The 106,202-nt window shown below is 25.9% G+C and overlaps 1 protein-coding gene across 5 annotated transcripts; it reads right to left on the bottom strand.

The window, feature by feature from the left end:
- Window positions 1-11,907: 11,907 nt before the first annotated feature.
- Window positions 11,908-105,567, bottom strand: LOC129609876 (ATP-binding cassette sub-family C member 4-like). Of its 5 annotated transcripts, none has more exons than XM_055522058.1 (14): window positions 105,470-105,567; window positions 35,244-35,756; window positions 17,354-17,518; window positions 16,836-17,224; window positions 16,670-16,767; window positions 15,582-16,522; window positions 15,285-15,489; window positions 14,524-15,219; window positions 14,178-14,442; window positions 13,880-14,110; window positions 13,396-13,688; window positions 13,131-13,318; window positions 12,821-13,048; window positions 11,908-12,677 (listed from the first exon to the last, which is right to left on the bottom strand). In XM_055522058.1, the coding sequence occupies exons 2-14, from the start codon at window positions 35,426-35,428 to the stop codon at window positions 12,407-12,409; spliced, it is 4,155 nt and encodes a 1,384-aa protein (XP_055378033.1). In that variant the 5' UTR covers window positions 35,429-35,756; window positions 105,470-105,567; the 3' UTR covers window positions 11,908-12,406. The 5 variants fall into 5 exon arrangements, with proteins under 5 accessions (XP_055378033.1, XP_055378031.1, XP_055378030.1 ...); XM_055522056.1 differs by lacking the exon at window positions 105,470-105,567 and adding an exon at window positions 65,078-66,269; XM_055522055.1 differs by lacking the exon at window positions 105,470-105,567 and adding an exon at window positions 65,101-66,269.
- Window positions 105,568-106,202: the final 635 nt, after the last annotated feature.

Below are 106,202 nucleotides of genomic sequence, written 5' to 3'. Positions count from 1 at the left end.
CTAAAAAAATATCAATTTGGCTAAGTAGAGTTTCGTTTTGTGCAATCGGAATTCCCTGCACAGTTCGTCAGTTAGTTTCGGTAACAACTCAAGTATTAAATTTCAAAAAATTACGTCGATTGGTTCTAAAATCAGCCCTCTTTTCGTTTTCCTTACATCTTTCCAAAAAATTTGGGTTCGTTGTTTTACCATTTCAAATTAAAATATGTATTAAATTTCAAGAAAATGGCTTGATGTTTTTTATATGCGTTATTACATTACATTACATATTTAAGATTTTTGACAAAGTGATTGTGAAGCTCAGGGTAGCGTTATATACATAACTTATTTTAACGCTACACCGTACAGGCCTTAAACTTACATCTTATATAGTTAAAGGGAAATGTGCCATTTTAAAAACCATTTGATTTGATCGGCTACAATTTTGCTCTTGGAGACTATGTATATTGTACTTTTGCGAATTCGAGCTTACCATACTGCTCCTCTCCTCTCCCACAATTAAAAATCCAGGGTATTTTGAGCCAATGCTTTTTCAATTAAAATTATTTTATATAGATACACAAACGTTTCCATTTTTCTATTGCAAAACACTACATTGTTTTAGTCACAGAAATTGTTTGTACTATTCCTGCTTGAGATCATTTATAATAATATTATTATTAAAATATCAGTCTAATTTATGTGGAATGACAAAGAATGAAATAATACAACTAAAATTATGATGATCTTGAAGTAATATAATTTTATGGTTAATTTCTGCTGTGTATATAGTTGCATATTACAAATTTTCATATGAGTTAAATAAATTCGTCATAATTACAATTTAGTAAGAAGAAATGCATACAACTAATATCTGTTATAGGCCTGGCCTGGCTCTTATTATTTATGATTTTAAATTATACTCAATTATAAAAGTTTTAAGGTTGGAAAAATTAAATTTGTTTTGAAACCAAATAAATAATTTTTTACAATGAACTTCCTTGGCATGTAGTTAGTTGTGTGGGCCTTAATACTATTAATTTCTGAATCACTGAATGGAATTTGAAGTATATCACAGAATTAAAAATGCAGTTCTAATTCTGGAATATTTTATGAAATTTCGCAAACTTAATATAAGAAATTAAAATTTTTAATACTTATGATTGTTATGAACACCAACTTATTTTAATTTTATTCCTCATTTACTTATGTACATTTTTATCTCTTATGACAACAAAATAAAATATAAAATTAAAAAACTTTGCATCTGTTATTAGTGCCATAAGTAACAATATTCAAAGGGTAACATAGTGTTGAATTTGTATTTTCAGAATATAAGCAAAATTTATTTAAGGCAGTGGGCGATTGAAAAAATGGTCACAAGTAAAAAAGTGTAAGGAAAAATAGGAAAAAAACTTCATATTTACTAAGCTTATCTTTTTCATTGTAGCAAAGAAATTCACATAATTTTTGTACTATGTTAATCTCTCAAAATATATAGTGGGTCAAAAACCTTATTTTAGAGCTAGAATGGTAAACAGTACTCAAATCAAAAAGATTTTTAAATATTTAAATAATTTCAATATTTTTTCTGTTTTGATTATTTTCAAATATTTTGTTTAATTAATTTTATACGCACACATACATACATATTATTTGAATTTCAATTAGAATTTAGAACGTGAAAGTAAATTGTTCAAAAAATCTAAGTATAGTACATAATGTACTCGTATGTATAAATAAATAATCTAAAAATGTATTGAACCTTTTTTAAGCCCATATAAAGTTTCCGGGTTAAAAGTTATCAATTTAAGAAAGTTCTTAAGAACTTTTACGTTCGGATCGAACCGAAAATTGCCAAATTTTTACATATATGAATATATATGTCGTATGTATATATTTATATATCTACACATTATATTACAACAATATGTAATGTCATGATTTACATTTATTACATTTACTTATATAGTGTAGATCATAATAAATGTATTGAGCTCTAGTATTAACGAAAAAGAATAATAATTTTAATAAGATTAATTAGATTTATTAAACTCTTTTCATATTTTAAATAAATATGTGGTCCAATAGATCCTTACACGGTACACTGCTACCTCGGTTTTACAAATCTGCGATCTACAATATTTTGGATTAGGTCAGAAAACTAATAAAAATTTTTATGGATACTTTTTATCTATAATGTGTAGATAAAAAATATAAAATGGAATCTAATTAAATGCTCAAATTAAAAATGAAAACAATTTAAAAATTTCCGGATTCTTCATACATAAGAGCTTATAAAAACTGTTATACAAAACATTAAATAGATTAAATGAGAATTTTATACAGATATGCTGCCGATAATTTTCCCCCTTTCCCCTTATGAGTTTTGTTTCTTTTAATTAGAATATTTTTTATGAGTAATTACGCAAGAAGCGATATTATTTAAAAATAGTTTAAATGGCATTATCAATTTCATGTTGTAACTGTGAAAATTGTTTTCAAAATTTTGGAGTTTTAATTTTGAAAATTAATTTTATATTTTAATTTAACAAATTGCATTCAGTATCTTGTATTGTTGCAGAACTTGCTCTGGCCATCAGGAGGCGCAGATTTACTTGTAACCGGAAAAAAACTTTTACTTCAATACAATAAATTAGGGCTACAATAAGCCATGACTGGTTGCGGTGGTCGAAATGTTCCTTTGTCCATATTTCTCTTGAGTAATCTACAATCTATACAGTATACAATTTTTGCAGAATTAAAACTTAAACTTTTTAAAAGTGAAAAATTATTTTCTTCTTAAATGAATTACTCAACAACATTTATATACACCCATTTATACAAACATTAAATGAAGGTATATAATGTTTATTGAACCAATGTTACTGATACCATATTAATTTGATTTTTGTAAAGAAACTTCAACACAATCATAAAAATGACGGGAATTTCTTACAAAAATTCAGATTTTTTCTTAATTCTGACGGAAGTTTATAATGATAAGCAAAAGGGTCACGTGAGGCTATCAATAATTGTAGCTCTGCCATTACTAAAAGATAAAAAAATAATTACATACAATACATACAATATGTTACTTATATGTATCAATTACAAATTTTATGTGTGCATATGTATGTACATAGAGATTTTGTATTTTAAATTAAATGAAAATTTTAATTTGCTTAAGAAATCCACAATTGTTATTTAGTAAAATAATTTTTGTTTAACAATGTGTGTATAATATGAACCATTATAATATTATATATAAATTCATTTTTATGTTAATTTACTTAAGAAATTGATAAGAAATTCATTTCTGTATGTACAAATTATGATATATACATACATTATATAAATATATATACATATATTGTATACAACATGCCCTATCAGATTTAAAAGAGAAAATATATTTAATAACGCTCTTAAATACGCACACGGTACGATGAGTATACGATATAGGGCGCAGAACGCTCGCATATGGACGTATATCGGAAGCCACATATGCACATACATACGAATGAATATAAATAGAAATATATGGGATTGGGAAGATTTATAATATAAAATTATGTATGTATGTAAATATTTTAAATTACTAAGTAAAACAAAAAAAATATTGTATAATTTGTAATTAAAATGTTAAAAAAGAAAAAAAATAAATGAGGAGAAAAAGCGATAATACATTTTTTTATGGATGATATCACTAATTGCTTTGACTTTTATGTGAGATTGTATAGTTTTAGATTTATATATGAATCTTATGTATGCTTCAAGTACAATAATATTTAATTGAGAAGTTTGAATTTATTTTCAGAATCTTTAATCATTATGTAGAAAAATATTTACTTAAGACATTGATTGCGATAGCCAATTATAATTGAAGTAATTTGAAAGAGTGAAATTTGATTAATTTTAACGTTTTTGGGGATCAATTTCAAAATTAGTTTAAAAAAACTATGCAATTAATAACAAAACCTGTAAAATAATTAAGTTTGGACTTTTGAAATAAATTTCTGTACTCATTTGAAGTGTAGCGTAACATACATAATTTCGTAAAGCAGGAATGAAATTAATATTTTCGTTGAATATTAAAAATTTCTGATTTTTTTTAATAATACAGAATTTAAATTTAGATATTAGAAATATGAGTATAAGTATACTGAACTGAATTTTTTACAAAAACATTTCACGGTTTTTGTGATGTAGTGTACGATTAATACATAAGCTGTTTTCCACTTATATTTTTTCTTTGTAATACAATATTATTAAATAATATTCAACCATAAATTATTCAAAAGGTCTAATTAATATAGAATCATTTTATTGCATTAATAGCTGTACCACAATTGAAATGCAATAAAATTAGTTTAAAACGAGAAAAAAAATAGAGTTGACCTTGTCAACTCTGTGATACCCGTACGAATTTGTTATCCTATGTGCGAATAACTAATGTGCCATGACTAACTATGGGGCAGACTATGACTTTAAGTTGCCATATTACCATATTAATTTATGTAAAATTTCAGTACTATGTGTTTTTCAAAATACTGGTTGTGCCAAACTACTATTGAAGTTGTATGGCAGCTACCAGAAAGAGCCAAGAAATTTTAGCGCATTTTATCAAGCACATCGGCCCTATATATATATTCACTTGAGTGAAATCTCAATATCACAGCTTTTATAGTTTTTGAGATATAGTCAAATAACTTTTGAAGTTGTATGGCAGGTACCAGAAGGAGCCAAGTAATTCCAATGACTTTTATGAGACACATTGGCCCTACTAATATATTCGTTTGTGTGAAATTTCAAAACCATAGCTTTAATAGTTTCTGAGATATAGTCAAATAACTTTTGAAGTTGTATGGCAGGTACCAGAAGGAGTCAAGTAATTTCAACGAGTTTTATGAGCCACATTGGCCCTACTAATATATTCGTTTGTGTGAAATTTCAATACCACAGCTTTTATAGTTTCTGCGATATAGCCAAATAAATTTTAAAGTTGTATGGCAGCTACCCGAACCGGTGTCCCGATCATGTCCAATTTAAATAGGGTTCTGGCACTCACTACAATAAATCATTTGTGAAAATTTGGTGAACTTAGCTCAATTAGTTTTTGAGTTATCGTTCGGACGGACAGACGGATGGACGGACGGACGGACGGACGGACGGACGGACGGACGGACGGACAGACAAAGCTAAATCAACTCAGAATTTGACGCTGATCAAAAACATACACTTGAGTCTATATCTAACACCGTTATTTCTTAGCGTTACAAACGGTAAGGCAAATTTAGTATACCCTTCGAACATACGTTCGTACGGGTATAAAGAACATAATGAGTACGAAATTATTGTACTTGGGTAAACAAGGAGTAGACATTATTTAGGATTTTTCATCATCCTAAAAGTATGCTAGCAAAACAACAACATAATGAGAAATTTCTAATTAAAGAATTATAAAAAACATTTTAAGCTTTGTTAGCGTCATCTGCGGTTAATTTTTATTATTAGGAAAGACTTTTTAAGTAAAAGTTGAAGAAAAAAGGATTTTGTAAACGAATTCTAATTTTTGTAATAAAAATAAAACAAAAAATACGATTGCTTGCTTTTTTATCAATTTATTTACTTTTGTTTTTAATTACATATACGATTCATTCAGTTTTTCTTAATTATTTAGTAGGATTGATTAAGAGTTTTCTATGGAATGTAATGTTAATCAATGAATAGAAAGTTCCTAATCAATGGTACGAGTAGGGGGTACTGTTTCAATAATAAGTTGTTATAAATTCCTTTAATTTTTCATATTATTATTGCTGTATATAATGTATTCTATTATAAAAATGCTCTTTTAAATCATCAAGTCTTTACTTATAATAAATTATGCCAATTGCAATATTGATGATGAAAAACAACAAAAAATCTCTGATTGGCAAATATTACCAAGAGTAAAACAAATAAATTTTGAGTTTTGTGTGTATCAAAAAGAATTTAAAATTTTTGAGCTTAAAATTTTTTCTAATAATTTTGAAATATGTTTTTGAAAATTATATTTAAGTTTATTTCAAAGTGTAACATATTTGTTTCAATTGTAATAGGGTGATGTCTAATGATAAATTTTGTATTTCGAATTGTATAATAAACAAAAATAAATTCAAATTTTATGAATAAATCTTAAAAATATTATCAAGAAGCTTTTAAAAATCGAAAACTTAAACAGTAGTTATCAATTTCTCTGTAATTTTGTAATCATATTTAATTATTCTTGTTAGAGGGTTTGATTGCTACAAAAAAGAGCCATACAGTAGTTATTTTACTTATAAGATATCAAAAAATATAAAACTGTTTTTACATGGAATTTCGAATTATTATAAATTTGTGAAAAACAATAAAAATCAAGGCCTGTACAATACTGTATTCCTTTCGTACTAACTAAAAAAAAATACATATAAACCTAATTCTCTTTTTACACGATAGAATGGTTCCCAAGAAATTCGTGTAAAAAAAGATACTGGCTAAGTACAAAAATAATAGATTGGTTCTAGACCTCAAAAAGCAAGTTAAAAATACACTCAATTATTTTAAAAAAATTATTGTTGTAGTTATTTAAAGAATTTACTTTTGTTTTAATTCATTAAATAAAATAAATTAAAATTTAGATTTTAGAAAAAAATATGTAGATATTATATCAAAAATTCATTGATAAAAAACTTAAATAACAAGAGTACAACAATTTTATTTATTGTCACTGTCTGATAATAAACGCATACGTTTGCGAAAGACTACTGCCACCACTGGAAACAATTCAATTGCATATTATTGTCGTTTCGAACAGTTGCTTTTACTTCTGGTTCAATCAGAATACCAGGCTTATTTTAAGTAGAAAAAAATTTTTTTTTGTATTCGTGTTATTTCAAATTCGTGTAAAAACAGAATTGGGTGTATAGTATTTGTTAATATTCAAAGACAACTATTTTCCTTATTCGTACTCCTTAACCCTCAATTCTTTTTAACACGAACTAATTTTGTTTCACTAGTGTCCTGAAAGTTCTTTTGTTGTCTTTTATTATACAATTATTTTGAGTAAAGTATTAAATACTTATTTTTAATGATAACTGGTGGCACAGGTCTTTCAATAAATGCAATATATTGCGATATATAGCGAAAATTGCAATGTATTTTGGTTCATAAACATTTGTTTGCTATAAACAATAGTGTAGTTAAATCATATGAACTATTTGAATTTTATAGAAAATATTGTTTTTCAGTATTGTTTTTCAGTTTATGAAAATCTCTTATGTTTTAAATTTATTCTAGATAACAAAGTAAAAAATTTTATAATATTAATCAATTGGCAGTGTTATATATACAGTATATCGCATTTGACTTTGTGAAAATATTCTGAAAATTAAAATGACTGCATATTGAAATTTTTATATTGAATTTATTATAATGGCATCATTATTATACCAAAAACATAAAAATATTTAATTCTGTATAGAATTGAAACAGTACCATTTTATCTCTATTTACAAAATTACAAATTATTTGTTTTACAATATTTTAAGCAAATAAATTTTTATTCATTCAAATTTTTTTTAATATAATTATAACTATATAAAATTGTATAAAAATGCAAATACCTTATAATCAAAGTACGTAAGTAATTAGATTTTATTGGTTTATTTTTTGTGTATTTTTTTTTCAAATTATAAATATTTTTATAAACTTACATATTTATATTTTATTTTATTTAAATTATTAATAAGTATTTTATATAATATACTTTTTAAGTATTTAAGTTTATAAGGCATTTTAAAATCATTTCTCATAATTTGATTTAAAATATATAATAATTTTCATAATATTTATTTAATATTTTCATACTTTATTATAAGAACTTTAGTTTTTTTTTGTTTTTCATTTGTTTATGTATATATTTTTAAATGTAAATATGTAACATGTTTTATAAAATAATTCTACAGAATTTTCTACTTTTATTTGAAAATAAATTTTTGTTGTTTTTTACATATTTTGAACTTATATAGTGGTTTTAAATTGATTTTTTACCTTTTTGTTTTTTTGGTACAAAAATAGTTAATGGAAGAACATTTTATTTTTATTAAATTGAATATTTCTATACTCTTTTGAATATTTTATTTTTTTTTTCTTATATATAAATAAATTTTAAGGATATTTTTTTTTTTGTTAATGTGAATTCAATAATATTCTATTTTTTATAATTATTTTTGTTTTTTGTTTATCTTATTTATCAAATAATTAATTAATAATTCATGCTATTCTTAACTTTCTTGATTTACAATATTTCATATTATAGTATTTATTTTACAAACAATTTACTAATAATTTCTACTAACAATCAAAGCTGTTTTGTTGTGAATTTGTTCAATATTTCAGTATTATAATTAGTTTTTAAATATTATGCTCATATACACATATACTGCATTCTTTATAATGAAATGATGAGAAAACAGAATGATTTTGGTATAACACAGTGTTGTACAACTAGTTTTTTATAGCATCATACAAAATTAAAGTTGTTTTTATTAAATTAATTTTTATGTTTGAAAAGTCTTTAAAATTGTGTAATGTTTCTTTAAGAAATGTTATATTATTTAATTGTTGTATTAAATTATGCTTAAAATTTAGCTTTTTATGAAGTTTCATTAAATACGTGAGACAACAGAAATTCTCTTTAAATGTGTTATTAAAATTAAAAATTCCTTATAATTGAGATTTATGGCATCGCCAATCAAATGATCAAAGATCAAATTTCTTAATTTAAGGGATTTTCTTTTGTCTAGTTTATCAATATTAACAATTTTAATTTTAGTATTTTAACTTTTCTCTCAAAATACTAAAATTTTTGTTTACTTCATTCTTCTGTTCAAAATAAAACGAAAAAAATAAGGTCAACTCTGAGTAAAAGTAGATACATATTAATATTTTAATATCAGTATTATATAAATATTGTGTAATATTTATATTTAAGCGAAATTTTAAATTGATAAGCTAATCTAAGAAATTTATCTCAAATATCAACAACATGATCAAAATTATTAAATTTATTTAATATCAATATTAAATAGTCGCAACTAAAATGAAAAGAGAAATCGTAAACGAGATTTAGCATAATTTATACTATATGGTTACTTCTTATATTTGCATGTGTGCATATATGCGCTGTTTTAAGTATCAAATTAAACTTTTCGAAGTATGATATGCTATTTTTTTTTAAACAAATCGTTATTTTGATCAACTTCACTAATAACATTGTTTTTTGGAACCCTAAATTCGAAAATGTATGGTAAGTATTGCATCAGCGTTAAGAAAAAATTGTTGATGTTTTGAAATAACAAATTTCGTTAAGTATTGACTGTATGTTTCTTAAGTACATAATTTAGTATACTCTTTTATTTTGTATGTGTCATTAAATTGTATATAACCCTAAATCTTACTTTACCTTAATCTTCAATAATTATTACACATTTAATTGTATAGTTTTATGTTTACTCACTCTAAATATCCACTAATTTTAATGAAATGATAAAAAAATTTAAGTAAAATAGAAGCTATTTTAAGTTCACATACATATTATTTACTTTTATTTTTTAAAGCTTTCAAATTTAATTTGTTTTGTTTTTAAATTGCAGTTAAAATTAAAATAAATGAAGTTTACAACCCACATGAGAATAAAAATTTGATGTGTTAATGATTCAACGCAGCAATTCTTATTTGTATAACAAATGATTACTGTTTGAGTGCAATAAAACTCTCATTTTACTGTCTTTAATTATGCATTTTACTTTTTCATGCTTACTTTTACCTTCCTACAGAATTGCAGTAATGTAATGTTATTGCACATATCAGCTTTTTTATTGTTAAATTACTGCAATTTTGAAGTCAGGAGTTTATAAATCAAATAATTATCATTTAAATATTTAAATTTTTTTATTGTAAAATTGGACTCTAAATTATTTTATTTTAAATTATGACAAGCTATAAATTTGGAATAAAGGTATAATTTGGCAATTATATAATTGGTTAATCAGAGTTGGTAAAAGGAATTTGTCATATTATTGAAAGCGAAATTTCTAATTCAAAATTTAATTTGTCAAAGTTGCTATTAATTTAGTGTGTTGTTTGAGACAACACACTAAATTAAGCGTACCCATTTTATTTTTTAAATATTTTATTAATTAGTCGTATCCCTATAATACCCTATAATTTTATGCCTTATAGTCTTATGCCAATAGTTTTTAAATTAGAAATAAAATTGAATTGCAATAGACTTGCAATAAAAATTTATGTAGTTTAAAAGTTATTCTAAAACCGAAATATAAATAAAATAAAAGGTTTTCCCATAAACGGAGTATATCGCGATCTTATAGCGCTATATTTTCCTTTATACACAAATTTGATAACCTAATTTGTTCATAAACATGGTTAATTTTTCGCAAATTAGTGAAATTAGCATGAATAGCGTAGTTAAATCATATAAACTATTTTAATTTTATAGAATAGTTAAAAATATATTGCATATTCATCAAGTTATGTTTTTGGTGTATTGCGTTTATCAATTATTGTTTTTCAGTATTGCGTTTATGAAAACCTCTAAACTGAAATGCTAATCAGTTTATTTTTAAAATTTTATAATATTCAATTTGGCCAAAAACCTTTAGTCAACTTAGGCGTTTATCATTTAAAATTAATTTATTCTCATATGACTTGTAAACTTAACTTAAGGTGCTTATAATTGATCGTTTTATTTAATGCTTATATTTATACATACTTGTGTTATTTACTACTAACTTTCCTCAAATTTATTTAGACATTTTTTTGTTAAGTATTTTTTGGCTATTTTGTTTTTGTATGTTTTTTTTTTGTTACAATGTATGTAACAAACTTTAGAACAACAATTTTTGTATTAATATTTGCTATTTATTATAAAATTCATAAAATCTAATTAGATAAAATGTATTTTTTTCTTGTTTTTGTAATCAAAATTGTTTTAAAAATTTATTTTATTTATTGTCTTTTTAATTTATTGTCCTAAATATTTTACTTATTTACAATAATATATTATTTAATACAATTTTATTGTCGACGTATCACAATTAAATTTTTAATTATAATAAAGGTTATTCCTTCTTTTTAATATTTATATTTTGCTACATTTATTATACATGCTTATATATATATTTCAAAAAAAAAAAATTTATTAAGAATAAGAGGAATTTATACTATACTAATTTAAATCATGTAGTATGTATATTTGTAAATATTGGCGTTTAGTGAATCTATACATTGTGTTTTGTTTAATTAATTATTTTGTTTCAGTTTTATTTTACTTTGTATAAAATTCTATTTTATATTAAAATAAGTTTGGCAGCCCTTGTTTAGTTTATTTGTTCGTAGTTATCATAATAAATATTAGAATATTATAAATCCCTCGGCGTGTAATTAGTTTTTAATATTTATTTTAAAAAAAATTAAAATTAAAGCAATTAAAATCAAATTGTAAAAAGATATTTCACTAACTATCTGATATTAACATTTTGTTTTTGAGATATGTTGAGGATATGCTTGACAACTCGGTTGATAAAAATTTTTAATGAAGTTCCATGAATGTACTTTATTCTTTTGGAAATAATGTTTTAAATATGGAACAAACAGAATTAATTATTAATGGAATTAAGTCTTTTATTTTACAAAATATTTCTAAATATAAATGTAGGTAAGTGGCGTGTTTTTTAAATTTTTTGAACGGATACATTTTTATGAATGTATGTATGCTCTTTTATTTCAAATTTCATTCAAAATCAGAAACACCAGCATTAGTATTATTTTTAATATTTAAAGTTAAAAATTAATCAAATATTTTGACAACTAAAGTAAGTGAATGTACAATGTAGGTATTTTATGTAAAATTCAAAACGTAATACTATTTGATATACTATTGCCGATTCTAAATTAAATTTAAAAATTAAAAGAATTAACATACAAAAACTTTTATGGAATTTATTTGAAATTATTTAAAAAACAATATTCAAAGAATTATATGAATAAAACAATCTCAAACCAAACAATTTGGTATCTCCGATTAAATTAAATTAATTAATTAATCCGTATTTTTCGCATTAACATAATTTAGAAAATTTATGCTTTTAAACTGTAAACTAAATAATTTTCCCTAATCGTTTTAATAATAATGTAGTTGAAGTAGTTCATAATGTAATAATTATATGTAAATTGAATATCTTTATATATTAAAAAAAAAACAAAAAATGAAAAACTAAAATCAAAAATAACATGAATAAAAAAAAATATTTTTAAAATTTTTAAATAAAAGTTACTGCTACAGGTACTTAAACTTAAAATAATTCCATAATCTATACATTAATCATGATTCCTTTTGTTCTGTTAAATGTTTAGTTTTTGCTAATTCTTGTAATCTTTCTGATTCATGTGGACCAGTTGCCTTTACCATGTCAGAGAATATTCCATTTGGATTTTGTAATAAAGTGTATGGTGTATCAAACTCGGAAACTTTACCAAAATTCATTACTAATATTCTATCCGAATCCATAATTGTGTGTAATCTATGAGCGATTGTAAGTACAGTACATGACGAGAATTTGTTACGAATTGTTTCTTGAATTAAAGCATCAGTACTAAAAAGAAAGTATTGTATCAATTAATATTTACATAGAGCATTACATATATGTATTTACATTAATATTTTAAATACATATATTTATATATCAATATATTATATATATATATGTATTTTATTTACATAGAGCATAATACTTACTGTGGATCAACATTTGCTGTTGCTTCATCTAAAACTAATATTTTATTATTTCTAAGTATTGCACGTGCCAAGCAAACTAATTGTCTTTGTCCCACACTGTAATTGCTACCTCCAGCCATAACCGCTGATTGAAGACCCAAATTTCCGCTTGCAATGTCCTTTAATTCAACTGATTCAAGTGCACTCCATAGATCAGCATCACGATATTCCTCAAATGGATCTAAGTTTCTATATAAAAAAATTAAAATATTGTTAAAAAAAATTTTAAGTAAAGAAAGTATTGTAGAAGTGGTATGCAACAGCTATTTACCTTCTCAAAGTTCCTGAAAATAAAACTGGATCTTGTGGAATAATTGATATTTTTGATCTTAGTTTATTTAAAACTACTGAATCAGTTTTTATGTCATCAATAAAAATATCGCCTTCAATTTTAGCAAGACGAAATAAAGCTCCAATAACAGACGATTTTCCAGCACCAGTTCTACCAACAATTCCAATCTATTTGATAAAAAGAAAAATGAAAAAACATATAGTATAAATTTAAAGATATTTTATTTCATTTATTGACTAGGTACCTTTTCTTGTGGTTTTATAACAAAATTTAAATTATTAAGTACTGGATCAGCTCCGTCATAGTATCGATATCTGACATTTCTAAACTCAATTTTGCCATGTTCAGGCCAAGTTTTTCGTTGCTCAACTATTTTATCAGGTTGTTTTTCTGCTTCTAATTCACGATATTCTAATATACGTTCAACTGCCATCATCTGATTAGCTACTTCGGCACTTTGTCGAATACCCCATTGCAATAAAAATGCCAAGGACATTGATTGAGTGATTGCTAAGCCCACATCTGAACCCATAACATCTAAAATTATATTGGTTAGATTTAGAAATTACATAAAATTTATTTTATTAATTCTTAAAAGTATTTCTGAAAACGTCTTAAAGGTAAATAGAAATATAAATATTAATGCATAAATTAATGATTTGGATATATTCTATTATCAAAGTATAAGAGGCTTATGAAACTTGCAGGAATAATATTATATATTTTACCTGTATCAAAAAGTAGGAAATAAAATGTAACACATGTCATAAAAATTAAACAAATCAAATCCAACGATAAACCAAATGCCGTTGAAGTGCTTATAAACATATACCATGATCCTGAATGAAGATCTTGATGATTGTCAAATTCCTGTATTAGCTCAGTTTGTGCTCCGAAAGCTCGAATTGTTGAAAGGCCACTTAGTGTTGCTGCCAAATGCGTAAAAACTGGTGATCGAGCTAGAAAACAAACAATTCGACAAATAATTTTTTTGTATAATTTTAATCACACATTTTTGAAACTTACTAACTCCTTCAAGCCGTTTGATATTTTTAGATGTCTTTAAGTATATCTTCCGGACAAGCATGAATAATGCACCTAATAAAACTAAAGGTACAGCAAAAATCGGTCTAACGGTTAGAGTCACGATAATGGCGCCAAACATATTTAAAATTATTTGAGTTGCATCTAACATTGCCTTTGGTAACAGTTCATCAACTGCACCCATATCTTTTGAAAAACGATTTAAAATTCGACCTGATGGATTTGTATCAAAAAATCGCATTGGTGCCTGAAATTTTTTTTAAAATAAGAAAATTAGCATTTAACATAAACTTTTGTCTACAAAAGTTTTTTAGAGTTTAATGCTTACCATCACAATTCCTTTGAACATTGCGTCATGAAGTTTTTGAGAGGCACGTACTGCTAAGGTATAAAATGTTTCAGACCTTATGATACCAATTGTAAATATTGATAAAATAATAGCTCCATGAATATATATACAGGTGTCAGTATTTATCAAAGAATCTTTTCTAATCTCATTAAGATGTGATATTCTATCCATATGATCCTGCAATTGTTTTATACTAATTTTAGATACTTCGTCATTATTACCGACTTTACTGCCTTTAAGCATTGTCTGATTTTGATTTAAATAATCGCGCAACTCTTCTTGACTTGTCCAGAAAGATACCCAAAAATCGGCTAAACTTACTGCCGCTTGTGTTATAAGAAATAAGCATAGCACAAAACCGACGATTACAAAATGAGCACCTGCTCGTAAATAATTTCCAATTAAAGAACCTTTAACGGTTCCTTTCGAACTCTGTTCTAAATTTTGATTTTCGTCTTTGTCATCATCTCTTTCTTCTTCATTTTCCTCATCACTATTTGATTCAGTACTTCTAAGAGAGTGATGCGATGAACCTAAAGATCGACTTGATGATCTTCTCCTCGATTGTTGGCCTTCAGCGTTTGCATCAGTTTCGTTATCATTTTCAAGTAATTCTGCGAAATCTATTCCACTTTTAGATAATTTTTGAGGTGGTCCCTGAATTTGAATTTTGCCCTATAAAAGTTGTTTCAAATTAAAAATAAAATGTTAAGAGAAATAGAAAAATTAAATAACCCTACATTATTTAAGATCACAACCCAATCGGCTTCCTTCAAAAAATGTACTTGATGTGTGACTAATATTCTAGTTAAAGAACGTCTCCCTAAACGACCTCTTGGTCCAATGACTTCATCGAATAAATGTTTACCTACATGTGCATCCACAGCGCTAAGTGGATCATCTAGTAAATAAATGTCAGCTTCTCGGTAAACTGCACGAGCCAGGCTATATTTTAAGGAAAATTATTTAAATTCGTGGTACATGTTTAGAAAATTAAATGAAGACAACCAACATTTATCCATCTTTTTTGTACATACCTAATTCTTGCTTTTTGACCACCAGATAATGATGCACCCTTTTCACCTATAACGGTTCTGTCACCATCAGCAAATTGTTCAAAATCTTTAACTAACGCGCACGATTTGACAACTGCATCATAACGACTTTTTTCCATATCTTGACCAAACAATATGTTTTGCCTCACGGTAGCTGCAAAAACCCATGGCTCTTGTGTTGCGTAAGATACTTTTCCGTTAACTTCAAGTGCTCCTTTTAATAACGGTAATTCTTCCAAAATTATTTGTAATAAGGAAGATTTACCAGCTCCGACCGAACCAACAATTCCTATTAATTGACCACGTTTTATTTCTAAATTAATATTGTCTAAAGTTAAATTTTCCTGCTTCTTCTTCCCGTTAGATAATTTTCTTTTCCCAGATTTCTTTTCACTAGGATTTTCATATAGTTCCCAATGGGCTGAAGCATTTTTTAAAACTATAGCTGGCATCGAATCATATAAACTATTTCTATATGGTTTTGTTTGAATTGAATTCCGATTAATTTTATGGGCATTATTTATGTCACCATTTCCTGTTTTAAAATTAGTTAAGTTACTTGAATTTTCAGTTTTATGCATAGAAGGTGGCTTCTCTTCATATTCTAAAAATTTTTGTAAACGTTTAAATGCAACTAAAGCTTCAGCAATTTCTGCTACCCCACGAACAAACATTTGTGACATTGTCCAAGCGATCACATTAAAATATGATGATATAACAAAAATACGAGCAGCTGTAATTTCAGCATCGGTTAAAGCCATTGTCATCATTGTACAAAACATTGCAGCACGTGTCGTAAACATATTAAAAGTCATATATAAAGCACGAACATGAGAGTTTTTACGCACAATCTTCAACTCAAGTTTTCTTGCTAATGTAATAAGTTTAGAAAATGGAACTTCCCAAGCATACATTTTGATAACCTTTTTGAAAATATTGTAAGAAAAAAAATTTATTGAAATGGAATTTAAAATTGAGAAAACAGAAGCATTTCAACTTCAATATTGAGTAAAATGCCAAATTATTAATGATGTATTTATTTCTTCTATTTAAAATATACTACTTAATACCTGAATTCCTGATATTATTTCATCCATAAATCGAACGCGTTCATCTGTTCTCATCGCAGTTTGATAACGAAATTTTGATGATAATTTTCCAGCATATGCTGCAAAAATTCGCAGAATTTAAAATAATTTTTACTGTTTTTGCAAAAAAAAATAATGTTCAACTTACATTGAATTGGAACAACAAAAAATATTACAACAATTCCTACTATACCAGCCCAACGTATTTCATTCCACAGAAGAACACCAACAATTATTGATAGTAGTGGTGCTGACCACATCGAATTTATAAAAACAGCAAAAATGTCAAAACGACTGACATCATTCGATAAAAGATTTACTACTTTACCAGGTGCTGTATCACCTAACGCTGTTCTCGATAATTTTAATGATTTACGATAAATTAAACTGCATACTGCTACACGAAACTTCATACCCATATGAAACGCATTCATTGTAAAATGATTAAATGTTAATAAACTAACTGCTGTCGATAACACTAAACCTCCACCATAATAATACGCTTCGTTATTATTTTCTTTATCCTTTGGATCTAATCTATAAAGAAGAACAAAATAAAAGAAAATTCAAAATATAAAAAAATTAATCCTTTATTAGTTAGTTTTTATAAAGCAATAAAGCATTTTTCATTTTTACAAAAACTTTTTAGTTTTCTTTTCATCTTACCGAAAAAATAATAAAAGTTGTCCTAATAGAATGGGTTGTAGTAGTCTTATACATAATTCATTAAAAGCCGTCAATATAGCTAAAACACCAACTTCCCTCCAAAATGTTAAAAACATAGCCTTTATTAAGCTTGGTTTTTTTGTTTCTAATTGTTTTGCCCATTGTCTGGAATTAAAAGAGTAAAAAAAATTTTTAAAAATTTGTGTATAAATTTAAATTTATATATTTAAAAGAAATTGGAACTCTCCAAAAATGGAAATAAAAAATTGTTCGACTTAATCCAGTATTCACGCAAAGAGTGTGTTTCTTCCAAATTCATAAACATTTTCAGTTTTTATTAACGGGGAAATTATTGATAATTTTGATAAAGCATTATTCTATACTTAATGAACACCTGTTACAATTTTCTATTACCCTTAGCCTAATCATGATTCATAAAGATTTTATGAAAGTTACAAAAAAAGTTATTTTTTGCTTTTAATTTGATAACAATAATCAATTTTTGACTCTACTATTATTCTATATATTGTTCTTCTATTACTATTGATTCTACTATTATTCTATTTCTATATATTGCAATTGAATTATCTTTTTAAACTTGCTTACTCGTAGCAGGTTTTATTGATTAGTTTTTTCGTTGTAACGTTGTATTATAGATTCAAAAAGTGTTTTTGAAAAAATCCCATTGCTGACATGAACCTTAATTGGTACATCTTGTATTTTATTGGTGCAAGTTATTGTTGAAGATTAAGTATGTCTATGTTGCTTTTTACGTTTGTATTTAGTATATTATGTACATGCAGCAATTGTTTCTTTGGTTTTTAAGCATTTGTAAACCAAAATTGTTATGCATATTTATAGTTAATGTTAAATAATTAAACATGTAATTAAACACATCATTATTGGATGGACCACTTGTATGCTCAGCGACCACTAGGGGCTGCCCATAGGGTGGGGTTTTTTCTCCACTTTTGTGGTTTTTGGTTATGGACTAGCTACTTCTGAGATTGGAGCGATTAGCATTCGGATTCATTAGCTATGCTAACGACTATGGTCGTGATGATCCAGGTCGCTTTGGAGGATGATGGGACTGGTTCCCTTGGATTTGCTTGAAGTGGCTGGACGGGCTACAACTCCATTCTGGGGGAAGTTGGATTGGATACGGAGCTCCTGGAGGCATCGAACTTAGGTTCTATTCGCCTTTGGACGAAGCTTCCTCCGTTTTTCAGGCGGAGGTCTTCCCGGCGGCCCGCGGTATTTTTTCATCTTTATAGTTTCCGACAGCCAGGCTGCTCTGGCGGTACTGAAATCATCAAATTTTAAATCGAAGCTAGTCTAGGGTTGCTTCAATAATCTGAAAAGATTAAGTATGAATAATAAAGTCACTCCTTTGCGGGTCTCTTATAGTTATTCAGGGATACACGGAAATGACGAGGCCGATTATCTGGCGAAGTTGGAGGCAAATGCCTCCTTCATCGGGCCTGGTCCGAACGTGGGCCATTCTGTTAGGTGTCTTGACCAGGTCGTGGCTGCTTGAGTGGAAAGGCGCGCTTCGGAGTTTTGGCGCTCCCGTGCGGAGCTATTGCGGTCCAAAGATTTATTTGGTCGACGGATCGCGGGCATTCCTGATATTGTAAGGCAGAGCCGCTCTTCACTGAGGGTTCTATCGTGGTTTGTCACTGGGCATGGAGAAACTCATATTTACATAAAATTGGCAGATCAAATACGCTGCGATGTAGATTTTGCGACCGAACCGCGGAGGACTCCACTCTTGTCCTATTTGAGTGCGATGGCTTGGCCCGCTCTAGATACAGAATTTTCGGGGCCATGAGCTTGGATTCTTATGAATCGTTATGCATGGCGGACCTGTTAAAATTTATCGGAAACCTGACTCTTGAGTTCTAACGATCTGGTGCGGAATGCACAAAAGACTTATATGGTCGAGATGCTGATTAAATTTGCACACATCACATAACATCACATAATTAAACACATCCATACTCACATATATTAATGAAATCAACTACCGTAGAATCAATAGCTTACAGTGAAACCGATTAATAGCCATATTTCTAAATTAATTAAAAAAATAATTAAAAGCGCTTTCATACCATAGAAAGGATAAGAGTTTAAAAGTACTTTTATACAAAATAAATGCGCTTCTGGAAGTTTGTAGAATGCTTTTGGCAAATTTTATTATTTCTGAAAAATATTTTTGAAATTCCATAATGGTTTCCAAAATAAAAATTTCCATACAATCACATTTATTTTTAGAACAACGCAATTGAATCTAAAATTATTTTGTAATAATTAATTGCATTATTCCAAGACAACGAAATTCCTTTAAATATTAAAAGTACGACGTGTAAGTAAAATATATACATATGTACATAATAATTAATATAAGTATGTGTTTATTAATCTGGAATAACAAGTAGGACATGTTTAGCACAATATATTTTTAAACGCCTTACAACTACAATATTAAATTTGCGAAAATTGCGTCTTTTAGTTAAAAGTTTTATAGTTTATTAAAAAATTGATTTAAGTAGAAAGTATAATCAATAAAAGTTTCTATACATGTACATACATAGGTACATTCTTACAATATGCTACAAAATGAAAAGGAGTAGTCATCGTCCCTTATAATGTAGCTTTCCACCATAAATGCTTTATACCTTATATGTAGAAATGTAAGAATTATATGCATTTGTTCTAGTATTTAGTTTTTAAGGAAAATAGCTCTGTGTGTCAATTGTTTAATGAATAGCACAAATTTTCTTTTCTTATCGTGAAATGAATAAAAAAAATAAAAACTTTATTCAAGTTTTATAGTTCGAAAAATGAAAACTTTTTTTTTTTAATTTTTTTCTTTATTGTTCTCAAAATGTCGAACAATACATTTGAAAGAAAATGTCAATAATATGAACAATAAAAAAAAAGTAAAAAAAAAAATGAAAAGGAAAGTGTACAGAAACTGTAAATTGTAGCCTTTCAATATGAGGGAAAGAGTAGAAACAACTCTGCTCCGGCTTTTAACAAAGAGAAAAGCAAAACAAAAAAGTAACAATGAAATCTGTTATCCTTACAATTATAGGTAGGAAACAAAAATCACTAAACTTTGATTTGTTTTTAACAATGCTTTAAAAATTCAAAATAAAACAAAAAATCAGAAAAAAATTCTTTTGATCTATTTGCTTTCGTTTTCAATTTATATTTATGTGTTTCGTATGTAGGTATGTGTGTTATAGGGATTTAAATTCGAAGTCATATAAGTTGGTTTTATTTCCTACATTCAGTTGAATAAAGTAACGTAAAAAGGATATGTCTTTGATTTACTATGATAAAATAGCAATTATTCAACAGTAATAGAAAATAAAACTTTAGAATTAGTTTTCATAAGTTTTTATTTTTTTTTGTCGGTCGCGGTTGAAATTTCAAGGTACACGCAAATAAGTTAAATGCAGAAACAATAATATAAGTTAAATAATGGAAAATAGAATAAAATTTTGAGATTTTAAGTATAGAATTCAATACTGTGTTAGTAAATTTAATAACATAAACGCGTTTGTAACACAATACTTCCAAAAAACACGAAATACTTAGTTATGCAATTTTACTGATTTGAATTTCAGCTGTTTAGGGTTATTTCACGACGATATTCGTGATTTTATTAAATAATTTCTCTAAAACTAATTTCCGAAAATTTTTTCGTAATAGAAAACTACATTTTAATAAAAGAATAATAAAAAATTTCTTAGTAAAGCTAAAAAAACGTTCTTAAAATTCTATTTTTCTAACACTTTAATTTTCTGATAATACACCGTTATTTCAATATACCATAGCCTTTTGATATCGCAAAAATTATATAATTATTTGAAGTAATATTATTAAAAGAAAGATTATTATAGCCATTACAGCCATTATTTCTGCCAGCATCGTTTATTCATCAAATTGTGCACATGCTACAAATTCCACAATGACGCATTCTTTACAAGCTTTAGAAAGATTAGGATTTAATTCTCTACTTTTTTATTCAAAAGCACATAAAAATTTTTTACACACCTAGATTTTTTATATCAGATTTTCATATATAACATAACAAAATCATACCATTTTAATAAATTATATGGTATGCATTCAAAGAGCCCTTCAATTGAAATTTCTTTGAAACAACACACACCTTGAAAACATTTTTAATCATAAAATATTTATATTAACAAAATACAATACTAATAGGTTCCCTTGCATTCTAATAATCTATGAACCCAATCCTATGGTAATTAGGAATTTTTAATGATAATTGTCTAGTACGTGAGTATAAACCCTGATTGATTTTTTCACAAATTTTCACTTTATTATCATATCATAATTTTATACAAAATATTTTATAATTTTTTATTTTCTCTTATATTTTCGTTATTATTTCAATTAGTATTCTAAAATCGAATTTATTGGCTCTTATAAATTTCTTCCTTTATTAGTTCTTGTAAATGTGTACAATACACGGAACAGAAAAAAAAACACTAAGATATTTCGGCTCTATTATTATGCATAGCAAGCATTTTTGTCACATATAGAAGAACACTAGTCTGCATTGGGCATACTCATGTTCATGTTGATAAAAATGGACAATAAAAATGAAATAAATATTGACAATAATATCAATAGAGTCATTCATATGATAATACAGGCACGTTTACGTACATTATGGGATGTACAGAGTAAGCCTTTTTTAATGATACACTTTTTATTCAAACTAATTGAATATGAGCAAATAGGCTTTTTGAATAATCAATTAATAACTTAGAAGAAAAATGCATTCCTTTGCTTTTAATTTATTCTTGTTGTGTTTTTCAAAATATTCAAAGTAGAAAATACATAAAGTCTTACTAAAGATTGTGCACTACAAACTTAAATATTAAAGAATATAAACTTTAAACTACTTCTCTCCAAAGTTTTTAAACTGATTTGAGTATTTGTAAATTTAGGGAACTTCTAAAATCACTTAAGAAAAATTCATTGCAATAATTTAACTTTAGTCCAAGAACTACGTTTTAATAGAAAAATATTTCAATAGGAAAATATAAAAAATTTATAATTCTATACGATAATCATAAATTCATCATCAATGTTTATAATGAAGACAAACTAGTTCAATAATTTTTATTCACCTTGTACATATATTTATAATGATAAATGATAAATATATGTTAGCATATGTTATGTAAACACATAAGTATTATGCATATTATATATTTATATATTTAGTACATTTATGTATATTAAGTTTATAATGGATGGCACTTTGCTGACACCTCGTTTTTTATCAAGTCAATTTGTTTTCCTTTATTATTTTATTTGTTAAAAAAAAAAAAATACTTTATTTGGGTGGGAAAATTTGTCAAAATGATTATTGTAAATATTTTTTGTCAGACTGCCTATACAATGGTCTAAAAACCGTTTTATACACCAAGGGAAAAATGTGTTCTGATATGAACATTGAATTTTATGATGATTTTATTGTCCTTGAAATAGTCAGTATGTTTTTTGCCACTCTATACCTTCATATTTTTATATCTGATAGAATTAATAAAAACATTTTGAATAATTCATATTGCTATAATCATGAAGATTTTGTTTAGAGTAAATTCTTCCTTGTATCATGTTATTAAAGGGACACATGTAATAGAATCCATTTAATTCAACAATAGCAAATGTACATATAACAGCAAAGTCATTATTTAATTTTGTTTTCTGTGATGTCACTTGAAGAAAAATAAATTTTTGTCACTTTAATTTGGGAAACAACAAATTATGTCTCTTATAAGAAATAAAATTAAATAGAAAACAACAGCAGTTAAACTCATTGGTCCAATAACTTGTTGTTACGCGAGAAAGAGAGCTTAAAAAGCAAAATTTCCTAAGTATAGGTCTTTTTTGCTCTGGACAAATTTTATCACCCTGCTTTGGAAGTAGAATCGAGTCTCGAATACCGTATATAAAAGGTACTTATTGGTATTGAAATTTACAAGTAAGTAAGTGTTTTTTTTTTAGATAACACGAACTAACTATAATAAATTTTTAGCATTAAATACAAAACAGCATTTAATTTGTAAACTACCTGGAACTAGTATGGTAGTAGTTATGGTTTGCAAAATTTTGAATATTTTTTAAAAATTTGTTACAGATTATTTATTTTCAAAACGGTTATATTGTACGAGATAGAAAATTTAAGTGTTCTACACCATTAAATCTATTAGAAAATTTGTTCGCACTCCCATTCCCTTTTAAGTTACAACTCCTTAAGGTTGGGAATTAAATGAGGATTAAATCAGTTATCGCCGAATAACTTTTCTATTACACGCCAAATCAAATATCCTGCACACTTTCATATATTTGAACATATTATGTGCATATATGTATGTTCATAATTACTTATATACACATAAATATTTGAACAAATTTCTTTCTCGTCTTACCATTCCCGAATTATTTCCACTCAAATATATTCCCTGTTTGTTTCCTATTTATGTTACAATAATATTATTCTCTTGTCGAATAGAAGAATTTAATTTGTATTGCTTAGCTATTTTGTAATACAATTCAAACTCTATTCTGAAAATGATTACTTTAATACTTCCCCTTAATTTATGCAATATCATGTGGTAATGAGATTTATAATACATTATTTGTGTCTTATTTAGATATGTACATTATTTTGATTATTTTAAGTCTTAATGGATACGCCTTATTTTACAAGCCATGAATTGGACCGATCGCATTTTCATATTTGACTTGAATTCTATTAATTTTTCTAATTTATTAATTTTACCGATTGTTTACTGTATTTTATAGTTTCTTACCTGATACTACTTACTTAATTGAAATAATTTGCTGAAAATCATACTCATAATCTTATTGTATTTGTAATTTGTATTTACTTTAAAGTTTTTTACAAAAAAAAAAAACAAAATTAAAATCAAATTATTTCCTTTGAAAATTTTACTACATTATAATAAAGTACTTAGAATACTAACGAATGAATACCCTAATAACTTCCTATTTATATTACGTAACAAAATCAGAGAGCACATTCAGATCAGATTCATGAATATGTATATGTATGTATGTATTGAAGTACATCGTTATAAAGAAAGCGCTAATTCTTCCCATCAAGTATGCTAAAATTTTTTTTTTATTGTCTAGTAATTAAAGTAATTATTTCATTTTTCAAACAAGCATATTAAATAAATTATCGCTTATAAAAACCTTTAATAGCAACAAAATGTAATGATTTCGCATAGTTGAACTACGTGCCTATACATTATGTTCGTTCCAATCTATGAAAAATTTATAAAAATAAAGTATGTAAATATACAGGTAATCTACACATATGAATGTACACATACATTTGTACATGGAAATATTGAGTATTTGATGACAAAAGCAAATAAAAAAAAATTTTATCTCTCTTAAGGGTCGAAGTGAAATCAAGGCGCATATCAATTTTTATTTTATCGCAAAATCATCGAATTATTTCACTAGTACACAAGTTTGAAAACAAATAAGGAAAACAAAATAATTTTTATGTATAAACATTTATACAATATGTCGAAATATAATAATAGCAATTTTCGCGCTTAGAATACAAATATGTAAAGAAATTTCTAAGAATTTTTTTGTGTTTAATTTTTTTTATATTCATTATAATTCGTTATATGACGCGCTCTTCTCCACTTTCAAGTATTTGAATTATGAGCTTTTAACAAATTGTTATAGTAACGAAAAATAAAAACAATAGAATTGAGAATTTTGTCATTCTTGTTTACAAAATCAATTTAAAACTAGGTTGCCAATTGCCTCTCACGCTTTAACGAAAATTTACTCAAAATGTTAGAAAATTGGGGGTTTTTTTTAGAGAAGTGTCTAAAATTCAGATTTAACAAGCAAAAGTCCGTAAATAATTGTGTTTGTCTAAATTTCACCACTAACGTGATTAATCGGGATAATCGGATTAAATCCAATTGAAGGTATTCGGTTTAATTGGACCACTGACTCAATAAACCATTGATTTTGAATTGGAAAATATTGTTCTTATAAAAGTAAATAAGCAAATTAAATCATTATTTTTCTAAGGCTAAAAAATTTTTATAATTTCTTTTCGTTTTTTTTTTTATCACTGATCAGTTTTTAGATTTGACTAAGTAAAATTTTTTCATTAGAGGAAGTTGTTTCTATGAACATGATTCGTAAGGCACCTATTGAACAAAAATTTGCTTAAATGTAAATCAGTCCTGCAGGAAATTGAGCTTGTTCCATACTTGTTATGGAATTAGATTTATATGATATTTATATGGGATATATGTAAAATTAGTTTTATATTTAACTGAAGACATCCCTGGTGGAAGTCAACTTCTAAAATAAACAAATTTTTGTTTTCGCTCTAAGTACTGGGAAAACAAATTTTTGTTTTATCAATACTTACAGAGAAAACAAAAATTTTAAGGATTTATTGGTAAAACATTGACTTTTTCGAAATTTTATGAATGAAAGTAATTTGAAATATTTTTTCTAAAGCCGAAAAATTTCGATAAAGTCGAACGTTTGGCAAACTTCAAAACCCAAATGAAAATTATATTTTTTGAATTCATAATTTGTATAAATTGCTTTATCAATTTGAGCCACACAACTTTATTTAAAATTGGTACTCAAACAGATCATTTAAAACTAACTATACAGCATAAATTTTTAAACGTTTTGATTTGTCACAGCATATAATTATAATTTTTTTTAATTGGAATTTCAAACTATTATCAGAGTTGTTATATTTATAATATGTAAGTACTTAGTATGGGACGCAAAAGTATTTTTACAAGTAATTTTGATAGAACAATAAATGCAATGATTTCACAAGGTTTGTATTAAATTCGGCGTATATGTACGTATGTATGTGTGTTTAAAAATAATTTTTATATGAATTTAAATTTGTGTTACAATGTGAATGATCAAACATAATTATACCTTGACTTTTACATAAGAACAAAATTATTGTACTCGAAACCATAAAAACCATGAAGTCTTTAATTTTTTTTCATTAAGTACCTATAAGCCTTTGTAAATAATTATTTCAAAAATAGATGATTTTTCAAATGTTTTGGAGACTTACAAAAAACATTATTTAAATATGAATTTAATAACGTAAAATCGATTACATATGTACATCCATTTTAGAAGAGCTATTACGATTATCGGAAAAATTGTGTAACGTAATTTTAAATTAAGAAAATATTCTATATCAAAAGGAATTATGTTCTATATTATGAGTCAAAGATCTTTTCTTAAATTATCTTGATTTTGATAATATTTTCCTTAACAGGATGCAATTCTTTAATGTCGGAAGGAAATTTTTTTATGATATCAAAAGGATGTGATGAAGTGTTTTCAATAAAACTTTTCAAGACCATATAAGGAAATTATGTATTTGCTTATGGGTGTACTTTGGTGTAGTCGGAAATTCTTTTGGAATTTGTAAAGATTTGAATTGATTATAAATGTTTATTCATAAATTTTTTATTATTTAAACGCTATTATATTAGAGCATTTGTCATAAATTTATTCTCTTTAAGGAGAAAAAATTATAAAAAAAATTATTTTCTTAGACATATTTAGTAAGCATGTATATGTCTATGTATTTATATGCTTACATATGTATATACGTATCAACATAACGTCAACATAAATCAACTATTTCAACTTTACGTCACTGCGAGAAAGATTGTGGTTGACTCCAAAGGAACTAATGAATTTTTTCTTTTGTTAAATATCAATGTCAGAATTAAAAAAATAAAGAACAAGGTATGGAGGTTGATTATAATTTAACTTTGAAATTATTAAAATAATGGAAAAGAACTATTACGGTATTTAGTTAGTTCTTGCAATGCGTGTTAAGTTGTAAGAAGATTTGGGGCTTCAATATTCAAATGAACCTTAGTTCAAAAAAAAATAAAGCCATCAGTAATGTTACGAGTTTTTAAATTATACAATATAAGACCTCAAATATATTAATAAAGATCGGAATGTCCGGAAAACTGAAAAGAACATTTCCTTTACCAATAAAATTTAAACGTATTACATAGACTTTCAAACTTAGGAAAGTAAATTCAAGAATTCATTAGAATAATTGATAACTGTGCTGTTATTCTTCCACCTATAGATAGTGAATTTGAAGTAATAATAAAATGCACGTGCTCCTTCCAAATTTTAATTTTCTTCTCACGAAACAAGTTTTTTAATAACGGCTATTAAATATTAAAAATTCTTTTAATCGGTTTTCGTTTACCGCGATTCTTATCAGCTTTAATCAGAAATAACTTAAAAAAGCTCGTTTAAGAATTTATTTGTTAATCATGGTATGAAAGAATGTTGTAATTATGCCCATAAATATTATGTAAATATGGTAATAAGGGACCCCCTAGAAATATTTTTGTATTGAAATAAATTTAATATAAATTCATCTTAAAGAAATTTTTTCATGTCAAACCGTAATTCTCCAATATTTTTGTACCATTACTTACCATATTTTTCAAATAATAATCTTCTTAGTTTACCAGGTATTTGTGTATATATACTCGTATATTCATAAAAAATCTATTCGGAACTTTATTACTTAAAATTAATAAATGAAAATTTAATAGTAATTTTTATTGTTTTTATGGCATTACGGAAACTATATGCATACTTATATTATAAATATTCAGTTTCACGAATGAAGCTGTTATACTATTATTATACTTAGTAGTTACGTGAATGGTTTATAATACCTCTGTCAGTACATTTTTTTCTGATCTTCACTATTACAATGGTTAAATTTCGATTAGTTTCCTCTTAATATTTTGGGATTTAGCAGAAAAACTTCTTACTTGAATTTGTATTAGCAATAATGCAAATAGATTTTATCAATAATAAACTGAATTTAATTTTTTAAGAAATAAGTTACATACTTACATATTTCCAACTTTTCAATAAAAGGGGGGAAGTACGATTTTGTCACAAATTGAACAAAGATTTTTGGTGTGAATGGTATGGTGAAAATATTTTTTTCTTAAAAACGGTTCAAGTTACTTTTAAATGAATTCTGAAGATTAGTAATTTTTAGTAATCTTTAGTAGTAATAAGTAGTAGTTTATAATTTTAATAATAAAAAATTCTGATACTTAGTATAATAAATTAAATATGTGTACTTATTATGTGTACTTATATCTGTAAAACCTCCCATGAATAATTACCATTCTTACATTTAAATTCTTCATTAAATTTAAACTTTTTATTATAAAAAAAATGCTTTTGGTAGGCTTCGATTATAAATTTGAAATAAATTTTTTATTCTTCATTTCTTTCAAAATTTAGTTTTGGTAGGACAATATAAAATTCTGACACTTGAATAAAAAAGAACCTGAATTTCAATTGATATTAAAAACTTCCGAGCTCAAACACATTAGTTTGCCTTGTAATTAAAACAGTTTAATTTTCGGAATATTTTATTTTCAAATCTTACACACACAATATGATAAGAGAAAATTTTAATTTGTGCACAGAAGATTAAAAGTAACCGTAAGATAAAAAGAACTGCAAAAGGCAAGAGCTGATATCAAAATTTTAATGCATTTGTGGCGTTAAATGATGCGAATGTACACATTGTGTTTAACAGGTATAAAAATTCTTATTTTTTAAAATTTAAATTTACTAAAACAAAACCACAAGTGAATTTTTGGTTTATCAAAAATATTTTCCTTAACAAGATAAAATTTCCTGGAAATACCAGGAACAGATACAAACATTTTTTTTTATTTAAACATTTGAAAAGTAAATGAGGTATACGAAGTCATAATCTTCTTGTATTTTACAAATTTTTGACAGATTAACAATATGTGGCTACCACAGATTTTTATTCTGTCGTACCTATTTGAATATTTTTTTTAAACAAAAATCACAATATGCGATTATACTTCCATATACATACCTATGTATATATTATGTATATGTATATGTTATACAATATTTGTTACAAAACTTATTTTCTTTTATTATATTTTTATAATAAATAATAATAATTTATTTAAGACTACAACAAAAAACCTAAAAATTAAATATAGACTTGTAACTGGAATATTGTATTTAACCATGCATTGGAAGGTAGCAGTATGTAATTATAATCACCTAAAGTCATTGATACGGAAATTTTATGTTATGTTAGTTATTGTTCTAAGTTTTGTTTTGACTTGTTTGTAGAAAAACACAAACAAATTGATTTACAATCTGTTATTTCAAAGAATATGAATAAAAAGGTGAACAAAGAACAATAAAAATATAAATTGGAATCCCTACAAAGGTATACGTAGGCATATATACTCGTAGGTAATTGGTTAGCAGGTAGATTAATTTGCCTTATTACTCATATGACGATAAATTTTTGTCAGTCAGAAATTTAATTTTGAATTTTTATCGTTGCAGATAATAAGGAATTTTATTAATTTTTTTTTAAATTTCCAATCTTCTTATTTCAAATTTCTCGGGCAACACCCTTAACATTAGCTAATTATTGCTATGATTAAAATAACGAAATTCAAATACTATTAAAATACTATTATTTTATATAATCGTATGTTGGTTCCTAACAAAAGTGGTGATAATATTACACAAAGTAGGTATAATTACGTTTCGACTAAAAGAAAATTTAATCTAAAACTGTAAAATTTTTAAAAATCGTGGTATTATTTAGTTGAAAGTCATCAAAGCTTATACTTGTTAGTGTGTATATAAGCGTTCAAGGCCTTTATTCATTGTATCCATAACTATTCCCAAAATGAAGACATTTTATGGTATATACTAATCCATCAAATCTACTATTAGTTCTCGCACATTTCGTTTTGAATGCAAATGTCTGATAATTAATAACAATTATATAATTATGGGGTAGCATAAGTTGCTTTTCTCATGATGAGTCCAAAGGTATTCTACAATTTTCATTCTTTATTACCTTTAATAAAAGTAAACTGTTCTGCGGCAGAATTATTAACGTTTTTAACTAAGAAGGAAATAACTGATATTATTGCATTAAAGTTGTTTACCAAAATGATAAATGAAATATAAATAAATATTCAGATAAAAGTTAATATTAAGAAAAGTGATTATTTATATTTAATTAAAAATAAAAACAAATCAAAATGAGATTTAATTAAATTCTGAAATGAAAAACGAAAAAAAATTATTTTTAGAAACCTTCAGTAAACATTTGTTTTTTTAAATGTCGTTATCATCTGATTTAATTATTAAAAGATTAGGTCATCACCTTTAATTAATTATAACAAAAAGAAAATTAAATATTTTATTAAATAATCTAGATAACAAAATACATTGTACAAAATACGCTTACAAGGAAAACTTATTTGAGTTTGTAATTGTATTGTTCGAGGGCTTTATCAGAGTAATTTGATTTTGGCTGAAATTTATTTTCGCATTTCAATTTTGCGTGATTGTATATACTTATACATAAATATATATACTTACATATATATATTTTATTCAAAACCAAAAGAAATGTACTTAAAGAATTTTTTCATTTAGAATTTGAGATTCTGTGAAAGATTCATTTCTGCATTTTATAAAAATTTTCTTTAATTAAAAAAGAGTTAACTTTCACAATGAGTAAAGAATATTTTGGCGAATTTTAAAAAATTTGTCGAACAGAAAACTTGAAAAAAAAAAACAAGTATTGCATATTCTCTAACCCGTTGTTCAAGAAACTTTTAAGAACTTTCGTTATACAAAAGTAATCAATTAAAGTTAAAAATTCTCTTAAATCAATAAAAAATCTCCTAATGAACAGTTGAGCTTCCCAATTACAATACTCTTAAATACAATTCAATCTTGGATTATATTCAAGAGAATTGTGTTTACGATTCAACGATTGGTAACAGTAACGATTTAAAACATGATTTTTATTAATTGATAGGGTTTCAGAATTGCACCTACGGCGTATCAGACAAATTGTATCATCTTCTAAAACGTCAGCAAAAAAATTTGACGATGTGTTATGTTCAGAATTTATTTCATGTAGTGACTGGGACGTTGTTATCACTAAAATATCTGTCAAATCGAATATCCAAAATATTTTCACTGTTTATGTTTTTTTTTTCGGTTGGTTTCAGTGCATTTATTAATGTTGTTGGCTAATGCGAAATTTTCAAAAGTTAAAAAGGATAAATCTAAATACTTATACTAAGTCATATTTTCTGAAATACGTACAAATTTTTAAATTAAAATAAATTAAAACAATGCTAAAGAAAGCAATTGAATTAAATAATGCAATGCATTAAAATTTTTAAGTTCTTAAATGTCAAATTATGCAGTATGTCAAAAATAAAAGTTGACATGTGTATCAAAAATTATATAGATAAGTATTTCATTTTTTGCGATTAAGTATAACAAAATCATACAACTTTTATATGATAATTCCGAAAAACAAACACAATACGAGAGAGAGAGGTAGAAAGAGTAAAAGAGAGAAAAACTAAGTACACTCTTCTTGAAACTGTTCAGAAAATTTTTTTTTCTTTTATTTGTTTATTGATTTGGAGATTGGAATTGTGTAAATACATTCCATAGCAAAGTCTTGAAAAATTCGAGTCTTTCTTTATTTCCTGGGGCTTTGATCATGTCAGAGTTATTTAAATATGTCGTGGATTAATACAATTTTCAGTGCATGCTTTATTCAACTATCTGGATCCTATTTCTAAATTATCAATCTTTGGAATTTCGTTCACGAATATCCTACCAAACACAATTCGTTTTAGAGTAATACCAATATCAAAAATCTTTTGCGAACCTGTCTAATGTACATAAGTAATGTATATTGGAGCTTGTATATATGTATATCAAATGTAAAGTTTAACCCTAATATTTGCTTTAATAATAAATTAAAAGAATATTTATATTACTAAGTGTAGACAGCAATACGATAATTAATTGAGACTAATGCAGAATAATTTTAAAAAATTTTCAGGATATAAAATTAAATACATTTATAGTTATAAGTAATACATATATGTATACGTATAATAGTGATATTAGAATGAACCGGGAATGTTTTTAGTTTCAGATTCTTCTCTCAACCAAATTTGAATAATTCCCAAAGTTAAAAAATCTTCAATGCAGTTATTTATACATAAGTATGTTATATTTAGTGTTTAATAATACTTCAATTAATTTTTAATTTATGAATAAGTAATAATTACTTTATAATTGTAATTTGGAATTTTGTTATTTTCATAAAAGACACCTAAATTTTCTTTATTCAACTTATATTCAGAAATTATATTGAGACACTGAATTTATGTAGCCAAAATAAGTATTGTTTATGTATAGCAAATATTCATACCATGTTGTAATTCAGCTATAAAAAATTAAAGAGACGTTTAATGAGAAGAAGCGGAAATAAAACTCGTCCTTAGCCTTTTAATTTCTGAAATTTGATGTGAGACTTAAAAAAAACTTAATATAATTTTTTTCTTAAGAACAATGCACAGCATTCAATACTTAATAAATGAGAACGAAGTTTGAGTGTAGGGATTTTTTTATTTGGATGTTTTATTGATTTTGGAAATATTATTTCTTTATTCATGCCTTAGTTATTTGTTATACTTTTTTTAGCACATGTATAAGCATATAAGTATGTAACTTAGAACACAAAATATAATATGGAAATAAAAATTACAAAGACCAGGTAGGCAAGTATTAAAATTTTGTCTAATTTTATTTAGGTTTTACTATATAGAGACATTCAAATTACAAAATTTCTTCGAAAGGCTCTGTTAAACTCTAAATTTAAGAATGCCAAAGAAGTTATTCATTTACATTTGTATATACATATATGTATGTATATTCAATTTAGAAAAAATTATTGCTTTTTAAATCCAGTTTTAATAAACATATTCTAATTTTGAATTCAACAAGGATTAAAAATGCAAGTATAGGCGATACTATATTCTACATACGTATGTATATATGTAAGTACCAATAAATTATATTTTGTTTTCGTATGAAGAAATTGCAATATATGTATATGTATGTATGATATGTGTAGAAGGATTTCTTTAATAAACTCACATTAATATCAATTTTTCACGATTAAAATCAAAACGATTTGTGTTTTGATACATACATTATACATATATATATATATATATGTTTATGCATAAATACGAGTATATATGTATGCATGTAAAATTAAAAGAAATCGTATGGAAATTGAATTTATTAGTTTTGAATTTTCATTTTGCATTACACACATGGTGAATGCTTTTTTATTACTTTTATATAGAAGCTTTTAACGCCTTAAATGTATAAATCTGTATAGTTTTCTTAATATGTATACATATACATATGTATGTGCATATAATATGTTATACCCGTTCCATATGAATTTATATATGTATATATAAGTAAACAGATAAATAAATGAACGTAGTTATTTTTGGATTAACGTCATTTGGAAAATTAATTTAGTTGTACATGCTAGTGAATTTATTCATGCATATACACAAATATTATAAGCAGCTATTGAAAAAGATTTAAATGAAATATGGTAAATTGAAACAAAAAACAAAAAATAAATACAAATCGTATGATAAATAGAATTTTCAGAAATATTCAGAATTAGATTTTATATTTAATTTTATACTATAGTGTTAAAAACATATAAGTACATTTAACTATAGTTATACATATACGTATATATATACATGTATGCAAATTAGCTATATAATACTTTTTTGGAAATACAAATTTGTACTCAAGTATTCAAAACTAACATATTAAAAACCAAATGAATACTTGCTATGGTTTTAAAATAAATATTTAAGTACACATAACGTATAGTTGTATATATATATGTATATGCAATTGAATATTGTGTGTAATGCATGTTTAATATAACTTTGACGCATAAAGATTTAATTTGGATATAAAAACGGGCTGATCTTCCAATGTGGTGGAATTTTATAAATAAAATTAATTTTTAGATAAATTTAAAAATAGAATTATCGAAAGTGTAAAAAGAACAAATTTATTTATTTTAATAATTCAAAATTTTCAATAAAATATGAATGCAACCAACATGAATGGGAAAAGAGTATCTACTTTATAAGGATATTAGAGTCATCATACTATTAAAGCTAGAAATATTATCAACCAAAATATTGTTAGATTAAAATTTAATTTAAGTCAGTTAAAATTATTTAGAGAAAATTTCCAAAAATATTAACTTTTCAGTATGGTAACACAAGAACTTTAATCACTTATTTTTTTATTTTAGTTTTCAAACCAAAATTTCTTAATTTACACAATAAAGATTTGATGGTATACATTGAATTCCTATTATTTAACAACCGTAGTGAAAATTATGTGTTCTAATGGACTTTAGAAAATTTCTCTGAAACTCTTTTCTAAAAAACTCTGTTTCTCATAATTAAATTAAAACATATTGGGTACCTATAAGACAAATTAGGAATTGTAAATTATTTATAATACGTTACACTTGTAATATATCGCAAAGATATATTTGAGAACAGAAATTTATTCGTTTTTTGCAAATACTACACATATTTTCATAAGCAAGTAATAAATTAAAAATATTAAGGACAAGCGAGAAGGTCAGCACGAAAATCGGTTTTGGGAATCATTACAGAACCCCAAATATTACAAATATATTTTTTATTTTAAAATTCAATCATCTTTTAAAACCCCAGTTTGATATTAACTAAGTATTATGTTAAAGGATTAAAATTAACTTTGTTTGCATTTAATACAAAAATAAAATAAAAATACTTACATTTCTAAACGGTCACCTAATGATGATGACAAGTCCTTTTGCAGTGGTTGAAATAAATCAGTTACTTGTAACACTTTACTATATCCGGTCTTAAAAACATTTATTGTCCATCCAAATAATAATACTGAAACGATATTAGCCTTGTCCTTTGGATTTGGTGGCAGTGTTCTTACAGATGATTCCATTTTCTTTTCTTAATTTTTTTGTTTTATATATTTTTTAAATATTGTTGATATTTTCTCTCATTAAAATATTAAATTATTTTTTACACATAAATATATATGTATACATATGTAGGCATATGCGATGTAAGTTGAAATGTGCTTCTTCATTTAATTTCTTTTAATTACAATTCTTTTTTTTTTGTTGTAAATATTTAAAATTACAATTTTTTTTCTTTATTCTTAAAAACTTTTGTATATACAAGTAATAAATTTTGTGATAGCGCTTTTTAATTTAATTTCCTTTTTACTATTAAAACACATTAAATACAAACTATAATTCGGGCGCGAACTGAAAATAAAATTACATGTTAAGTTTTTCTTTTTTATGATTTTGTTTTTGTTTCCTTAGGAAACACGCAAAACTTTTTGTTATTAAAAGGAATAAAATAAAATATTAAAGAATGTTATAATAATAATAATATCGTGTATAACAGTTTATTACACTGTCATTTATTTATTTTTTTTTTATAATAAAATAAAAAAAAAATTTCAATTCAATTTTTGTATTTTATTTTTTTGGTTTGGTTTGGTTAACACCTCGTTCACTTCACTTCGAATAAATTGAAATTTGAATTTGAATTCCATTTTTATATAAATAGGCTATGCATGTATGTATGTATGTAAGTACAATTGTATATATCTCTGTTTATATAATAATATTAAGGTATTCCCTGTCTACCATAAAATCTTAAATTTCATTTTCTTTCTAAAGGTACACATATAATGTGAAGCTCTCGCTATTACACTTTATATGCCACCACACATATGTATGTAAATAAACATACATAATGTATTATACTTATACATAGTGCACAAATATTATTAGAAGAATAAAAAGAACAAAGAAAAGAAAAAGATCACGCAGTTTTTGCAAATAAATTCTCGTTAGTTCACATTTATAGATTTATAATACCATACTGTATATATACACACAAACATGACACAGGCTGCAATAAAAGTATAATATGTAAAATGAAGAAAACAACAGAATACAAAGAAAAAAAAAACGATAAGAGAACAGGAAAAAATTTTCTTCTCAATTCAATTTTGCCGTTTTGAAGGATTCACATTTCGCGGAGTTTTCATGTACAGCTATTTATATTCTCGCTGTATATAGATTTGCATATAAATGAATAATAAATGTTTATATGTGCAGTAGATGTGCGTACTTTTATGTTGTATACAATGTGATCGTTATCTTTATCATCTTTTTAGTAGTACTTTACATATGGTAAATTCATATTAAAATAAAGATTTATACGTGATAGAGGTTAATATTGAGTAAGGATTGCAAGTTACAGAATTTTTAGGAGAAAATGAAAAAAAATATTAGTTATATAAAATTGTTAAAATTAGAAAGTTTCATTCATTTTCCAAAATTTAATTTTTAAAAGATTTTTAAATCGTTCGTTTGAATGTGTTAATCTATACAAAAATGTGTAAAGTGCCGCGGATTAAACCAAATTTTCTGAAAATTTGAAGTGAAAATAAAAAACAAAATAGAATTAGATACCTTATTACCAAAATTTAACTAGATCAGGGATGATTAGAGTTCTTGATGGTTAAAACTTGAAATTTTCCCAGAGTTGCTATTAAAAAGGTATTAAAAAATTTGTTTACTTATACAAAATTTAAATTAATTTTGCAAATTAAATTCGTAGGAAGAGTGATACAAATAGTTTTCTTTACAATATCAAGTATTCATTGAAAGTTTAAAAATTCAAAATCTGCCTGAGTTGGATCGATTAATGAGGTTTTTCGACACTGTCTATCTTTATTTGCTCAGAGTAATTTTTTTAGTAAATATTTTAAAATACATACGGAACGATAATCATTTTTTAAAATTTATATGCCGGCGCAGCTTGGCTTCTTTTAAAAAAGATATTTCTGCGCCAATAACTTTCCATTAACACAAAACGAATAACATAAAACGTAACATAAAACGAATTTATTTAAACCCAAGCTATTTTAGCAAGAAAATCGTAGTTGAAAATTTTTCTAATGCTAAGCATATCTTTCCGAATGACTACTTTTAAACATTTAAAGTCGAGCGTAACTAAAGAATTAATTCTAAAAAGAAATATGTAATTCAGGATCTTAAAACTCATTTCAACCAATAAACATTCTTGAAATATTTTTTCAATTGAGTTGTGTCATTCCATACGTGGAGAACTCATAATTCCAATATTGTTCATGCTAAAAATACATTTTTTTATTGAATGAATATAATAAACAAAAAATCTCAATTTATTTTTAAATATAGGCACTTTAATTTCTATATTTAGCAGAGGATTTTTATTTCTCGCAAGGAATTTCTAATTAAATTGTAATTATATATCCTTGTTAGTGAAACTTGAGGGCGTATAGATTTAAATAACCACTGTTTTCACACGAATTATCAAGATATCTTTTGATTTAATGAGTGCTTTTTTCTAATTCGCCAACATCTTTTAATGATCCACCAAATCCCAAAAAACAAAATTGTTTTTTCTTTTATTGACAAACCCACGTATTTCATTTTATCAAAAATTGAAAATTGATTTATTTTTATATTCTCATTTTATTCTATTTTTATTTTTTTTTCCTTTTATTTTCTTTTCCATTTTTCAACCTTTTTTATATTTTTTTTTAGAACGCATAAATTAATTGAAATTTTTTTGACATCCTTCAATATTTTTTGTATTACGTATTCTTTTACTTTGTTCCGATGATACACAAAGTCTTCTTGCATTGTAAGAAACGTAGTATAGTCGTCACTAGTGTTATATATATATCGCAACCAAGAAAATATTTTAGCAAGCAAATTTTACTATAAAAATAAAAATTTATTTAATATTTTTAATTTAATGACATGAGACAAATCTTGTAAGGATTATATCGAAGTGTAAAATTTTAACTTAATGTTATAAATTTACCTGAAAGAGGTAGTCACAAAAACAAGAAAAAAAAAATAGGATAAAATTGGATTCTTTTAATAATCCAAGATAAAATTGGCTAAAATGTAAGTTGAGTTCATCGACTGCTAACTAATTAGGGGGGACATTTGAATTGATAACTTACTTAATTATTCATAAAGTGAAAAATTTGTAATTTAAAATTACAAATAAGGAAATATTTACGATTTAAGTATACCAATATTTTTTCTTAAGATTATTAAAATTAGACACATTGGGAAGTTATTGGGTTTACAATGTGTTTCAAGGCTGCTCAAATTGAAATATGAATTGGCTCTAATTCAGAAAAAATTTTCATTAATGGTTTTATGTTTCGAAAAATTTCATATAATATTCCCGTATACGTGTGTTTTCTCGACTTCTATTTGCTCAATTTAAATTTAGAATACTTATAAACTTACTAACAAAATGATTATTTTTGCAAAATCCAACATTTTAACAAAGATGTCGATGAAAATGATTTGTTGGTTGGTTAAAGTGCGTCAGGTGCTGTTTGCTGATTAACGCCTAAATTAACATTATCGAAGCCGTTTTGCTATCATTTCACTATTTTATAAAATCCGTTTGTTATTGTTTATCAAATTTCGCTTGCCTCATAAATAAATTATTAAAAATTGTCTCTTTAAAAATTCTTTCCAATTCAATTGACTTCCCCAAACGAGTATCTTCCGGGTACAGACAACTATGACATTTCGATCCACATTTGGTTAATTTTTTATTTTTAAAAGAATATGATTTTTTCCAAAAAAAGTGAGTCGAATTCATTTATCATCTACTTAATATTTTAAAATTTTTATGGCCATTTTATTGTGAAGATACACAAAGGTGCTAAGATAAGGATAATAAAATTACGAGTATTACAGGTAGTTTGTTCTACGAAAAATAATTTATCTTACTAATCTCGATCTATGAATTCTTTTATTTTTTTATTAAAATCATCAAGAAATCATTCCACTTATCTTAAGCACTTTCATTTTGAGTGTAGAAACTCGTTTAATTGTAAACCTAACACGTTTGTATAAATGTGGTTAAAACAATTTTAATTAAGATTTCATAAGGATATTAAAAGGCGCTAAAAATAAAGATAACATTATGTTAATACATGAGCGTTTTAAAGCTGGTTTTAAAACTTAAGATAAATTAATACAAATAATACAAAGTTTTTTTTTTATTTTGTAATTTTTTTTTGAAATGTATCGATTTATAAAATACGATTAAAGTATTAGACAATTGACTTCTTCTTTAATTGACGCATTTAACTCTTAATTGCTAAATAGCAAAAAACTATAATAAATCGAGTTTTCTATTTCAGATGAATTCCAGTTTACAGATAATCTAAATCTAAAACATTCTTTTTTATTAGCACTTTTCCAAAACAAATTTTATAAAGATTTTAGTTTTTTAGAATTTAGTTTATCTTATTAGTTTCACTCTTTCCGTCTGTCCGTCCGTAAACATTCTTCACTTCAAAACTTCAACATCCTTCAAGACAGAAAGCTGAAATTTTATATATAAATAGATCTTTACTAGAAACTTATTACCGTAGAAAAAAATTCTTATTTCCACCCCTGTAAAAGTTATAGCCCGTTAAAATCTTAAAAATGATATGTTTTGACTATTTACGAGCTTTCTCTATCGCGTCACTTGTTTTCAAAAACCAAAATGGCCCTTAAAATTCACTGTTATGTAAAATTTGTTTTTTCCAAATTTTTTATATCCTTTTGCTTTTAGACCGCAAGTTGTAGGAGTCTGAAATTTTAATAGTTTTTAGAGCTTATAAAAATTTTTTTCCACCTCCACCCACTCTCGAGTTATCATCCCTCGAAACTTCTAAAATTTGAATTTTTGGCACCTTATATTTCCGAAACTGCAAGCTTTTCCAAATTTCTGTAAATGTCTAACGATAAATTCTATGCCATTGAAAAATATAATTATTTTTTTATGTCACGCAATTAACTCTTAAATTACAATAATGTCAATAAGGTAAGTGTCCCTATTACTGACATATTTCGCAACAAATTCAACTTTGGCGTGATATATTTTATATGTGGGACACAATAAATGATCGTGTTTCCGATTTTTTGAATAATTTGGATAATTGAGAATAATGTTTTTAATAAAATTATTTAATCAAAATATTTTTTAATTCATAATTTTTCGATTAAAGATGAAAAGAAAAAATGTTCCTAATATTGACATATCCGCAAATGTTTGTGTCTATTGCTGACAGTTTGTGTTCCTAACACTGACAATGTAATTTCATATGCTGTATCTATATTCTATATATGAATAATGGTTAAAATGGTTAAAATGATAATATTCAATAAAAATAGAAAAATAATTTATATTTCTACGGATATTTCATCTTATTTAAAAAAGAAATTAAAAATGAATCACAATATAATTCAAACAAAAATAAAAAATATATTTTTTATTAAATTAAAGGTAAAAATATGTGGAATTCAGCTGATTTGAATTTATTATTACTGTAGAATGTACTTTTACTAGTAGTCTTAATATGCAACAATGAATAAATAAAAATTTTTAAAAGAAATTTATAAAAATCTAATTCGAAATTACATAATGTTTTATAAAGTATTATAAGTAATATTTGCTACAAATGTATTCTTATAAATAATATCTAAAATATGATGTACCATACAACACGAAATTATAAGAAATCATATCAATATATTCTAAAGCTGCTAAGCCTATTCTAAAGCTGCTTTTTGCTTTAACAAAGACTATTTATGTATTAGCTACGTAACGAGAGCAACCCATTCTTAATTTTTGGAACAACATTTTGGGTTATTAAAAAGGACTACTTTTCTTATTTGAAGAGAACCATTTCCGTTGTGATATCTGTTATGACGTTAACGTTTACAGTAATTTTAAAGCATTTTTTAGGAAAGCGAATTGTACTGTTTTATTGACAGTATTGTATACAATATTGACACACAATTTTTTTAGACGAATATCACTATTAAAAAGGTACAAAGGTCGTAGTCAGATATAGGTTTTCACAAATGTAATCAATTTTCATTCGACAGAAATAGTTAAAACAATTTTAAAGTATAAAGAAATTATTTTAATTAATTAAAATGAATATCAAAATTAAAACTTTATACTGACATAATTTTGTACATAATATTGACCCTCTTTAGATCGTATTACTAACACCAGTTTTTAAAAGCAAAATACTCCGAACCTGTAGTAAATTCTTAGTGTCAGAATTCGGACATTAGAAAGAAAAATCAAATTCGATTTTAATTAGATAAATACAAAAATAAAAATTTAAATATTTTAAAAATGACGTAATTTATAAAAATACGGATTTTTGACGTATTACTGACACATATGTCAGTAATAGGAGCAGGGTCGAATTTTAGATGTTTCTAATACTGACAGAAATTATTTGTTAAAATTCTTATTTATTTAACGTTTTTACTTCGAATTACTTATAAAATAAGATAAAAAATAATCAAAATATTTAATTTAATATAAATACATATATTTTTAACCCTCAAATAAGTCAAAAAACAATAAAAACAAAATCGGAAAAATTAAGCAAAAAGTATAAGAAATTCTCCAATTCAACCCACCATTGCTATGTCTATGGAAACAAAACTGATTTATGTTCAATATTTTGGAGTTATTTCAAAACTAAATAAAAGGAAGTATTGCGATAATTTGAATTAATCTAGAAATAAAAATATATATATATGTTGTATAGAGAAAATCTCTTAATAATTATAAAAAACCTCATATATGTCAGTATTACCGCCACTGTCAGTATTAGCTACACTTACCTTACGTCTTTCAAATTTTTTTCGCCTCATCCCAAATGTACCCAAATATTTTTGTGTATGAATGAAAGTAATTTGAATAATGTAAGTATTTGATTATTTTAGAAGCAGTATTTTTACCTGTTAAAGGGAAAAGTGCTACTTTACAAACCCACCTTTATTTTAATTATTAGTTTTTGTGCAAGGAAATAATAAAATTTCGTATCTAGAGAATGCTATGTAAACCGATCTTGAATAAAGAAATTTTATAAGAAATCTTATAAATTATAAAACCGGGAAAAACTTGGAACAAATTTTATCAATTTTATCTAGCTTAAAAATTGTAAAGAAAAATAAATTAATTAAAATTTCCAAGTACAACGAATAATAATTGATGAATGAAAAATAACAAATTGATTTTGCCATCTAGCTATTTTTTTAGTAAGAAAAGCTCTTACAATACTAAATTTGCTTTAAGTTACATTCGTACTTATGTATAATTGGTATTTTGTCTGTTTATATCCGTAAACATTAACTCTCATGTTATTCTTTTGCAAAACATACGTTTGTTGAACGTACAATTTTTTTAGAGAAACATAAAGTTTCCCTGTGAGTTCGCTGTTGCAGCAAATACCTATTTTTAATCAGCATTTTACATATCATACACGTAAAGTTTCAAAATGTATTATTGACGTTTTCATTGCGGAGTGAATTGAGAAGACAGAACATTCAAAAAATATTTAAATTCAGTTTTATTGTGTTGTAGTGTAACCAATTTTCCTCTATATGTATTTTTATTTTGTAAGTAAAAGTTTATTATTAATTATATTACTTATTATATAATGACAATGTATACAGAATTTGATCAAAATAAATTGACAAAAGGAGCAGGGGTGGATAGGAGTCCTGCAATTAAATTTTTTGCAACATCCTAATGGCTGTGTAGTGAAAAATTTGCTCCAACAAAAATAGCAAAAAATCTTTATGATCAAAGTAATTCCTAATATAGACAGAATGAAAATATAGCCCCAATTTTTCCAACTTTTTTGGGAAAAATCTATACGTTTCTAAATTTAAAGACAAACGTTGCAATTAAGTATATCTTCTTGAAATTTATAAAGTATGTTAAAGTCGGTCTTGAAATCATTTGGTGCTTTCTATAGTAATCAATCTTGCCCTCGTTATAGTTTGAAACACTCAATCAAAATATTTGTTTGATTTCAACATAAAACTAGTTTATAAATGTTTATACTGTTATCTTATCTATATACATAAGTACATAAATCATATTTACTATACTGGTATTTTTTTAAAAAATAATTTTTCAATTAAAATCAATGCTTATTATTGTGAGTATTCGTTGAAATAGCAATTGTTTTCTTAAAACACTTCCAATATAAAATCGTTTTAATTGTTCTATAGAATTATAAAACTTCAATTGAAATTTACTCTAATTAGCTGATGTTCAAGAGCACTAGAATGTAGTTGAAGTTAATTATTTAGCAATTTATTAAAAAATGTACGATATGTAATAATAAAATCAACAATATGAGTATGAAATTATAGTAAGTGTATATGTACTTATATGAAAACTTTGTGAACGTTAAGTTTACGTTGAGTTTTATAACACTTTAAAATTTCGTTGATTTACAAATGTTATACTTAATGACAGTAGATTAAATTTAAAACATTAAAGTTTCGCTTGTAGAAATTTGTTTTAGAGTTTTCAACAGGAAAAAAGGATTTCAAAAACTGTAAAGCATGTAGTTCAATAATTAATTTTCAGTGTATAGAAAAAATGAAGATTTATATAAGTATCTAAATTTAAGTAGTTGATTTCAGGATTTTATTTGACGTTTAATTCACATTTTCAGTGGTTCAAGAGCAATAGACCTTTGGCTTAAAACTTATATTTCAAGTATCTTTTCACTATTTATAAGATTCGCCCAAAATTTTAGAACAAATTCTATTTTTTTGCCCCATTACAAACTATGGGGTCAAAATGGGACAATCTACGAGTTAGGAATGCCGAAATTTTTTCATTATCAAATTTCCACTCTGGAACGTAAACTTTGAATTTTCTTACGAATCTATTAAAGTCTATTTTTTGTATTAAAATTTTATTCTGAATTTTGCAGAATTTTCGCAAACTTTGACGTTATCGCATTATTTTTTTTTACAAATACATTTCGGAAACATTTTAAATCACTAATAATAATCTTTATGTCCTTAACGAAATTATGGTAAATTACTTTGCAAAAAACTTTTTCAAAATTTTTGGGTTGATATTGCTTTGCCGTCCTTTTTTCTGTCTTTATCGATCTATTAAATTTTATTCCTTTTATTTGCGAAGGGTACAAAATCAAAAATAGTTTAGCCAAAAAGTGTAAAAACGAATATAAAAAATTTTTCCTCATTTTTGTAATTTTCTTTTTTTTTACTCTTTCAAAGCAAAGTGTTTAACTTCTTGACATAATTTAGATCTTTCTTCATTAATAAATTATTGAAGCATGAATTAAAATTTTCTATAGAGTTGCACAAAAAATTAATGAAAAAAAAAGAGAAGAATAAAAGGAAAAAACAAGAGAAAAACAAGAGAAAATTGGAAAAAAGTAAACTTTTCAAGGATAAATTCAATCCTTAAGAAGGTTATTAAAGTAAATTGAATAAAATAAAATTTTTTTGTTGTCATCGTAACACTTGCTTCGTATCCTAATTTGATGTTCAAAATCGAAGTTAATAATTTTTCATATACACTAAACACACAAATTATATTTTCATATTTGCAAAAAAAGCAGCGAAAAAAAATGGAATTAATCGTTTCAATTCTGTGATACCCGAACGACTGTTTCTCAAGACTTATATAACATATGATAAAATTTCTCATACAGACCATGCTAACATTTTTATAAAATTTTATAGCATCGAAAGTTTTTGAAAGTTGTTGCGGTTTCATAAGTACCTGTCGTGTTATACCGCAACAAAATTTTATTGAAATAGTGAAATTTCGAAAAAACCGAATTTTATTTCTGATATAGGGCCAAATTATGTATTTTTAAAAAGTTTTTAAAGCCAGGTAAAGGCTTACATCACGACCAAATTTTATCAGAATAGTGGCCATATTATTAACTAACACATAATTTTTTCAAAAGATATTTTACAGTGTTTAAGACATGGTTCAATTATTTTGGAACTTGAATGGCAGCTTCTCATACCGGTGATTCGATGGAATATAAATTAAATAGAGTTCGTGCCGCAGCTTCTACAACAGAACAGAAATAACTAAGTATATCGAATTAGAATTCGACATTGAGTCCATTATATTTATATTTATATAAGTATCTCAAAAATCTATTTCTTAACGTTACAGGCGGATACATATACGATACGCTTTACGATGGCACTTACGATACGTTTTGAATATTCGCTCGCACGGGTAAAAAACATCTTAAAACATAAGTTAAATTTGTTTTTTTTTTGTAATTATTTTATTTTAAAATACAAATATTTTATTTTCAATATTTCATTTTTTAACTTCCTCGCTACCTTAAATTGCAATAATTGCAAAAGTGTCAAAAAAATCTAATCTTTAAAGAAGACAAATTCTTTTCAACCTTCAATACTTAACCAATCAATAATATTAGAGCAATATCACCAACCCTTAATCAATACTTACTATCCGCTAACCGATCACATCACACATTGATATCTATTTTGCTTATTCGCACAATACAAACCTTTTTCGACTAAAAAGCACAAAAGTATTGATTAAGATCACAAAATATAGAATCTTAAAATAAATTTCAACTGATCTTATGGTTGCCTTTTTTAATATCTTCTTATTGTTTTTTCTATTTTTATTCACAAGATAATTGAATTTTATAAATAATTTATTTTTCTCTTTTTTTTCGGAAATTATTATCGAAAATCTGGGTCCATTTTTGTAAGATTTATAAAAAAAAAAGAAAAAAAAATAAAACTTTAAAATGAGGGCAAATTTTTTTAAAGAAAATATTGTAAAATTTTCTTTGTAATGTTGTAAGAATGAAAGTGAAAGTGTTTTACTTTTTAAGACTAAAAATAATTCAAAATTTCCACGAGAGAATGGAAAAAGGATTATAAGGGCTAAACGATTTGATGATGATAGCATACATACAAACTTACATTGCCCTCACTTAATTGTAAAAATAATAAAGTTTACATTGCAGTCATGGGTCCAATAATAGGTCAATACATCCGCGAAGTTTTCATGAAAAAGTTTAATAAGTGCCTTTCATACGTGAATAACATTCGTGATTCGATAAAGTCAAATTTAGGTAAAACTAAAAGAAAATATCTAAAAACCAATTCGCCTAAATAAAATATTTTGTGATTTATTTTAAAAATAAAAAATCTTTTAGTCACATGAACTACAAATCGCAGCGGGATGTTTCGCGTTTATTTTAGATAAAATTGGTAAAATAAAAAATCTAAACAACAAACAATAAAAATTTAATCATCGTTTTGTCTTCTTTTGTCTTTTTAAATTATTCATAAAATTGGAAAATATTTTTTTAAGATTTCTTAGACTTACGCCGAATTTTTATGAAAATACTATGCACAAAAAGTTTTATTTAAATCAACATTAATGCTGCGTCGGAAAAAAAAATCTTGCTAGTTAGAAAGTTTCACAACGAATTTGATAATCAGGTAATTTAAAGTAATTAACAGCTAATTTGAATATGATGTCTTTTATTGCAATTTCAAAATGCATCTTAAAATTTTTTGATTTTCTTAAATTAAGTAAGAAATAAATAAGCGGAAAGAAAACAATTCCTTACGAACGAAAGCAAATAAACTGATTGCGAGTTATAGAAGGTAGATTAAAGATGAAGTAGATAAATAAACAAATTAATTCCGACGGGATTTTAATCAATTATTTGTGCAAATAATTGAAAAAAAGTGTTGTAAACAAATTAATTTCCTGGAATTCTATAGCCACAATTCAAAAATTCTATTAATTATTTATACTTAGTCTAATATTCTTATACTCCAATATTCTTAAAATATTATAAGTAATTAATATTTTAGGAATATTGGATTGTGGCTATAGCAGATAAGCAAAGAATTAATTTCGTTGAAAATCTTATTTTAAAAATATCTGTTATAAAATTAAAGAAATTGACATTTATTCTAACAGCCCTTTTGCAGTATTAATCTATGTATATTTGTTTAAAACAAATCAAATTTGCAAATTTGTCAATATTTATAGCACGTAATCCTATTGTAACAAAATATATCATTTTAACAAACTTCTGTCAAAATACTTTTAATTAAAAAAATTTGACTCTCAATTTGCCTTTCTAAGTTCATTGTGCCTAAAAAGTAAAACATATTAATTTCTGTACACATAAATAAGCAAAGTGTGCAGAAAATGTTACATAAGCTCTTATTAAAATCCGATTTCATATTTCAATAAAAAATTTGAAAAATTTCAGTTTATAGAAAATTAGTGACTAATTCTGTGGTAAAAGTTCTTTATACAATAATTAATTTGTTATAAGCAAATTATTGCAATTCTATACTTTTAATATTTGTTTGAAAAAATATTACAGACACAAAAAAATTTTACGATTTTCTTTCCACTTAAGTTTCGCCCGGTTCATAAGAATTTTCGTTAAAAATAAAAACAAGAATTCGCTAAGTAATGATGATTTAACAAATTTTCAACTTTTATTCTTGTACTTAAGTTTTTAATATTTTTGAAAGTTTTAAGTTTCTCTCGAAAGAACAAAATATAAAAATTTAAATATTCATAACCTTGATATTTAATTCAGTACGGTACGTAACTATCCATACACTTAAATATTTACATAAGCAATAATTAAATACGAATTAAATAGCAAAAGATAATGAAAGTCAAATTTGCTTTTACGTATATCTAGATTGGTTTGATAAACCACAAAATATTTTTTTTTTATTTTTATGTTAAACAAATAAAGTTATCTTTGAAATTATAAATTTTATTTTAGAAAATAATCGCAAAAAGTTAAAAAATGGATAAAATCGCTTAGTTTGCAAATTTGCATTAATTTACAAAATTAAATTGAAATTTTTCTATCTAATTTTTTTTTTAATTTGAAAAATTTTGTTCTATCACTAAGCATTCACTAGCGCTTTCACAACGAACATTTTTCATAGATTTTGATTCGACGAAAATTTCATAAAAGTTGGATGTATGTATACGTCCGTGTATTTTGTTTGATTGGAAAATATAGAAGACCATTCAATTCTCATTAAATGAAATCCATAAACAAATTTTAGATGTACGAACTCTGACTTAAAATAATATTCAGTTTTGATTTAGTATTAAAAGAATTTCAAATTCGTTACACAAGGTTTAGGTTTATAGAAAAAATGGTCTATTTTGCTTATAAATATTATGCACCATTGAGGATATGAAAATGGAATAAAATAAATAGGCCCTTAGTGTTATAATATTATATCTATTTCTAATACAAGATTTTTAAGTAACTCCCCTCTTTAATTTATAGCTCTTCAAAGCTTTGGAAAATTGCGAAAACAGAAAACTCAAGAAGCATATAAACCAATGTTAGTTTGTTAATTTAACCCTCCAAAAACTGTTCACTAATTTTGGCAGTTCTTACCAAACAGAAGTGTTTTTCGACAATTGATCATATTTCTTGTACAAATTAAAACTAATTTTCTATTATCCAAAACTGTTATGCTCTCAAACAACAATTCATAAAACAATTATGGAGTAGAGGTCATTAAAATAAATAAAGTTTATGTCAATATATTAGAGACCACCACAAATTTATTGCATATACATAAATAAAAGTACTATAGATGAAGGTACTTGATTGTCAAAATAACAAAGGCTAATTAAAGTCAAAAGGCAGTTGTAAAAATACTTAATTTAAGGTTATTTATTGTACTTATGTATACATGTACATTTGTTTTTTGATCTATCGCTGATTTAATTTCTTTCTTTGTACTAAAAACAAACTTATAAATTTTTTCATAATAAGTATATTTGATTGATGTTTATGAGACAATTCTATTAGTATGGGGTAAAATTTTACGACTTTCAAAAATGCATACACTTGTATATTACAAATATTTTTTTATTTATAAAATAAATTTTCAATAATACAAACAGATTCTCTGCCGTAACGAAGATCACATCTTTGGGTGTCTATAAAATCGCAATGCGTATTCAACAAAAAAAGATACTCTTAGCTGACAATAAAGTCAATATTTAAAAAAAAAAATTAGAAAAGTAGCTCAAATTTTATACATTTTTTCAATAGAAATTCGCGACGTAATTTTGTCCTTCCACATTAAGGGCACAAAAAAAATTTGTTCTGGAGAACTAAAGTAATTTTACTTTCTAATTGTATCAAACCTTAATAAAAATAAGTTGACTTTAAAATTTTAATTTGGTACACGTGCACTTTTTGTTATGTGAGAATGATTGCTTCATTTCTCAAAAAGGAGAGCAACACTTATTTCTCGTACAGAGTGCATATGCAACAGCGCTCAATTTATAAACAGTTGCCAACCACATGCATATTTATATCGGGATATGCAACTGAAACGTGCATTGTCATAATAAAAATGTTGCTACTTAAAGTGTATTTTAAATGTACCTTAGCTGTGCAACTCAACTACATATGTATATGCGTGAAATGAATAAAATATTTTTTTAAAGTTTTTCACCAGTTCATTAATAAGTTATACAATATGTTTAACGCGTACGTATGTATGTATATATACAAACTTACATACAACATAATGTAGGTTTGTATCCAACACTTTTTTTTTCTTCTTGATTCGGGTCAACAAATCGATGAATTGTGCAAATACGAGTTTCTTTTGAAAGCTTTTTCCTCAATAACAAAAGCACGTGGAATTTTTTATTTTATTCTTTTTGTTTCCAAAATATTTTTGCTGACGACGTTGTTGACAGAATTTTTTTTGCTATTTTCGTTTCGTTGTAGTAGTTGTTGTATCCGTTATGACTATAAGTATTTGAAATGAATTGAACAGTTAAAAGAAACTTCATCTTTTAAAGATTTCCCTTATGAATTATGTAATAAATTCATTAGAAGTACGAGAAAAAAAAAACCTAATCATAAACTCAATCGAAAAAACCATCATGTCTACAAAAATACAAGAGAAAAAACTTAAGTTACGTCAAACTTGTTTGAATATTTTCTTTATCAAGCATTCGTTCGAAGTTATATTGATGCAATATTTATTTCTATAGAAAAGATTAATATGTATGTATATTATATACACGTACATACTTATACATTATATAAATAAAATGAAAAAATTTATAACAGAAATAAAAAGTAGTTCAAGTTTAATTTATTTATCTTTATGCATACATACATACATACATACATATCTATAGTTTTACACTATAAAAAGAAATACAATGTACACAATAAATTAAAAATGAATTTGACGAAATTTCGTTTGGAACATTAGTACGTATGTACGTACAATGTATATATATACAATATTTTATCAATTTAATTCAATTTTATATTTCTTAGAACAAAATTTTTTGATGACTTGCATTTCAATGAATTTTAGATTTTCTAAAATTAGATTTTAGAATAAGTGAAAGATGCTTTATTTATAAAAATGGCATACATAGCTCTACATACTTACTACTTATGTGGTAAGTAAAATCATATGTGCACTAGTTTGTAGTTATGTAGTTCTATTATTAAAAAAAAAAAATTAGAATTTTTATTTATTTTTGCTAGAGTACAATTTGTGGAAGGACTTGTGATGATTATTTTAAATTTGCTATTGATTTTACTCGATTAATAATATTTATTATTATTCCAAATTCTATTCAAAAAATGTACATGCTTAAATAATTTTTTAAAACTTTGCATAAGTAATTCGATTCGTTAAAAAAGTAATGTGGACATTCAAATTAGTGTGAAATATAGAGGAAAATAAATTAAACGGAAAAAGTAACAGCTAACACGAAGTGTCTGTGGATATTACATGTTTCAAAATGCATGAAACTGTAGTAGCTATTCAAAATTTGCTAAAAATACTCATAATATCTAGCAGTGGCCATAAACTTAATTCTGAAAAATAAAATGAAAATTTTAGACTTTTCAACATTAATCTATAAACGTTACGTAAATCATATTGCAAAAAAATTTTTATTCATTTAAGTATATGTGTCAAATCATATAGAAAAACGAGAAAAAATAGAGTTGACTTTGTCAACTCTGTGATACTCGAATAATTTTAACGAATTTTATCAAGCAGATCGGCCCTACTAACAATAGATCGGCCTGCTTGTGTGAAATTTCCATACCACAGCTTTTATAGTTTCTGAGATATAGCCAAATAAATTTTGAGGTTGTATGGCAGCTACCCGAATCGGTAACCCGATCATGTCCAATTTAAATTGAGATCTGGCACTTACTACAATAAATCATTTGTGAAAATTTGGTAAACTTAGCTCAATTAGTTTTTGAGTTATCGTTCGGAGGGACGGACGGACAGACAAAGCTAAATCAACTCAGAATTTGACGCAGATCAAAAACATCAGAACTAATATCAGAAAAGACTCAAGGGTTCTAGTTCTAAGATCGTTATTTCTTAGCGTTACAAACGGTAAGGCGAATTTAGTATACCCTTCGAACATACGCTCGTACGGGTATAAAAATTCATTGTTTATTTATAAGAAGCACGTGATATTTGTCATTAAATAAAATGGAAATTAAGTATTTTGATAGAAATAGAATAGGGAAACTTTTGGTGCCTTAATTCAAGTATTTAATAAAGAAAAATTAAAGAAGATTTATAGTTTTCTAGGCATGTTTCTGACAAATACCAATTAAAACATTTTAATTAAAATTATTTAGATATTTTTTCTTGTAAATCTAAACATAAAAATACAATATAAAAGAAAAAATGATTTTTTAATGAAAAGAAAGCGAATAAATTAATTAAAACTCAATTAATCACATTTAGTTGAAATTGTTCCTGGTTGCATTTGTAGGAAATTAACGATATAGCAAATGTTAATTGTTGTGAATTAATTTTAACATTGAGTATTTACACATAAGCCATAAAAAAATATATGAAAGTAATTTTAAGTACTTTACATGGAAGATTAGGCAGAATTATTGCTATAAATCTTCGAAGCATTTTTTAATTGTTAATTTAACAATTCTCGGTGTATGTTGCAATATTATGTTTGCTTGTCTTACGGAAGCTTTCACACTGTTTTTCTGTTGCATAGTTTTAGTCAAAAGATGCAATCTATAAAATTTTATTTGCAGGAAAGACGAAAACGAGTTTTGAGTATTATTAAACGGGATCAGAACTATAAACAACCAATACACTTCTACATACGCATACGTATTTAACGAAACGTTTTAGAATTAAAAAATCATTTATTTTTATAACTATGATTTTGCTTGGATAAATAAACAGAGCTTTCTTTGTAGATATTTTAACGAGTTTAACAAACAGATTATGATTTTGTAGTCCTATATTAAAAAAAAAAACCATCGCCATGAAAAAAAATGTTTAGTTTATAAAATTATGAGTTATTTATTATTATAAGAAATATTAAATAAGCATGTAATATAAATTTATTATTTTTGTTAATATCAGAAATGAAATTGAAAATTTTAATATTCCAAGACGACACACAAATGTTATTTTCGTTATTTTCTTAACAAAAACTGTTGAAAATGCAATTTATGTTTAAAAAAAAAATCAACTCTAAAATTAATTTTATGCTGGTTTAGTTGTTAACTTTCAATATAAAAATAATTTATTAAAAATTTTATAATAAGATGTTGCAGCTTCTGATTTTGTAAAATTAATAACGAGAATTTCATTATGTAAAAATTTTATTTTCCAATTCAGAGTGACATTTTCGATAAGATAAGAAATACATTAATTTTCTTTTGTAAGCATGTTGATTTTTTAATACCCGCAATAAATTTATGGAAAATTTATGTTTTTGAATATTTTTATAATATTTTGTTATTTTTTCAGTAATTCATTAAATTCGGAATTCAATTGAAAGTATTTAAGTACAAAATTCTGAATAAATTTTAGTGTAATTTTATCATTCGCATTTATTTATAATTCACAACTCTTATACACAGACTTACATATTTGGAAAATATTAATGTATATATGAGCATAATGACGACAATTAACCTTTACTTTGTCTCGAGAAGAACTAATTGACAAGTTATAAATTGATTATTGATTAACATTTTAATTTTGCGTGAGATAGTTAAAGTTTTTTTTAAAACGTACGTAAGTATGTATATTCAATTTATTATTCAAAGCTTGGTTCAAATACTGATGATATTCTGTAGAAAAACTACTTAATATGAAGATATTTTTTACTTCATAAAGCATGAAAATCTTCTTATTTCAACTGTTGTTTACAAAACCCACGCATATAAACCTTTGATAGAATAACTACTACGAGTAACTAATAAAGAAACAACTTGAATGTGATGTTTTGAGTTTTTCTTTTTGGCCTATGTATGGTGCATTGCTTTCTGTTGAAACTTTTAAAAATTATCATGTAGAAAGATGTACTCTTTTGATATCCTTTCCTTTCAAAAAGTCACTAGTTTATTTGAAAACTACTTAATAATTGAGTAAAGCCTATTCATATGCTAATAAAAATGAGTCAAATATTTCATCTAACCTATTTTAAGGTTTCAAAACTTGCGTTTATTTAAAATTTGTCGTTTCTTTTCAAACCAAAACATAAAATTATCAAAATAAATTCTCTATCAAAATTTTTATGCCCTTACGAACAAATTTTTAAATTGAATTCGAAATTCACCATTTTGTTTGTAATGCTAAGAAGCATACGTTGGCCTATCCGTCCGTCCCATCGATAACTCAGAAACTTATTAAGCTAGGCTTAACAAATTTTCACCAATTAATTAAAGTAAAAAGTTCTTATCGCAATAATTCTGTTTAATTTGGGTTCAATCAAAGCAGTAATTCAAATAACAGCCATGCAACTTTAAAAATAATTCATCAGACATAAACCATATTTCGGGAACTGTAAAGCTAAAACTTTATTAAAACTTTGCGTAAATGAGTGGAGTAACGGAACTACTATTTTATTAAAATTTAGTTTTGCTTTTATAAGTTTTGGCAATACCCGCAATAAGTAATTTGATCCCATTTTGCAAATATATAAAGCATATGGTATTCAACTTTTGTACAAACGAGTGGAATGATAGGCCTATTTCTTTAATTTTAATTTTAATTAAAAGTTCGTATGGTTTGTATTAGTTCTTATAATATCTGACATACAAATTCAAAAATATCATGAATTCAACGAAAACAAGCTACAATACATATGCACGCAAATTAAGTACAACCAATTTTAATAATAGAAGCATTCTGAAAATGTTACCATTGAAATTTCTTCTTAAGTATCAAATAGCTTTTAAAAAACATTCGTACGGGTATCACAGAGTCGACACGATCAACTCCATTTTTTCTCGTTTTCAATGTTATTTCAAAATAAAAATTTTTCCATTCATAAGTAAATCGAAGTTCATTAATCACTTTTATTGAAGTGACTTTCATACAAAATTTATTTTTATGCTGAAAGTCGATTTAAAGGCGAAGAAACTAGAAAATGTTCCCAAAAATTTAAATCATTTATAAAAAAATATTTCTTTTTTTGTACGGATCAATAAAAAATTCTATTTATCGTCCAACATAATTTTAATGATTCTCAATAAATTCCAATAAAAAATGATAATAAAAGAATTTAATTCCCTTGTAGTATGACACTGCGTTAAAAAGTTTTTTTTTATTGAAAAATCAACAAGAAAAAGCACAAAATTTGGAAAATTATTTTTCTTTTCTTTCCCTTTCGATAATAAATAAATTTTCATTAAGACAAAAGAATTTATGACTTAAGATTTTGATGTCACCATTAGTTGGAAACTTTTACTTGTAAAAAGTAAAAACAAAATGAAATGAAGTTTTGATTTTATTGTGAAGAGGGAATTTTGAGGTATAAAAAATATTTTACATTTTGTATTTCAAGAAAATTTGGATTTAAAATATTTTAAGCAATTCCTTGCCCAACATTTATAATACAAATTTATAATACAATGACAGGTAAATATGGTAAATGTTTTGGTAAATTTAATTTATACCGAAATTTTCTTATATATGTAAAATTGAGTTGTTGATTTTCATAACAAATATAAAAGACAGCGACAAGAATAATGACAGCGTTTTAAATAAAATTCGATAAGTACTTTTGAGTTTTACAAAATGTTCGTTAGTAGCATAACATAAAAAAAAAATTTCCAACTTTTGAGCAGTTTCGGAATCACTAACAAGCTTGTGTGACAGTATGTGCATAAGTATATGTCATTACCGACCGCATTGTGTATACAATAAGATAGGTTATGTGATTGAGTTTTCGGTGGGAACGCGCTTCTCCATAGTAGGGAAGTGTGTACTATATTCGCCAACCTGTCGTTGCGGTCGGTTATGTGTTGACCACATTAGATTTTTTTTTAATAAATATGGTACTGATAAATATCAATTTAATTTTTTTTTGAAAATCAGTTGTTTTATGCGAAGTCCTTTAAGATAGTATTCAAAAACTTTCTTAGTTACGCATAGTCCTTATACATAGTATTCAAAAACTTTCTTAGTTACGCATACATCTCCTTATACATAAAACATAAATTGTAACGAGATTTCCGATAATAAGATTAGGTTAAACCAATGGTTTGCAATGTAGCACTTTCCTTCAGCAAGTGAAAATACTGCTTTTAAAAACAATTTAATTATGTACATACTATATTGTTAACATTCATATTTCAAAGATTACATACTTTTAGGATGAGCAATAAAGGCATTATTTAACAGAAAACGAAAAAAAAGGGGTTAAATAATTCCAACATTTAAAGGTTAAATGTATTTTTTAGTGCATGGAATTTACCTTTAGCCTTCTGTATTTATGGAAATGATAACAAACTTGCAGTTTCGGAAATATAAGGTGCCGAAAATTCAAATTTTTCAAATTTTATGAGACAATAATTTGAAAAGGGTGGAAAAATTTAAAAGGGGGGTTGAGGTGGAAAAAAATTTCTTCTAACGAAATAAACAAGTTATTAGTGTCTTAAAGCTACTAAAATTTCAGACTCCTTCAACCTAGGGTGTAGAAGAAAAACGATATCAAAATTTTGGAAAAAACGAATATTAGGTAACGATAAATTTTAATGTCAATTTTGTTTTTTTGAAGTTCAAATATTGTAGTCAAATCAATACTTTTCTGCGTATGCAAAATTTTAGAAATGTTTAAAATTTTGCTGCAAAAAATCGGTAAAAATGGTATTTTTACGATTCTTGGAGATTTAAATAAAAATTGTATTTATGAAAGGCGATATATTCTTTCATGTCTTAATTTCGTTTCAATATTTTCGAACATATTTGAATTAAGTAATTGCGATTCGCAACAGGAGCTTGTATTATAAGAAAATGTAAAAATAGAACCAAAGCGGTGAACGGTAACGGCAAACTATTTCCGTTGTTAAACCAGAACAATAACAGCGGAACGAAAAAATGAACTGTACATACAGTGTAAAATAAATGTAGGCTATTTTACCGCCGGTCTCATTTAAATATGTGTTTCTTGATGAATTTTGACATTTCGCGGCGGGAAATCGATTCTGTTCTGTTTTCAACAAGTAAAGTTAATAATATGATATAGCTTTTTATATTGGCATAATGACGCTAAAATCTTAATGGAGTTATGTTTCCTTTGTAGGCATGCAACTGTTAAATTATATTAGATTTAACTAAATTTTATATTGTATTTCACTAAACAATATCGAATATATGAAGCATTAAATTGCATTTATTTTAAATTATTCTATATCTAAACATGAATTTAAAATATTTTATACAACAATAGCAATAAAAATTATAAAATAAACAATTCAATCAATAGTGCAAAAAATCTTTATAGTTCATTTTTAAAATCTAAAATCACAAAAGCTGCAAAAACAAATCTAAACAATATTATACTTGTAATCATTGGTTGTGGCAACGAGGATATAGAATCAATAATATTCAATAGTCTATAGTTGTAATAAGTACAAGAACATAGTCATGTTGGAATATTCATTTGCTATATTAATTATATTTATATTGCATAATACAATACTTATAAATTAAAATATAAATATCAATATAAATTTAGCAAATATATAAATATAAATATTTACAAAATACAAATTTTGTAGTGGTCAGCTTTTACTTGCATATACATATAAGTATACCTATACGTATAGAATATATGTACATACACAATGTAGTATACTTAAATAGAATAGTTTCACTTTAACGTATATGATTATACTTATTTATAAATTTGTACATATCTATAACAATAAATTAATAGTTAAAAGTTATAGGCGAAAACGGAAGCAGGTTATCAATTTAGGGTATTGAGGCGATTCAATAAAGTTTTGAACATACATATGTATGTATAATTCAAATTTTCATTATTAGTCATGTGTAATTGAAAATTCATGCTTTAATTATATGCCATACAGTCATTTGAATATGTCCATACAGACACACATGTAGGTAGCACTTTCAGTGCTATGTATTTAATTGAAAATGAACTCTCTAGCTTCTCATTGCTTCTATTCAAGAATAATTGTGTCAAAAAGAGACATTTACTTACATAATATAAAACATACGTTATGTAACTGTTGAATGAGAGAATTACAAAAACAGTGCTTTTTTTATATAAAATTTATGGCAATTCTTCAGTTAGAAATAAAAATATGAACAGAAAACATCTTTCAGGAAGATAAAATTTGAGTTCCAATTACGTGAGGAGGAGCAACCATTACGTTCTAAACTTCCTGTGTAAGCTGAATTAGATTAGAAGAAGTCGAACGTAATTTAATAAAATTTTGAAATTTATTTTTCAGTTGGTTATACAGTAGCCGTATAATTTTAATGATATTCATTTATTGGAATAACGTAAAATAAAGTACGGTATTCGGCAATATACCGTAAGATAATGGTAAAATTTTGGCAAAAAATTTCAAATATGAAAACTCGATCATACTCGTACTGTAAGCGCAATAATATTTTTTTTATTTTCGATTTAATTGCGATTACTATGCAATTATATTTCTATGGAAATTCTATACTCATTCTATTTAATAATAATAATTATTTTCTACAAGTTTAGAATAATTTTTTAATTTACATCTTTCTTATACATATGTACATATTTGTTCAAGCTTAAAGCTTTATTATTATTATGAACAATTAATTGAAATTTAATACTGAAACTAAAGAGTGTAGGTACTTAATAGATATTAAATATGCATGTATGCGTATAAAGTGTATATACAAGTAAAAACAATTAAATATAATTATAGATACGATAGTACAATTTAGTACAAATTAATGTTTTGTCTTTTATATATCGGAATTTGCACTCTAGCGTAAAGTGCAATAAGCTAAATTAAGTATGTGTTCCTTTTTATAAAAAATGATTGCTTAGATTTGCGCTATGGCTATTTCTTAATAATCTCGATGCTTTTTTACATTATGTTGTTAATGTTTTTAGTAATTATTAAGTATTAATTTTACATTTTATTGTTATATATGAAGAGCTAATTAAGCGATTTTTTTTTGAAATTTTATATTTTATTGATAAAATTGACGGGTAAATCTTTCAAGGAAATGGATGGAAAGTGTTGTGGAGGTAGCCCTTCCCTTACTAGAGATCATAAATTTATGTAAAAAATTATTAGATTTATTTAAAATCATACTAAATTTATGTAAGAATTCTCAATAGATTTAAATAGTTTATGCAAAGCATTTTTTTTTATGCATTTAAAAAAGGTCGATTAACTATTGGGGGCTTCTCAGGAATAAATTTTTTTTGTATTCAAAATATTTTGTGGTTTCCCTTTGTTTCCCGTTATTTTGCAAAAAAAAAAAAACGTTAAATATTGTATTTACATAATATGTATATTCAAATTCCAACCTCGGAAAACAATGATCTATATTTAATATGTGCGTACTATTTCTGATCTTCTACAGCAAAATTTACGTGTTGTGGAAAGGTGGTGCAAAGGCGTTGAGTTAAATATAAATCCAAGCAAGAGCACTTTGGTCGCCTTCACCAGACGCAGAAGCAGGGACAGATTAACGGGCCCAATTCTGTTTGGTGAACGTATTAGTTACTCGAGGGAGGTGAAGTATCTGGGGGTAACCCTGGATGATCGTCTCTCTTGGAATACCCATATCGATAGAGTTATCGGGAGAGCTACGGCGGCCTTGTGGACGTGTAGGAGTTTCATCGGGGGGACCTGGGGAATTAGTCCCAGAATAGCACTGTGGCTATATACGGCCCTTGCTAGGCCCATCGTCACCTATGCGTCGATTGTATGGTGCCGTAAGGCTCAGCAGGCGGGTGTGCGGGCCAAGCTGGAAAAGCTACAGAGGCTGGCCTGCCTGGGAGTGACCGGGGCGATGCGGACGGCTCCCACCGCTGCATTGGAGGTGATGATCGGATTGCCGCCACTGCACCTCCATATATTGAAGGAAGCTCGGCTGGTGACTTACCGACTTCTCTCTGGCGAGGACGGGGCAGGGCTAAAGTTGGCCCACAGAACTCACAGAGACTTCATTGAGGGCGATCCGATTCTAAGGATAACCATGTCAGATACCTGTCTGCCGCGGTACAACTTCGACCACAAGTACAGGGTTCTGTTTCCTGATCGATGGACGTGGGACCGGGGTGATCCGGTACTTAGGTCGGGTTCGAGCGTGTGGTATGCGGACGGGTCCAAAACGGAGTCGGGGGTGGGCTCGGGCGTATGCGGTGTCCGCCCGGACACGCGTGTATATGCAACCCTTGACCCGTATTGCACAGTGTTCCAGGCCGAAATACATGCAATAGAACGCCTACTCGCGGCGGAATGCAGTCGTCACTGGCGGGACACGAAAGGGTGCCGTCATGCGAAGGTGTTTGTTCCGGCGTGCTCCGGCGGATTCGCTGCGGAGTTGCTGGGGATGAGCAGGAGCCGGGTTCGCACTATTGCGAATTTCTTCACGGGGCACTGCCCGGTGAAATACCACCTGCACAGGCTGGGGAAGTCGGGCTCCCCCCTGTGCAGATTTTGTGGGGGTGGCGATGAGACCGCCGTGCACATTCTCTGCGACTGTCCGGCACTGGCTGTTCGGCGCCGCAATTGTCTTGGACATGGGTCCCTAAGTGTTCGGGAACTATTGTCCAACTCCCTTAGGGATATCGCCGGCTTTGTGATTGGGACGGGGATATTATAGACGGGAGAGTGGGGTGGCTACAATAAGTCAAAAATGGCTGCGGTGGCTTTGGGGGATGCTCCTGTCCCACTCGGTTCCCTTAGAATCTACGAATCTACGAATATGTGCGTACATGTATACTTTTACGAATTTATTATTTTCAGGTTTTCATTTGATCTTCTGTTTATATTCAAAACTTTAACTGTTTAAATTATGTTCCTCATAATTTAAACAGTTAAAGTTTAAATTCCGCTCCTCATTTTGTTCTAGAATTTTAGTTCACAAATTTGAACGCTGTGTGTCCTGCCTCTTAACAAGCTAAGCCGTCTCAAGCCATTAATCGATTTGTATACGGAAAAGCTACAAATAAGTAAGAAGAAAACAATTCACTTATATCCAATTAGATAATGTCATAATTTGTGCAGTATTAATAAAAAAATATTGAAAAAATATTAGGCTTAATTACAATAATTTAATTAAAAAGAATATTAGGCAATTAAAATAGCTCTGGTTCATTCAGATTTTGTTATAAGTTTTATAAACTTGGTAGACAAGCCTTTTTTGTTCATCTAATTAATTTAATTGAATTATTTGGGTTCATTTATTTTTTAGGAATAAATTGATTGATTTTTTTGTCGGCAAAATTAAAAGTGGAATAATTATCAACAGCGACGCACAGTGAAACAAATACAAAACCATTTAAATAAAGTTGGGTCAAACCAATGGTTTGTATTGCAGCACTTTTCCTTTCAACAAATGAGAATACTGATTTTTATCAATACAATCTATGTATGCCTACCACACTTTTAGAATTATTTTCATTCATATATGAAACTATTTCTAGGATTGCATATATTTAGAATGAACGATTTATGCAGTCTTTTAAAATAAAGCAAAAATAAATTTAAAGAAGGGTTCACTTAATGTTCAATTTTAAGGGTTAATTGTGTAAGTTAAGAAAAATAATTACATTTTTAATGACATGGAATTTACCGTTAGTTTGCAGCTTTTATAAGGTGACAAATATTAAAATTTTATAAGGTGCCAAATATTCAAATTTTACAAATTTCGATGGGCGATAACTTGAGAGGGGGTGGAGATGGGAAAAATTTTTCTTCTAACGAAATAAACTATTTATGAATAACTAAAAGCTACTAAAATATCAGACTCCTGTAACGTACGGTGTAGAATAAAAGCGGTAAATTTTAACGGCCATTTTATTTTTTTTAAAGTTCAGGAATAATATGCCGCGATAGAAGAAACCAGCCACTATTTTCCTGCTTTTGCAAAATTTGAAAAATACTTATTCTTTCACTACAATAAGGGGGAGATAGGTCTAATGCTTATTTTTATTAGATATCTGATGTTTCCGAATATTCAACACAAATTTGTGACACAAATTTTCAATTTTATTGACGTCTGTGGAATTTTTATTTTGGGCAAATGTACAATAGCCATTCTTTCACTTACAGTGGTATTTTTCGAGTCATTAAAATAAATACATGATTATCATCGTATTTTACTGTGGGTAATACATTTTCTGGTTTCAGGTTTTCATTTTCTCTAAAAGTGAATGAAAACCTGAAACTTCTTTCTTTTGACCTATCGTTCAGATCCGAGAATATCAAATTTGCTTTTATCGGGAATTGACCTCTTTTTACAGAACGAAAAACCTTTCAAAATGTATTCATGAGCAAACTCTATTCATACCTTCTTGCTTTTCTTAGTTCTGTGCAATGTAAATCAGCATTGCACAGATCCTTCCTAATTGTTTTTGCATTAAATTTTATCTTAAAATGATCTTGCACCATACTACGAATCATAGATGTGCTTAATCCTGAAATAATCGTAGATATTTTTCTAATTATCTATCTCTCATAGCATTCAAAAAATATTTTTTGGGACTCTTTTTGGCCTATTGATAATTCAGTTTTCGTTATTTTTACTTTCTATTATGTTTTGATATCGGCCCATTTTTTAAAAAATAACTCTTCTATTATAAAATTCAACAAATACAGTACCAGGGCCAAAAAGATGGTAATAATAAGGAAAGGTGATTGCAGCCTAAGCGTTCATGTAAAGACTGATGTCAAAAAATTTTTGTTGAAATTAGTTTGGTCGGGATTGACTGTTTTGAGTTTGATATAATTTTCACTCAATATTCTAAAACTTTCTTTTTTTTTTGTTTATTAGTGAATAATTACTTTAATTAGGGTGCTTCTGAAAAAGGTTTATGCATTCCTTACACATTGTTTAGCAAATTTATAAGTTATAATTAATTAATCACATAATATTTGTTCAAATTAAAAACTTTTTAAGGTGGATCATTTTCACTGTGAGTCACAACATTTAATGATTGCATATTTACATACATATATCGCGTATGTATGCCATCTGCCCATTGCATATTTTTTTATAAATTTTTTAGAAGATGAGGACCTGCTCTGGATGCCAGAAGGCAAAAGTGGTTTAAAGATTTCTAATTCTTTAAGGGATATCTTCGGGTATCTACTTAGAATTCGGATAGCAAAAGTGTGAGCACAGGAGACCCGTTGTGGTCGGGCTTAAGAGATATTCCCTTACCCATATTCCTCATCGAAAACCTGTATTCTACATAGCAATTTGATGTCAATCAATATTTTTTTTTTTATTGAGTATTTTACTTTTGATTGTATATGGTAGGAATTAAAATGAATTAAATTGCTCTTTAATTTTAATTAAATTTATATTTTTTTAAATTCACAGTTTTTTCTTAATAAGAAGAAATGTACTTTAGTTGAAACTTCCTAATTGTGCACTACGGAATAAATTTGTAGACATAAATTTCAATATAGGCTAATATATTGTACATACAGTCAGCGTCATAATTAATCGTACGAGTGCTGAAATTACTGAATTTTGGGTTTCTACAGGGCTCACAAAAAAAATATTTTTTTCATTTGATTTAATTGATCATATAATCGCTTTCATCTATATATAATGATTAGAAATACAAATGATTCACACTTACATTGGCACTTTGTGTTTTTTTCTCTTTATTTTCGCGACGTATTTAATCGTACGATAAATTTACCGCTATTTTTCTGATGAAATATTTAGAGTTTTTGAAAAGTATTAACTTATAATCATTCTTAAAGCAACTTTTAAATGCGATGCATTCATTTCTGTAAAAATTTTGATATTTTTTTATTAAATTTTAGTTATCAAAGCAATATGGTAAATAATAAAGAAACTAGTATCGAGTTCAGAGAACTTATTATAAAATATCATTTAGAAGGTTTTTCTTTAAACGAAATAGCTAAAATTATTAAAAGAAGTAAATCCACGGTTCAATACATAGTTCAGTATTTTAAAAAAACTGGTTCAGTCAATTATAATAAAAAGTCAGGCAGGCCTAGAAAGTTAAACGAACGAGAAGAGAGACATATTTTACATGAAATTAAAAAAAATCCTAAAATGAGTGGTACCACAATAGCAAAAAGAGTTTCCCAAACCTACAAAAAAGATGTTTCAAATCGTACCATTCAAAGATTGCTAAACAGAAATGGTTTTCATGCCTATACACCAAGAAAAAAACCTCTTATATCTGATAACAATAAGGAAAAAAGATTAGAATTTGCCAAAAGCCATAATAATTCTGACTTGGCTTATTGGAAAAGGGTGATTTTCTCTGACGAGAGTAAATTTAATATTTTTGGACATGACGGGCCATCCAAAGTTTGGAGAAAAACCGGAGAAGCCCTCAATCCAAAAAATTTAGTATCCACTGTGAAACATGGTGGTGGCAGCGTCATGGTCTGGGGTTGTTTTTCTTGGCACGGGACGGGCCATCTGGAATTTATCGATTGTAAAATGGATAAATTTCACTATTTAAATATTCTCAAGGCTAATTTAAAATCATCAGCTCAAAAAATGGGGTATGAAAACGAATGGATCTTCCAACAGGATAATGATCCTAAACATACTTCTGGTATTGTTAAGGAGTGGTTCCTATATAATGTGCCAAAACAACTTCATTCGCCTCCACAATCACCGGACCTCAATCCCATAGAGCACATTTGGGCTTTTTTGGAAAGTCAACTTGGGAAACATCGTATAACTTCGAAAGAAAGCCTTAAAACTGCTATCAAACAAGAATGGGAAAATATTCCGCTAAAATTCCTACAAAAATTAATTGAATCAATGCCAAATAGAATTCAGGAGGTGAACAAATTTCGGGGTGGAAATACAAAGTACTAAAAAAATGCTGTGATAGAAAATAAAGTGCTGTTAGTTATGCGTACGATTAAATATGTCGCGTTTTTGAATTGAATTTTTAAGTTTTTTGTTTATATTTTGTTTGTTTTTATAATATTGGAAAAAATGAAGGCTGAATAATAAATAATTTTTGTTTTTGATTAGTTTCTATCTAAAAATTGAATTTGTTTTATAATTTTTCCTCTTTTTATAAGCTTTTTGCAACCGTACGATTAATTATGACGCTGACTGTACATATATACTTAGTTAATTTAATTCTCAATACCCAATTCATTTGGGTCGATCTTTTTATTTTTTGTAAAAAAATGCAAACACTCTTAATGGTAATTAATTACACTGAAGCTTTAAGATTGTAAGAAAATCAATAACTTCTTCTCATTTTTTTGTATGAATTTCAGTTGAAAAAATAATCACTGTGTTCAATTAACTTTCTTATTAATCAACCGGATTTTTACACGTCATTATTTTGGTAAGTTTTATTCACATTTTATTTTTACATTAAAATTAAATTTATTTCAATTTATTTTTTCTTTAACTTTGTGAGAAATATTGAAAATGATTTTTTTTTTAAATAAATTTTATAAAAAATTTTAATTTTTATGACATTTTTACTAACATTTAATAACTGAAACACAAACAGCATAAAATTATTTTATTTTTTTTTCTGTATTATTTTTTACCCAAAAGTTTTTTGGTTAACTTTTTTCAATCAAAACACTAAAACTTTTAAATTAATGAAAAATAATTTTTCGTCAATATTTTTTTTATTTTTTTTTGTTTTTTCTATTATTTAATTTTTCATTGTGAACACGAGCACGCGACTATACAATTTCGTAATACCGTTTTGGTTTTAATTTTTAGAAAGACAAAAGGCAAAAATAACAACACACACAATTAGAGGAATAAAATTAAAATGCGTATCGAAAATGTAAAAATTACACAGAAAAAAAAATTACGATATTTTTTTAACTTTTCAATAATACAAGTACAACAACCGCCCTAATAACTTTACGTACCGCACCGTGCACACGATGAACTTGAATTAACTAAAAAACGATCATTTTTAAAGCTTTTTAATCAAGCAGTTTTTTTTCATTTAAAATTTTAGTTTTTTTGTTGTTGTTGTCTCTTTATTGTTGTGTAGTGGTATGTGACATTGATGTACAGTTCTGTGTCGTACTATATGTTGTTTACTGCTCTGCTGTGTTGTGTTGCTTCTGCTACATAATATTTTTATTTTATAAGTTAATTTTTGTTTGCTTTTTTATTATATTATTATTATTTCTTCGTTATTTGTGTTTTTCTCATCTTGTTTGCATAATATTAGTATATGTGGTGTAGCAGAGTTTCGTATAAAATAAATAACTACGAGTAAAAATTGTATAATTTTTCTTGATTACTTCTCAATACTCCAATCAGTGATGATGTTCGCTTATTTTTGAGATTGAGGTTTTAATTTCAGTTATAAATGGCTTTTATCTAAAATATTTAGGCATATTATGACCGTTAATATCTTAATGAATGTTGCGTTAGATATGCATGTGATTATTTTGTTTCTAAATAAACTCATATACATATTTTAGCACCAGAGCAAGGATTGATTACAAGAAATGTTTAAAATTCAAAATATAAATTGATTCTTAAATAACAGTACACAATAAATAAAACTCTTAAATAATAGTACACATATAGTGTACCAACTTGATGTCATAGAAAACATCTACGGTACACAAGTTCAACTTCCTTACAAAATTATTGAACCCTAATCATAGTCAAATCTGTACGTAATATAGTTTCCAACCAATATTTACTTTACGTACTATAGTTTGCAATCTGATTTGCCTAAGTTCCTGTGATATTTGATCTGCAAATGTTTGGATTCCTGTGCAATTTGATGTGGAATTGTTTAGTTCTTAGTTTCTAGAGCCTTATAGGTATCAGAACATTTTACTTTTTTTTGAAATTCTATTAAAGAACTTGGAAGTTTAGAAACAAATGCATCCCTTTACTCATATTATCTTCAGAAAAAGTCTAAAAATAAGGAGAGATATTGTTTTTTTTGTTCATTTATGTATATATTTATTTTAAACTTCATACATTTAACATGTATGAGCTAAGATATCCACATACATACACACACATTGTACACTATATAAGTATCAGAAAGATAACCACGTTTAATAGAAATTTTATTTGAATATTAATAACAGGAGTTAGTTGTCTCTAAAGGTTTAGAGGTATATTTTACTACACCCACATATTATGTTCATACATATTTCTAAAATATTGCCTACTTTAGAGAGTTTTGGTTCACTATTGATATAAATAAAACAGAAATTGAGAAAGCTCGATAAAGCAATTTTTTATTAATTCACAAGTGTTTAGGTGAACTATAAATTGCAAGCAACTGGATAGCAAACTTATACTTGACTTTCTATAACTAAGGTTAATTTATTATGCTATAGTATTCTTTAAAAAAAACTAAGAGCAAACAATAGAGTCATTATTGATCCCAAATTTCAACATAATTAGAATCGGAAACTGTCGCTGAAATCGAATTGAACATACAATATGTATATACATATGTGTCTATAATTTGATCAAATTTATTTTTGAAAAAGCATTTATTTCACTCTTGAAACTTTAATAAATAATTCTCTACAATCTTTAAATTTCTAATTTGAAATTATGTACTTTCCTAATGCGGTAGTTTTAAGTATTAGCTCACTTCGCCAGGTTACTGATGAAAGGTACAGAAATTAGGGTACCAGTTTGGTGGAACTTCAAATGTTATACTGTATATATATATATATATATATATATATATATATATATATATATAGCGTGGAATGTAATATATTCAGAAGATCTTAATCTTATTAAAATAAAATCACTGCTCCCAATTTTTTAATGCTACTTTATACTGACAAATGCATTATAATGAAATGTCTAACATTTATGTATTTTTAATGTCAGTAACCTAAGGCGGCGCACGTTGCAACAAAAACCTCAACAACACCCTATTGTACTGATCTAGATACATAGAAGTTTTAGAACTTTTCCTTAATATACAACAAAAACGCGATAAATATAAAAATGAAGAAATTATATTACATAGAATTTGCGACGATTTCGTAGAAATTACTGTCATGTAGTCATATTGAACGTATGTGCATGCATACAAACAAAATATTGTACATTATTTTAATTTGTAAGAAATATTTTTTTTGTCTACACAAAACGTAAACAATTCGAGGTTTTTTTTTCATATTTTACTTATTATTATTCGCTTAAGAGCACTTATGCGAATAGAAATGAGAAAAAATATAATGGGAAAAAATTACTCATATGCTACGATTGTTATGTCTGTGCAGATGAATATGAAATATACAATTGAGGTTTAAGGTTGTTGCAAGTTGAACTATAAGAATTTTGTTATGGAAGTAGAAGGGACAGGGTGAGAACAGCGATATTTTTACGTTATGTAACTAATGTATATGTATGTATGTATTTATATATATTCCTTCTTAATAAAGGTCTCTCCTATTCCTTACGAATCTGTGCATAGGTGTGTATTTGATGGCATTGAAATATATAAAATGTATACGTATAACATTGTGGTGATCTAAAGGAGAAAAATATATGTATGTAAGTTTTGGTTTTTTTTCTATTCTTTTAAGACATTATGATGATATGATAGAGGGAGAGAATAAGAAGAAGGATAATAAGATAAAAAGTGTACACAAACACAATATTTTAGAAAGAAAAAATTTAATAATGCTTTTAATTAATTTATTTTATTTACATTATTATTATGCATATACATACATACATATGTTTTATGTACATAATGTAATATGTAAATGTTAATATTTAACTTGTGTTTATATATTTGTATAATATGTATGTATACGTGCATGTTTGCCAAACTATTATATAAAGAATAAGTAACATAAAAATATTGGAACATAATATAAGGGAACTTTAAAAGGATATTTTCTTGTTCACAATAAACATAATAAATTCCTAAGTGGATTAAAAACTATTAGTTATGAAGAAAAAAAATATTTAAACTGTTTATATTTTTTTTATTAAAATAAAAAAAATTTTTATAAGAATGAAAGTTTAAGGCGTTTGCATATGGGTTTAATTAAATTCTCACTATAATTAAATTAATTACTCTTTTGTGAAAATTAGGCTCGTATTTTCTACACGTCTACATAATCAACAACAAAAGCTTATAGTTTTCGACAACTAAAGCAATACAGAATTCAGAATAGCTCATAACCTGATGACCTGATGTATCTTTCTTGCATTTTTGTCAAACTACGCATAGGAAACATCATAAGATGTTTCCGTTCAAATGTTATTTCGTAAAACAATATTGTTTGTACGTTATGGTGACGTTTTAACGTCAGTCGACAGAAAAAATACTTTTAACAAAAAATGTAAATTATTAAAACTACATGAAAATAGTTACATTTTTATTGTGTGGCCCGTGATTCATAAAAACCTTAATGTAATATGTTAATACATACATATTCATTTGATTATATATTTTATATTAAAATTGTCCTCACTTAAGCTAAAAACATATTATGTAAATTATAATTTTGTTCTAAGTATATTATTTATGACTGTCATAAATATTCGCCTGCCAATATAGATCAAAATTATATAATTATACATTTAATATTCGTGATATTGTCCTAAAAACTTCAATATTTTGTAACATACCTATATATTATTTTTTAAATATTTTATTATTCATTGAGCTGTATAATAAATATAAATATTATTTTCTATAGTATTTTTGATACTACACATAACTAAAATATCTTCGAATGTGTATGTATTGAAGAATGTCTATTAGGGTGGGTTAGTGATATAAGGATGATAATAAAATCGGTTTGTTTATGAAAATTATTTATTTATAATAGTAAAGACAAGTTGTTCTACTCTATAGCAAATAATTTTTGAAGAGATAAGATGAAACAAAGTTGTACATATATCTGGACAACGTATGGCATACAACACTTTCTATAAATGTTATGTAAACCTGTAATTAATTTGCAATTTACAAGATGTAAATTGTTTGCTGTACTGGATTAAATATTCATATTAAAAGCTGTTCATCAAGCCCGGGCTTTACGTTATAAGACAAATGGATCTAATAAAAACAATTTTTTTTGATCCACCTTAATGCATATATATATGTACATCCGTACATATATAATTATATAAAATCCTATAAATAATATTTCATAATATCAATTTAAAAGATTATTAAATGGGTACATTATTGATCCAAACGGTTCAAATATATTATGTAAATTATTTTCGAACCCATTGAAAGTAATAATGTGCAAGGTTATGAAAAATTTCATACTTCCACTTTTCGACGAAATGCCTTTCTGCATGTTAAGCAAGTGTAAATAAACTATTTTTAGAATAATGTCTATCTCTCCGTCTGTCAGTTCTTCTGTGCGCTCATGTATCTTAATTTCCGCTGAATTTATTTTAAAGAAATTTTACCTAACTTAAATTTGCCAATATGACGGATTGATAAACTTTTGGGGTATCTCATAACTTTTTACGACTTGTGATTTTCCGTTTTTAATTCTTATTAAGAATATAATCAATGAGTTTCCTTCTAATTTTACGTTCATGGATTGATTAATGGTTAAAACGGGTAAAACTTTTGTTTCGGACTGGTTGCCAAATTCATGTAAACGGTTTTCGAGTTCCATGAATTTTAAGAAAATTTGAGTAAATTTTAATATGTTTAAGTTTTTGACTTTTAACTTCCGTTCTAAAAGAAGATGAAAACTTCAAACAAACAGTTTCTTAAAGGTCTTGTAATGTGTTACTATTCTCAAACATTAAACAACTTTTTATTTTTGAAACTTGTGTTTTTTTAGGTAGATAAGTGCAATCAATAAATTAATAATAGGGCTTTAATTGTTATTGATTCCATTTTAAATAGAATTTAAATATTAATCTTCAACACCATCAATGAAATTTAATTATAAATATTGACAGACAAAATTACCATAAGAGCTATGATAAACCGAAGAAACTTACTTCAATTATTACATATGCCATAAAGTGTGATCTATGAGCTCATTTAATAAAAAATGGTAATATTTTTCTATTGAAAAACTCAGTACAACATCCTGGCCCATTCTTGTTGACTTACATTATTATAAAATATGTGCATATATACCTAAATATATTTGTACATAATATCTTATTTCTACAGATTGTTGTTGTTATTGTTGTTATTGGACAAATTTTTGTTTGTTTTTATTATACTTTTCTACGTTTTTGTATAATTATTTACAAATTTTTCTTTTCGATCCTGGAAAGCAGCCAGCAAAATGTTTAATGTATTAAAAAGTTTGTATCTTTAATACAAACACACATTATTTGTACAAATATATCCTATACAAAATATTTTTTAAGCATATAAGCATACGTACATGGTTGCATAACTGCCTACGTACATACATACATTTATTAAAATATCAGTATAAAAACTGTTATCTCCAGCTTACAATGATCTGATAAGAGCTTAAAAATTTCATTATTTCTTATCATCAATTCTTTTTTATCATAATATAAACATTACATAAATAAGCGTAGATAAAATATTAGAAAAATTTTACTATAAATGTTATATAAGTACTTCAATATAAAAATTCTTTTTTAGATGAATTCATAACCATTATGATTTAAAAACTTTTTTTTTTAAAAACAAATTTGAAATGTTTTTCCCAGCTTCGAATGAAAAGGGGAGCAATATATCGCTGCGGTAATTATTATTCCAACAATACAAATTGATTTAGTGTAATTGCCAGATCACAATATTGAAATAATCCCTCAGATAGTTAGCGTAAGCGAACCAATTAAATCTTAAATTAGTCGCTAAACCTAGTTATTTAAAAGAATTCACTCTGTCTATAATAAAACAATTTGAATAACAAGAACTGGGTCTACAAATCTTTGAATGAAGCTATCCTTAACTTTTCATTTTATTTCAACAAAAACAAACCAACAAATAGAAATAATGAAACCAATAGATAAATTTTCAATTAAAAGAGAGTGAGTTTTAGGTTTTGATTCTGTAATAATCTGTAAAATCTCTGTAGGAAAACAATTAGCCCAAAAGAAAACTTCTGAGACAGTATAATTTAAAAAAACCAAGGTGTAAGTAAAATTTAAGAAAATCAAAGCAAAGTCGACGAAAAGAAAGGTGGGCCGAGATCTCGCTAAAAATCATATCTTTGGTTTTGAAAATTCGATATTGGAAATTTAGATATTTTGCAGACGTGTCAGAATAATCGCTTAATATCATTCACAAAACACATAAAAATGTGGTTTATGAATTTCAATAAGTCCTTAATTATAATAATTCAAAATATCGCAAACAGTTTTTGTCATTTTATTTTTTCTGTTTACAAGACTGCAGATTGCAAAAATATATGAATGTATTCCCTACTCTAAAGATTGAGAGGTGAACAACATGAAACGGCAATTATAAAAATTGTTTATATTTCATAGCGCGTGTCATTGCCTATTCCAAACCATTTTCAATTATAAATTTATTTAAATACTACAAAAAAATTTTATTTTGTACATTCACATAAAAATTCATATTTTTGGCACATTTCCAAAAAAAATGTGAATCTTGCCTTTTTACTGGCTGTCTGTTTCTCTGTTATAATGTTTATTGAACTTCTGCTTAAACTTAGAATGTTAACTGGCTCAGAGCAATTTGACTTCTTGTACACCATCTTTGAATTGTGTAGAAATAAATATTTCATTTTTGAATGTCTTTCGAATCGAAACTCTTTTTAAGTCTCCTTGTGTGAAAGGTAATCTAATATTTGCATTAACAGAGGAAGTTCATTCTTCGTCAAAGCTTACTAAGTTACCAACAAGTGTTAGTTTTAAAATTTTAAAAAAGATTTTCGAATTATGAGGTGGGAAATTAAAATTTCGGAGGTGGAACGAATCACAATTAACTTTTTTTACTCGTATAATCACCATTCACCCGATTAAGTTAAAAATTTTTGAATCAACAATAATCCTGCGGACAGGAAAAATGCATTACTTTGCAAACTTTGTATTTTTTCCGTACTTATTTTCAATCAAATTAAATATAAAATACATTTAAATTTACAAGACCTCAAAATATTCAAATATCCATTACCAAGTAAACAGAAATTTGGCAAAAATTTTGATTGGATTATGTAAGATAGAAATTTTAAATGAACATAAGTGGAAATACATTTGCCTACAAAAACAAAATTCAACTTAAAATAAATTTTTATTAAAATAATCCTATTAAAATTTTCATTCAAGTACAATTTAAAAATTGTACGAACAAAATTTATTTAAAATCCTCCAAAAATTTGAAATAATTTTTCACTTTCTTATACAATTCGTATTCGCAATCTATTACTGCCTTCAGAAGTAGATTCAAATAGGAATATATTACAAATTTTGGAAAAAGTTTTTCGATTTTAATTAACTAATTGAAAACGACTTAACATTAAAGTCGCCTTCGAATATTACTGGAAGGGAAGATAAAAAGAAGGGTTTCGGTTAGTTATGATGATTTTCTAAGTTATTTTTCTGAAACTGTATTAATTTAACGTAAAAGAAAATTTTGTTACTACAAAAAATAAATATTAAACCTTCTTGTAGTATTGATGGGAGCTATGCGGAAATAAATTTATTTTCGAAGGAGTAAGTACACAATAATCAAGGAATTAATCGGATTGTAGCAGAAATTATGTATTTAGCATAAATTATGTATATGCGTTTTAAAATTACTCATAAAATATGCTGTTCCATTAATTGAGTTTGCAGTTGGAGAAGTTTTAAAGAAAAACTCTTAAAATCTCTGAACAGTTTAATGCTTGTATCCCGAATATATTGAATTCGTAACAATTGTACATCCTACAGGAACTTTCATAGCTATAAACTTCAAATAAGAGTCAAGCAGTGGTATAAAGCTAAAAAGCAATTATTGTCCAAAAACGTAAGACTGAAATTTCACCAACATAATTTTTTTTTCTCAATTTTATTTAATTTTAACTAAAACTTTATTTAAATTCAAGACAAATGGCAATGAAATCGACAATGATATTTCAAAACTTGAATTTTGCACTAAAAGCATTACAAAAATAATTTTCAAGTTTTTAAATATTTTTTTTTCCTTTTATAATGCTCTTTGTATAAAATAACATTCTCCGATACTTCAGATCAAGGTTTTCACTTAAATTTTACATTACACATCATCTACTTGTATTTTTTTTATATCCTATTACTCCCTTATTTTTTCCTTTCTCTGAGGAAAACTTAAGAACTCCTAAAAGCCTATTTTGAAAAAAACAAATTTTTGATTTATGTATTTGATTTTCGAATGAATAGTTTTTCTTTTCTCTTTTGTTTACGTCCTTCAGTTAGTATTTATTCCACCAATCTTCTACTGCCTATCAAAATGTATAAGGAGCAAGTGTATGAAAAAAAAAATATGGGACAGGAATCAAAAATGTTGATGTATAAATATTTTCATTTCTTTTTTTCGTTACTTTTTAACTAACCTTCCATAACAAAAAAAAAAAAAAAAAAACAAGAACAGAAAATATTGAAAACAGTAAAATTCTGTTCAGTTCGTAATTTTTTGTTTCATTTGGAAAAAATCCCTTGACATTTTGTTGATATGAAGAGTAAGTAGAAAATGATTCGAAAAATTCGTATAAGAATTAAAATTCCTTTTCGTAGAAAATAATATGTACATATTACAGCTATATATAAAAAAAATAATGATAAAATAGAAAAACAAAAAAGAATTAGAAATGAAAATAAAATAAAAAAAAAATTATGGTTGATCTCGTCAATTCAAGGTTTAAGTTTCTATAGGCGCATAAAAGTTGAAATGAATAATCCCTCGAAGGGAATGACAATTCATATACATATGTATCATGTAGAAAATTTCAAATATAAAAATTTTCAGGGAATTGTGACCATCAAAAACAAAAAATGTTCATTTAAAATAAAAACTTGTCATTGAAAGAGTCATACATACAATTGGAAAATGTAACAGAAATTGGAAATAACAAGAAAGTCAAGAACATTTTAGCCAAGACTATCAATAGCATTTTACAAATAGGAAATTGACATATTCTTTGAAATTGTATTAATTAAGTTTTTAAGAGTTTTTAGTCTGAGTCATTTCACTTGAAACAATTTACTAACTAAATACCTCATATCGCGAACTATATACATATGTTTATCAGAACTAGTTTTAAAGCGATTTCCATTTCTAATATCATAAGCAGGAACCATTTGTTGCGAAAAACGCAGCAGTAGAAATCATAAGAATAGAAGAACCTCGATAAGGCAGTGAAGGATGACTTTTTTATTGTAAAAATTGCGTTATTTTTGACGAAGTCTCGATTTTCATTTTGCTTATGCAGAAATTTTTACATTTTTAATGTTTAGCAAACAGTACACCGAAAAAAAATCACGAGGCATTTCATAAACTTGCACAGTGTTACAAGTTGACCATACAATTTAATTTTATGTTTTTCGACCATGATTTATTTATTTTCAACTCTTAAATTATAGAAAAGTTGGCAAGTTTTAAAATAAGTTGTTAAATGTGAAAATCATCAGCAAGTTTCAAAATATACGATTTTGACAATTTAAATTTTTGCTATAAAACTTTTATACTAAAGCATTTAAGTAAAAGGTGGTTCAAAAACTTATTTGTTTAACAATCTGGAAGCTACGGGTAGTTGTAAAAAATCAAATTCAAAAGCTTGTCATAATAATGAAATTTTTAAATTTTTAATAATATTAATTAAAAACAGTTTTAAAGCCCCCCTCTGGAAGAGGGGGTATTAAGAGAAATTTATAAAAAATTTTTAACTTGAGAAACATTCTAAATAAACAAACAAGTTTATAATACCCTTTAAAAAAATAGTTTATTTAAAATTATAAAAAAAGAGAAACATTAAAAATTTCTAAAGGGCAAGGATATTTAAAATATAATTTCGCAATTTTTTTTGGGAACATATTTAAAGAATTTACATTTTTTTTCATCTCTTTTCTTCATCTTTCTTATTTTCTCTTTTCAACAAATAAAGTTTTTATGGAGCGTACTAATTTATATTTCAATAATATGTATACATGTATAAGTATTATATTTATACATTTATACATATACTGAATATATAGCAAAAAAAATATTATAAAATGAAATTATTTTGAAAAATTATGTAAGAATATGATTTAGAAAAGGACACTCAAATATCAAATATGTCTAAAGTATTTTAAATAATGATCGGCCTTATTAATGAAAATAAAAATTTAAAAAGAAAAAATCCAATATGGTATATAGCTTATTGTAGGGTAGGAAGTTAATAAATTTTCAAGTGACCACTTTAATATTTTAAGTAAGACATTATTTTTTAAATTAGCAAACAAATATGTTCTGTTTATCTCAGTTTTGATAAAGAAATTTTGAATTTAAAAGTATTTGAACTCCTTTATTGACAAGTACGGTGTACTTGAGTTTTTATTATGCGAATTTTTATTTATTTATTAACTTATACACTTAAGTTATATGAGAGTTACAGATATAAATTTCAAGTGGGTTTTATAAAATAAATTGAAATAAAAGTTTAATAAACTGTGCACACTTAAATTAATTCGATATAGGTATTAGTTTAATAAACGTATCTATGAATGAATTTTATAAATCATAAAATAATTAATATATGACCACACGCCTCAAATCTTACAAAATTAGCTTCCGTTTTGATAATGTTTCTACATACAGGTACATATCTATTGAACAGAGCCGTACTCTGTAAAACAATTTTATTTGTTCAATAACACAATTTTAAAATAATATAATACGAGTACAAACAGTTGGAAAATATAACTGAAATTGGAAACTACAAGAGAGTCAAGAACATAAAATGATTTTCTGAAAGTAAACGAATCTATTACGTTCTAATAAGTGAAAATTTAATAAATCTATATCAGAACTTTGAGTTTTAATCTAAAAATATTTGTTTTCTAGAAAAATGTAGTATTATTGATAATTCTAAGAGTAAAATCGTGCTACATAATTTTATTTCTATTATAAAAATTATAATACAATATTTAATAGAGTTGTCCTTAAAACTTTGATCATGGTTCAAATTTTGAAGAAATTATTTGAAATTTCTATGATTGGTTCATAAATCTATATAAAGAGAAAAATCTTTATAAAAAGTGGAATTAATCAATACAAACTTATATTGCAACCACAAATTAAAAATTGCTGGAGCGTAATTTGGTTTATTAATTTTTAAGTTTTAAATTGTTTCCATATACTAAAATAAAAAAATAACTGTGTACAAATTATCTTAAAAATCACTTGTTTTCAGCATTCATTACATAATTTTTGAATAATTGTAGAAGAAAGAATACCTCACATATTTATGCCCAGTTTGAATTCCAGAACGATTTTTAAATAGCAAAAATCTTACAAAAATTCATTTGTCATTCAAAAATAAAACATGTAATTTTTAGTAATTTTGGTAATGTTAATATAATGACTGGTTTTAAACTTTTCGAAATGTACGAGTATCAAAGCTTGTACGTTATAGATAAGTGGTGTTTATTTGAAAGAATATTTATTTAAAGAACTGCTTGCTTCGAGTATTGACGAAATTGCCAGTATTATTCTGTAAAAGTTCTAGCTTTTATCAATTCCTGACTTTAAAAATAGGGTTCTAAAGAACTTATAAGAAAGCAATTTATCTATACAGGGTGTTTCGCATAATGTGACAAATAATTTCAGTGATCAATTTCCAGAAAAAAACTATTCTAAATTAAATTTATGATTTAATATTTTAAAATTTTTTAATATTCTATTAGATAATTGTGAAATTTAAACAATTGTGTTTTATTTTTCATGAGGGGTTTTCTTCAATAACTCTAAATATATACGGGGAAATTTAACAAACTTTAAAATTAACATTTTAATTAAGAAAAATTCTGTAACAAAGCAAGCTGAAAAATCAAAGTAAGCATAACACCTTATAGTGCAGAAAATATTATTTGGCAAGCTATTTGTACTTTATTGTGTTACCAAATTATTTCTCTCTTATCTCACATCAGTGCGTTGTTACACTGATCCAATTGTGATGTGAATAACAACGCACGGAAACTTATATCCAAATTTGTATAAAAAGCCTCAAACTGTAAAATTTAAAAAAATAATTTTAACATTTCAAAATAGGCCTTTAAATTTACAGGGTTGGTCCAAAGTGGCAACACTATGTATGATTCGCTAATATTTACCACAATGTGCCCACATATTATTATACAAGTAGAAGGTTCACACCCATGTATATGATTAGAAAATCTTTAAAAAAAAACTTTTAATTTTAATCTTTTAAAATACAATTGACCGCACTAGGTAAATTCGTGATTATGCAACGATTTACACGCATAAATTAGTGTTGTATAAAACAAAACCACTACTTTACATCAATATCGAAAGAAAATAAATTAAGTATTTAAATAATTACTTAGACTAGTAATTGCAATGACGTCATATTGGGATAATTAAATTATTATAAATGTCAAATATTATTTTTATATACACATACTAACTCTGTTATTTACTATTATAAATATTATACACATACTACGTTAATATTTATAAGTACAACAATAAATCTTTTAAGTATGATGACAAAGCGTAATATTAAGATATTTGGCATACATATATCAATTAATTGTAGTTTATTAATTCGCTACAAAATTGTAGTATTGTAGTGATAATTCAATTAAAATCGTTTGTTGAAAAATTATGAATCTTATGAGCTTTTCTCTGTCTTTTTATCAATGACAAACATTTGAATGAGAGCAAAATGCTATATATATACATACATAAGTACTTACAAGTGCTTAAACATTAACAAATACCAAACAAAAGAATTATAAGATAAAAAATAAAATTAAAATTTTGTTTTGAAGTTATAAGACCGAAAAAAAAACAATAAATTCAGAAAACCTATACAGATAAAGCACGTCACACACTCGATCCTCTTCCACCCTTTTAAATCTTTGCTTTCTCCACCTAAGTTTCTCTTCCTTATTTTGATTTGACTTTCAAGATATGAAAAAATATTTGTGAAAAAAGTTTGTATTTTTTTCTGTTTTTGTTTAATTTTAAACATTCATAAAGGTAGAAAAGGTAATTTTTGCTTTAAAATACCAAGAATTCATTTTGCTAAACCCTTATAACTCAGTTGTAGTCGTTGTGTTTTTCTTTTGAATATTCGAAACTTTAACCTTTTTTGTAAAATTTTTTCTTACATCTATTTGTTTAGGTTTTAATTCAGCCCTTATTTTTCTTCTCTTGAACGATGATTAATGTGAATAAAAAAAACTAACGCTTATTGCGCGTTGGTTATAACTGGCTGGTGGAGTGAATGGAACTTAAGCGATGATAATAACTTTGATATTTCAATAAGATTACATTAAATGTCTAAGATCATAAATATTATAAAAGTAAAAGGAAAATAAATTGGAAACACGAAAATTTATTTAATAAAAAAGGAAAGGATTTAAATAGGAAAATTTTTTTATAATCGTATGCAAGTATTTTTTTCACGGTCCTTTTAAAAATCTTCGTATTTTGTATGAATAACCTATAACATGAAATGAAAAGGAATTGAAATTGCTTTTTAAACCCTCGCTCTACAATTTACGTAGAAATTTAGCATTTTTTATAAATCTACTTTTTTTGAATAAAAGCTTAAAAAATCAATGCCTAACACTCTTCGATCATTGAGATACATAAATCGATGGAAGGCAAATGCTTGTTTGCATGATGTTGTTCGAATAATTTGCATGACTGCAAAACTATCAATTATTAAGAATGAAGGTCGAAAAAAGAACATCACTTTTGCTAAGAACTTAAAAAAAGGATGATATCAAAAAATAAATACTGCGAAGATGTTGCAGAAGTTTTACTAGAAACAAAAATAATGAAGAATTTAGCAGGTGTAAGTAAAAATTTCCCAACATTAATTCGATATTGACACAGCGTTTAGTAGACATTCGCATTCACAATATTTCATATTGTTTTTATTATTTTGTCAAATTTTCATGTTCATGCTATAAATTTCTATTTTAAAAAAAATAATATTAATTAGTGATTGAATTGTATCATTCAAAAGTTTAAACCCAATTTTCAAAAGTTAGCAAGTATTTATAAAAGATGTCGTAAAATTCAACACTGCGCTATCGCAGCGCTTAAGTATCGCAACATAACATGGAATTGTTACGCAGTGTTGCTTTTCATGTTTATTTTTTGGTTTCATCCTGTATTAGAGCGACGGTTTTAGGATTAAAAAGACAATAAATTTGTTGGTTTATACGAGTATACATACATAGATTAAAATAATTTTAATTTTAAATTTTTTTTGTAATTCTTAAAACTTTATTCACAAAAGAAATTAGCACAGATATGTTTTTGCACTGTTCATTTCTATTTGATTTTATTTTACTTAAGTAATAAAATATTTTCATTTATTTAAATTTTCATTAAAATAAAAAACTCCAAATTTACACAGTTTACAACGCTAATTTATGTTAAAAGGTTATAGATATCCACATTAAACCTTTATCTGTGTCATATTACGTTTTGTTCGTAACTTCACAAACAATCCATCAACTTTTTTAAAGATCGATGGGTGATATTATCTAGTTGGGAGGGGATTTTGGATTAGAACTTGGGAACAAACTTTTTAAAAATGGGTTGGAAAAATTCCAGAATAATCGGATAAAAATGGTAGTATAAGCAGAAAGTCACTTCAGACTTAAATTTAATTACTCTTAACTTTGATAAATATTTTTATCTTAAGTTTCGAAAAAAATTTGGCCTTACAATTTAAGCAATATAAATGCTTATCGCATAATTGCAATAGAACTAGGCTTTTGGTGTGAAAATCGTAAAATTGGCATATTTGCGACCAATTTAAAATAATTTTAATATTTGATATGATATTATTTGACGTAAATTAAATAAGTTTGGCGTAATTGGAGGATACAATATTTTACTTAAATCACCCTATTATCACATAATTCAGAAATTTTTCCCATGTCAAAGCATAAATTTTAAAATGTGGTTCCTTTTTTATTTTATTATTTTATTTTCATTTGTGGTTTTCATATTAAATTTACAATTTTAAAATTTATTATAATACATAATACATATACATACATATATTAAATGTAGTAATAAATGTTAAGGAAAAAAAAACATGAAATTTAAATTAAAATTTTTGTATATTTTTGTAATTTGAAGAAAACAACAGCTACATACAATATTATTGAATTGATAAAATAAACTTATCCTAAAATTTTTTATTAATTTCGTCTGTCCATTGTCTTAATTTATTAAATATATTATAGGAATTTATCACTTCATATTAAATTATATATAAAGGGATGTAAAAGAATGTACTATTCTGCAAAGAAAATTCTGTTCCTGCAATATTTTTCGTTCGGCCCCATAATTATTAGCTAGCAAGTGGTTATGAATTCACAAAGTTTCTTCAAATTTGTTGAAACACATATTATTGATGAATTTAATTATCAAAAAACACATCATTGGAATTAATAATATTTGAGGAAAATAATTATTTTTTCAAATTGCATATGCTAGGGCGTTTCAGAATGTAGTACATAATATAAGTACAACAATTGAAAACAGAATTTTTTAACAAATTTTAACTTTTAAATTGTAAACTTTTTATTATTCTCCCGATTATACAACACGATTAACGGAATTTATTCTTTGCTCTCATATAATTTACAAAAATTTTTTAAAAATTGAAACTTTTCTAGTGAATTTTAAATTAAATCACTGTTAAGTCATAAATAACATCCGTTAATTATAATATGATTAACATCATTTTTATTTTAACAGTTATTTAAAATATAAAATTTTACAAATTTATAGGTTTGTATGTAAGAGTCTATATACAATATTTTTGTTAAATTTATTTTAAGGACATGGTTCATTAAAGCGAATTCTTTATGTTAATAAAAATAAGTTCGTATTTACTTTAATATGAAAGAAAGTTTTTGAGAAATACACCAGTTTCGAAAAAGTTTCGGTTATAATGGGCTTGAAAAAAAAGTTTATCGGCACAAATTAGTTATTATTTTTTATGACTCGATTTAGGTTTTTAAAAGGAATTCGAAAAAAAATTTAAATTTCTCGGAATATGAAAATTTAGTTCTAATATTGTTCAAATATTGGTTCCCATATTGGCAAAATAGTCAGCAAAATATCCACACTCTCCTACAGAAGTTTTAAAGTTTAATGTGATTTAAACTCTTAAAAAATTTTAACTTTAGATGTATGTATATACATATAAATGTATGTAGTTGGGCACTAGCAATCGTATGATAAAATATTTATGCTCATTACTTCCTGGGACTCGTATTCTGCTATGAATACCAGAAATTTACGAAATTTTAGAAAGCGAAATTAGTTTTTAGTTCAAATAAAAATAATCTTATTTAATCCGAAATATTTTTTTATCAAAATAATATAAGTAAGTTCCGTAAATTAAGATTTTTATAAGAAGAAGATTAAGATATATCTAAAATTAACTCAAAGGCTAGAAACTATTAAAACAGAATTCAGAAATGAGTCTTAAATTAACTCTACTCTATTTAGTATTTATATAAGAAATTACATGTGGATTACGAATGTCTTGCGTAGGTCTGGCATTTAAGGTTATTATAGGGAATCCGATATATAGCAGTTTCTAAATAATACGTTATACAAATATCCTGAAATGTGAATTTTGTTTGGAATCAAATACCTTTTTTTTTGTCTACAACTCCATAATATTGATCCGAGCACATCGTATTAAAATTTCAACCTGTTAAGAACTCAATAAATAAAATTGTAATATAATTTTACTTTTTTATAATTACAATGTAAAACCACTAAGACCCTTTTCTTGTTCTGTTTCGTTTTCTAAAAAAATTTCCTTTAGTGTTACCATTTTATTTCATAATTTCTATTTTCCTTTAGTTTTTTATTCTTTTATGGATTATTCAAATAAAATTAGAAAAGCAAATAAATTTTTACAAACCACAATCTTTTTGCTCTTTCAAGAAATTACCGTTTTCATAATATTATAGAAATATGAGTAACTGTGTTTTTTGGCAATGTGGACTTTAAATTTAAATTTTTAATGTAATTGAAATTTTTTAGGATTATAAAAATACCTCAAATCGAATTCATATTTAAATATGCATATCTGCTCATTGTATGTATGAATGCACGTATATCTAGATCAGGGATGGGGAACCTTTTCTCTATATAAGGCCAAATTTTAGTCAATGCAAAGTCAATCAGGCCACAAAGTTTAAAAAAAGTCCAAAGGTTATAAATTTTTGCTTTGTGTAGGTTGATGAAAACAAAATTATGTCAGAATATAAAAAATAACATAAAACAGTTTATTTCATAAATAAAAATAGATAAGTAAGTATGTACATTATTAATAAAATAATATGGTTCATTATTTCAATGACTTTTCTGTGATTGTTTGTTGCTCGATAACAATTTTATATTTGGTTCCAGCCTCGTTTGGCAGCAAAATTTTAACTTTTAAGAAATATAAGAAATAAATTTTTTTAAGGACAAAGGCCACTAAAAAACAGTTAAAAGGCCGCATGCGGCCTTAAGGCCGCAGGTTCCCCATGCCTGATCTAGATAAACAAATGTACAAAATAGAAAATTTGTTTTTAATTATGTGAGCTCCGATTTGATTACCGAACCGTTCCATTTTAACAGTAACAGAATGCAAAAAAAAAACAGGCAAAGACTACAAGCCTTAATAGCTGAATTATAAATTTTATTGAAATGCGAATTTCAAGTTTAAGAAGAGGGTCATATCCAACAGAATTATATTTTCAATTTTATTCAAGTTACTAGGGAGTAAGAATAAGAAACCTTTAATTCGAATGTATAACAATACTTTTCTGAATCGAAATTATAAGGGCATAAAATAATTGCATTTTAAATAATGCAGTGGGAAACTTTCAGGACTCGATTAATTTTAAATATTAGAAAAAAGTCAAATGCATTTGACGGTATTTTTTTACTTATAAAACTTTCTTTACATTTCTTTTTTTGCATTTCTTGCGAAGGCAAGACTATTAAAAATGAATTCGAAGCGAAGTTCAAAACTTGAGATATACATGCATATTACTTAAATATATACATACAATCATATTTGAAAATCTTTAAAGCGGCATTTAAATTCAATGTTTACCTTCTATTTTTACACTTTAATATTCGATAAGAGTGGTGGGAGTGATCAAAAATAAAACAACCCAAAAATCTACCAGTAAACAATGAGGAAAAATCTAAGTTCTACCATTATAAGATCTTTATTTTAAGGGTGCTAATATTTCCCGGCTCCAAATTCTTTCTTAAAAAATGGGAGGCATATAGACATAGAAAGAGAAAGAGAAAAAGAAAGAAAAGGAAACAAAATAAAGTTTATATTTATTTTTCTTTTTATTTTTGTTGTAAAATGTTGGGTGCTCTTTCTTTTTTCATTGTTGCTGTCTTTTTTTTTTTTTTTAGTTTAATTTTTTTCCTTTCTTAATGTCAGAAATGATGATACCATCTGGATAGATGCTATGACTGTTATGGTAATTTTGTGCCCATAAGCTTACATTTAATATCTTTATGTACATTATGTATGTAAGTATGTAAATATAAAAATGTATGTCTTATTTATATAAATATACACAAACTTAAACTAAGTGTGTATATTAAGTACATATGTATGTGTAAGAGAGTATGTATACAAGGTAATTCCGTTAAAATCCTTCTGTATTAAAATACTTAAGTTTTTGTTGTTTTTTTCTTTTTATTTTTTAATATGAATAACTGTATATGTATACGTACAGGCTAACGGTATAAAAATGTTAGAATATATATGTATGTAATTTTATATACAGATTGTCTCATGGAAAATAATCAGATTTGTTAGAATAAAAGATGAAATGAAAAGATAAAATCATATTTTCAGACGTTGGACTCCATTTTTTTTTTAATAATTTTATTTGAAAGTGAAATTTCTGCATAATAAATTTTATAATGACTCCTTATGTACAATCAAATTTGAAAATCTACAAAGCTGTTACAGTCATAAAAGAAAATAGAGAACAGATTACTTTAAGGCATAAATATTAAAAAAAAAAAATCGATAATTTTTTAGTTTTTTCCTTTAATTGCCAAAATATTAGATTAAAAGCAATTGGAGCAGTTGCAATTGTTATCTGAAATTCTTATTAATCTTATAAACTTGACATTAACTATTAAAAAGGCGAATCAAATAAAAACACTTTAGGACAAAAGATAAAGTGAAGAATGAACCGCAAATAAAGTTCAGCTTTCAAAATAATTTCAAAATTTGACATTGGAAAATCATCACCCTAAACATAATACAGTATATATACTTACATATGTATAGAAGTATGTATGGCTATATTCAAGCAAAATAAACAATTACTTTGTTTTGTTTGTAATTTACTTTTCATCCTTAAAAATATGTTACATACATACATACATACATAATAGACTAAATTTATGTACATAATATATGATGGTAACAATGGTGGCGATATTGGCAAAACAATTTTTAGAATGAGAAGCGTTTTTATTCAAATTATTTGAACGTAAATGGTTACTGAAAAGAGTAGATTTACCGGAACTAATGCAGAATGGTTTTTAATGTAAATACCCACTCATGTAATTTACATGTGCTTATATATATATTATAAAGGTATTTACTGATTTATAAGGACATATATATAAATGCAGATATAGAAATATGTAAAATTTTGCGACGTTTATATGACTAACTTTTGTATATTTACTAAAGATCCTTATTAAAGTTTTTTCCAATATTGTTATGAATTTAGAATTGGCCCTTATGCATTTAAATTGTCATGTTATGAATACTTATTCTCACATAATATATTTACATACATACATATACATATATAATATTATAATAAGTGTAGTATACATACATACACATATGTAAATTGTAAATTTTTTTATTTATTTTGAAAATGCCCGATTCCAAGTAAAATTGAATTTTTTTGATGCTTAAAATGAATTTTTATTTGCTTTTTCTCTAATTTCTTTTATTACTCATTTAGGGGACCTTTTCTAAGGAGTTAAAATATTTGTAGGTGTATCATATTTATGTGACATCCAATAATATTTTTTTTTTTTAATTTTTTGCTTAAAAGACTAAATGGAATAAATATAAATAAAATTTTACGATATTATCATTTAAAGACCTTAAAGTATACTTGGAACTTATAGAAGCGTTCATTTATAATATACATATTATATGTATATATGATATATACATATTGTATAAAGAACCAAGGATATATTAATAAAAACTGAGTGCTCTTATAAAAATAAACGAAATAAGATTATGTAATAGATGTCTAAAAATATCTTAAACAAAATTAAGATTGTTTTATTGGATTAGAAATAATATTTTACACAAGCTTATTGCAAAAACCTTAAGTCTGTACCATATCATAGTTAATACATGACCTAATTATGAAATTTCTTTTGTTTATTAAATGATTTCTCAAATATATTGACTAATAACAGCAAAAAATATATGAAATTAGACCGCATCACTCTTGAAAATCTTGTCTATTCATATATAAATTTGGTATTCAGTTAGGTCACCCACAGCTTATGATCTGCTATATGCTGATTTCTTATTTTTTTATTTTTCATTAGCATATTTTATAAAGACATTTTAACGTTTTATCTCAAACTCATTTAAAAGATTCAACGGCACAATATAGACAAAAACCTCCAAATTGTAGACATATTTTTGCCTTCTTTTTTCCCTATTTTAAAGGAGCCTATATATGTCATAAAGTATATGAACCAATCTTGTTGACTAATATTTTGTTAGGATCCTCCAAAATTTTATTCAGCTTTCAACTGAACCTATTATATGGGAATAGAGTTTACAATCTTATACATAAATTGTATTCATGAACGTTAACAATCTTTCTTAGACAAATTTAATTTTTGGTCGGCTATAAGGGGTTTTCAAATCAAAATCTTATTATTTTAATTTCAGAAGAAAAGCAAGCGTAAGCTTCTGCATTTCAAATATTTTATATGGGCATGCTATAACATTAAACCAATACAAGGACTTCAAAAACCATAAAATTTTGTTTAATAAAGGAACTAATCACATTAATTCAAAATTAAAATTCCAATATGTGCACAAAATCTACATTGAAAAATTAAAATTATCCTTCAATCTGTTACTCCTGTTTAAATTTAATTTTATTTTTAAAGAGACAAGTAAATTATTTTTTTTTCAATATTGCGAATAAGCAGCGGGAATTCGAAAAAAATTTGCTATTTTATGATCTTTTTATGCAAAGTTTATTACTGTATCCATAACGTACTACTTTTTTGTTGCAGTTCCTACTTCTAATAATATTTTCAAGGATCTATTTTGAAAAGGATTGCATTTAAGATTAAAATGTTTAAGAAAACAGACATTTTAATTTTTCTTTTATATTTCCTTTTAAAAAGAAGGCTTTCTTTATTCATCCTGAAGTATTTTTAAATTAACGCGATTCCTTTTATTATGCCTGCTCTGTTTAACGATTATTTCTAGGTTAACTTGCCACTTTTTTTATATTTTAAATTGGATAGAAGTTGTTTGTCACCAATAAATATTTAAGTAAAAGTACTTTATAAATCTGCTTTAAAGAATCATAAAGGTCTTTCAGTATTTTAAGTGAGAAAAAAAGTTCTGCCTTCAGAGAAAATTTAAGTAGATTTTATTCAGTTTTTAAAAAATTCTTAAAGACCAAAATTTTTGCAAGGATAAATATTTTTAGTGAAAAGAAAAATTTTCTCGTGAACGTTTAAAATCTCAATGGCCTAGCGATAAACAAATAAAACGTAAAAATTAAAATAGCCGAATTCGCAGACCAAAATTTGCAGAAAGAGATCAGCATTTTTGTGAAAGATTTGTGCTTAAATAGGTTCAGTATTTGAAAACCCTTCCTAGAAATTTCAATATATAAGAATTAAGAGATCAGATAAAGTACCGTTCGTATAAAAAAATATGATCAAAGATAAATTAAGTCATTTTGTTCATTTTTAAGGCTATCGTAGCTTGCCAATGTTGAAATTTAATATAACTCTACATAAATACGTTTTTAACCTTTCATTTAAGTTTTTGCTACCATTTACTGTTCATCCGTTCAAGGTATCTCTAGCTGAAATCAATTTTTTATTATTTGTCAATTTCATAGATTTTTTCTTCGGCTATTGGGCTCATAAAATAGCAATCCTACTCAAAATCATTTTGAATGTATTTATCATTCATTTTCTGTATCAAGGTTTTTCATCACGGAGAATTTTTTTTTCAATATGAATAATATTAAAATTGGCTGACCCTCAGTACTCAATTAATTGTTATTGAATGATTATATTTTAAACTTTTTTGACTCTCTTCTTCACGGTTAATGGGTGAGGATTATGGAAGGAATGAAGCGTAGGTAATGGTACTAAATCTAAGATTATTTAATTCGTTTTGGTATACACGCAATTGTCATTTACTGGCACACATTGTAGTTTAAAATGCATTTGGTTTTTAGACCAAGTTCACCCTGTATCACGGAAAATTTATGTTTTACAGGTTATTCATATTACGATGTCATGTTCTTTCATTCATTTTTTAATCTTTCTAATAATTCCTAATTGCGAGTTTTCCTTTTTCTTCCTGTTATAATTTTTCCCCTTTATTTCTGTTTCTTATTTTAACTTTCTTTTTTATAAATATAAAAACGCAAAAGTATCATTAAATAACTGAGGATTAAAACAGATTCAACCAATTTTATAATTTTCTCCATTTGTAACAATTTTTTCCTAATTTTATTGTTATGGTTTGCAATATAGAAAAGCAGGATAAAAAAAAAAATTAAAATGAAAAACTTTTTTTCTTTTCAAATATAAATTTTCTTTTGAAAGGCAAAAACAGAGAGAAAGAAAACAAACAAACCAAACCACCGCGCCTGGTGCCTCTTTTCTCCTCTGTAATTTTCCCTTTTTTTTTTGTTAGCGACAAAATAGATGAAAACTTAGGAAAATTATACAAAAATGGTACCAGTAACAATAAAATAAAAGAATAATAAACCAAGGAAAAGTTACGATATTAAATTTCTTTTATACAGAAAGAACAAACAAGCAACACAGGCTAGCGGCATTAACAGTGTAAGTGTATGTTCGTTTGAAAGCAGGTACAAAATACCTTTGCATATAAAATACCCTTGGCATTCATTCTAATAATAAAACATTTTTCTCTCTCAACTCTCTGACAACAATTATATTTCATTTTTGTATAAATGAACAATTGGATAAAGTGTAACAAACCAAACTGTAGGATACCAACTCATTCTCACAAAAGAAAATAAAGCAAAAATGTTATACTCGTACATACAAGTTATGTTTTTTTTTACATCAGTGGAATTTTTACATACGAAATGGTTTGAGTGATTATATGCAATAAATTATAAGTGCAGTTGCTTGCACTGGAAGTTCATATATTTATTCAGATCCAATATAAGTGTTTTCAATTGGTTTCCAAACTGAAGCTATAAATTGGGATTTCTTCCATTGCAACAGTAGGATGACGTTTTTCCTTTTCAAGGTTGATTTTGCTTTGAAGAAAGTTAGCTTAACATCCACTTGAGTCTCTTATTTAGACTCATAACCGTGTCGTTGTGTGCTCGCTTTATTCTTTAGCTGCTCAGTCTTATTATTTGTTACGTTATGGTTTACAGTGGTGGAAAAATAATAATAAAATAATAATATTTGCTTTGACTGTTCGTTTTTATAAAATAGTTGAACGTGTATTTTTTTTTTATTTTTCATGTTATTTAATTTTATTATGGTTTTTATTTATGGTTATGGGAAGGCAGTTTAATTTCTTTTATAATTTTTATTATTTATATTTAAAAACAAATTTAATATGAATACTTTCACATACATTAATAGAAATTTGGTTTGGAAATAACAATAATATTGCAATTTATTTAATTTTCTATCCCTAAATTAAATTTTAAATTTATAGATAAGCAGTTCATTAAATAAATCGAATACCGTAATAAATTTCAAAATTACCTTTATCTTTTAAAAGTATCTTTAATATGGAATTATAAAATTTAAGTTGAAGTTCATTAAATCCTTTCCTCTAAAAAAAACAACACAACGTACATATTGTATGTATGTATAAATATGCATATTTTAGATCTACTAAAAGCCACTTAGAACTGGACGGAAATTGACGGTTTTCATTCTGATTAAAATTTCACATCTGCAGTAAACACAATATAATTCCAATACTTTTTAAAATACACTTTTAAACTGACTATAAAATCTAGTTTATAAATTTAAAGTTTCTTGTGATTAAAAATATTGTGCCATGCGGATACCAGTATAATTCCATTTAATTTAGTGTAACACATTCAATGAATTCAATAAGAAATAAATGGAAAGGAGTCAAAAATTTCGGTTGGAAATGGCAATTAATCTCAGCGAAAGTTTTTGATTCCTCCTAGTTGCCGTGTATAGGAAAAATTATGTCGATAATTAGCGAAAAACTATCTGTATTTTTGCCTTTTTTTTTTAGAATAGAACAGTAAATTTCTGACATTTCATAACTAAAAATTAGCTTTCGTTTGGGAACAGACACTAGTGAAGTTGATGACTTTGAAGAGCTGCAATTTGAAGGCGAAAAATAAGTAATTAAGCAAGACGTTGTGTTAAGTTTACTACCGAGATAAAACTAAAAAAACATTTAACCAACAAAATTATCTATTTGCTATTTTAAGTCCTTGCAAAAATTGTCTATAGATAAAAAATTGAAAAGAGTTTACCCTGTTCTACAACTTTTGTTCGAATACTTTGTTTACAGCCGAAATAGATTTTTTGGTTAAAATAGAACCCTAATCCGGATGAAGGGTTTTTGCTTAAGCATCTATAGCCGCCTTTCTAAAAATATATGACTTTGAAAAATATTTTTTTTTGCAGTTCTATAAACAAACCTATAAACCTGAAAAATTTAAACAACTAAAACTCTAATTAAATTTTACAAATGCACAATGTAGTTTTTGTGTAAAAATTGAAAAAGACATTCAAAAATATTGTATGGGCGGCTTCATTAGTGATTCCTGGGGATATCTAAGCCTGGAGAACGGCGACGAAAAATTTAACATTGATTTGCATAAATTTCACTTTTTTAGTAAAATTGCCCAACTACATAAAATCTAATTTTTTTGTATTGCAATTATTTTTAAATTATAGTTTTCTACAAATTCTTCTATAAATTTTTCAACTTTTTTAACTTTTGTTTCGCTCACCATTTTATCTTTATGTCATGTTGTTATTTGTAATGAGAATAAAAATTTAGAATGTGCATTTATGCTAAGGAGACAAAGTATTGAACTAAAACTCTAAAGTGTCATTATAGTAGAAGCATTGGCAAAAATTGAAGCAATTTAATAAATTTAAATTATACACAGCTAATGAGTAATATTGGTTCATTAATACTTTACTTTCAAGAACTTTACCTTTTGTAGGGCATCAAAAATAGGAACAATTTTTATTTGGTACCTTCTGCCAATTCTAAAATGTTTTTAAAACATTTTCTTTCTTAGTCCTTGCATGAACTTTTCTTTGGAAGTTTTCATTTTTCTGAAAGCAAGCAAATATTTTGCGGATTAAAACCAGTTCACAGTTGATATCTAGTTCTAAATAAAAATCTTAATCATTTTTGAGGTCTTCAGTTCTAAGGCATGGCATTAGATTACTTTTTATTGAAACACCCTTTATATTTTGTAAAATTTCAATAACTCTGCATATTTGCAGATTGTACAACAAAAACAATTTTAATAAGTTCAATAAGGCACCGAAAATGTCAATCAAGTGCACCTATTTCAAAAATAATTTTTGACATCTGTCATTATTTTCGAAATGTATAACTAGGAATTGTAAATTATTGTAAATTGAACGTCTATGTTGATTTTTAAGGTAGAATATTTTACTTTTTTCTTTATTTGTATAGGTACCATTATTTTGTTTATGCTATTTTATACGTATATGTATGTGTATATGGATGTATTGCATAGGTATGTAACGTATTTTGAATGTAAATAAATTTTGTAAAGTTATAAGCTTTTTACCTTTAACCTAGTGTTCCATTTTTTGTAGTATACTTTTAACTTTCTTTTCATAACTGACATTTGTAATATTCTAATATGCTTTATTTGCACAAAAAAAATAAAAACATTTTAAAAATTTAATTTTTGGAACAAAGTTTTAAAAATATTTCAAATTAAGAATATTAAAAGGGAACCTTTCCTTTTTGGAAGCAGTATTTTTCTTTTAATTCCTGGAGCGAAATTTTCGTTTTACAAATAAACATTGTATGAGATTCATTTATGTGTATGCCTGTACACACACACAAACCTAAGAATATTATACATACATTATGCATTATGTTAGTCGTAAATAACACTCATTTTAAGCTCCTTACAATCAGCTTCATTTATAGCTCTAATGTGGCAAGTATAGTGAACTTATACCAGTGAAGTGATAAGGAATATCAAGTCAAAATAAATGTCGTAAAACTTTACGAAATGTGATTTATTCAAAGAAAAACTGCATTTCGATATTAATTTTATGTTAAGAATATAAAATATTGAAAATGCTTTATCGTAAATTAGTTGACTAGGAAGTTCATTGGGTCATACGTTAAAAATAAAACAAAATTCAGTTTTTTGTCACTTATTTCATAGAAATAAAAAGCTTAATTGCACTCTTACAAAGAAAAGATAAGGTTCATTGGAATAATTTAGCACTCAAATTCAATAGTTATACTAATAAAATTTCCTTTAAAGTGTCTTCTTTCATGTTCCGGCAACAAAGTATGTTAAAAGAAATGATTTTCTTTTAGTTTTTAAGTTCTAACTCTTAAGCAACAACATTAATTTGTGGTTAAAGAAAAATTGTTAAAATGCTATGTGCTTTTTTAAACAGATGTGCTGCGACTTGTTTACGCTGATTTTCCTTTTCTATACCTAAACAAAAATGTGCTATCAAAACTAACCGTAATAGTTTGATGAAAATTTTTTTGTTGTGGAAAGTAAGGGTTGTTTGCTTTAAATAATCTGATCGAGTTCTGTGAATTTCATATAAAGGAAAAAAATTAAAATCCCGAAATAAAAAAAAAACTTTTCAAGAAGGTTAAGAAAAACTAAATAAATAAATCTCACATTATATCCGCTTGAATATTTATGAATATATACAGTGGAGTTCCCCCACCTGTGTATATACACAAATGTATACATAAAAACATGTTTACCATGAAGGTAAGTATGTTCAGTGAAGTTCAAAAATGTTATACAGTTGCATATAAAAGAATAAAAAAGATCTTAAAATTGCACTTTACGACTTTGATGTCTTAAAAAACTTATAGAATCGTAACTATAGAAGATTTTCGAATTCGGTAAACATATTGTGAATTTGACAATATGGTAATTGTTTCTTCTATGTCGAATTAATTACTGACATTTTTGGAATAATTTTAAAATCTGCTAAGAGGAATTTTAAGAGTTTGTACGCATAAATACGAGTAAATTATGTGATTCATTAGATCAACATTTTTTTATACCGCTTTTCCTTACCGTGTTCTCCTTCCTTAAAACCAATTATGTGTCAATTTTTATACAAAATGGTTACAGAAAATGGCTTCTCATCAAAAATATTCATACATATATTAATATTATCTATACCACAGTTGATTCTATTACCAGTTTAATTAATCTTTTATATTCCTAGTGCCACTTAAAATTTTTAATATTTATTATTACTCCTAAATATATGCAACAATATTTGATAAGTTTGACGAAAAATTTAACAAAATATTACGATCACGAAACAGCAATATTTCACTACTGTTGTATATGAGTTCTTATATACATGTGCAGACATGCACACATACATATGTAGTATGTCTTCCTCCTTTTGTTAATAAATTCATTTCATCTATAAAGGAAAATTCACAATAAAGCACAAAATAATTTATGGGTCTCTTCAAAAAAAAAAAAAAAAACGATTCTCAATGTTTTTCCATTAAAAAATTTTTTTTTGTACACAAACAAAAACAAAACAACAACAGAAAACAATAAAAAACTATGGAATAAAACTAAAAAAATGTCAAGGATATTTTACGGTTAATATACAAATATGTACGTGTGTGCAAAATTTATAGGTAACAATTTTACATCCTGCCGATAATTAAAAAAAAAAAAAATATTTTTTACTACATCAGAGAAAATAACGGGAAAATAGGATTTAGTTCAATAGTGTTGGTGTTTTTTAAGGAACTGAAAATTAAATTTTAACGGAAAAACAAAAATTTTCCTTGAAATCGGTAAAAAAAAAAGTTGAAACAAAAACATAACAAAAAAAAATAAAATAAAAATTACAACGTCATTAAAAAAAATTTTTTTTTGATGTTAAGTTTTTTTTTTTGTTCAAAATTGACAGGAAAAAAAATTCCATATTTTTTTTCTAGTTTTTTTTTTTTGTAATTTTTTAATTTTAAAATGTTAACCAAATTTTTTTTGCAAAACTTTCCCTATAGAATTTTTCTTATAATAATAAAAAAAATTTCAATCAAACTTGGACCTTTGACGTTTCAAAATTTCATATTTATGTTTTTTACCCTTGTACTAAGCGTTAAGGTTAATACACGAAACTATCATAAAAAACATAAAAGTATACACTTCTCAAAGGTCGTCCTTTTAGGGAAAAAGTGTCCAAGCACAAAAAATGTAGTTCGTGCTTATTTCAGTTTTAAATTTATGTTGCTTTACCATTATGCTATTCTACTATTATTCTACTAGCTGGAAAAATACCCTTTTTATGTATAGAAGTCTCAAAAATATAATCTAATTTTATGGTTTCTGCAAAATAATGGCATAATATACTTTTATTAATTTTGCAGTTACCCTTGGAAAGGAAAAATAATTCAAAAAATTTGTATAAATTTCGAAATAAATTGATTAACACCATCACTTTGTCTCAAAATATCATTGTTATCATTTAAATTTATAGTCGAACTTACGACTTAATGAAAACTAAATTAGAAATCTTTAAAAGTCAAAGAAGTTATTTTACAATAGAACATATGACATATACATATATATATATATATATACATCACTGCATATGTAAAAACTGATTCATATACGAAAACGTTTCAAAATACCACTTAAGCTAATCTACTATCTAAATTTATCATATTAGACAATTGGTTAAGTAAAATCCTGCAAATTCCATTTACATTAATGAGATTTCTAATTTACAGTTAAAGGATAAATTTTTGAGTTAATTTAAGTTCTACTGAAATTCGGATGTTTGAAGATATCACAATAGAAATTCAATAATAAGTGTACATGAATACTTGGGCTGTCAGAAAAGAATGAAAATTTATTTGTGTAAAAGGTTAACTAAAAAGTGAAAATGATGGACACTGACATAAATTTCTGTGTTACTTTAAAAATTTAGAAATTTTTCTAAATAAATTTTACAATATCTAAAATTATTTGATTTGTTGTTAAAAACTTTATTTTTGACAATATTTTGGCAGTAAACTAAGAGAAATTTTTGCTAATTGATAAAAGGTGGTCTTGTCGTTTCAGTCACATTTTTAAGTCACTTTCAAATAAGAATTTTCACCTTTACTAGCGGATTTTCTCTTTTTTTTCTCAAAAAAATCTCAATTTGTCAACTTTAAAAATAAAGTGATCGGGTGATGACTGAATTTGATATATTTTTGGAAAAGAAGGCACACAACACGGAGAAGTAAAATTCATTACCATACACGTTCATTTTTAAATTAGTAAGTAAAAAGTGAGACACACAATCCGGTCCCTAATTTTTCTTCTGTTTAATAAAAACTGAACAGTATGGCAAAACATTTCTTAACAAGAATAAGTGTCAGTTTCAGTAGCGCGATTAAAAAAAATTCTCCCATTTTATTTATGATTCAATTAACAGTTACAAAACAACTCAATTCACATTTCTAAACTTTATTTATTGTTATTTTTATTATTGTAATTACAATTTTTTAAAGGTTGCAATTAAATCATTAAAAAACTTTGTACACAAACTTTTTTTTTCATAACTCAATAATTATTGTTCAATACTTTAAGTACTTTTAAAATTTAATTATGAACGTTTACAAAACAGTAGAACAAATTGCAAAATTCTTTTCATTTTTATATCAGCAAATAAGTACCTAATTGAACAGAAGCCTTAAGGTATATTTGCATTATTTGTTCCAGGTGAACATAATTTTGTTCACAACAAATCGCAACGCACTAATATGTCGCATCAATCATTCGCAATATCGTATTTTAATCTAGCATTGCGTATGTATTTATGAATATTTACATTTATATGTGTGTGCATATAGCTACGGTATGTCAACTATAAAGTGTTTAACATTTTGTAAAATTTTTCAATTTCAATTTTATATTTCAAAAAATAATCGATTCCGTTATTTCCGATTCATTAATTTTTAGATCGATTTTATAGATAAAAAAAGTGGAAAAAAATAATACAATTGTAAAAAAGAAGAACGTGAAATTAAAAAATTCAAAAAAATAAAATTTCACTATTATCAAACAAGTATGCACGTACAACTACACAAATGTGTATTTGTACAAGAAATTATTTGCATCACTTTGTAGCGTATAATAAACAATCTTGTATAGGGTTTTGTTATATAACCTAACTTGTCAATTTTATATGTGGAAGTTAGAGTGGGTTGCGGAAAAAAAAAATTTTTGCCAGATTTTGTACTAGAAAAATATTAGATTAATTACAACCCGATTCCTAAATTGCTTTAAATTACCCCGTTTTTACGAAGCTTTAGTTCCATGTTAAGAGTATGAAATTAAATTTGGTATCGATTTCCGGTTTTGTACAAAAGTTAGAGTAGTACATTTAAGTAAAGGTGTCAAAAATTTTTTTATATTTTAAAATAAGATTTCTTAAATTGTTACAAGCGAACACATTGTTAGGAGTAATAATAAATGTGAAACAGAAATTTTATGTCATTTTACTAAAATTTTTGACAGAAAATTTTTAATAGTAATTTAATTCGTTTACTTGAATTGCCGAATTACAAAACCTATGAAATTCGGCATATAACATTTTCCGTATAAGTCCCAGGCTAAAAATGCGATTTAATTTGATTTTCTTTGACTATCTATTATTGGTGTAGAATTAAGACAACGATGCAAACTCATAACTTTTATTTATTCTCACAAAACAGCGATCCACCCTAGTATACATACATTCATTCAAGTGTACGTCTATTATACAAAACTTTTTTTGGAGAAATCGATAATTTATTTTAAACAGCAATATGAAACTAACATTTAATGATAAAATCTAATTATCAAAAAATAAAATATTTACATATTCAATATTATTTTTTTTATCTCAAATTGTTATTACATACTTTTAATTAATTAATAGAAGTCTAATTAGTTTCAGCAAAGATGACGTATTGATACAACTAATCCAAATATAAAAAACATTTGCTTCTATTACAACTTCTATTCGCTTAAATATTAATTTATCTGCAATAGCTAAAATACGATAAGCATCATTCTAAAAAACCTGCAATGATTTGGTAGTGATTATATGCAATAACTTTTGGTAAATCAACCAATTTATTAGATAAAGCTAAGGCATTATGTATTTTTATACCCGTACGAACGTATGTTCGAAGAGTATACTAAATTTGCCTTACCGTTTGTAATAATGATCTGAGATAAACACTCAAGTGTATGTTTTTGACCAACTTCGAATTGTGAGTTGATATAGCTTTATCTGTCCGTCCGTCCTAACGATAACTCAAAAACAAATTGAGCCAAGTTCACCAAATTTTCACAAATGATTTATTGTAGTAATTACCAGAACCCTATTTAAATTGGACATCATCGGGGTACCGGTTCGGGTAGCTGCCATACAACTTCAAAATTTATTTGGCTATATCTCAGAAACTATAAAAGCTATGGTATTGAAATTTCACACAAACGAATATATTAGTAGGGCCAATATGTCTGATAAAAGTCGTTGAAATTTCTTGGCTCTTTCTGGTAGCTGCCATACAACTTCAATAATAGTTTGGCACACACAGTATTTTGAAAAACACAGTACTGAAATTTTACATAAATTAATATGGTAACACGGCAACTTAAAGTCATAATCTGCCCCATAATCAGTTATGGCATATTATTCGCACATAGGATAACAAATTCGTACGGGTATCACAGAGTTGACAAGGTCAACTCTATTTTTTTTCGTTTTATCTGAAATTGAAATTCTAAATTTTCCACTTGGTTTGCAAAAACATTTTTATTTTCAGAACCTTCAAATTTTTAAAGTAACTAATATTAACACAGCCAGTAACGCAGTTTCAAGTGCTTAAGCCATGGCAAACAAGTTCACTGAATTTATTTAATATGTTCTGTTATTTTTACTACTGAATGAACAATCTGCAATTTATAGGTCAACAGAAAATCTAAAAAACAATTTTTTATGAATTTATTTTGTTTGAGCGATTTGAATAATGCAACTGTTGCACATATATGAACACTTTTGCAGCTACACATTTTTATAGCACCTGCACAGCTGTTGCGAAATGTCGCCTTTACCAATTAAAATAATTTTTATTTTGAATTTTAAATATTTTCAATCCTCTTTTTACAAATCATTTTCTGTTCTATTTTTTATCATGTTGAATTAGATATTCTAAAGGCGTTTTATTTCTGTTTACGTAATTTTTTTCGCAATATTTTATTACAAATAAACTTACTAACACACACATTCATAGGCATATACGAATGTATGCGGGAATATGAAAATATTGCAAATAAAAAATCATCCCTGCTTCTATTTTTTATACTCAAATTAACCTCTATGAAAAAGAAAGAATTGGTTTTCAATTTTTTTACGCACGACCTATTCCAGTATAATATTTTAGAAACATACACATTAAAATACTTACATAACAGAAGAGGTTCTATTCAAGTTTTTCTATTTGTTTTTTTTTTTTGTTCTTTTGAACACACAATTTACCTCCAAACAATTTAATCAAATATTTACATACCAGTAAACACATTTTGCAAAATAAAATAATAATAAGTAAACAAAAATACAAGCAAAAAGCATCGAATACAAAAGGACTATGCTTCCAAAATAAATAACAATAAAAATAACAACAAAACAATCGTAGAACAACATTATCAACATTAAATCAAATCGAATCAACGACAGTAAGGGAAACGTTTTAATAAAAATTCTATTGTAAAACATCACATTCACACTTTTGATTACCGTTATAATAACACAGGAATCTGTATATAATAATAATATTATCTCCGTTTTCGATTTTACTGTTATGACAGCAATTATCATGATTGAACGAATATCAGAACCACTCGGTCAAGGAATATGATTTGATTATTATGAAAGTCGTAAACTCAAACTTACGCTTACTTAGCATAACCAAAATTGAATTCAACGTGAATGTCTTGTAGAAGTTCGAATGTAATATTACACAAGTGGTCAAAATAAAGGAGTTGATGAAGAAGTTAAGTAAAATGGCGTTCAATGTTAAGTTTGCATTCGAAACGTCACATCTTACGCAAAAAACAAATCACATTTTCGGAGCTCAATGAGGTAAACGCAAACATTTACGTCTATTTCAATAACTTAAGGCATAAGAGCTATAGTGAACTTCATATTTATGTTACATCGAAATAGATGAAACAATAACTCTTGGTGGATAATAAGCATATTTTTCACAATAAATATTTTCTACAGATCTTGCAAATTTGTTTTAAGTTTTTGAAAACATGCATGGTTTCAATTCAAAATCAGTTAAAATTTTTTAACAAAGTCAAACTTCAACAGCGTTAATCACTTAGAAAAAATATATGTTACCTCAGACTTAAACCCTGATCGTGTATATCTCTTTTTTACTCAGTTTTTATTCACTTTCAAATCAAAATTATAAGTATTTTCTAATGGATGTTTTTCTTTTCCAATAAGGTTTAGATTTTGTCTCAAATTATCGACTGAATGTTTCACTTTCAAAAATGAAAAACTTTTGTATACAATTTTAAAAAAAAAACGACATACGTAATCGAACTATTCCGATTACTCTCTCGACCGGTTCCGATTACTCACTCGAAAATTACATTACACAAGTATAATATAATAGTTACTCATTTTCTTCTCACTTTTCGAGTAAAATAGCGAGATAGATGATCAGGCCCCAAGTATCGCCTTCCATACTTGTTATGCAACAGAAATTTTTAGCGAAGCATTGAATTACATATGGCTTAACAACAGTTTTGAAATATTTCCAAATAACAGGAGCCAACTATTAATTTTTATTAATAAACTACTACTTAAGTTGACTATTACGAATACAGGAAAATTGACTAACGCCAATGGTGCATTTTTATAGAATTATTGAACTCAAAAAAATATTGGAACACATGTACATAATTATGTACATACTTATATTAAAAATATAATGTCTTTCCAAACATTGCCTCTTCACCTTCGTATCCCATAATATTCTTGTAACCACATAAGGTATTGTTTATCCACTACGTGAGTAATAAAAAACTCGAAAGTTAATGCTTAAATTGATAAAAAAATATTTAAAATTAAAAAATCACCTTTAATAAAATGAAAAATTGCGTTTTTATTGTACCTGTGCAGAATCATCGACTTGTTTTCTATCTTACATTTTTAATTTTAACTAAAAACTTCAGGGAATTTTCGCTACCCTGGAATGTGGTTCACATTTACATTCTATTCGTTTTTTTTAATAAGTATCCAAAAAATATGCAAAATATTTCTTATTAGTTTTAATTAATTTTTAATATTTCAGAAATTTATTTAAAAAATTCTCATGTTTCAAAAATAAAATTAAATTGGATTAGCAAAATAAACCAAAACAAAAAATGTGGAGAAAAAAAAAAACATAAAATGCAGATGAGAAATAACAATAAAAAAAAATAGGCGAAAATTCCAACTAAAATTCAGAGAAATTTTCGCGGCTTCAATAAGAAAACTTGAAACACAAAAAAAAAATCAATATTTAAAAAAGAAAAAATTTTTTTTTTACTTTTAGTGTTGTTTTTGTTTTTGTTTGTTTCATATGTTGCAAATATGTTGTTGTTCTTTATGTTCAATATTTATGTTTATTACTTTTGTGTAATAAGTATGTATATATGTAAACGTATTTATTTATATACGTTGCTATGTATGTACTTTCATAAAAATATTTGTGTACTTGCATAATATAAGAACATTTTTATTTATTTGTTTGCTTTTATTTTTGTTGAAAACTTGGTACAGGAACGTGTATTTAATTTTGATTAGGGTTACCAATTTGCAATTAATATTATAATATAAAAAGAAAAATATCCATAAAAGAAATTGGTTCTCTAAATTCCTAAAAATTTTTCTAATTTTAATTTCACCGGCCCAATATTTTTTGATTGACAAAAACAAATGTCTCGTGGTAGATTCAGTGACCAAATTTTCAATTCAGATTAAGACTATAATAACCATCCTTCTATTAAATTAATTATAGACAAATTATAATATTTCCAACTATAAAAACACTAACTCCTACGGCAGCTATAATTACACAAAGTGTTGATGGAACATTTTTACTTGCTAATTTTTCTATTGTAAAATATTTAAATAAATTTTTCTTTTTGGGGAACATAGAAATTTTATACATTTGAAAGAAATAGCTATTAACGCATTTTTCCAAATTTTCTTCGAGTGAATCGGCTTATAGACAATATTATTATTCTTCAGAAATTTGCGGCTCACTTGTTTTATTTTGAGTCATGCATACAAACTACACATCATTATCAAAATTTAGAAACTAAGATATTCGAACTTTTCGGTAAAAAAATTTTGAGTACAATTTTTTATTAACTATGTACATACGTTAGTTTATTTAGCGAAACTCCATAATCATTTAAGAGACTTTCATATTAAATTTAATAAAAATTCGCTATTAATTTTAGATTTATTTGCAAAATTGATTCTCATTAAAAAAATGTCCAGTAGCAAGTTAACTTTAACCATTGCATATCGTACACAAAAATTGCATATTTTATTAAAATTGTATAGCCCCACAATATTTTTCGCTATATTACTATTTCTTTCTTAGTTCAACTTTTTGTTGTGATTTGATATGATACATGCCGAAATTTTTGAAAATCGCACAATCTTAAAATGTAAACTAAAATTTATAAAATAAAGCATTCCCGCAAAAGTCGAAATCGCAGATTCGATGATTTTTGTTTTTGCCTACTTTAATATTATACACGTTTTTTTTTTGTTGGCAATAAATTATAATTGGAGAAAAGCAAATATTTGCTTACTCAAATCAGTTATTTTAAATGAGAAACGTGGGAAGTAATAGTTTGTATATGTATGTGTTTAAAGATATTTATATACCAACTTTGAATATTAACCAAAAATAAAATATTTTTTGTGTAAAAAGGTAAAATTAACCAAAAATAGCTTAGTCAACATACATAATTTATGAATTTCAGTTTTTTAATTCACAAAAATCTGTTTTGTAATAGTGGAAACATTGAGAATGAAACCAAAAACGCTAATGAATGCAAGGATTTTCTTAAACAAAGATAATCACACTGATATTGTGTAACTTTCAATAAATTTTATGTTTGTTTTAAAATAATATTTTAATTAAGAATAAAAATTAATTTTGTGATTGATTTTGCCTTATTTTGGATGACTAAAATTAAAACCGATATCTGCACATACATACGTACATATCGTTTTTGAAATTGTAATCGCTTAAACTGAAGTTGCTTGCATTAAAAAGCGTTATACATAATTTCATTCAAACTATGCCTTTAGTAAACTTGAATTGATTCCCCCTTTAATTATTTTTTTATAAAAATCTTGAATGATATAAAAGAATAGCCCATTTCATGAGGGAAATAATTTAAATTCACCCATTTTCATTTTATAAATTTTTAGGTACAGGCTTCTCTGAGCACTTAAAATTTAATTTTGTTGCTATTAATGCGAAAAGCATTATTATTACTGTCTTCATATGTTGTATACAATATTTAATGGTGGGTAGGTAACGCGGCAGTGATGCCTTGCAATAAGGCGGCACTGATGATCGCAATAATAATTTTATAATACCCTATATTTCGAAAAATCAAAAATTTCAAACTTTTTGTCTTACCATTTAATTTATAAAATATTTGTTGGTATTTTGCAGTTATTTAATTTATTAAACTATCTTACAAAATTATAATTTCAAAATTTCTAATTTTTATAACCATAAAGTGAAATAATTCCAACACTCTTTATGTTCAACTTCCACCACAATTATTAATTTAGGTACTCAATCACTTCACTACCATTCAATCATAAAAAAATTATTAAAATTTATTACTTCATTAATTTAAAACCACATTTTTTTTGTATTAAAAAATTATTAATTAAAATTTATTTGATTTATTGTGGAAATTAAATTATATGTACAAAAAATGGGAATGTAATCTAATCACTTTAAGGGATATGACAATAAAAAATTTTGAATGATTTTTCAAATCCAATTTAGAAATGCCAATCCTGTTTCCTTTAGTCTTTAATAAATTGCAGGCCCTATTTAATTACGACAAAGCCTAGGCAAAAATTAAACTCTCAATCATATTTTAAATGTTTTCTTGAAAAATTTTCAGATTTCTTCATAAAACATAATATGCAACTTCTTTCGGTTTTTATTCTCCTACATAATTAATTAAAAATTTTCACAACAAAAACCTGTAATATTCGAATAAAACTTCAAGCAATTTTCTCTTATTTGTTTTCTTAAAATAATTATAATTTATTTATTTAATAATATGCCATCCTACTATCCTACTATCCTACTATCCTATACAATTTATAAATGATAAAATGTTGATATCCACATGTAATTATTACTTTCTAGAAGTGTTAAAAGCTGAAAAAGTGCTACATATTATAATTACTATATACCTGTACCTATATTGTATTTAAACTATATATATATATATATTTATATATAGAACAGGATTATGTTATTATTGTTACTATGTTTTCTTGTTACCTTGTCGCATTCTATGTAAACGTCAATATTCTCAAATGAATAAAATTTCTTAAAGAATGAATCACAGAGATATGGGAAAAATACATCCTATATATTCAGGAATTTGTACATGCGTTCAAGTTAAAAGTGCAAAAATTTGTTACTAATAGGTGTATAAAAAAAAAATTGATATTTTTTATTATAAATTTTTTACCTCAATCTTGAGACCGCCAATACACTTGTATAGAAACCGAGAAAATTGCATAAAGAATTCATGTAATATCGTAAATAATTTAAAAATCGTCACGCAGAACAATTTGTTATGGTTTTTGCTTGAAAATATCGTGATAATGCGAAAAAAACAAGTCAAAATGATTGTATGTAGTTGGGAAAAAAAGGTAATATGAAAAGCAGGAGGAGATAAAAACGAAATAATTTCATTAAAATGTGGTTAAGAATGATGAAACATTTTGTTCTTTTCGCTTCTTTGCCTCCTATACAACGTACGATTGTTGTATAAAAAAAATCATTATAACACAACCATAAAATGGAAAATTAAAAATCAATGTACAATAACCAAAAACTTTAAAACTATTTTCGTGCTGCTAACCGATATTAATCTTAATTATATTTAAGGTAGCCCGTCATTAACAGATCTTATCTGTGCATTTAATATTCTCTAAACGGAGCTAGTATTTAGCATTCTTTTTAAGATATTTTAAGAAATAAATGAAAATTTCACACATAGTATTTTGAAAACCAAATGATGGCATAGTCTTCTTATACGTTAATTATAGGCATGTGTGTTATACACAGTTAAATATTAAAAGAGTTGACATGTATAGGACCTTAAAAAATTGGCATCCCAGCACAATTAAATTTTTTGTTTTTATTGTTTCACATGAACAAGGTGTACGATTTATTTTAACACAATTTTTTTTTTACATTAATTTTTTTTTCTTATTTTTAATTGAGATGTTAAAACCACAAAAAAGAAAAACAAAAAAAAATTGTAAACATAACGCTGGATTTATTTTCAAAATAAAAAAAAATATTTCATTTATGCTATCCTTTTTTCTCTCTTTTTTTTTGCGTAAATAATTTTATGTATGCTCAAGGTTATTGAAACTCATTGTACCGCAACCAAACCAACCCATTTCGAATGAAGTATCGCATAAATATTTATTGTATATTTTTTTTCTTTTTCTTCTATTGAAAACTCACTCAATATTTTTTTTTTTCTTTTACACTTATTTTATGATTTTTCTACACTGCACTGCAAAATCGGAGCACTAGAACAACGGATAACATTGTTGACCTACGAACATTTTTTATCAAACTGACAGCACATTTGCACTTTTTTCGCATTTTTATGTTGAAAAAAAAAAATTTTTTTTTTCGTAGTTTCTATTTTTATTCAGAAATCAGCACAGAACAGAAAATTCTGAAAAATGAGAAATAATTGTGATAATCTCAGAGAGAAACGAATAACACAAATAAAAGAGAAATAAAAAAGAGGGAGAAAAATATCCTGTATTTTCTGCAAAGAATGAAGGATAAAACTATAAAAGCAAAGAGACGAAGAATATTGTTGTTTTTTTTTTCAAATTTTCTATACAATTATTATTTTAGGGTAAATTTTGATTTAACCTATTAATGTTTGAAATATAAAATTATAAGAATTCATGTTTAGACAGAATTTTTATAAACATTCGATAAAATTATAGAGATATGGGGGTTTCTATCACAGTTACATTTGAAAGACAATTACATTGCAGAGTATAATTTAAAATCTATTGAGTAAATCCATACTGAGAGAAATCGTCTTCCGAAATTGTAATTATTTTGATTAATTTCCTAGTTCAGCCCATAATTAAGAGTCTAGTCTAGAATATCTAGAGGGTAATGGTAATAATTTAGAAGTTTAAATGCAAAAGAATAATTGTCAAACTTCTAT

Source organism: Condylostylus longicornis, unplaced genomic scaffold (assembly GCF_029603195.1).
Source record: "Condylostylus longicornis isolate FDR11 unplaced genomic scaffold, ASM2960319v2 ptg000040l, whole genome shotgun sequence".
In the NCBI taxonomy this organism is placed as follows: Eukaryota; Metazoa; Arthropoda; class Insecta; order Diptera; family Dolichopodidae; genus Condylostylus; species Condylostylus longicornis.
Note: the sequence above shows the minus strand (reverse complement) of the source record. Positions and strands in the feature narration are given on the sequence as shown.

Excerpts from the sequence above, each read along its gene's own strand:
- LOC129609876 (XM_055522058.1), bottom strand. The coding sequence starts at position 35,428 with ATGGAATCATCTGTAAGAACACTGCCACCAAATCCAAAGGACAAGGCT. Across the intron at positions 17,225-17,353 it reads CAACTTTTATTATTTTTTCG|ATTAGATCCAAAGGATAAAG; the intron begins GTAAGATGAAAA and ends TCTTCTTTATAG. Across the intron at positions 15,220-15,284 it reads GGGTTGTGATCTTAAATAAT|GGCAAAATTCAAATTCAGGG; the intron begins GTAGGGTTATTT and ends CAACTTTTATAG.